The sequence below is a fragment of the Triplophysa dalaica genome, chromosome 2 (genome assembly GCF_015846415.1).
Source record: "Triplophysa dalaica isolate WHDGS20190420 chromosome 2, ASM1584641v1, whole genome shotgun sequence".
NCBI lineage: Eukaryota > Metazoa > Chordata > Actinopteri > Cypriniformes > Nemacheilidae > Triplophysa > Triplophysa dalaica.
In genome coordinates, this window is record NC_079543.1 from 12,138,872 (window position 1) to 12,283,050 (window position 144,179).

The following is a 144,179-nucleotide window of genomic DNA, read 5'->3' on the forward strand; positions in this document are numbered from 1 at the left end:
TGTTTTAGAGGCGTTTCGGGCAGGTCTTGGTGAGCATTCGCATTGAGATAGACTGCATTTTTTGTTCCGAAACTTTAATTTGTGCAATTTTACTGGTCTATTACATGAATGGGCAATTATTAAACACACCAATGACAGGGACAAAAATGTATTCTTGTCATATGACCCCTTGATCTTGCTTGCTATCCAGTTCCAGTTGTTTTATGGTACATTTACTCATTTGGCAGACTCTTCCAAATCCAAAGTGATTTAGGGTGCAAATGTGCTAACATCATGTGTGCTTATACAGTAATGGGCTAAAGAAGGGAAACAGGAACAGGAAATGACACAATCCAGATCGCTTACATTAGCCCCACACCTGACCACTACACCACAGTTCAAATAAATACAGTCTGGTCTTTGATGCAAGTGGTTTAAGAGACACTATGAGGCAGTCCAAATGTGGTAGGAAATGAGGATTTAATCCACTTAAAAAGGAAGAGGTTTAAATGTGAACGCTACGGGCCCGGCAGTGTGTGTGAGAGAGAGTAAGAGACAATAAACTTTGAGGTGCAATGCAATCATCACAAATTTCACTTCATTTGCACACAACATAAAGTGGTTGAGAAGGCAAGTTTCTCGCGAACTACACAGTGAGAAAATCCTGAACTTGACAGAAGACAACAAATTCTCTCATTAAATTAAGGTGAAAGACATTTTTATTAGCATTTTCCCCTGCCAAAAGATTCCCGTGCCATATGACTTCAATCAAATAAAGAGATGTTTTATTTCCCAGGTCATAGAGCATATAAGCATATGGCTTCCCTTATAGTAGACACTTAGTTTGGCATATCAACAGAAATAAAAAGAAAGGTATAAGAATAACCACTTTATTTATTTAACATTGATTCATAGATGTTCAAACATCACAAACATGATATTGATGCCAAGACCTTTGCAGTTGTCGTAAACCACTGTCTTAAATCACCACTCGGTCACAAATATGAACCTCAGGAACAAGGGCTCTTAGAAAACTAAAAGTGATATCATTAAACACCTGCAGTGAAAGTCTTTGGAAAGAGCGCATTGTAACTTAACACATTGAACCACTTTGGAGAACACAAAAGTCAAGGCTTTTGTGTTTTTGGAAAATAATTTTACACATACACACAGATGTAAGACTTGGCAATATTTGATGTCACTGTTACATGTGTTTTTAAAAACATTAAAGCTTATGTACAGAATATAAAACATGATAAACATTTGAACAGCGTCACATGTCCCATGCAAAATGAAGGCACCACATCATCCTCCTTAACTCGAAGCAATCGCGTGTTTCATTTCAAATAGCCAATATCAATAACTGTTACTGTAGCTACTAATATTGCCGCTCATCTGTTTCAACAAACCAAGAAAATTGATTATTATGTGATAATTTTTATGACACATAATTTTGCACCCACATGTGCATGTGTTGCAACATGATAATATTAAATAAAAAGATACTCCTCTATCAACCCAAACTACTCATGCAATTCAAAAGTGGACAGCGCAAACAACATAGAACTATTTTGACATTTCTAAGCTCTAAATAACCTCAAGGGGACTAAAAGTGCAGTCTCTTTGTATGCATATAACAAATCTGAGTTTGAAATTAAACCTGTGACAGCATCTGTGTTTTAGATTCAGTATACATATACCCTCTCGAATTGTTTAGCGCAGAGAGAGCTGGAAAAGTGATGTGCAGTGCGATCGTGAAAGACCCACCGAGACCATGGATACCATGTATATAAAGTGAAGTGTGAGGACTTTTCTTCTATGAGTTACAGTATCTCCACATAGTTTTCAGGGATGAGTCCTCGCTTTCCCTCCAGCACACCCTCCAGCCATCCAGGCTCCCTGGAGAGAGTCACTGCAGAGCAGAAGCACGGACACACAGGTAAAACTTTTACAGCCGCCCCTCTGTCACATTGCATGTCAAAATTAAAAATTGTGAGAAAGTTGTATTTTAAGCATATATCAAGTTGACTATTTGAAGTACTATTTGAGTACCTACAGTATGTAAAAGTAATTGCTTTTTATGATGGCAAAATTGTTTTGCACATGCATGTTGCAAACATGTCATGATAATCTTTAGAAACAATTGCTGTCTAAAAGGAAACATAAAGCCTTTCAAAAGCATAGCAGTTACATAGAGTAAGTAACATTAGTTTATAAAAATGACATTTCATGCAGTCTGTTATGTTGCTGAGATTGAAAGTAAGCAGTCTGCAAAGTTGTAAGTTCGAAGGTGAATGAATAACAAAGTTATTGGCTTGTAAAAAAGGGAGTCGACTCTGAATCACGCAAATGAGACGTGAAATAGTCCGAGTCTCTAATTGCTTCATACATATGTCACTAGAAATAGTCCCGGCCTACGTTTTTCTGGGACTGCCGCGAAAACTGCATTTTGTTCCCCCAAACACTGTCACTCGTTCATGATATATGTGCATCATGTCTAGAACCTGTGTTCTATGTTGTGAAACTAAGTCTTTCTTATACCCAATTTGCATGCGATTAGTATTATCTGGGGACCTCGTATGATGAACCCTGTATTTCATGTGGGGCATTCGCACGGCATAAGTGAAGCCTGTTTTCTTTTGTAAAATGTACGGACTTATTTCCTGGATATGATGGCATGGCTTTGTGTATAGTTGCATAGCCTATATTTGTATGTAATGTATAATGATATATGATCACCAACGCGATCGCTGGTCTCAAATGTTACGAGAGTTCCCATGAGAAATAACAAACAGGAGACTCCCAGTGAAACAACAGTGTTGGCGGGTATGGATATGATGCTGCACGCAAAAAATATCTAAACGCTTCAAAACAGCGTCCATTATTCGCAAACAGTGTAGGAAGCCTTGAATAAGGATATAGGAGTCTGCCAAATCACAGAGAGGCTGATTCGCATGGGACTAATAATATCAAAGGACCTCAGGGTTCGTCAAAATATTGTAGGTAATTTGCGGGGGAATTTTTACTTTACAAATTACAGACATGGCCAATTCGCACAGGATTAAGATCACAGAAAACCTCTGCAATTATTAGAATTGACTAGAGGTCCCAAGGTAATACTAATCCCGTGAGAATAGGGCTTTATTTAAACTACCACAGGAAGAACAATTCATTTTTCAAGCTATACCCAAGGTGTATGACACCAGGGTTTTACTGTGCACGTGTCATTTACCGAAGATTGCTTCAATAATCTTGGCGTGTTCATTGCAGGATACTGTATGTTAAACGACTATCCTTGAAAGAGGGGCAATACCAACTTTATTTGGACCTGTTAGCTCCACCGAATCACAACCTGTAAGTGTGACTTTTTATTTTTGTCATAACTGCAAGAAATATTTGTGTACCTTATGTGTGTGTTTAGCTACTGCATATAACGCTTACGTTAACATGTACCATTATTTCTGGGGTATTACAGTCTAGCTATGAAGTCGGCTAATTAAAGTCTTCAATCTATTATCGTCTATCTATTGTCTACTATCGTCTTCTGATCTTTCTTCGTCAGACTTGGGCTCAAACTGGTAAGGTAAAATCCCCGCCATCTCCATCTATACACTCTATATAATATCCAACCACCTGTAAACAGAAAACCAGTTATGATGATTGGCGTTCCTTTTTGCGGCACGTTTGATCAATCACAGCAGACTACACCATTTTACCAATCACATGACACTAGGCTAGCGGATGGGAGGGGATTAGACGGATGAATCGTGGAACAAATCTTTTGAGTCAGTCAAAAAGTAAGGTAAGAATAATTACCTATTATTACGACATGATAGTGTTTTCACACCTTCTTTGTACTTAAACTTGTTGTTGGACACTCCATAAACCAAAGTAGGACCTTAAAAATCATGTTAATTATTCTTTAAGAAAAAGATCATCTCTGTTTAAAAGATCATGTGTGACAAATTCTCAGAAAAGGTGACATTTTCTCTGTGAGAAATTCTGATTATTATCTGTGAATGTTAATTATTCTTGCATACTGAAGATGTCCAAACAGAACGGCACACTGTATATAAAAGCCATGACAATGATGATTCATCGATCAGTTATATTCAGAAGACTGAATAGATAGAGAACGCTCATCCAGGTCACATGCCAAATGTAGAAAGATGGAGTAAAGTTGATCATTTCATTCAATTTAATTCATTAGAACAGCCTGCTGAATGATAAATAAAGGAGAAAGTTACAAATATAATTATCAATTTGTTCATGTTATGGTAATGAAATAAAAACTGAAGCAAAAACAAAGAATTTAAACATAAATTTAAATTTGTTAAACAAGCATATACAACATAAAATGTAGCTTTCTTAGCTTATGGGTCTTTATTATTTTCTTATTTTTACTTTTCTCCTCTTTGTCCTCTTTGGACAACATTCTAAGGTTTAAACTTTACCAACGTCATACACTTGTGTAGAGATTGGCAGGAAGGAGAGAATTGTATTGCATTGTATTTTTGCAATCTGGAATGTATTTTGACAAGCCATTATACAAAATAATTTGAAATAAAATATATTTGAATGAAAGAAATTATATTTATTTAGCTCAAAGTAATCTTTCTTGTACTTCAAATCGAGAAAGTCTTTATGAAAAGCTTTAGGTGAACTTGAGATAACAGCTTAAGAAAACAAGGGCTGTGATAGCGGTAAAGGCCCTCGTTTCCTACACGCGTGATTACAGCGCTGTCTTGTCTTTGTGGATTGATTAAAGGAGACGTTACACCCCTTCCCCATTTCCGCCCGCTCTCTCTCCGACCGAGCTGATATAGGATCAGATTTTTTTGTGTGCTGGTCGAACCTGGCAAATCCAATATGTCTGCGGATTCGGTTGAGCGGCCTTGCCAGCGATAACGTTAACACTTACCGTCTTGGAAGATTGCGCCGATCTGGAAAGAGAGTTCGGAATCGTGTTCAGCCTCGCAGGGGTACACAGCCTTTGCTTTCATGAAGGTGACACTGAAAAATGGAGGCAATCAGTTAGCGGGCCTCTCGCAATTCGAAGGCTGGGGATTAGGATTTAGAAGTTATCGACGGAAGCGGTCTGCTTGATTAACATCTGTCTGTGACAATCCAAGAGATGAGTTTTGGATGAGGTAGGGAAGAAAGATAAAGACTGTAGTTCCCAAGCAAGCATAACAAGAGGAGCATTCGGGCATATCCTAGCATGTCTATTATTTAAAGATCCTCAGGAATGGATATGAAACATGCATGATCTCTGAAGAAATGAAACTGAGAATATGCAGGAAATATTCTAACTAAAAAGAACATGCACTTTATAGAAGCAATGAATAGTTTAGCAATGTAAAAAACAAGCCAAAAGTAACTCCACATGGCTCAGACCACCATGGCTAGTTATACAGTAACTTTTTTAGCCGTAATATTTGTTTATATCCATTATTTAAATGCATTATTTAAATTTTATTGATAATTATATATTACTTTCAAGAACCTAAGGGATTTTTAGTTTACTCTAGTATTCGAGTGTTTTTACTTAGGAAAAACTTTACTTACCACATTATAAAGCATTTAACAAACATTTCACCCCACAACATGTTGAACCTTTAATACTCGAGTAGATTACTTTAAAAATATTGTACTTTCTTAGTTTTACTTATTCAAACACTTGCGTGTCAATACGTGCGATTATCATCAATAGATAATCACTGAAACATCTTGCGATCACACGCAGTGATCATTCGCATTCTTTCTCTCTGTCCATTCGCGTCTGCGTTACCATTTGCTTGTTATTTGGCGTGAGAGCCTGAAAGCGTGTGTGTGAGCTGGCATCCCTGAGCTTGTGATTTAGCAGATGCCTGATGCTAGGCGCTCTAGTGATAGGGGAGGGGCCATGCATGCTCGGACACTCAATTGCGTCATCGATACACTGTTTTAGCACCGCCCCAAAACACCGGAACAGAGAATTGGTGAAAATCGGTTTAACGGTTTAACTCCACAATTCAGTGCTACATACTTATGAGTCTTTGTAATGTGTTTCAGCAATACATTTCTAACATCTATGATGTGTTTGGAAACAATTCTCAGAATTCTCTTTACCCGGACTTTAAAGTGATAGTTCACCCAAAAATGAAAATTCTGTCATCTTTTTCTCACCCTCATGTCACTCTTTCTTCTGCAGGAGTCAAAAGAAGATATTTTGAAGAATGTTGATAACCGAACAAGAGTTGAAAATGTCAGTGGGTAACCCCATTGTTTGGTCACCAACATTCTTTAAAATATCTACTTTAGTGTTCTGAAGAAAAGTGTGAGGAATTGATTACAGAATTAAAATTATTGGGTGATCTATACCTTTAATTTAGTAACCGCTCAGATGGATTTAGTGACTTCAGTAAATGATTCAAAGGTTCTTTCAAACAAATCTAACAGGAATAATGTGTGTAAATCAGACTATACTAATCACGTTGTATGTTTACTTTTGTAATACAGCCAACACAGACAGCACAACAGAAAAGCTTTTTTGGCGTTAGTTTGAAGTTTTGATCTCATCACACTCAATTCAGATTGCAAGCACACAGCTCGGGTAAAACATCAAATATTTTGCCACAGTGTTGTAGACTCAGTAGTGCGAGAACACCACTGTTAGCAGTGCAAGAATCACTGATTAGGACTTCAACCCAATTCAACACCTGACAGTCTGATAAATGCTTTAAGAACATTACCTCAGAACAACACATATCCCAAACTCAATACACAACTCGAACAAGAAAGTTTACTGTGCGCTAATAATGAAAAGTTAGAGTAAAGACGTCATTCTCAAAGGTCACCACATTTTGCCAACAGCTTTTCAACAAATGAGATTAACTTCAAATGAAAGATTCTCATCACCTGCTGTTGGGCATCACTCACTTCATTTTTGTCTGGATCTAAACTATAGATTCTGCAGTGGTCTCTGTCTTGAAAGTGTGAGACAAAAAGTGTGTGTGTGTGTGTGTGTGCAGGTGAGCGTGTAGTGTTGGAAATAGAGCTGAGAAAGCAGAGATGACAGAGAGAGAGAAATCTAGAGCGAGCGTTGTGTAGGAGGAAAGAGAAGGCTGGTGAGTGTGGAATCGGAGGCTAAACAATGACAGATGAAGAGTGAGTGAATGCATGTGTGATTGAGTTAATAGCCCGAGGCTGAGAGCTTAAGTGAGACTTTAAGCATGAGTGAAAGAATCAATGAGACAGTGAGAGAACTTGTGTGATAGCTAGAAAAAGAGAACCGGTCAAGCCTTACACTTAAATCGACGTGAATTGGAACAAATTAATGACATGCTATGAGAAGTGAGGCGTGGATGACTGTACATTGGATATGCTGTGGGGTGCCAAAAGTTCTATTTTTTTCTTAAACTGTGTTTACGTTCATACCTTTCAGCGGGATTACTCTTTTCCGTTCCCCCTGTTTCGAGGTTCATCGGTGTGTGCGTCGCATGGGAGTCAGAATTCATCCATGATGCTGTGGCAGAGCATAACCTGTGGAAACAAAGTCACCAAATTCCTGTCATCTCTTGATACGTTAAATGATGTCAGTTAAGGGTTTGATCAAAAAATGACTACGATCGGTGCTTAAAAATCATATTGTTTTCTAAAATGCATTGTATAATTTTGTGCAGGAACAAAATACCTCTGGGATTGATCGAATTTACGATAGCATGTGCTGGTAATTCAATGCAATATACACAAAGTGTTTGAATGCTGGCCTTACTGAGCAAAAGAAGAACAAAATTCAGCACAGCAAAACACATACACACTCTTGATCAATTATGCAGACATCGGTCAGGCTGCAGACAGACAACAAAGAAACGTGAAAACTTCAGAACATCCCTAAGCACAGATGTAGCAGATGTACCTGAAAAGTGCAAATGATGCAAATGGGCTCTTAGCAAAAGTAGACAGCGGGTTTAAGTGAATATGAAAGAGGCCAGAATTCTGTTTTATTAATGCATATACAGTATCACAGTGTGTTTGTGTTGAAGGTAAGGGCAGTGAAGGACTGAGTGGAGCTGCAACAGGGGCAAATGAGGAGAAGTGCGGTCCAGCAGGAGATAGACAGAAAGGGGATTGAGAGAAATGAATGCGTAAGCATTTATACTGTATATATATATATATATATACACACATATTAAGGGTTTGGTTCCAAAAAGAGAAGAAATTTTCAAAAATCATGTTTTCTTTATTCTGCATTCCAAGTGATATCAATCAAACTGCAGTTTTTTATTTATTTAAGCCATTATAACTATAAAAAATACAGCTAACCAACCCAATAAAAACATGATAAAATATTATAAAACATGTTTTTTTTTTAAAGAGTTATTAAATTTTGGAACCAGACTCCTCATATATACATTATACGTATGGAGAGATGCAGTGATTTATGACTCTGCAGTGGGTTTGTGAGTCTGCAGCTGCTGCACATCAGCATGAGACTCCAGCAGAGCTGCAGTGCAGCAGATATACTCATTAACCTCACAGGCTCACATCATACACACTCACTGTTCAAGACATGCGCTTGATGTTCTTCTTACACATTATGGTTTTGTAGATGTTTCTCGGTGAACAGATATAGGCCTGCTGTATACGCTGTGTCACTTGGGTGACAAGAATCGCTCCAGAAATTACAAAAAAGTTAACATTGTTGTAACAGAGTCTTCAAACTCTCAAGAAAGGCAAAAGTACATTAAAAAAATAGGGTTGCCCTGCCAACCAGCAGATCCTCAGGAAAATGGTTTTACAATTTCGGTCCCCAAAAATGATTTTACAATTACTAGCAAGCCAAACCGAGAAAAATTGATTTCCTATTGAACTGGATGGAATTGCATGTTGCAGCACATCTTTTCGAATCCTGAAATAGGATTTGTATTTAACAGAGAATCATAAACAATCTTAAACTAAACACTGGCTGTTCATTAAGTCAATTCAGTTCCTTATTATCCTTCTAGTTCAACTATATCTGTAAACACCAGGCATCAATTCAGACGGGTCGGGAGGTTTAGTTGAATGTTTGTAATTCAACAATGTCCATTAAAGTGACCATTTAACATTAAAATCACAATATAATATAGTCACAACAGCACATTCATTTACTTTATGTAGTACTGTATACAGTCAATCAGTATTTTCCCACTTCCAGGCAGAGAGAAATATGTTATGCAGAGATGTCAGAAGCTTTTTCAGTTTATTTAACTTTGTAACTTTGTTTTCTAAGAAAGTCCTAAAATGTACACAACGTAAAGAAAAAAGATCATAACATGTAAATACGTTGTGACAGAATAAGAATATGTGAATAACTCAATTGTGAATAACTTGTTAGTTCTGATTTCATAGTGATTCTAAATTATATTTTGCTTTATTTTTCGTTTTGTCTATATTTAGGCTAATATAAAGAATAATTCGAGCATTATTTACCAATGCAGTATTTACTATTTTCCATAAAAACAACAAGTGATTGACACTTTGTGATAATAATGTTTGTTCCAAAACACTTGTTTAAATGCAAGAAACTAGTTTAGTAGATATTCCAAATATTTTATTTGACAAACCGGCTGTCCGTCTTTGTGTTAGTGTTGTGGGGATTTTTCAAATGATTAAAGTGCAGTTTACATAGTTATGTCCAGTAGGTGACGGCAAGGGACTGTTATTAGTGAGTCTGTCAGTCAGTAGACTATTCAACCATTTCACTCCAAAAGTCTGCTTTATTAAGGAACCAACTATGGCTATCAATATGTCAATCATAGCTATTTCAAGAGAGAATCCTGCTTTTATATATCGATGTAACTCCCGAAACTTTGCAGCGTGTAAAGAATGTGGCAGTTGGTCTTAGCAGCATGAAAAACAAGTATTATTCAATTCGGAATGGATAATATATATCACAGAAACTGAGCACTCCCTTTATAATAACTAAAAAGCCGTCACTCATTTTCATCGAGATCTCTAGCACCCCAGAATCAGGCCAGATAATAATTTACGCAAGGAATACAAAAGCCCGGACATGGAGTTGATAAATATAGTGGAAAGATATATATATAGAAAGAAAATTACCCCTCAAAAAAGTAGAGGCTTCCTCTTCCCGACTGCGAGTGGAGGTTAATTACTCTCCATTTTTAGCTGGAGTTAGGTTCACCAGAGAGGCGTCAATCAAGCAGTCATGTCAAGATTGTCCTGCACTTAGCGGTCTTTGCATGAATTTAATCACATTTGTCATTATAATTTTTAGTCAAATAAAAATATGTGAGCCTTAAGGGGGTTCCCGGATACCCCCAGCCCCCCTTCAATTCGAGTACTGTGTGCAACATTGCATGAAGTCAAACACACATAAAATATTATTGGACATGGCTATGATTTTAAAGTCGATTATCAATTAAAATAATTAACGCATAGCCCAGCCCTACATTACAATAAACAATTCATGAATGGGGAACGCCTCTAAACGCGTAACTTGCTGCTGCTACATTTAAAAAACTTTGCTAGGCTTTATTCATAATGTCAGGCTTTTTAGAGACATTTCTTGATTTTTGACAATATATCCCCAATGTATGCGAACCCAGCTAACCCATCACGTTCTGACAACTTCACCAGTTCGTCTTCATTTGGTCAACGTGACATTTCTTTGCGACCACGTTCTGAGGAAGTTTTGGCAACGATCCATTTCTTAGAATTTTGGTAGCGACATGATGTACTCGTCTTCAGATGATCTAGACACTGGTCATTTGATTAATAAATCTGGTCATTTCTGTTTATTATGTTATTGAATGATAAATGTATGATCAGAGTAAAATCTGTTATAATGCCTTCTTAGTTCTGCAAAGAGCTGCACGTTCTCATCATTTAAACGTTAACGGTCAATTCTTTTTACCTCACTGCCTGATTTTACTTTAGTGGTTTATTAATATTCTTTCTTTAGTTTATACGTTACAGCTGTGAGAGTAAACAAATATTTTGGTGATTTTCGATCGCTTTGGCGCGTTTAAATGAATGGACCATGATGTGTCATGGTTCTGGCCCATCTTGTCTTGCTTTTCTTGATCTAGTGGCAGAATCATGACAGAACCTCTTGTTTCATGTGGAGAGAGGCAATTTTGCACTAAGGGCCTTCCATACCCTCCGGTATCGTCTTTGTCCCCGCCCTCTCATTTCCTCATTATTGATTGTTAATGATTTCATGCCACGCATCTGTTCCCCTCTTGATTTGGTTCCCTTTATTATTCCCCTGTGTTTTCTGTCCTGTGCTGGTTCATTGTGTGTGTCAATTGTATGGTGAGTTCCTGTGCCTGTCTAGTCTAGTTTAGTTGTAAGTTCTTGTTAAATATTTACTTTAGTCTTGTTTTAATCTAGTCAGTCTTGGTCCAGTCCTGTCTTGTTATTACTGTCTCCTGTTTTGTCATGTTACCCACCTCGTGGGTTTTTGTTTTGTATTTATTATTAAAAGGTTTATGTTAAAACCCCTTACCCGCTGTCTGCACCTTGGTCCTCTGTCCTGCTCATCACCGTCCATGACACTGATGTTTGTGAGTGTAACTAAAGAAGCTTTTGATTGTTATTTCTAAAAATGGTCTACCTGCTAAATTTATGTGGTAAAATAAGAATATAATGTTAAGCCTGAACATAATGTTTATTCATCTCGGTCAATAAATATCTGCTTTAAATCTTTTATATTGTGTTGAAGTCTTTGATTATTTATGTCATGTATACAGTATAAATAAAATATCTGATTGTGATGTACAGTGCTGTGTTGAGTTTTATAATCGTTATACTGTGCTTTATACATATTTGAATAGGAAATTACTCCAATTATGCATAAAATTGTATCTTTAACGCACAGATTAAATCACAAATTAATTTAATCCTCCATGTGAGGGATGATAATTGTTTAAATTAAAAAAATTAAAAAAGATTTTAAACAATGTGATCGTTTAGTCGTTAGGACGTGCTCATCAAGTCCTAGAAGCATTATTTGGTATGTCACTGAGACGAATATGGTACGTTCCAGGTATGTGTTCAGGATGTAATCACCATGTCCCAACAATGTCTAATGTTAAGTCGTCAGGAAAAATATGGGAATCACAAAGTTACGTCAATGGAACGTTATTATAGTATGTTGTGGAAACGTTCAAGGTACGTCGTCACAACATAACTGTGTTAGCTGGAAATCTACCAATATGTTTAGATGAATGTTTATTACTCTCATAATCCAGCGAAGAAACGCAGCTGTGTCAATTTGTTCTATATGGGGGGTAGAAGGTGATAATTCAACGATATTATAGAGCAAATTCGGTATTAAAGGAAATAATGCTAAATCATGTGTTAGAGTTGGGTTTTGACATTTTTTATGAACGACGTGCACCACAGTGTAAATAAGCAAACATATTAAATGATTTTACTCGCTGTATTTTTAAGTTTGCACAAAACACAGAGGGAACACAAACATTAGGCTCTGTATGCAACCCATTCAGAAAGTTTTTTTTAAAACTGTCCCTACACTTTATTTACATATTGAAAATGATTCAAACAGAATAAAATATTGACGGAATGTGTGGAACAAATAAAATGTTAAATGAAACTATGTATTTATGTATTAAATATAATAACTTTTCCTGTGGATTTACAAATTTGTAACTTCGATTTTGTAGACAGCGCTTATCTATTCACGCCTGAATCTCTCAACTCTAGCCCATCAGCTGAGTGAGGCACAGTAAGACTTTACGTAATGAGGTTTTCGTGTTTACTAAGTGAAGATCTGGAGATGGTGGTCTAGTGGGTTAAACAACTGAACTGGTAAATCAAAGGTTGCTGGTTCGATCCCAGCAGCCACCACCAGTGTGTCCTTGAGCAAGACACTTTACTCCTTTTTGTTCCAGGGGGATTGTCCCTGCAATAAGTGCACTTTAAGTCGCTTTGGATAAAAGCGTCTGCCAAATGACTAAATATAAATGTTAGATATGTCAATAGACTGCCACTTAGCGGTAAACAAGAGTAAACACATCATGGGTGTATCGCCGCGGAAACGGCGGAAGGAAATTTCTGGTTGAGAATCATCCGTATCTTTTCTTTTTTCTTTTTGCAATAAGTCATTCTTGCCAAACTACTTTGGGTTTTATCGTGGATTGCAAACCAACTTTTGAGTTGAGTACCACCACGAGGAAGAATGAACAGAAATCAAGCCAAACAAAACTGCACCATTTTAAAAGAATGATCAACAAAAACTGTTTCCATTGCCATTGCCATCCATTGCAATTCTTTTATCAAATTGCCTGATAAAAACACCTCATGTGGGTGACTTTTTGGCAATACATGGAAGTTTGTGCTGAAATGTGTTTCCAATTGGCAATATTTTCAATTCGCAATTTCTTTTTGCGCAATTTAAATAGTAATGAAAATACCGCTTTTCTTTTAGTGAAAATGCACCCGTAACAAATAATATTTCCTTCTCATATTTTAGCTTTGGTAGAAGATTCTGTAGATTCTACATATGCGTCACCCAAAGATGTTACTAACTATAAACAACTGAACATTGTTGGGACATCAAATGTTTAAGAATTAATGATAAAGAAGCTCTAGCTGCGACATAGGATTAAAGAAACATTTTGTGTGGCAACGCATTATCTGTAAAGGTTCAAAATTTTTGGAGGATCTATTGACAGAAATGCATTGTAGTACACAGTCCATAACTATGTCTTCAGAGGTTTAAAAAGACCTTACATAATGAAGCGTTATGTTTTTATTACCTTAGAATGAGCGATTTCTATCTACTTACACCGCGGGTCCCCTTGCATGGAAATGCCATGTTGTTCCTACAGTAGCTCTAAACGGACAAACTGCTCTACAGAGCTTGTTTCGTAAATACGTGATCTCCTTCCGCAAAGAAGTGAAAACATGACAACATCTTCTTCCTGTGAGAGCCACCATAGTGCTTCTAAAGGGAGGGGGTGGAGTGAGCTGTGGTTGCAATTCGAAACCTCAACACTAGATGCCGCTTAATTTCATAAAGTGGGCCGTTAAAACATAGAGAACATAAGCGGTCAACACCCTTCAGCATGTGAAACTTCATTACAGTAAGTGTCAAAACACGATTCAGCATTTGGCTTGACTAGACAACTACAGTACTACAACTGTGATCTCTCTCATTCCTACTTAAAGGCCAAGGGCTTGAGATATTTACAGTCAGATAGGCGAAGTCTGCATGATATATGGACAGTAGTAGATCCGTGCGTGGCAGTGACCGCTAAAAGAGTAAACAAGCCGAATATCTCTCCGTGTCAATAGCATTTACGGAGCGCGGCCGCGGCCACCTGTCCCTCGGACAAACAGCAGGCAGGATTAACAGGCGAGCGGGGAGCCGCTTCCTCTGATGGCAGAGGGTGAGAAACGGCAGGGAGGGAAGCAGAGGGTTACATAAGACCAGTGCCGTCTGCGCACAGGACCGCAGGCCAAAAAGAGGGCGGCAGTGATTCAAAGATCAACTTTACTGCAAAAGAGGGAATGTGAATAAATGAACTAGTGATCGGGGTTTTGGGGAATAGGAGGTCACATTTTGAGTAAACAAAGTGCTATATAATTCACAAAAGAAAAATAATAAAATCTGTGGCGGAGAGTACAGTAGAGGGAGAAACAGAGAACAGCTGTGCAGAAACATAAGGTTTATGTCCAGGTGACACTGCAAGATGTGTTGGTGATATTTGACAGCATGAGCAAACGTTACACTTGATCCCCTATCAGCATTCAAGAGAGGAACTCCAGACAAAAACACAGCATCTAAAGAACAATGAAAGAGCTGAGGTACCACAGGCAAAACCTCTGGCAAATAACACCGGGGGCTTGTGCTTGTCAGCCTATGTTAGTTCATGTGCTAAGAGCTTGATGCAGTGCCAGAGACAGAACAAAACACCAACACACTGGACCTTAATAAGTTAAGAGTTAAATGGATGAGCTAGGTTTAGGCTTTCAAAAATCGTCAATATTTTTGCATGAATGCTGGTTAAACATATGTGGAACAATACATTGTACAGTTCAGCCACGGAAAAACATAAGACACCATTTCAAATTCAGCTTTTTTATTTTAAAACTTACTATTTATAGGTATGTGTTTAGATAAAATAATTATTTCTGTTTTATTCAGTGAACTTCTCACAATATTTCTCCCAAATTCCAAATAAAAAACATTGTTTGTATTTGCATTTATCTGGAGAAACAATTCACAGTATGTATTTGTACATTTATTTAACCTCGATAACCTCGATTTTCCTCAAAGTGTTCATGTGTCTTGTCATGCTGTCAGTCTTTCACATTGTTGTTGGATGACTTTAAGCCACTCCTGAGGTTTGATTTTGTTAAAAAAAACACTGGACTGGAATGGCCACAATACATCTAGTAATGCAGTTAGAAATATAAACATTTGTAATGGTCTCTTAATTTTCGCACGGCGGTCCAGTACATGCAAGTACAGTACACTTAAATTATACCCATGTCTAATTTGTTTATTTGTGTTGAGAGTCAAAAATTCATCAACATTAGCAACGTTTGATTAAACTTTCAAGCAACTGAGATGACAGTGATTCAGAAAATATGTGTAGAATTTCTGGACCACTGCTGCTCAGAAATTCTTCCATGTAATTACGCACATGTCTTTTTGACAGACATTTATGTCACGATATTAAAATAATGTGAATTCACATTAACGTTTATGCATTTGGCAGACGCTTTTATTCAAAGCGACTTACATTGCATTATACATTTGTTTCCAAGTATGTGCAATCCCCTGGGATCGAACACATTACAGTGGCGTTGCTAGTGCCATGCTCTAACCACTGAGCTACAGAAAAGCTTAAAAAACAAATGGATCCATACAAAAAGAGCGAATTTGATGCACAAACATGTATTATTCTTGCAACAAAAAGCTTTATTTAAACCCATGAAAATGCAGATCCTTTTGTAAAAAATCTTTCATTGTTCCATTATTATATCTTATAAGATTTTGATTATTATATTAATTGAGCAGTAAAGGCAGGCGGCTTTGAACGCTGTTTTAAAGTATCTTCAGTTAATAAGGTCGACTGAGCTTTTAATCCATACTGCACATGTGAAATGTATATTTATAAGTTATGGAAATAGGTGAGCGCTACATACCCCGTGCTCTCTGGTAGGGACATGGTAACGTTGCTGAGAGGATTCTTAGATTTCTCAGGAGGTGTTCCAGAGGCGTTAGAGGACTGGGAGGAGACCGACTCATTACTACCGGCTGATGTCTCATCATTAACCAGGGTTGGACTCTCCGAAGGAGAGACAGCTGGAGTTAAGTAGAATGCAAGAAAGGTGAAAAGGAAAAGCTGAGATCAGTTGGAACACAAATTGAATAAATACAATAAAAACAAAATACTTTTTTTCATAATCTAGGCCCTGTCTACACAAACATGGGTATTTTCAAAACTGCATTTTTTTCTATGCGGTTTGGCCGTTCGTCCACATGCAACACAGCACTCAGTCATTGAAACCTTTTTGAAAAATCCTGCTAGGGTAAAGAATTTTAGAAACTTCGGTTAACGTATGAGTGTGTAATGCGTGCCGTTCTCTGCTGTGTCTGAAGTCAGATTCCAGGCTTCTGATTGGCCAAAACAGCTTTATGGTTATATCGCCACCTGTTGGTTTGGCATGCTTTTTTCGAAGAAGGAATTTATAAAAATACCAATGTATGTGTGGACTAGGCTCCAGTTAACTTCCTTACTACCTAAACATGCAAATTATAATTAACATGATAGAAATTTATATATTATATAATTATGATCAAATTTGACTGTTACACATAAAGCTTTTGACTGTCACCAAATATTTTAAGAAATCATTCGGGATCATTTCAAAACCATTTCAACACACACAAATCTTGAGGCAAAGAAATCCAGTCCTGCTGCTGCTGATGTTTTTGGAAACATATAAGGAACATACAACACGAAACATCTTGTTTTCTTTTCCAAGGAGCAAGACAATAACAAATTCCAACAGTTCCATTAAAGTCTTTTCTTTTATCTGTTGTCTGGCGTACAATATAAAGTGTATTAAGAAGCGCATTTTACATTTACGCGTTTTGCAGAAACTTTTATCAAAAGTGACTTCCATTGCATTGTATTATACATTTGTTTCTGACTATTTGCCCCCCATGGATGGAACCCATGACCCTGGTTTAACTACCGCCCTGCTCTAACCACTGAGCCACAGGAAAGCTTTTCAGAAAGGAATTGATAAGTTTTACAATAAACTGTTTTTGAAACTTGTTTTAATACTCCATTGTATCCAGCCAGCCATTGTATGCCTTACAGCAAAAGGCTATGTGCTGAATGTCCAAATGACTATTTTTTATGGTACAATTACAGCTGTCATTCCAAATTTCATGAGAAAACTGCAGCCAGTGGAAGAGATATAGGGGGTGGGGGGAAGTTTTATTATTTTTTCATTGAGATTCCCTTATGTTTGTAAAGTTGTCTATTTTTTTTTAAATAAACTTGGGATACATCCATTAGAAACAGTAGGCAGTACATAGCTACATGTTATCTAATGACAGAAAGCACAACATTTTTGTGGACCTTCCCATTATATTACTCATACACCATCACTGATAATATACCAAACAGAAAATAAAAAACATCTAGTGATTAGATTTTTTTAGACATTTATCCTACTTACAAAGCTACTTCAAGATGACCTAGAAGATCAACAGAACAGGTGTCATTGACGTATAATAGTGGGCAGTCATGTGCTAATGTATTCGTGACACACAAAGTTGCAGATTGTGACCCACTTTTCCCTCTTTGTTTCAATAGACAGTCTTTATAGACTGGGCACAGTTACAGTATGAACAGCTGAAAAAGTACAGTGGATTTTATCAAATGTGAATGTCATCAAAAAAGAACCCATTTGCAATGAGTATAATTTAAATGATTATGTAATCAAATGGCTTTTATCTCATTTCCCTAAAAGATGACTATATAACCTAAAGTAAAAAAATCTTTATATTTCTTATGGTTTATTTAACCCCCAAATAATACCTTTTCGGATCTTTTATAAGGAACAGATATGTTTCTTATTCAAAATATTAAAGGAGTATTTCACTATAAATTTCATGATAATTCACTCAACCACATTTCGTGTTTATTTCTTCTATTAACAACAAAGCTTTCCAGGGTTCTTCTCCATATATTGCAGATAAATGGGGGTCTGTTGGTCAAGGTCCAAATCTCACTTTCATTACAGATCCGAAAGGCTCTACACGACACCAAGACACGATGAATAAGGGTGTTGTCTAGAGAAACGATTAGTCATTTTGAGAAAGTATATACTATTTCAACATAAATCCACAGCACTGCCTCCAAGATGCACATCCACGACTTCTCATACTACGTATCACATTAGAAAAGTCACGCGTGGTAAGAGGAAGTTCCGACCCAGTGTTTCAGAGTGTTGAGAAAGGAAACCGTTCAAAAGTTCTTGGATGTTGAATGACATGTTAAATGTCTTTGTGCAAGATTATTGTTTAAAATGGTCCGTTCGTTGCATATCAGGGATGTTTAAATCTTTATACGTCATGCGTGACCTTTCTAATGTGATTGCATGGACGTACATCGCGGCGGGAAGCGAGCCGTGTTTTTATGTTTAAAATGTATATCATTTTTTCATTTTCTTTGGAAATTACTAATGGTTTCGCTGGACAACACCCTTTTTCATCGGCTGGTGTCGTGTAGAGCCATTTGAAGCTATGATGAAACAGAAATTTGAGCCTTAACCAACAACCCTCCGTTCAAGTCCATTTTGTGAAGAAGAGCCCTGAAAAGCTTTCCTCAAAAGCCTCAATTTGTTTGCGACAGAAGTAATAAACACATGGGCAGCTTGACATGTGGTTGAGTGAATTATCCTAATATTTACATTATTTAAACAGTCTAACCTTCCCTACCAGCTATTTAAATCAATTGGAGATATATCTAGGTTCTACATGTACATGATTACTAAAAAGCTGTTGTCTGTCAACGCTGAAATCAAAACAGTTGGCCTTACTACACAAATCCACAGTTTTCTAAAGTATCGTGTTTATTTTGGTTCCTTTTCTACAGTAACACCACACAGAACACAGGGATCCTTAACAAACAAATAATCAGTGTTTACTCCCTTTAGTCTGCAAAGTGTGGTGATTCAGGCCCAGAAAACTGCAACGTTCTCAAAACCCAACAGTGTTTGGAAAGTATGCGAATACACTTGGAAGAAGACCCAATACTCGTCAGAGTACACCTGCACAGCTGTTACAAGGACGGGAGAGTAATGATGTAAAAACCACATAATTCTGGAAAACTGGAACCTATGAGAAGACCTGCTTTGCTCTTTACTAAAAATACAAATGTTTAGCTTAAAACTTTGTCAGCCTAATCCTATATTGATCTCAGTATGAAATCATTCCGGTCGAGTTGAATTCCTGTTCAACTCAAATACAGAACTTAAATATAGAGTAGAATTCAAGACAGACCAGGGTCAGTTAGGCATCAGTTATCCACCTAAATATGGACTGGCAAACTACATCCTGACAATGCCTAATCAGTGTGTTTCAGGAGAGCATCACATCTGAATGCTCAGCGGGCAGCTGTCCCAGACTGACACGAGCCCTCGCCGGTCAGACACCACATGGGAATAAATTGTGTGGATTGCAAAATAGAATCATTGTGGATATTAACACCAGTTTTACTTTTACTAAATGTTCACTATTTTTAATGGCCCCAAAGTTTGTTATTAATGTAAAATTAATATTTTATTACAGCCTGAATCACTTTTTAAATAAAAATGGTTGATAAGTCATACATTTTGCATATGTTATAAGAATTGATTATAAACAAATTGCAGATTACATAACTTTCTAAATGAATTATTTCTAATGCATAAATCCCAATTGAAAAAGGTAAATTATTAATAATAATTTCACTATTTATATCCAGTATACATATAATTTATTATAAATAACAGTTAAAAAATGTGTCTCACTATTTATGAACAGGGGTTAAGGGTAGGGGTTTGTATTTACAAATTAAAGTATTATCAGTTCCAGTACTAGATTTGTACTCAGACCAGGGGCCAGTTGCATAAACTAAGCTGGTAAAAAACAGCATATATCTCACTGACTAGCTATTATTTAGAACGAATCAGTCATACTTCTCAAATTTCAATTGGACCAATCCACCTTTTTATGTAATGAACTTTAAAGTAGTCATGAATTAAGACATCATTTTTACCCCAATCTTTTGTTATATAAGAGGGATCATATTCACGCGAACATCATGTAAGTGTTAGAACTGAAAACGCCCTTGTTACTGAGATTAAATCTGTTATTGACACCAGGGCCAGCGAACGCAAGGTTCTGGAATGGACCTATCTATGAGGTTGAACACCCCCTCCACAGAATAATATCAATGAGTCTAGCCCCGCCCACTGGTTAGCGCATGACAGTACTGAAGTAACACAAGTTGCGCCGAACCAGATGCACAAGCGTGAACAAGCAATAAACATGCAGTTAAAGTTTGCAAAATATTGTGGAGTCAGTGCCCAGTTGTGGAAGAACACAGTTGCTGCATAACCTTCCTTCCGATTCTAACATAAGTACAGCGTGGTTGAAGTTTATTTTTTAGGAGCTTCCAGATCAGGTGTGTTAAACATTACCGCATATTCCTTTGTGAACAAGGTACAGGTCGACGCTGGATTTGCGGGGACTAAAATTAAAAAGGCAGTGCTGTGCCATCAATATTGGATCAGATAGGAATGGTGCAGCAATCTTATGTGAGCAAAACATTTTTGTACTATACGTCACTATTGCTTTGTTTGAGATTGCTTGATATGGCCTGAGCCCTGCACCGTTTGTGAATAATGGAGGCTGTTTTGAAGAGTTTCGGGTGCTTGGTCATATTCATAAGTCTGCCAACACTGTTGTTTTGGCCGGGAGTCTCCCTTTTGTTTATTTATCATGGAAGCTCTCGTGACATTTAAGACCCATGATCACGGTGATCTTCCGTCCGGTTCGCGATCATGGGTCTCAAATGCTGACAGGTACGGTCATAAATCATTAAAGACCATACAACTATAGGCTATACAAACTATACGCAAAGCCTTGCCATCACACCCCGGAAATAAGTCAGTAAATTTTAGTAAAAATCACAGGCTTCACTAATCCCTCAAAACCCTGGGAGAAAATAGCCAAAAACGTATTGATTTTGATTTTTTTGAATTTATAAACCACGCAAACGTCATAAGTAGACCTTATACAACAGTATAAAACAATAATCAAGCCCAGTTCAGGACACCTTTAAAAAGTTATGACCAGTCTTGAAGAAAGAAATGAGATGGCTAACTTGTAAGACTGCGTTTTTTTTAGTCTTAGTTCATTAAACCGGCCCCAGGAAAGCAGAAGGTAAGATCAGTGCACCTCTTTTGGGCAAAATCTGTAAGCTTCTACAGGGTCCTGGTTTCTCTCGGTAAACAGTATAAATCAGTACTATGGTATATAAATATTAGTGGTGGGCCGTTAACGTGCTGTGTTAACGTGAGACTCTTATCGCGCAATAATAAAAATGTTGCCGTTAATCTATTCTCAAAGTTGGGTTGGGAGCTGGGTCTATACTACGCAAGCTATGATGACTTTCACCTTGATATTTTAGTGTGAATGTATACCTAGCTAAATTGCACTGTACCGGGCGAGAACGAGATTTTTCAACTCGGGTGATTCGCGCAATTCGCGCCGCCTCATCATCTCATAACCAGGGCTTCATTCGCGCGATTCGCGCCGCAAGTAGGTCTATCGCGTCTTTGCATTGACTTTACATGTAAATCACTCGTGCTTGACGCGCCATTCGCGTTTGGTCTGAACACAACATAACGTTACTGTGAAATTACCACATCAAACGTGACGTGCTAACATGGATGTTGCTTTGAAGCCGCCGGGTTTGCTTCAAGGAAAATGTATTTTTAAGAAGCTTCCCAATGGAAACATCGACAAGACTAAGGTTGTTTGCACCTTGTGCAATGCGGGATTGGTTTTAAAAAAAACTTTCTCTCAACAGGTTGTGGTCTAGCTTTAGTTGAAACCAGTAAATTTGTATTGAGATCTAATGTATTATGGCTCCTGTATGACATATCGCTTGTTGCTCCCTAACTCTTTGTAAATCGCTTTGGATAAAAGTGTCTGCTAAATGACTAAATGTAAATGTACTGTAGGAGCTCTTCCAGTCTCAAGTACCACCTAAACGCAAAGCATCCCTTAACTAATGCAGAAGTAAACACAAGTACATATTATTGAACATAATTTATTTTCATCACCAATTATCATAGTAGAACAGCTTTATCAAGCAGTTTGTGATGCATTTTGGAAACAGGAGATGAGCCCGTGGTCTCATGCGCTTCCTGGCTTGAGAAACCCGTTCTCAAAGATTTACTTTTAGCAATTATTTGGGTAGCACACATATTCTGAATGCCTTCGGCAGAATTCAAATGAGCCATTTTAATCTAGATTAATTCCAAGATTAATCTAGATTAATCTAGATTAAAACAAATTAATCTATGCCCACCACTAATAAATATACATTTACCACCTAATGCAGGAATTGATAATTCCTTATGCGGTTTGCTTGACCTTGCTGTGCTTAAAGCCGATTACTCTTTCGTACCTGCTTGAATATCCAGCACCTGTGGGTTGTACACAGCCAGCGGGCGACTCTGTCGGCTGAGCTTCTTGGATTGTCTGGTGGGCGCGGAGAGGGGTGTATTTGCTAAGGTTGCAGAGATGCTCGGAGCATCCCCGAATATCTAAAAGAAAAAAAGTTAGTGGGATTTGCTGGCTACACTGAGTATGTGGTGTGTGTGTGTAAACATAAACAGAGAAATAAACAATTTGTTTGCAGTAGACGCCTGTGGAGAACCAACAATGGTTATGTGTGTGAGTGTGACTATGCATGGTAAAAACAGAAGCAAATAATGATTCAGGAAGTTCTTGAGACCTGTTTCTTAAAATAAGTGTTTGCATACGTCAACTAACTGGCCATTGATAGCAAAAAGAATTAAGAAGAATTCAAATGAAAGAGACCGATGGGCGTTCTGCCCAGTGAATTCTGAGAAGGTCAGACTGACATGCGTCTGAACCGATGGCATGGGCGTCATAACAAGCGCATTTTCATAATAGCCTCAGTTTAATATGAGTCACGTGGAGTTTACGTTGAACTGCAGACAGTCGTGTGAAAGACAAAGGTAAAAAGAAGTGTGAAAGTCTCGACAGGGATGAACATAAGAACAAGAGAGCTGGTAGAAGGGATGGAAATCTGCAGACAACAGCAAAGCTCTCTCTCTCTCTCTCTCAAACTTTCTTGTTTTTCTCCGTCCGCGCTCTGACTCTCTCTCCCGCTACCCTCTCACCCCTCTCTCACTTTGCCCTCGCTCGACATACTTTCTCACCACGTTTCTTCTTTGTCTCGCAACTTTTTCAACTTCTGGTTGTCTCTCTCACCGTCTCACTCTCTTTCTCTCGCTCTCTGCAGATGGACCTGAATGCAAAACACTGTCTGTTGAGTGCATGTGGGGGTATCAGCAGTCTGGAGAGGAGCTAATCAGTCTGCCGCTCTGCGCAGTCATTCCTTCCCCTGAATCTCAACACATCGCTCACTTATTTCTACTTACACCCGTATAACATCAAGGTCATCTGCAATAACTTTTTGTATAGGAACACAGTGTATTAGGCATTCATCTCCCTTGTGCAATTTTGGATTCTGCTTCAGAATAGATTTTAGGGGGTGGGAACGAAAACCATTTTGATTATTTCAACTCCAAGTAAGACTTACACTGTAAACTAGATGAAATATTTGCAAATTATTTGCATAACACAGGCTAACAGTGATTTCCTTTTTGCTTAGCTTTTAATTATTCAAATAAATGTTATGGCTTCTGCAGGAATATGACAATAAAGATTGAAAAAATGTATGCTTTAAAAGTGGAACTTAAATATGATCATCAGAATTTTATGAATGAGGTTTAATGATTTACCAAACAAGAAACTCTTTCAGTCTGTTTAAAAAGCTTGCAATATAATTCAGAGAAATTATTCCCACTCGTTCTCCTTTTGTCCCTCGAACTGAACTCCATTTTAGGATTAACCAGATTACTGACATCAAAAGCTGATTAAATCTGTCTTTTAACCTGTATTTTAGTCAAATGAATATCACGGTCCAACAGATAGTAAGCCGTCAGACGGAGAAGCTGAGCAAACACACATAGCTACCCCTCATGGCTGCAGAGAGAAGTACACAGATTTCAGCATGGCAAGAGCATTTTGCAAAGTTTCACAACTATTTCCACTTTATACGTGTTAGATTTATACTTTCAGCTCAAATACACAGATTTCATCTAGTATCTTCTTTCAGTAGTGTGATATGGATTTTGAAGCTAGCTGTATGTGAAAAGCTACTGTAGTTGTTTCGAAACCCAGTAAGATGCCTTGACACTATAGAGAATCGCAGAGATGATGTATTTTTTGGCAAAATCCGGAAGCGAATTAGCATTTTAGCACTTCCGGTTCCATTGCCCTAAAGACAATGTTTTTTTTAATGGGTTTTTGGGTAAATGCCTAAAATTAGGTCTGTGGTTGGCCAACAAAAATGCGTCATCCCTACACCTATTTAGGACAAGCCTATTTAAACAGCTTGTCACCTTGGAATTATTCCGTTCTATCTGTCATTTTTGTCAAAACTGAGTTATTAACATATTCTGTGACGCATTTATATTACGTGATGTTTCTTTATGTTTTGTACATTTTGGGACTTAAAAAAACGACAAAAAGGTTCTATTTACAAAGACAAATGGAATGCAAGAAACTTTAAAACCCAAGACCTCAAAAATAATTCCAAGGATGCGAGTTTTAGGTTTAGCGATTTCCTGTCCGATCGTGTGCAAATTTTACCTTTGTATGCTGTTCGATGAGAATCTCTACCACAATGTTCTGGAACTTAAGGTCCATGATGGCTGCCACGGTTTCTTCCTGTGGCCTCATGAGTGTGGGCCCAAACACCACGCCCAGATTCGCCACTGTCATCAGGTTCTGCTTACTGTTGGCAGCAACACTAAATGCGCAGAAATTACATTTTATGATTCAATACCTTAAATATCAAATAAGATACTTTTATGACGGATTGTGTGCAGTTTCAATATGTATGTTGCATTTGAGTGTGAATGTGAGTTTTAAATGCGAGTCTGGATGTGCAGTTTTTAACTTCCTGTTCAAGTCTCATGCATCATAAATCTCTGTTCAATCGAGTCTTATTGGGTTAAACATAGAAAAATTCAAGGAAGTAAGACAGTTGGCCAAAAGCCATAACATAAATAACATATGATGCTATTTTTGAGTTGGTATAATTCTCTTAACTTGTTTTTGGCTTAAATCCAAACAACAAATCTTATTGTAGATTTTCTGTAGATTTGATGATGATAAAAAGTCACCTGACCACCCTCTGGAAGGTCAAAAAGTCATCACTTCCCTGGGACGGGTTAAAAGAAAGATCTTAGCAACTTGTCTAAAGCTGTAGTTCATGGGTTCACCACATCCAAGGCTGCACTTTGAAAACTAACAGACATCTCTGATTAATCACCTCTCTAATCCCATTTCAGATAGCTTGGTGAAATTTGGCTTTTCCCTCTCAATCACTGACAGGTGCGCAACGGAGCCAATTCCTAAAGCGTTTTTGCGAGGAATTTAGTGGCGGACAACCTGAATTTAATTTCCAATGGTACATCCCTTGCTGCCAGCAAATCCCACTCTATATTTTGAGGAGATGCGGATGCCCGGTCACCGACTGCTTGAAGTTAGGGAGATTATGCACTTATCTTCTATTTGCTTACCATCATATTATATAAAATTGTGAGAGGCCCCAGGTAAAGCCTTGCAATCGTTGCTAACGCTATTTGGAAATCTCTTACCCGATCTAATCTCTGAAACTAAGCGCTTACATAACGCTATTCTCTCGAGAGGAAAAGGTTTGATCCTGACAACATTTTGTTTGTTTGCGGCGTACTTTCTTCTTACAGAAGGTGGAGGCTATGAAAGAAAAGAGATGCTGATTCGTCTGTTTGCTCTGTTGCCGAGCAACAGAGGCAGCCTACAATAAGCCGGGGACATTTCAACTGGTGGTGCACGCACGAAGGGTGTGTGTTTGTGTAGTCATGCTTAGCACAGCAGACGGAGATGGAAAGTTAGAGTTATTGACATAAAGAAGTGACTGAACAAAAAGTGAGACAGAGATGGTGAAATAAAGGAGAGGAAGTACACACAATTATAAATTATGGACAGAATCAGACTAGTGCACAGATAGAGAGAGAGAGAGGTTTGTACTCACTTGGCAAGATGCTTGGTAACCAAACTTAGCATTAATCTGTTCTTCTCTGGCAGTTTATGAACCAGACAATGAATGGCCTGAACTCTAGATTCTGGACTTCTACTCTCTGTATAGACAGAATTATGTTTTTTAAATGACATCATGAAACATGCATGCAAATATACATTTAAGTGCTTTGAGTTGTTAGTTTAGCTGTATTGATATCCCTTGATTATCAATGTCAAAATTTAATACTAAATTTATGTTTCAATAAAAAAAAACGTTAAAAAAGAAGGATTTGGAATTACTCTTAATAGGCTTAACCACTATTTATGTATTTACAGCACCTACCAAACACAGATACATCAACTACTACAGTCTTGATGTCAGTTTTTACTTCAGTTCAAATACACACCCACATTCTTGGTTTACAGAGTTTTAAGTAATTGATTTGGGATTTGCTTGATTATTTTCTGAGCAAGGACAAAGACCTTACTTGCAGGGACGATGAACTCCTTATACAGCTCATATGTCATTAGCGGCTCTGGGAGGCTCCTTGAGAGAGAGAGGAAGAGATTTATTGGCTATATTAGGCATTATTGGACACAACACCATGATTAATGTGGCTGATCGTCACAAGAAATGAGACACACACACATACAGTGAAGTTCATTTGAAGGTACTTTCGCCCAGATTCTGGCAGATATCCCAGCACAGTGACCCCAAAATGAGCCTAGCAAACCAATATCATCCACACTTGTGGTCGAGTAAAACACACGCACACTCTACAGTCAGACGGTCCAAATTTACCTTGTGTGTGACGCATCAATTACAGAAATGAATTCATGCATGTTAATTAAATGTTGATTAAAACAGAGCAAAATGAGCAGGAAATATTTCAGATATGCATCCTTTTAATTATAGGTCTGCCAATGTGTTATAATTTAACTATTTATATTGTATTTAAAGGGGGCATGCAACAGTATTTCATGCATTCTGATTTATTTACGATGTAAAACGTGCTGTCTTCTCATGCTTGACATGGTCAACTTGTCCAAAATTATTTGAACATTTGACATAGTATTTCAGTGCTCAATACACTCTCCCAGTGTTTTTTACATTTCTGAAAGTTTTTATCGAACGTGAAAATACGTATCGAAACAACTTTTCCTTTTCCCTATTGGTTAGTCCCTTATTGATTTACGACTAAGGAGGCACACATGTTTCTTCCGGGGGGATATTTGTTTTGTTTCCTTGCTATCAAAAGTATCTTGCTTTTACACTCTTGACATTTGGCTGTTTGAAATTGAAAATTTTAAGTTACAGTACTTCTGAAACAAGCAACAGTTTGGGGCTTTTCAAAGTCACATATTGGCATATTCAGAAAAAAAGTAACACGTTTAAGTGCACATACAGATGATGTCACATCTTATCAACAAACACAACTCACCTCAGATAAAGTTTTAAAGCACTAGTGATCGTCTTCACATCCCAGTCCTCACTGACTGCTAAATCTATGTCGCAGCTCTTCTCATCTAAAGATTCAAAACAAAGAACATAACGTTGAAATTCAAAAAGTATGTGATGAATAAATTCTCTTTAGCTTACCCAGTTACAATGAGAGGGAAAGAGGAGCTCAAGATATAGACTATGTGTGGGGTAGATCTCTGCAGAATTGATTTATTTGATTACTCATCCTCACCTTTATCCAGCATCATCTAGCAAAGGGGTTTATTTGGTAAATATTGTCCTGCAAGGATGATGGCCAATGTGCATGCATATGCATGTGGAAAATAATTCGCTGTGAGTGTGTAACTCCAGGCCTTTGACACTTGTAAAGAATTCATCCATTCAGTATTCACAGACAATTAAATCTCTGTCTGGCTAGCAGTTACCATGGTAATGTCCTAGTGATTTTTCTATAAAGCAGCAGACATTCAAAAACGTCTAAGGTCATATATGTGCCAAACAATGAAAACTGAAAAACGACACTGAACTATTTTATGGTAAAGGGAATATTATTTGACTTATTGTGCAGGTCATGCCGTTCAAGATGATGTCACATTTGCAATAAGAAACTGAAGTGTGTGCAACTTTTGGATTCCTAAAGTATAGGGAATAGTTTCATTTTGCCACAGTTTCCCATTATGCTTTACCATCATGCCTACTTGAGTTTCACTTAATTCTACATCATCGTTATTCTACATCAATTTCAAAGACTAATGGCAGGCATTAATAAGGAGCACATCTGGAATTACTCCAAAAACTGTGCTCTGGACCTGCACATGACTGAATTGTAAGATGACGGGAGGATTTGTTGTGCTCTGGATATTTTACAGGTTTTTAGTGAATGAGCCAACTACAAGAGCTCAGGCTGTTCTCAGATGAGGACGGCGGAACCATAAAGAGCGCTAATGACTATTAGACTCTGGAGTGGTTGAGTTCATGTAGCAGCAGGGGCTTAGGCAGCCAGCCGACTCGACACGGGATTTAACATTCAGAGCAGAGAGATACCAGCTCATGCTATGACTGCAGGAGAGAAATAAAGAAATAAAAGAGTGATGGTGATCAGAGTGTGTTGAGTTTGGTTTTGGGGAGAGGCGAAATAGGATCATGGAAAAGCAAGAGACCGCGACAGAGAAGGTGGCCGGAAATCTGATTGCCTGCCTGCAGTAATAGCGCCAAGTGTCACCTTCAAGGACAGGACAAAGGGACATACAGACATACGCCAGACTAGATACACATCTGAATGCCAATGAGACTCCGAACTAACTCTAGCTACAATTATAGGGCTTGAAATCAAAACAGGACTGAGTATAATCTAAATCTGCTTTGGTACCATTTATAATAGCAAGCGACAATAACAGACCAAACAAAATATAAATGAAATAAAAAAGGTTTCACTTACCAATCATTAAACTGAGAAGCTTCTGAACTTTCGAACTGACTCCTCCCACTCTGTACAGACCCTGATCATTTATACCTGCAATAAGAAAACCAGACTTGTCACCATTTGTCACTTTGTGATAGATCTATAAAGCAGTTAAGTCCATCTTCTTCATAGTCTTCCTAACTGTTTCAAACTAAACACCAACAACCTACGCTTCTTCCTTCTTACTGAACTAAGAGCACTTGTTGGTACTAAAAGTAGTGACACTGCAATATCAGTCTGCCCCCTAGTGTTCACAGGCTGTAAAAAGTCACAGTTCAGAGGAAGGAGATGTTTTGTGTCCAGACAACATAAATCCCTTGTCTACAGCATTTTGATACATTTCATAACCAATCCATCATATGTTTATATTGCTACTTTATGAAAAAACTCTTAACGGATTTAAAAAAAATGCAGATTTTTTTATTTAATCTTAAATAGTCTGAAATTATTGCTAAACAAAAGCCTGAAGGAGTGACAGCCTTAAAGGGATGCTAAAGTTCACCCCCAAATTAAAATCATTTTCTGAACCCCATGTCATTCCAGACTTGTCTGACTTACATTCTTCTTCAGATTACAAAAGAAGACATGTTTTGAAGACGTTGGTCCACAGATGAAAAATTATTTGTGTTCCACAGAAGGCAAGGCAAGGCAAGTTTATTTATATAACACATTTCATACACAAGGGCAATTCAAAGTGCTTTACATAAAACGATTGACAGAAAAATATATGCTTTAAAACGCAAATAATTTAAGATCACAAATACTTTTAAAGATTTTAAGAAACAATAAAACAGCAAAAAAAATTAGTGTATATATAAAAAGAATGAGAGCAAAATAAAAATAAATTTGAAATAAAAGTGCAGTTGATGTAAACCAGCACAGTGCTCTGGTTGTGAATGCACAGCTAAACAAGTGTGTTCTTAATCTGGATTTAAAAGTAGCTACTGTTGGTGAACGTCTGATGTCTTCTGGAAGCAGATTCCAGCTAGAGGTGGCGTAATGGCTAAACGCTGACTCGCCCTGTTTTGAGTGAACCCTTGTTATCTCTAACTGACTTGATCCTGATGATCTGAGAAGTCTGTTAAATTAATGAATGATGTCAGAGTTTTTACTTTTGGTTAAACTGCCCCTTTCCTTCATATACAGTTGTGGGCATTTACCTCTGGCTTCAACGGCGTTAATTGAATTTTTCACAAAGCTTATCCCCATGTCATCCAGCTGGGCATCAACTACAGAGATACAAAAAGAATATTAACTGTAACCCAATGTCACAAAACACGTGCCAGTACTAAAACATATAAGGGCAATTTCAACATTATGGACGTGACATTTTGCGTTATGGACATGACAGAAAAATGCTCAGAGAATGAATTTGTTACGATTATATTGAACCATCTGTTTATATTTTACTGAACCCTTGTGGATAGATTCTAAACATATAAAAATTTCAGTCTAAAAATATAGTTTAAAAAGGGGAAATAAACATGTGTTATGGATGTGACAAAAAAGATGCGTTTTTTGGGAGACGATAAACTTTGTAGGATTTCTGTATAATAAAATGCACAATCCTGAAGCAATAATACCCAACGAATGGAGAAAGAATGCCTCTTTATAGAACATAAAATAGTTACTTTATATTCATTTTCATGTGTCCATTTTATGAGGAATGTCTATATGTTGAATTGCCCATAAACAATTTCACCTTTACAGCGTTACATCACAAGTTATTGATTTAAATTGACTCACTTCCTCTCTCTCTTGAATGTGTCCGGTTGAGATACTGCATCTGTGTGTCAAAGATAAACATCGGAATACACACAGCAGGCCAGCGTTAAACACTATACACTACACAGAACAGTATTAATATACCAAACAAGAGGCTATTACTGTTCATTAAAGCATTAAAACTTGAATGGAACATCATAGCTTTATACGTTCTCTTGAGCTTTTGTCAATTAGGTTGAAAATCAGAAAAATAATTGAATGTAGAGTTCAAAGAATTAAAGTGATGAATTTACGCACTGGCTCCTTTCCTCCCATCGCATGTATCCAGAATCTATAGTCATCTTCTGAGAGTGCCTGGACTGTCAGCACCATGCCAGGTCTAGAAGAACAACCACACAAAAAAAATCATGGTCATCACTCCAGGTACATCGACAACAATCAGCTTCACATTAAATTAGTAATTTTGGCGGATTTCAGTCACTTTAAATGAGAAAGAGGGTGATTTTGGTGTTGTTATTAATACTATTCTACTACTAACCTACAGGAAGGCCTTTCTGGCCCATTCGGGTAGGCAGCATCTATTTTTCACTATTTCCAATTGATCAAATTAATACAGTATATGCACATCCCAGTTTTTCATTCGGAAATTAAATTGCATAAGTAAACCAGTGTGGACATTATATTTCACACTGCACTCCTAATTTGGAAACATTGTGATGGAATGGATGTGCTGTGATCTTTTCAACAGACATAACACTTCACTAACCAGTGCCGGATGATGCACATGATTGACGTTTTTCATACACAAAGCCTGGCTTGAGCACAATATTTAGATTTCCTAATCCTCTGATGAATGAGAGTCAGCATCTATGAATCTTACTTGTCTTGACTTGCACTCTCATGGGAAACTTACTATGTTATTTCCAGAGACCAATCTATAGTGGCATAATTTATAGCTTTCCTTTTTATTGTCATGTACTGTGATAATAAGGGGCAAAAAGAAACTAAATGTTAAAGTTGTTGAAGAAACAAAGGAGTAATTCTTAAATCTACAGTATGTAACTATAGAGCTGTTGGGTCTGAAGCCCTTTATTGTTCTCACCACTTTTAAACAAGTTGATTCCATTCACAAGTAAAATCAAATCTGAGACTTTATGTTAGTTCCAAATTAATTTTGCTCTCTAACTTTTCTCTTCTTACATATTCTTCAGATGTGGGAAAAAGTTAAAATTAAAAATACATTTTTGGGAAGAAATGATGATAGCTAAGTGAACGTTATGGCAACCAACGTACCGATCTGTGATCTCTATGTCAAGGCAGAACCTCCTGTCAAGTGTGTCTGTGGTTTTGCGAATACAAGACTTGAGTGTGACAGAGTCGGACTCACCCTGAAAGGACACAGATCATTGCGTGAACAGCAGATTGGTTACAATTTAATCACAGTTGTTGGTCCTAAAATAGCCCTTACACTCTGTACTACACAGACGGAATTACTTGAGTATTAATTTTATATGAAGTAATTTATTATAACTTACAAGCTTCCCTACTGATCTCTGGTCGAACGTAATCATGTGAAGAATCTTTTGCTCCTTAACAAAAGTACAATATCGTTTCACCCAGCTGGATCCGAAAGGAGGAGGTCCTGCAGAAATAAAAAACACCATTTAAGCAAAACTAGAGAAGACGTATGACATGGGAGCTACATAATAAGAGTTCTCCAGCATACGTTTCTCTTGTATGTATAGATAGCCCTCGCTGCTAATAGGGCTCGTCTGTCTGTACTCCAGTGGTGACTCTTTGATTCTCTTTAATAACTCGTTCACCTCGGAGCGTGTGCCTTCAAAGCGATTCCGTGTCTAAAAAACACAAAAACATACAAATAATAATTGAGGGAGTTTTGTTGTTTCGAACTGAATATCCCAACATCACTACCTTCTATAACAGGGGTCTCCAACATTTTTGTAAGCGAGGGCTACCTGAAGATATAAAATCATCTAGGGGGCTACTTGCTTATAAAGTACTTTCAAACCTGTAACATGTGATGCATTATTTTTAGGCTCACAGGACCAAATTCTTTTTTCTTTCACATATTTTTGCACTTGAATATATAAAAGCTTACAACACGTGCTAATAACATATCATAATGATTTAGCACTTGGCCGATCCCTATAGACACAGATTTATCAACTGTCCTGAGCATTATTGTTGATCCCTGTGTTTGGTGGGCACCGTACAGAGTTCATGCGGGCTACCAGGTGGCCGCGGGCACCACGTTGGAGACCACTGTTCTATAACAATTCTGTCATAGAGTAATTTTGCAATATGCTTGGAAATCCCCCAATTTTTTATTCAAAATTTGACCCTGACTATGTTAACTAATTTCTAACGGATTTAAAAACAGTTAGGGCTGTGACGTGATCCGATCCTACAGATCCAGAGAGGAAGTCAGGCCTCTATCCTCCGCTTACAACTGAAACACAATGGAAGGTCAATGCAAACAAAGACTTCCAATTTTCCCCTGGCCTTCTCGAAACGCTGCTGTATCCTGTCTTTAACATTATTTTCACATCAACCTTCAAGCCAAAGTCAAGTGTTGCCAGAAAAGGCGAGTGAACATTAGGATCCTGGCAGAATGAAAATCAACTTTCTCGACGTCCATTTTTTTTATCAAGGACTTCACACAATCCAACACAATCCAACGTTTTCTTAACTGACTGGTGCTGCACAGCATACAAATACTACTCACTTAACTCAGATATAGCGATTTAAGACAATAAAAGAACTTAAACAGGTTCTGTTTGTTTTATTATTTTAGATATATAATTGAGTCTTAAAGATGTTCACCATTAATGATCTGTTGGTTGTATTTTGTTATTTATTTTGTTTATGTAGCACTAAAAAAGAAAGTTCTTCTGGACCAGTGTTGTTTACATCTTGCAAAAGTGGTTTATTTGACATTTTAAAAAGTTGAGTACAGTAAGTAGATAAATGTTTCTTTCACACGTCTCACTAAGGCTAAATGTGAGCTTAAGGCTTAATGTGAAAAATAGGAGATGTTTACTTACATTTTGAATATTTATTTGAAGAGCTTTTTTGTAATGGTCAAAGTCTATGGCCAACTCATATCCCTGATGATAGAAAGTAAATACAGTCTGAAAGAAAGCCAGCATCTGTGACAGAGAGAGAGAAAGAGAAGAAAATAATGGGATATAAAGCAAATCATTAGAGTTTCTTCCTCATTACATCCTCCAGAAACACTGACATCTCACATGCTTGTATTGTTAATATCAGGACCTACTGTAAATGAGATAACCAAGATGCAAACAACGCTGCATCATGTCTCACACGTGCTTTGAGTGATATTCGTAAAGGATTAGCATACAGAAAAAGTAATAAATGGACTTGATATTCTTTGGAACTAATTTCACTATTTTTTAAGGTCAGTGTATTTGTAACGTTAAGATGAAGTGCTGCTTTGCTCCTGCTTCATCTATGGTCTCCAAGCTTATTTGTGTGTATTTGTATGCATGCATGTCTTTGTAGGGTGAAGCTTTAGAATGAGATAGAGCATGTAATATTAATTCAAAACGTAGATGCTACTTCTGTCAACAATTCTTAGACATCTAACCACTAACATCCCTTTTAAGGTACAGTTAACCCAATTTTTTTAATTCACCCTAATGTAATTTCACACCTGTAAAAAATACTTTGTTCTGATAATCACAGAGAAAGATATTTGGAAGAATGTTAGCAAATTTCGGGGACGTCACTGACTACCAAAGTAGGAAAAATTAAACGAAAGTCAAAGGTGCCCCAGAACTGTTTGTTTTGAACAAAAATAACTACAATATTTTGTTCCTACATTGGTAGTGGATTATGTCCTAGAACTGAAAATTGCTAACATTCTTCCAAATATCCTTCTCTGTGTTTATCGGCATAAAGAAATGTATACAGTCTTAAAGCAACCTGAGGCTGAGTAAATAAGGACAGAATTGTTATTTTTGGGTGAACAATCCCTTTAAAGCACTTGTAAACTAAAAGTCTTACCATTAACTGGAAATCAATGTGATGAGGGAAATATTTACAATTAAAACAGAGCATACATGGGTATGTGTTCTCTAGATTAACTATGCCCTCATTTTTTTAAACAAAGCTGTAGGTCAAATATCGTGAGTATTGATTTTTTTATTCTTTTGCACATGTGGAGAACCCTGAATTCAAGTCTGCTGTGCTCCATTCTGACTTTTCACAGTTCTAAAATATCTACAGTGTTAAGATTTACTGTAAATAATTAACTGTCCCTTGGTCAAAAATAGCATTGTATGTATGACTTTGGTTATAATTCATCACACTGGATTAGAAGGTGGAATTTCCCTCCATGCATTGTCCTGGGATTATACCCGATACCATGAAAGGTAGTTTGGGTTTTCTATGGCACAGAAATGACCCACAGCAGTGTAAATGTTATAGCTATACTAATTGATGATGTGATCATTGTTTATTTTAGGTGTTTATTCTGATGCTGTAAAATATTCAATATATAACATTTAATAAATCCGTAATAACATTGCATTCAGTGTATAGTTATGTGTTGATATTTGAAAACCATGACCTTATTGTTGGTATCATGCTTTACCAAATGTGCAAACTAAAACTGCTGCCTAGAAACATAAGCAGAAAATGTCAAAATGTCAGAAAATAAAAGCTTAATTTGTTTTTTCTCTCTAAAAATGTTCCAAGCAAAATCATGACAACTTGTGTTGTATTGACTCAAACCAAACTGAATTGGCATCTTAATGAAGGCTTTTGCACTCACAGGCTCAACGCACTCGAACTTCTTCCTCTCTTGTATCTCCTGCAGCTTGCAAACATACTCTAGAGACGACTCCTGAAAGTGCTGCCTCATCACATCCACTGACACATCTGCCTGAAAGAAAGACAGAGGAGACACTCAAACCCAAAGAAAAACTACAAATACAGTTAGAAAGCCGAAAATGAGTTAACAAGAAAGTTAAATGACCACATTACAATTACAAGTGATTTATAAGGATAATTCTTGAACGGCACCCAACAGTGTATTTTTCTTCTTGTATTCCCTACTATATAACACCAAAGATAACACTGAGCACTAGGAGTGTCCAATTCCGGGTTTTTTGAAAATCGACTCAGACTCTCGACTCCCACTTTTGGAGTCGATGGAATCGACACTTCGACTCCATATACGGTAACTCAAAACAGGGCCAGGAATACAAATATAAAATAAATGAATGTAAGTTCACAAGTTTGGGAACTTTTGGCTAACGTTTAACCAATCTCCAAAGACACTAGCAAATAAACATGCATTTGTGCAACGAGCACACCATTACATAGACTTTTTTTGTGCTGTGAAGCTAAGACATTTTGTTTAGTTTATTATTTTTATATTGCATCGATTTTGGAGAGTTAGTTACACAAATGAACATGTTTTGTAGGCTTTTTAAAGACTTTTACTATTCACCCTATGCCAAGTTCAACACTTTTTTTTTAAAAAGGAGAAAAGACATTGAGCCTACCTAGTGTTTTTTTTTTATGTAACTCATTGCCTTTCTGTGTTGGGCATTTAACAATACATTTTTTTTAAAAAGATCAAAATGTAATTTAAAAATAAACTATATATGCTATATTAATAACCCAGCAACATGAACTTAATATATGACTTGTGAATTCCTGGTCCTTGCCGATTTTTTTAGTTTTTAAGTTGGATGAAACGCTTATTTGTTTCCACAAATTTGATTTTGATTTGTGTCCAGTTATATGCACAGACTCACATTTAAGCATAGCGCGATGCTTTAATTCAAAGCAAATTAAAACGTCTTAACAGTGCTTTAGAGAAATAAAAGTTTGAAGAGGGACTGACAAAATATAGGAGAGTTTTTATAAAGAATATGAGAATTTAATGTGATCGGATTGAAGGTGAAGAATAAACGAGAAATGTTGCGTGCCCTTTTGTGAGAGTACCAGTAGGCGTCGCTCATGCTTTGATAACTGCAGTGTTTTGGATCGGATGTAAACGTGTACAGTCAGAGAAAGAGTATGACTTTTACCTTAAACATGATTGTTTTTTAAATGTTATTAAATTTAACCTAGCAGTCGATTCCTGTCTTGGAGTCAAATCCAACTTTAGGGTACATTAAGAGACGAGGAATCGACTCTTTTGGAGACGACTCCTGAACCCTACTGAGCACCCATCAGCAGTATAAACTGTATAGACCTAAACTGGGTGTGTCAACTAAGACAACATGTGCAGTGCTGGGGGCGCTCCAGGATAGGGTTGAGAAGCACTGCTTTAAGACATGCAATTGGAAAACGTTTTTCTAAAGTCAGCTGAACGTGCCTGTATTTTTCCTATCCATCCTTGTCCATGCTGTACAAGCACAGAGAAGTGGAAAATTATGACTGAGAATGTAACATTCGAAAACTTCCTGTGACTTGGATCAATTTGTGTAAAAACAGTGAAGTTTTGGAGCAAGCAAACATTGTTTTAGAGGCTTAAAAACCGTAAAGCTTCAAAGGTCTTTTTACTTTTAAGTTTTGAGTCGTTCGGTATGGTTATGTACACAGTACGGAGTTATTCTGGACTTTTTAATTACTTACAGTAGCTGCAGTGTGTATCTCACCCCGAAACCTTCAATGTTTTTAAACTCAAGAACAACTGAGCTGTCCACTGGTGTCCTTTTGCATTTCTAGGAATCACAAACTGACTTTGCAAAGCCCTTGACCCTAAACACACGTCATTGGTCCACTGGAACATAATGGCTTGCCATAAAAATGTCAACATTCTCAAGTGCTTCTTGCACTCAATGTATACAGCATACAGGCATGATAGGCACGCCTTAAAAGGTTATGTTCTCCAAAATCAAAACTTGAGATCAGCTGTTTGTTTTCCTTCGTATTTTCCTTCCTTCTTTTTAAAATAATACAGCAGACCATAATTACAATGGGGCACAATAAGCATCTAGTGGTGAGGTTGCGAAGTGCAACCAACGGCTGACTCCACCCGTCACTTTCAAAGCACTATGACAGCTCTCACAGGACAAATATATTCTTGCCTTTTTGCTTCTTTGCAGAAGGAGATAACGTATTTACAAAACACGCTCTGTAGAGCAGTTTGTCAGTTTTGGGCCAAATAGAAACAACATGTCTTCCATGCAATTCCATGCAAGGGAACCCAGTGTATATAGAAATAACTCATTCTAAGGTAATAAAAACCTAATATAATAATATAAAGAGCTTATTATGTAAGCTCTTTATATACTGTACCTCTGAAGAGTTTTGTATATTTAATGTGCATTTCTGTCATTAGATCCTCTTAAAAATGACTCACTGGACCTTTAAGAGACTTCAATCAAATAGGGAAGTACTGTAGACTTTTATTCAAAACTGTGATGTAAACCGTGGGAGGATAAAATGAAGAAGTGTCGTGACATATCCTAAAAAGACAAGGGAGTTGACAGGTCTTTGGTGACTAGCTAGTTAACATTAGTGATTAGGGTTCATACACTATACTGTCCAATAGGATGTAACAAATGTTTGACCCACAACTAAACCTCTGACAGATGATGACTGAATGAAGATGATTTTGTTAAAAGCTAAATCCTGGGAATTAAAAACATCCAAGGAACAGAAAAAAAATTCATTGCTAGGAAACCTTTGTGCGTGCAAGTAGAAGAAAACATGTACCTCCTGTAACTGTGGCTCCTTCTTCTTTGCTGACAAGTTCAAAAGTTTCTCCAGTGAGCTGTAGTATTTTTCTGTTTCCTTCTCATACCTCTTTCTCTCTGCCTGTTGACCGTGTGAGAAAAAACCTCAGTAAAAAGAAGGAACTTGCCATTTTTAAAAATAAAGGAACTTGCTATTTTAATTTGCTAAATAGTTGTCTGCCTCTTATTTTCACCAAAAGGCAACTCACTTAATGTAAGCAGATGAATGATAGATAGAATAGATAGAAAATCACTGCTTGTACCTTTGCTGCACCAAGTTGTTCTTTCCGAAACGTTTCTAAAGGCTTCATCAGCGTCTCTGTGATGTTTCTCATCTGTTAAAAACAATTTGATAATTAAATAAATTAAAACAATTTGTGACCCTGCTTGTAAAAACCCAGCACAAGTCATTTTATGTAAATAACTATATAATATCACCCCACGTAACATCAAAAACAATCTGTAAAAATAAAATATTAACATCTTTAATATCAAGTAAGGCCATATTGAAAATAATGTTCAGAAAACCAATAAAATTTGAAAACTGTATCAAACAACCATGATAGAATCATATTTTTTTGCGATAAACACACTTTACCTATTTTTGGCTTTTATGTCTATGACTTCTTTAACGCTACTGATCTCATAATTAGAGACTTTAGCCTGGATTTCACATACAGGGTCTCAATTCGTAAAAATGAACCCTCCCCAAAAACAACAGTCAACAGCAATCACTGTTGCAGCACCTGAAATGACAAGGTGCCTCATTCCAGACATCTGATAATTAATGCATTATCAGACATTAAATACAATTACAATCTGACAATTTAAGTATTTTATTATGATGACTAAACTTGCACAGAAACTAAAATGCACATTGTAAGAAGCGCTACTGAAATCAAACAAAAATGAATAATACAACAAAACATTCTGCATTCTTATATCATTCACTGAGTGTGACTGCACACCCCTCACAGGTGCAACTTTCGCAGTGCAAATGGGAATCTTGGACCTGTGTATGCAATGTAACCTACTGATATAATGCACATTAGTATATTAAAAGGGTCATATGACACGGGTAAAACGAATATTATCGTTTATTTTAGATGTGATGCAATGTGTATACACAATTTAATGTTAAAAAACGCTGTATTTTCCACATACCCTGAATGTTTGTATCTCCTCTTTGCCCCGCTAATATGAAAGGCAAAGACTTTTTACAAAGCTCATCGCTCTGAAAAGCGAGGTGTGCTATGATTGGCCAGTTAACCAGTGTGTAGTGATTGGCTGAATACTGCAAGCGTGTGACGGATGTGTAACACACCTCTTACCATATTTGGAACATCAGGTTCCAAAGCAATTGTACTGACAGGTATGCCCACCTTACTTGCGTATACATTTGCGCAGTCTTAGTCAAATCATGCCACAAACTGACGTAGATTTGTTGGGGTGTGGTTACACAAGGCGTTTCAGGCAGGTCTGGGTGAGCATAAGCTTTTAGATAGAATGCATCTTTTGTTCAGACACTTACATTTTTTCAAGTTTACCTGTTTAATACATACATGGGCAACTTAAAACAAATAAGCGTTTCATAAAAACTAAAAACACCCTTGAAATTTGTTAGTTGGATTTTTGATTCATTCATGTAGGCTGTCAGAGGGAGGGGATTAGTGATGTTCTCCAATGTCTTTCATGTTTGTTTAACATATGTTTAATTAGTTAGATAATGCTTTTAACTATAAAAGCATTTTAGGATAGGGAAGAAAATGGAGTAAAAAGTGTGCATATTCTGTGTGAGTCTACGGATTACCTGTATTAAATGAAAAGCTACAGGTTAAATGTGTAAACGAAGGGCTGTACAAAATATTTCATTTATTGGTTTCTATAGCAATTCTCATGTGTAATAAATGCATAAGCGTTTTTTAAGCATTTTTTTCTTACAAGGCGATGAAGAAGATTGTTTGTTGCTTGTTGTTACTTATTAAGACGTACCACATGAACCTCCAGTCTAACATTACCTTCTCTCTCTGACCCTGTCACAGCCTGCTGGCCCCGCCCCTTCCACACATGCCTCCAGTGTGTCGAGGGGCCAGAACGTCATTGGCCTGCTGCTGTGCTATGAACGGGTGGGGCTCCTATCTGAGCTCAAAACAACCGTCAGCTGTTGCACTTTGAGTCATGGGCAAAGCCTTTAGCAATCTAATGCTGCATTCTAAAAACCTGACCTTTGTGCAATTCAGGCAAAAATACCAAGTATATTGCAACAAATATGACCAATAAATACTTCATTTCTAATCCATAACTTTAACAGAGGATCATAAATCACAGTGACACATTTATTCCGTGTCGCGATGAATTTGTAATTAGGTAATGGCTGACTATTTTTCCATACATTTTCTTTGTACACTGTAAAGGCAATGAATTTGTGCATTCCTTAATAAATATTTATTTCACAGTCACTATGGGGACATAATTTGCTTTAAAAGTAAATGGAAGAAAATAAAAAAATAGGCTGTTTTGTCCAAAAAAGGCTTTTTAGAATGTTTAGTGTCTGAAAGAGCTGTTCATACAGAACACAGTTAAGCCGACATGACTCAATACAAGTAGTCTTTTGTAATATCAGGGGAAACACAGACTGCCCAGTCATGGAGAAAGAGGACACAAATAACTGACGGCAAAGTGACTCGCTCCGGTAACACACTGTAGCATTCAGATGAAAAGGATACTGCTGTAGCTTTACAGTGTATATGTTTATATCTGTGAAATGAGCAGTGACCATGTATACCACACGGTGAAAGTCAATGAAGGTTTGTCATTCTGGCTTTTAGCATGCAGAGAAACAAAAATTCAAAAGAGATCTTTTAGCATGCATGAGATGGATATCAGAGAATGTATGTAGTGCAAGTCTTAACTGGTTGTGCTCACCATTAGCTCTCTTTGGTCCTCCAAATTTCGAAGAAAGGATGAAAACTCTTGCAGGGATTCATCTAAAAGGACACATACACAAATATGCTGTATGGTACAATGGAAAGAGTCACACACATTTATAAAGCATACATCTTACTCACAGGACACAGTAGCTTTGTAAATCCTCCAAATATTTACATTATAATAATAATAACAATAACAAAATGCAGAAAAAAAATCTCACCAATGCACTTTTCATCGTCTGTTTTGGCATCGCCGATGTACTCAAATTTGAACTCACCCAGGCACTGAGCAAACTTCTTTTGAGCCAAGGAGAGCTCTGGAATGCAGACAAAGTAGAATCAGCATCTCTAAAAACAGGGAGAAATGAAAACATAACAATGGCCAGTGTGTCCCGGGCCAAAAAACCCCCCGTAAAGTTTTACCGTTATTTTTTACTGATTTTTCACGTATACATGGTATATACAGGAATCATGGAGCTACATTAAATACTTTTTAAGACCTTTTTTAAGACTTTTTTCAAGACCTGATCGACACTTTAAGATTTAATCGGTTACATTGGCGACACTTTAATTAATATTTATTATATACTGATTGTAAGATAACACAACTAAACACTCTAAGTTTGTGATAACTCCCCAGAGAATTAATAGAGTGACTAACACAATGCAAAATGTAATAAAAAAAGAAACAAGGCTACACTATCACCTTCCGACACACAGAGCAGTACGCCTCATGGTTATTCCCAGATATGGCAATCCACTTCTTATCCTCAAATCATTTGCATAAGAACTTGTATTTCTCCATTAGTCAACGATGTTGTTTGACAACCGGGTGTAAATGGACTTCCCACTAATCAACAATCAACTATTAAATTCAGGCAAACTTAAGCATAGGACCTAATTGGACAAATATGAAAAGATGACAGAAAATGTAATACCATGGAAACTGGGATTTAATACTTTTTAAATGGCCTTATTTTTTTCTTTACATTGATTTATCACCTTTCAATACTTTTTAAGATCCCGCTGACACCCTGGTATAATTTAAAAATATGTTTTTTTAAAAAGATTTTACTGAATTTTACAGTTTTATTTATAGATTTTCCACAGATTTTTTTTAATTCAGTCATAAAACATCAGAAAACAGAAAAATATTGCTAATTCACTTAACAAACAGGAAAAATAAGTAATTTTACTTGAAGAAACTTATTTGCAGAATATTTCTGGAACCCCAGCTGTTTTCTGTTTGTGTGTGAGAATTTAGGGTGGTTGAAGGAATTGTCACTTGTCCAATTGGGCCGGTGCTGGATTGACATCTCACAGTACAGAACATTCATGATGTTGATCTTGTACAGTTTGTTTTAAAGTTACATTTTTTTTTTTTTGCCTTTATGAATTACAGGACCGTGTAGAGAGACAGTAAGTTATTGGGAGGAGAGTAAGACCGGAAAAGGGCACTGGGCTGGGACTCGAACTCGGGTCTCCCAAGGCACAGTTGCACCACATGTCTGGAGCGCTGTCCACACTAATTATCAAACTAAAAGGTTTTGTTAAAATACCAGGTTAGCAGAAAAAAGTTTTGTTGGTCAACTACTTTTTAGATGTTTCTTTGAAAAAAATTGTTTCCATCATATTCATTCACCCATAAAAAGATGTGCTCTTTGTATAACCTCTGCAAACCAATCCAAGCACACAAATAATCCAGCTTCATATCACATTGGAAATATTTTAACATCACCCAAGCCACCACAGGAATTATTCCTGAAAAAAGCTAAGAACACCACCCTTTCAAAGATATGACCTGTTGATTATGAACGTCATGCTCTGCAAACATCCTGCTTGATTCTTGTGTGGCAAGAGCATCATAAAGTTACAGGTGCTGCTTTTAGATATCGGGAATTTTAATTCCCTCTGGAAATCGTGGTGCTTACCCGGTGGAAAACCCAGCAGAAAAGCATTGGAGATTTGCCATGCAAGCACCACTTATCTACGATCTATATATTATCATAATTATTATTATTTTTCATATTCATTAGTGTCTCAGAGAAGAATAAAAAAAAATGCTAATTCCTATAACAGACAAATCAACTAATGAGGTTTACGGTTAGTTCCCAACAGAAAAAAGGCTCTATCTGGATGCCATTCAAAAATAAAATGAAAGGAATCAAATCTGGCATATATACAAAGCATTCTCTACCCTAGAGTTTAGAAGAAAAAACAAGTACTTGTAAATCAGTGGAAGCATACTATAATTCTGAGGATTCCCAAAGGATGATCCCGATATAAGTGAACTCTCGTTGGGGTGCGTGGGACAGAGAGCTGGGTGTATTTTAGGACGAACACCATGAGCGGTATCCAGCACTGCAACGTCATCAACATAGACAGCTGGGTTCATCCATGTGGAATGAGCTGGCAGACTGTCTGACCAATCACACGTTCTAAAATGTCCTTGCTATATACAAACATACAATTTTGACTGCTAGTAATCTACTTAAAACCATGTCAATTCAGATATGTGTAAGAAACAAAGCTGTAGGATTTTTCCACTCATTCACAACGCAATTAAATTGATTGAAGTGAATGAAATGATAAAAAAGTGAAAGTCCTGGTTTAAGCAAAAAAAGATATGTGGTTTAAGTTTAATAAGATCCATGTATGACCCATATTTAATTCACAACCACATTTTAAGCAGCTTACACCACCCTCTCGGCCGGTCCGAGCCAAAAGCCCCTGGTCATTTCGCCTGGGTGGGGTGAATGTGGATTACTATAGAACAAAGCTCAATCATGCGAGTCTGGCAGAATGAACCTGATGACTACATATTAGTACCATCTCTGGAGAGAGTGCTGTGAATGTCAACAGATATATGTCATTGATAAACACTATGTTGGATGTACTCATGTTAAGTTCCAAGAAGTCTAGTCTTCACATTACATTGCCCTCTCCAAGGCAGCATAGTCTCCATGTCACTTTTGTCAATTTTAAAGCAATCCAATCAGACAGAAATGAATGTATGCAGGGTTTCTCTGCACAACTTAGAAAATAAATTATTCTAATCTCACTGAGATGTATTGATGTCCCGTTCGTAGACAAACAACATTTTGCATCACATCCCCTCATCTTTAAAATCATCATCTGACCCGTAATGCTGTTGCTATCAGATCAGATTTAGGTTATTATGTGCTGGTCTGGTTTGTCCTCTTGTCCTACAGGTGGTTGGTAATGGCAGAAAGCAGGCACTGTATATGAGAAGTGCTGATGGTCTGGGCATCATGTGACATTCCGGACCGTCAATTTATTGTTTGTTAAGCTTTGAGCCCGTCTTAAAATAGAATCAAAAGAAAGCTTTCTTTTGTACAGTAAGGTAGGCATCACTCTGTAAACAAAGATGTTGTGGAAGTTCCCATATCCACACAATCAGACTATAAAATTATTACAGAATTAAACAAAAACAACATGAAGGATGTAAGAATATGGCTCAAAAGAAAAATTATCTAAAATGTAAAAAAAAGCAAAATAATCCAGCACATTTGACCCTTACAATCTTATAAACAATAATATAAAAGCACACAAAACATCAATAAATCACACAACAATATGTTTAATATAATATATTATGAAACTATACTGAATACTGAAATTAAATTAAATAAAAATGTTCTCTGCAGCCAACATTTCCTAGTGCAAAAAATTTTCATTAAATTTACCTTTCGACATCACAAACACAAGATTTCTTAAGAGTTTATGATCTTATTTAATGAGTTAGTTATTGTAAGTTCAATCACTTCAGCATTGTTTTGACCCTTAAAATAAAAATCTATGCACACAACATTAAAACAACCAATCTAGGCAACATCAGCATAACCAACAAGGCACACAGACCGGTAGTTCTGAAATTTGAGAAACGGTCTACCCTGTATACTCTGGTGTCTAAACAACAACGCTGACCCAGCAGTACGCTACGCATTCATTTTAACATGCAGGCACATACAAAGGAAGGTCAGAGAGCTGAAACTGACCTGAGTCACTCTGCTCAGAATGCTTGAAGCACTCATTTATTTTGAGGGAAAAGGGCACTAGGGGGGTCTTAGAATCTTCAATCTGAAAGGCCATCTGTAAATGTTATGGGAAATCAAAAAGGCTGGTGAACAGCACGCGAACATGAATGTTCAACCCATACCAAAAATCTTCAGAAATTCCCTGGTCACTCTAAGGGAATTCCTTCCTTCACCAGTAACGAATCCAAAACAGAAACCAAAAACAACACACTACGGAAACCATAATTTTAAGGTCAAGCTCTGAGTGCAGCCAAACTCTGGTTTTGATCCAATTATAATATTTTGTCAAATTTAAGGCACAGACTAAATGACAATTACAAGGCTCTTTACAAAGCATAGGTCTTATCGAGGTCTATGTGAAAATTAATTACTTTTACACACTCTACACTACAGTTTAATTCTGTTCAATGTATGAAAACATGGTAAAATGTGTTAAATGGTCAGATAACAAATTATCACAAAAAGCTTTTACAGTTTATTATTTCAGATATTTAAGTCTAAGTTTTACATTGTCTTTTGGAATGTTTTTTGTAATATATTTTACCTTTTACCTTTGTACATTAATAAATAACGGTTGTTTTTATCCATGAAAACTTGTTTTCTTTGCGTCTTAGGATATACCAGGGGTCTTCTACTACTTTTCTTTCAGGGCCATATTCCAAAAGTCTTAATAGTATGCGGGCAATATTTTTTTACCATATCCTCATTTGATCTGTCATTTTGTATTACTGTTATTTATCACATTTTGTTCCCTTTATACTGTTACTTATGGGTCATATATTAAAACATGCACACAAATATTGCATCCAGTATTTGTGCCTTTTCATGATATGTAATTAAAAGGGATATTGTCTTATTAATTGTGTTTTTTATTCCGTAATGCGTTAGTGTACCCAAAAATGCAGAAGAGCCAAAAAGGTTTTTTCAAGAAGATACTTATGAAGATATTTGGTTGAATTATTGAAAGTCAAATCAATGAAAGTCAAAAACGCTAATAAATTCAGCACAAAAGTAATCCCTGCCCTTTGTGGCGTTAATCTGGCATTTTATAAAGTGAATCAATCGGTCTGTAGAAGAAATTGAACACTATTATTGCATCTTTAATTCCTATCGCATTCATATGCGCCACGCACTTAGAAGGACAGATCCATTGAAGTGCAAGTTCTAGAGGGAGATAGACAGCTGTTTTTCGTAAATATAGCAGTTTAAATCATACATAATGAAATCAGTTATAAAACAACACAGTTTTTTTCTTGTCTGAGACAACCATTCACGTGGTGTACCTTTCCTGCTGCTACTTTCAAGGGCAAAAACGCGCTTTGGAATGCAATCTATCACGTGTGCAAACTGACTGCCTGTGGCTGTGAATTGGTAATTATAACTTAATTTCTTGGTCAGACCGATCAAATTGGGTGTTGGACTTTCAAGATCTCATGACGTATATTTCTTAAAGCAAATTGTTCTTAAAGTCTCTCCATTTATGTGAAATGTTAAGTCGGGCCAAGTAAAGATGATTGGGCTACCAGTTGACTAGCCCAAGGATATAACGTAACTGAGCTCCATATGGCCTTATACCAAAACTACAACACAAGCTGAATTTTTGCTGTATGTTGAACCTTAGTTTTCTGATTCTGGAAAAAAAATATGTATTCACTGGGGAATGTGCAAAATGAGACATTCATTTCACCAAACATTCAGCATCAAGAACAGCAGAGCAAGAATAAGACACAAACATAAAGGACACCGTTTCAGCCTAAATTGCATAACAGAACACTGTTACTTAGTGTCTGGTAACATAAATGTCTTGGCTTGACACCTCCCACATTCCTTTGTAATTTGTGCAACGTTTGAGCTGTCTTGTGCTTTTGAACCCAGGTGATGATCACTGGCACCAGGAAGTTTTAATTGTTTCTTTTATGTGTGGATCATGTGCACAACTATTGCACAAAGTACGCCAAGACACTGTTTGTTAATTCCACTATATGACAGACCTACATTAAGTGTCTCAGTCAAGATTTGTGGTTTATCTTAGTTCATCTACTTTACGTCACTGAACCCAGGAAACCAGAAAGGAAAAAGCAGGCCCATCCCATTGCTAATCACAGGAAGGCACATTTAAAAAAAACATCTGTACAACAAATAAGCATGTGCAGCATTGTACTGAAGAACAGAGAGTAGAAAATGTGGGTAGTGCAGTCAAATTTGTAATTTCATGTCTCTAGTGATCTCCAAAGAGGCAGAAGCTATGACAGGGTCCCATACAACACAACCTTCCACTGAATGTATTTCATTCATGTTTAATGTAAAACAAAAATATGATGTGTATTCTTTCTAAAGAAATAAGGATGCATGGGCTTTCCTGCAGTCAAATTGCTTGTGTGGACTAAAGACACACCCAGTCTGAGTCTGAATCATTGCAATCAATCTTATGCACTGTGAACCAGTAATAATGAGTAATAATAAAGTGAGACATGCATGGTAACTTGTCATTTAGCACATGCTTATTATCTGAAGCACTTTACAGTAATGGAAGGCTCTTTCTGTACTTTTAGTGTCTTTGGTGGTGGGCCAAAGGATTTCAGTATTTCTCTGACTCATGGACAGTCCCTCAATGTGAAATGTACAAAAGCTACTGTAACTTAAGTATGCCACTTTGAAACTGGACTTGGTCAGGAAAGAACTTCAGTACATCAGAATTTGAGCACAATAGAATTCTCTTTCCAAGCAAGTCAAAGGGTCTAATACTCTTGTTGGTTAAGGTTTCGTGAGTAGTCTGGTTTGAATTAATGGACTTTCACAAAGAAACCGCTGTTAGGTCACATACTGAATATAAAACAGAAAGCCTTGTTGGGAAAGTGATGTCACTCACAATGCCGTTGTGATTAGAGCCACATGTGTGCTTAACCTCATTGAGCAAAATGGAATTTAAGCTTAATGTTCCTTTTGCAGTATGCAACTTTATATCAGTTTACACTGAAGTGTACATATAACTGGAATATGTGGACTGAAGGGTAAATAGTGATTCTGAATCAGTTTTTTAAACCAAATATAAAACACCACAACATTAATCCATTAATACAGTTAAATAAGCTGTCGATGCTTAGACAATGCCTCTGATTTCGATGGATCATCCACCATTAGCAGGGCTAATATATGTTGCACATGATACGAAAAAATCAGTCTGTGCTAAGAATATATTTAATAGTGTAGCACATGTGAGATAGAGTTTGGAACGTCCATTATACAGAGCCTATTGTTAGTGTGAAGTTCGTTTGTTCGTGTGTGGGGTTAATTTATGGCACACCACTATTTATTTTCAATTATATTTAGTTTTTCTGATTAAAGGTGGGGTGGTTTATTTGGAAAGGCGCAAACTTTAGCCTGCTAGCACAGCAATTATATTTCCACCCTTCATGCGATTCGCCGTCCAATGCCATGCCTCCTTCAAACACATGAATGTATTTTCGTAAATCCATGTTACGAATTACAAACTAAATCCGTTAAATTCTTCTCAAAACATAACCATACCTGTCTAAACGAAAGAGAGCAACCATGGTATCGTCTTTTGGACCCTGAAATGACCCTGATGGAGCGGTTTCCATTGTGTAATAGCTGAACCAATGTTAATTCGAGTTTTCCCTCTTTCATGATCCAGACGATTTTTCATAAAGTCAAAAACTGACTTTCGTTTTGTAGATTAACTTGTCGGTTCCGCAGGAAAGTTAGATTTTTGCCGATTGTCCACCATTTTCCCTACATTGAAACAGCGGACGTGAGCGTGCTGCGCCATTGATGAGGTATGATGTCTGTGTGAACAGGGTGTGCAGTGGTATGCAATATACGTTGGCTGAAAATGTACACATAACCAGTCACAGCGATTGGCCAGAATGTTTTGATTGGGCAAATGTTTTTTGGTTCTACTCCAATATTTAATTATAAAAATATTATTTGACCACTATACTTCTTGATTGCTAAAAGGATGTTAAGATATTTCCAACCAACATGACAAAAATGTTTCTGAACAGTAATGTCCACCATGCCTTTAAAACTTGTTTACTGGCTGCATTAAGTCCATTTTCTACAGCCCTGATCTGCGCAATGTGAGAAAACGTTGAAGGAATCGCATAAGCGGAATTCTACTATTTATATATGTCCTCTTCATGTTTTGCGCATCTATGAGTGAATGAGCTGCACACTTTAACATGTTACAAGTGTGACAGTCGTCGATTTGTCTGTATCTCTCCATACGAGGACATGAACAAGTGAAATTAAACCAGAGAGCTGTTCACTGTTTGAGTGAAGCCACCGTCAAACACACACTGAAGCTCAAGGGTCTTTGTGACGACCTGCCAAAATAAAAGTCCGCTTAATTTGGACCCGATGAAAAAAAAGATTTACTTATAAATGTATAAACTGTAGTAAACACTAGTATACTGTAATATTTTCTATATTTAGGTTACTCAAGAATTTCACTATTATGAAGTAATTATTATAAATTCTATAGTATACTACAGTTTTTTATGGACAAATATACTTACTATTGTAGAGCAAAACATTGAAATACAGAATTCATAACTTTATATGGCCTAAAATTATATGGCCCTTATTTATCCATCTGTATGTGACATTAATGTCCTTTGTCATTTACCTGCAAATTTATGTAATGAACTGCAGCTTTTATATACTTGTGTTATAACTATTTGACCTGAGCTGAAAAATGTTAAGCCTCTGTAGAACTGATGCTATGTGCAAAAAAAGTTAATGTACAGCCCTGATTAGTCTACAGTTTTGTCGCCAACCCTAATCCATTATAGAAATCAAGAGGTCTTCTGTATTTTGGAAGTAGTCTATGGAGGTTTGGAGTGCCAATCATTGCATTGATCAGACCACTAATCCTTTATCACTACAGTCAAGTTGTGATCATAATAATGAAACTCCAGGGAGAAAGGTCTGAATAAATACCCACATAATCTCAGTGTTCAGCACAGACATTCTCTGGCACCCTCAACAAAGTCCTTTTAAGGAATGCTGGAAATGGGAAAGATCTCCCTAAGAGGCCTATCTCAGCCATAGTCATAACCATCTGTTAATATGATCTAGTTATATCTATGATATCTAGTTTTCATTATGAGGCTTAACAACGTGTGCAGGTTAAATCTAAGAGAGACATTATTTCAAATAATTGCATAATTAAAGAATGCAATATTGGTATGACAGTAACAAAAGAACCAGGATGTGTTTTAGGTCAAAGCCATTATGACCTAGCAAAAACTTATTCCGTTTCTGAGACGTACAAAAACGCCTCTGTGTTTCTAGAGCCTTACACTTTTACAGTCACTGTAGCAAAAACGAGAATAATTTGCGAATGTTAACTAACAGTCTGCCAAGGCTCAACAAATTACAATTAAGGAACAGAAGCATCTATTTTATAGTAGGACTGGGCTAACTTTAAATGTACCAAATTTATGAATAACTACTACTGTAATAATGAATATAACAAAAGTAACCAAATCCAATGTTCTTAATTCAAAAACAATGTTTCCACTGTCCACTATCTGACCACAGGCAAGCATGCACGTTTCTACTGTCACAACCGGGGCTGATTGTGGCTCAACAGGGTTTCCTTTTGGCTTCCGAATACCTTGGTCCACATCGGGCCAGCTGAGGCTTGAGGAGTGGTCAAAGAAACACTCTGGTATTATCATTTACGCTACCGAGTAGTGGTAAAACGTTTTATTATTATTAGGGGTGGGGGAAAAAATCTATATGGCGATTTATCGCAACATTTCAGCCTGCGAGACGTTATCGATACTCTGGCACAAAGTGTCGATTTTTTTTCAAATACAAGAGATCTAAATTCCTACCTAAACTGTGTTTACCAGAACGGCAGTACCCACATATTTCTTGTGGTGACGCTCCTAGATTACGGATGGTCAGATGAACGGTAATTGTAATTTACAGCGGAGAAGAAATACGAGCATAATGGCGGACCAACAACAAATTAGAGACGCGCCAGCATCTTTTAAATCAAAAGTTTGGGCGCACTTTGGATTTCGTAGTGAATGTCAATAAGTAGGCATGGTTAACTCGGCACTCTGCAAGTTGGGAATACTCTTTTGACCTTCTTTCAGTCTGTAGTTTCGTGATTCACTTAAGTCCGGCACTTTCTCTCTCACCCAATAGTCGTGCAGGGTTGCAGGTATCCGCATGTCGCAGAGGTGGAAAAAGTACAAAAATATTATACTCAAATACAAGTACTACTACTTTGATGGAATTGTACTCGAGTACAAGTAAAGTTACCAGTCAAAAAATCTACTCAAGTAAAAGTAAAAAGTAGATTGTTTAAAATTTACTCAAGAGTTAAAGTTACTTAGTTACTTTTTAAAAGCGGGAGGGAGACCTCTTCTGTTTTGTTGAACACCAACATTAGTCATAGTGCCTAATTTTAATACAGGTACATCTTTAAAAAATGAATATCATGAAATAGGTCAATATTTTTTGTCACTCGTTTCAGAAAGTGAAACCCATATATTACAGCATTTAGATTCATTACACATAGAGTGAAATATTTCAAGCCTGTAATTCCTGAAATTTAGATGATTATGTCTGATAGATAATGAAAAACCCAAAATTATATGTCTCAGAAAATTAGAATACTACATAAGATCAATAAAAAATTATATTTTAAACAGAAATGTCAGGCTTCTGAAAAGAATGGTCATATCTTTGCACTCAATATTTGGTTGGGCCTCCTTTAGCATGAGTTACTGGTGTGACATGGAGGCAATCAGCCTGTGGCACTGCTCAGGTGTAATGGATGGAAGCCCAGTTTGCTTTGATTGCGGCGTTCAGGTCATCTGCATTGTTGGGTCTGGTGTCTCTCATCATCCTCTTGACAATACAGGTCAGCGGGGTTTGCTGGCCATTCATGGTCATTGAACCACCTTTAGGTACCTTTGGCAGTGTGGGCAGGTGCCAAGTCCTGCTGGAAAATGAAATCAATCTCAATTCGCGCGAATTGAGCGTTTTGGGCATTTGGCGCGTGATTCGCGTTTGTTAAAAAATCTGAACTTTGGCGAAAATTCGCGCCGCGTTTACCAATCAGGAGCTTGCTCTAGTAGTGTTGTGATTATGATGTTGCGAGCGGAGGCAGAAATCCCAAACAACAATGGAGGACAAAATCATCGTTGCTGTATGTGGATACCTGGAGCTGTACGATACATCTTACTTTTATCGAAACAGAAATAAAAAGGATTTTGCTTGAAGAAAGTGAGTGAGGAGGTCGGACAATCTGGTATGTTGTCAAAAATAATCTTTACACAATTTGAGCAATACAAGACTGAAGCCACCTGGCAGTAGCCCCTCCCATGACGCGATTCGCGTCTGTAGTGAAGTGAATTTGACGCGTGAATGAAGACTATTTGACACGCGAATGAAGCGAGTAAACTCAAAAAGTTCAAGCTTCCAACTACGAGCAAATAGGCCGATTTACTACCTTGGCGAAATGTTTACTGTTGATCGCAGTTAACAAGAAACATGAATCCAAAGAGTTTAAGTCCGTTTGAAAGGTATCTGCGGTTTTTGGTCAAATATTGGTTAAGTTAAGCAATTTTAACTAAAACACAGACAGAGCCGATGTGTTTCATTTATGTTCAGAGCTTCACAGCGCGCTCTCGCGCTGTTACCATGTTTACATATTTTTAAGAGCTTCGCATTTGTTGTTTGGTCTTTTCTTATGAAGCTCCATATACATTATATAGTTGGTTAATTGAATAGTGCCGCATACGGTTTTTTTTTGGCCTAATAAAATGTGACGATTTGTAGGTTTATTTTGGGCTTGTCATTGTTTGCTGTTCTTTTCAACAATATGATTTGGCAACAAGGTCATTTTTACAGCGGGCTGCAAGGCTTTTCAAAATGCATGAACTAGCAAGTACATTTTTATATGTAGTAAACGACTCATCAAAGAGACTCCCTGACGCGTCACTGATGCCTCACAGATGCCAGATAAATATCTAGCATGATAAATATATGGAGCTGTGATGCAACGAGCCATTGACAGCAAGCCATGGGTTGAGGTCATGTCATATGTTTAGTTTAGCCTTCTCTGTCAGCGGCGAGGGTTTTACATGTGATAAATGCAGGGAAGTAGTTAGGCTGACGGAGAAGATTTTAGAATTAGAGTCTCGCATCCAATCTTTATTTGAGGATAGTAAGAGTGTAAGAACCGTAGAAAACACTTCGGATGCGAGCAATGTTAGCGCACACAGCTCGGTTCCGGTTGAAAATCCCCTGCAGCTGGGAAACTTTGTGACGGTGAGACGGCATAGTCGCAGGACAAAACATCACTCAACCGTTCCGATTAAAGTCTCGAACAGGTTTGCCCCGCTCAGTGACGCACCGACTGAGAAACCTGCTGAAAGTGCCCTAGTGATCGGTGATTCTATTGTCCGCAACGTTAACATAGAGACACCAGCCACCATAGTCAAATGTTTACCGGGAGCCAGAGCGCCTGACATCAAGTCAAATTTAAATGTGCTGGCTAAGGCTAATCGTAAATACAGTAAGATTGTTATTCATGTCGGCACAAATGATGTTAGACTCCGTCAATCGGAGATCACTAAAGATAATATTAAAGAGGTGTGTGAGCTCGCAAAAACGATGTCAGACACTGTAATATTCTCTGGCCCCCTTACTGCTTACCGTGGTGATGAGATTTATAGCAGATTATCATCACTAAATGGCTGGTTGTCTGAGTGGTGCCTGCAGAATAATATAGATTTTATAAATAACTGGAAGAGTTTTGAGGGCAGACCTGACCTGTTGAAACGAGATGGTCTCCATCCCTCCTGGGATGGGGTTTTCCTCCTCTCTAGAAATTTGGCACACAGTCTTAATAATGCTAAAGGCTGACTACCTGGGGCCCAGGTCAGGAAGGAGACAGAATGGCTTAACCAACTGTCTGCTTGCCGTCTCGCGTTACAGAATACACAAAATATACAACATGTAATAATCCCTTCTTACAAACAACATAAAATAGAGACTGTGTCTGTCCCCCGGATTAGCAAACATAAGATATTGCGTAAACCTCTTGAAAGTAATTTAATAAACGTTAAACAAATCAAACATGAACAAAATACAGATAATCAGCTGTTACGACTCGGATTGCTTAATATTAGATCTCTCTCAAATAAAGCACTTTTTGTTAACGATTTGATAACCGATCATAAAATAGACATGCTTTGTTTGACAGAAACATGGCTAAAGCCAGATGATTTTATTACTCTAAATGAATCCGTTCCCCATGATTATTACTATAAACACGAGCCTCGTCTAAAAGGTAGAGGGGGAGGTGTCGCTGCACTTTACAAGAATTCTTTTATTACCTCTCAGAAGTCTAATTTTAAGTACAGTTCTTTTGAAGTCATGGTACTTCACGTATCGACACCTATTACTAAGGACAAAACATTTTTAAAATTTATTCTAGCTATTGTATATAGGCCTCCAGGGCACCACACAGATTTTATTAAAGATTTTGGTGGGTTCTTATCAGAACTAGTACTGGCCGCAGATAGAGTCCTTGTCGTCGGTGACTTTAATATCCATGTAGACAATGATACAGATGCCTTGGGACTGGCTTTCAAAGACACTCTTAACTCCATGGGCGTTAGTCAACATGTGTCAGGACCCACTCACCTTCGTAATCATACTTTAGATTTAATACTTTCTTATGGTATAAATGTGGACGATGTTAAAATCGTTCAGCAGAGTGAAGATATTTCGGATCATTATCTGATATTATGTTTGCTTCAATGGCCTACGGCTGCAAATCAAACTCCTTGTTACAAATATGGTAGAACGATTACTTCAACTACCAAAGATGCGTTTCTCGATAATCTGCCTGAATTGTCTAAAATATCCAGCATGAGTAATAACGTTGACGATTTTGACAATACTATTGAAAATTTTAACTCTACTTTCTCGGAAATATTAGACACAGTTGCTCCTCTGCGTTTAAAGAAAATTAAAAATAGCAGCCCAACACCGTGGTATAATGAACACACTCAGACTCTAAAAAAAGCATCCCGTAAAATGGAGCGCAACTTTAAGAAAACGAATCTAGAGGTATTTCGTATAGCATGGAAGGATAGTACTCGAAATTACAGGAATGCAATAAAAACGTCTAGATCCGCCTACTTTTCAACACTAATAGAGGAAAACCATCACAACCCTAGGTTCTTATTTAACACCGTGGCTAAATTAACAAAAAATAAGTCGTCATCGACGTCAGATTCTGATTATCAGCATAACAGTGATGAATTTATGAACTACTTCACAAGTAAAATCCAAGATATAAGAGAAAAAATTATAACAATGCAACCAGAAGTGAAACCCGCTGAACAAACTAACTACAGCACCCCTAAGGAGAAATTGCAATTATTTTCTACAGTAGATCACGATGAACTATCTAAAATCATTAAATCATCTAAATCATCAACATGCATGCTAGACCCTATACCTACAAAACTACTGAAAGAAATGCTCCCCGAAATTATAGATCCTCTTCTTAGTATTATTAACTCATCTCTGACATTAGGACATGTGCCTAAAGCATTTAAGGTGGCTGTTATAAGGCCTCTTTTAAAAAAAACCAAACTCGACCCTAAAGAACTAGGGAATTACAGGCCTATATCGAATTTACCTTTTATATCTAAAGTTCTGGAAAAAGTAGTTTCAACCCAATTATGCTCCTTCCTCCAAAGGAATGACATTAATGATGAATTCCAGTCTGGATTTCGAGCATGTCACAGTACAGAGACTGCTTTGATCAGAGTTACAAATGATCTGCTTTTAGCGTCTGACCGTGGCTGTATTTCGTTATTGGTGCTGCTAGACCTCAGTGCTGCATTTGACACCATTGACCACAGCATACTTCTACATAGACTCGAAAATTACGTCGGCATTAACGGAATAGCATTGAAATGGTTTAAGTCTTATTTATCCGACCGTTTTCAATTTGTAGCAATAAACAATGAGGTGTCCCGCAAATCACAAGTCCAGTACGGTGTACCACAGGGCTCAGTCTTGGGACCCCTGCTCTTCGCATTATACATGCTACCTCTAGGAGATATAATAAAGCGACACGGAATTAGCTTTCACTGTTATGCTGATGATACTCAACTTTATATTTCCTCGATGCCTCATGAAACCCAGCAGTTTCATCGAATAAAGGATTGCATAGTTGACTTAAAAATGTGGATGAGTAACAATTTTTTACTACTAAACTCGGACAAAACAGAATTGTTACTTACTGGACCGAAAACTGCTATGCGTAACAACCAAGAATACTGCTTAACGATTGACGGATGCTCCATAAAATCCTCGTCATCAGCTAAGAATCTTGGCGTTGTATTTGACAGTACTCTCTCATTTGAAAGCCATGTCGCAAACACCTGTAAAATTGCATTTTTCCATCTTAAGAATATATCTAAATTACGTCATATGCTGTCACTGTCAGATGCAGAGAAATTAATTCATGCATTCATGACATCAAGACTAGATTACTGTAATGCACTTCTAGGTGGTTGCCCTGCGGGCCTATTACAAAAACTGCAACTGGTTCAAAACGCGGCAGCTCGAGTTCTTACACGTACAAAAAAGTATGAGCATATAACCCCGGTTCTGTCAACCTTGCACTGGTTACCTATAAAGCATCGCATTAACTTTAAGATCTTGCTTATTACCTATAAAGCCCTACATGGTCTAGCGCCGCAGTATTTGAATGAACTTCTATTGTATTACAGACCACCACGTACATTACGCTCTAAGGGGTCCTGTCAGTTGGTAATACCTAGAATTTCAAAATCAAGTGCAGGTGGTAGATCCTTTTCTTATCTAGCGCCTAAACTTTGGAATATTCTTCCCTGCACGGTCCGGGAGGCAGACACACTCTGTCAGTTTAAATCTAGACTAAAGACTCATCTTTTTAATCTTGCATACACTACACCTCCATAATATTAATCCTCAGAGGATTTAGGCTGCATTATTTAGATCAACCGGAACCAGGAACACATCCAACAACAAATGATGTACTTGTTGCATCAAAGAGTGCAGAACAGTACTCTACTCTCAGCCAGTCTTGTCTCTTTGTTCCAAGGTTACCGCAGGATGCAGTTCATGCCCAGACCTGATGGCTGAGCTGAGAATGGGAAGCGGTGACCTGACAAGTGCTAAGAGGATAGAGCTGGATAAAGGACGCGACAACTTTGTTTTTTCTACAACATTTCAAATGCTATTAGATTGTTAATGATAATCTTTAATTTTTATATTTTTATTAAGCCTCGTTGTGCAAGCACTGATGAGCTTGTGCAGAGGCAGCAGCTTTTGCCAGAGGGGAACTGGAATCCCCTGGTTGGGCCTGGGTTCCCCTGAGGTTTTTTTTCTCGATGGGAGTTTTGGGTTCCTCACCACCGTTTGCATATTGTTTTGCACTATCTGCCTGGCCGGGGGGGCTGCTTTAGAATTCATACTTGTATTAAATGTGTCTCATGTACAGCTGCTTTGTAACAATGAAAATTGTAAAAAGCGCTATATAAATAAAGTTGAGTTGAGTTGAGTTGAGGTCACCGGAACTGCCACGGTATGCTGATCCATTCTTTCACCCATATCCTTTGTTTTTTCCTTTTCAAGGTTTTTCCAAGCAGATCATCAAGCAAACAGCTTGATGCGCAAATTTCTCTACAACGTCCATTTTCACATAAACAATTCCCGTGTCGCATTTTTTGTGTGTCATTCTCCATACCACTTCTCGCGTTTTTGAGTTGCTGGGTGACAAAATTGTTCACAGCTCTTTAGTGTGTCACCTCCTGTTGCAGATCAATGACGTAGTGTGAACACATTAACAACTTAAAGACTCCAGACTTCACAGAGAGCAAGTCATGTAGTCTGAACAGCTCAGCGAGCGGCCAACTTTTAAAGTTGTGTAATGTGAACTTGGCTTAAGAGATCCCAGGCGATTAGCCCGGCCTGGCACACACTTGCCAATAACAGAATGTGGCTAATTTTAAAGCAAATTTTACACTGTAAAAGCAACAGTCCATTATGTTTTAATGCTTAAATCAACTACTGCCACATGCAACCTTCTCAACCATTGATAGTCGCGTCTTTATATTACTGCTCTGATGGGAGCAGAACTGTTTTTACATGTCCACTTTCCTTTCCCAATCTTTCGTGTTCCACTCAATGATCTTTTCCAGACCCCTCTTCTTCCATTCCCCCCTGTCTTTCTTTTCTTCTACTTTGGACTCTTTTGGCTTAAAGTTTCTTCAAGTTTAATAACCACTATTTTTTTTCAGGCAGAGCAATGACATCACCTTCAACCCTCTGGGCTCTGTTTCAGTTCCAACATTAATTCCCTGAATGCATTGGAGATATCATCACTCCTTTGGAATCAAAGACATTTAGTGATTCCATGGCTGCAATCCATCTTCATGCTGAACTGAGGTAGGATAAAAGGCGTTTGTTCATGAATAGTTTATTATACATAAAGAGCACTAAAAAGCGCTAAAGGCAAAATAAATTGATGTGAAGGCGACCAGTAAATTAAGGATGTGTGCTCGTTCTCAACAGTATAACACATGTACTGTATACAACAGTGGTTCTCAACTCTGGCTCGCAAGATCCACTTTCCTGCCGAGTTTAGCTCCAACTCTGATAAAACACCTGAAGAGGCTAATCAGTCACTTCAGGAACAAATGCGTGAACTTAATGTTGGGCTGTGTAGATTGTTTGGCATATCGCATTTAAGTACCGCGAGAGCGATTAATGGGGGATTGTCGGCAAACTGAATCCTTGGCAAGTTGGCAACAGTTGTAAAAATGCAAAAGGTGACTACAGTGGCGGACTAAACTGCTTTCATCTTCCATGAGACAATTCGGAGATCATTTTAATGCTTTAACAAAGCAAAAACAATTCCTGCAGTTAAATGGCATTGATGTATGTATTTTTCCCCATTATCGTAAAGGTTTATTGCCTGCAGAGCACAAAACACACTATTTGTTTCCTATGAACGGTGTCAAACGTAGATCACAACTCCTCTGGGGAAAAGGGGAGGATACGAGGACAGGTCAAGAGGTTGTGTGACAAAGACTAGCTGCTCTTCAGAGGAAATGGACAAAAACAGGAGCGCATCCTCCGAGTCCTTCTCATTCGCTGAGGGATTCCTGTTCCATTCCAGCTGACAGCCTTGTTGTCACACGTCCCTCTGAATCAAGGATTCCACTGCCGGATGCATACTCCCAGTCATACGAAATGTGGAAAAATTAGATGTATATAAGTTATAAGTGTGTAAGTTATAGGTAGTACTTCCATGCTTGACTACATGACTACTGTAGATTGATCACTGGCATCCTGGCACATTCAAAATATATACATATTTTATGTTACAGAACTTAAGAGTTAGATTCCTGTCATTATATTATACAATCTCTTACAATACCATCATATTTAACATACATCATTTGATCGAGATATTCTACTATCTGCTATAAATCGCTTAAAGACTAAAAGTTTAGTTTTCGGTAAAAATGACATTTATCAAAAACTTTGTCAATTTCAGCACATATAACACAACCTAACTTAAGTGGTAATTGATACATATGATACTGGGCTCCTGCGTATTCTCCGTTTTAGGAAAATAATATTTTGTACTAAATAATATCCTGTCATGATTGTGAGATGTTAATGTTTGATCTCCTTTTAAAGATACATTTGAATCTTTAATGACATACACCTGAGTCAACATGTGACTAAGTGAACCTGGGGGCGTTTCTCAATATGCACTCTTCAGCAGTCTTGTGTCCTTCTGTTCTCACTCCAAGTCATTAATAACCGACAAAGTCGGGTTCAAATACTCAAGAACAGAGAATGCATGAAAGTAGGTCTGCCCCAACTAAAGACTTTCCTAGTCGACTAGTAGTCCTTAATTTCAGCGACTAGTCGAATAATCAGACATTTATGATATTTACATAATTACTTGCGTATATATACAAGGAAAAGAATATTTTAAGTTTACTGGCTAAATGCTAAATCATAATAATAAAGAGTTTCAAATATAAATTAAGCGCTTAAACGGACACATGAATGAGCCGCAGCAACACCAGAAAAACAGCAAGCAGACTGCCTGCCTGTACATTTAAATAATTTATTAACAAAAATACAAACTCATTTGAATAAAATAAACAGATTTTTTTTTTTAAAGGGAACAAATAAATAAATAAAACAAACATAACGCAAACGGCAACTCTATAGAATATTAGTAGAAAACTACTATTTTAACAACTTTGTGCAAAGCAAGGCAAACAAAATAAATAAGTAGCAAAAACACTAAACTGAAAAATTATATTGAAGAGGGAAATTAACGGAAACGAACGAACAAATAAACGTAGCAAACGCCAAAAAAAACAGGGCTACAAACAAATACGTTTTTGTACAAGACAACGCAAACAAATAAAGTCTAGAAATCATTTGCTTAAATGGTTTAGAACAAATATTTTTGAAACAAAACGTGGAGCAAAAAATTTTAACAAAACTAATACAAATCAAATGGAAACATTCAAGAAAAAAATCTGCGCAAACTGCCATATAAAGCCGACGGATGAGCCTTGACCCGAAACAACAAATCAATCTGAAGTTTCCAAAAACATAATAAAAACCACAGAGAGCAAACAGAAACACTACAAAAAGAGGAACTTTTGACACTATTTTTCCATCCAATCTTTTTTATTTATTTTACGAGTCAAAAACACCAGCTTGTAGTGCAGGTGCTTGCTGCTTTAGCAAGCTTTGGATACCGTTCTTAATTTTTTGGCCACCATTTCAATGATCCCAAATCAACTTTTGTTTTGTCCGCCATTTAAACCTTCATTCATTCTTCTCTTCTGTATGCTCCTCCTCATAAATGGCTATCAGCAATGTATCTGATTTTTCTTTTTCTGGCGCGGGCTCACCCTCCTCTGTAGAATGTAATACTAGTGCTGTCATGATCCCTATATTGTGCAGCTTCTGTAGATTCACTTTCTGCCAGATTCAACACTGTGGAGTATGCTTCTCCTTCTTTGTTACCGTCAAGGAATGACAAGCTCTTAAAACGTGGGTCTAAGACTCCAGCTCATGTATTTGTATCGTGTATTCGCTGGTTGTGAGATTTCCAGTCAATTGCCATCTCTTGTCAATTTCTCTGCGAGTCGTATCTTCAGTGCTTTTGTGGTCAGGCTTTGGTCGTTGCGCAGCATCAAATGGCGTCTCTTCATATTTATTAAAATAAGTCACTGTTCGCGTTGATCTCGCGTTGTTTCTTTTGATGTGATACACTGACCAAGCTGCGCAGCAACGTGTAGTTTTAACGTGCATACTGACTGCGTGACGTCACATGATGTTTTTTTTTCCGAGACTAACCGACCAATGAAAACGTATTTGACCAAGCCTCCTTCACATCGACTTATGTGTAGTCGACTATTTGGGGGCAGCTCTAAATAAAGTACCCAGATAGGTTCTCGATATCAAGGATGCATCGTATGCAGCCTTTCCCGCAAACAGAATACGCTTGAAGTCCCAGAAGTCACTGCGGCGCGTCCATCCAAGTTCGTTCTTCCAAGGCTGCCTCGCAAGACCAGGGTTCCACAAGAACACAAGTCCGTTCTTGGAACTGAGAAAAAGACTGGGTCTCCTTAGAGATCGTGATGCTAAAAAAATGATACCAGGTAAAAAGACCCTGTTTACATTTAAGATCTCTAAGATCTCAAAACTTAGGACTTTTGACAACACCTAGAATAACAAAATCCACCAAAGGGGGTCGAGCTTTCTCATACGTAGCACCTAAACTCTGGAATAGCCTTCCTGATACTATTCGAGGGTCAGACACACTCTCCCAATTTAAATCTAGATTAAAGACACAGCCAAGCTTTCACTTAATGCATAGTTAATGAACAGCAGTTACGCTAATTATTCTCTGTATTCTCTTTCCGCCTCTGCCTCGGGATGCCCATCCCGAGGTAGGAAGAAGTTCCACCATGTCCAGACGACCGACAGATGCCCATCCCCAATTTAAGATTACGCCGGCTACAGCTGCAGACTGACTGACCATCCCAGCTCAATCTAATGCAATTCCACCACCAGCCAAGAGAAATATGACCATCGGACCATCCCAGCTCAGACCACTACATCCCCAACCAAGAGCAAAGACGGACTATTTGTCCTATTAATGCTGAAGTTACAATATTTGGTATTAAATGCTAAACTTAAATCACAGGTCACCAGTTTGAGTGCAGCTATGACACGTCAGAGGGGATCTGGCCCTCCCGGTTGAGCCTGGTTTCTCCCAAGGATTTTTTCTCTGTTAATCAATCATTGGAGTTTGGGTTCCTCGCCACAGCAGGGCAGTGTTGGCCTGCTCACCGGGAGACTGCATTCATTCATTTATTTAGAAATTAGATATAATGATCTTACTCGTTGTATAAATACCATGCACTGTGCTGTGATTTAACTTTTCTGTTTTTCCTGTTTGCCCCTGTAAAGCTGCTTTGAAACAATACACATTGTGAAAAGCGCTATATAAATAAACTTGAATTGAATTTACAGTCCTATGACTGGTCGATATATCATACAATTCTTATGCTCGGTTTCCTCAAGTAATTACGGTTAAATGCTGCAATATCCATTGAAATGTTCTTTTTGTAACAGAAAATGCTTATTGACTGTAAACTGCTGCTAATTATTCTTTTGTCTGAATAATGCCTACTGGTTGATGTATCTCATGTAGATATACACCCATGTTGCTCTAATACGCATTCTATTGTAGTATTAAAAACAACCTGAGAAAAACTGTGTGGTTTTATTATGTGCCAAGTGTGCTTTAACAGAGGTTAAAATGTTATTTAACATTATACGCCCATTTCGATCTGGAATTAAGGTAGAATATCTAGTGATGTTTTTTCACAGAGCTCTTACGGGCGTATTGAACAAACCTCTGAAGTGGTAGGAGAAGCATAAAAAATATGCAGAGCATATCGGGGTCTCGAGGACCAGGATTGAGAACTGTGATCTAGACACATCGACTCAGTCAAATCTCTCAACGATTTGTGAATTAATGCAAGAAATGTAAAGCTAAACTGACATGAGGAGATCTACATGCTTAATATGCCTAATATTCAGTGAGTCATGTCATAATTAATGTACACAATAAACACTGCTTATTATGATTATAACATGCAGAAGAGGTCATGTTAGTGGTATGTTGCCTAATCTGCAAGCTGGAGTTTATTTTATTTGCTAGACTGTAAAGATCAATATATAGTTGCGCTTTAACTGTTTCCATTTACCAAGTATCAAGACCCTACATTAGAGATTTTTTTTTAAGTATACCTTAAGAGCTTACCAATGTTCGAACATGCTGCTGCATTAGCAGAAATGAGAAGCAGTGATTGTGTATATGTTGATGTACAACACAGTCATTGAAAGGAAAAAAATGCCTGACAAAATATTATAGTAGTTCTGTAAAGTACTGATTGCCATGTAAAAAGATTAGCCAGGAAAACAGTATACTGGGTTTACACCAAACGCGAATTGAAGTGAATTACATACAAGTCAATGCAAAGACACTAATAGACGCGAACTCACGGCAGGCAACGTGAATGAGGTGTCAATCTCGTCTTCCACGAAGGTTGAAAATATTTGTCAGATCGCGTCATTCACACGAAAATAACAAACTTTTCCCACTAGTAATAAAGAGCGTGGAACATGATTGTTCACGTTTGGTGTGAATCCAGCTTTAGGCCTATCATTGAAACGTACACAAAGTGCTCAATTACAATGATTTTAGGAATTGCATATCATGTAATGGACATTAATTAAATCTAACATCAAATTATTCCATCACAGCACTTCAAGACAAAATAAGGCATAAAACACCATGACAACAAAGTTGTAAATACAAAAGAGATCATTTGCTTATGCCTTCCTAAAAGAGAAACACAAGGGTTGACTATTAATCTATAAACTGGAGGTCTCTCCAGGGCTATATTAGGCTTAAGAAAACTAAGGGACCCAAGTTATTATCATTACGTGGGCAAAGGACAATCTTTACACATCTGCATTTGGCAATTTTCTGCCATTCTCCTCCTTCGATCTTCTCAAGTCAATCTGAATTCGATTTTTCTTTATTATTACGGTCTTGGATATGTTAATAATTAACAACAACATGATTTTTATTGCATTATTATTTTTTGAGCAGTATCAGATTTTCCAAAAAAAAGCTGTTCCATGTTCAAAAACCCTCATGAAATGATTATATATAGGGGTGGGCGATCTAGAAAAAATTCAAATCATGAATTTTTTTCTAGATAGATCTCGATTCACGGTTTTATCCCGGTTCTTCTTCAAGTTGGTTTTAAAACTATTTTGCAACTTAAAGGGGCCAAACTATGTCCTGATATAAAATTATACTCTTTACCATTTATATTTTTAAGAATATTATAATCAAGTTTATATTTAATGCAAGTGCAAGAGCATAAATCAGTTGTTAGCAAAAAACTTTACATTTTGAATTTTGTTTTGCATCTTGTTGTGGCACTCGGAGAAAAGCTGTGGAATGGCCGTGGAGGAAAAATATTTGCGGCTGGGTTTTTTCGTAACGTGGATCTACAACTTTGAGCAGTCTTTTAAAGCCCTCATTTTCCACAGTCTTTATGGGAATCATGTCTTTGCCCAGGTAAAATGTGACCGCGTCAGTTACATCTTTCCTGCGCTTGCTCGCACTGTCATACGGAGTTCCTTTCTCAAATGCTTCTTTCGTTAAAGTTGTTTATTTAAGCCTTGAAGTTTCCGGATGCTTGGTCGTACCTGATTTACTCGCGTGGGATCCCTTTATAATTTGACAACTGTTGTTTGGGCCGTGTTAGTTGGAGAAAACCCAAACCATGTCAATATTAGTGATGTAGAATTTTTTTAGGGACCAACTCCTCCGTGTTTCCCTCCATCGTCACTGACCGTGTCGCTTAATCTTACTGATTCTTACTGATCTTATCCTGACTGATTGCTAAGTTGTTAGCGCTTTTTGACATTACAAGTTTGCACTTAAAAGCACCGAGCTAGTTGATCGCTGTTTGATCCGCGGCCCATTCAAGTTGTACAGACTTTGTTTTGCTAATCGAGAAGGCATGTTCCAGCGACCGTAAGTGCATTTAAACTGCTCGCTTACTCCAGTAACTTCGGAGAAGCGAACAAGTCATCACAAGTCTGCTGTAGTGTGAGTCTGCTATTTACCCCGTTACTTTGTTTAAACTGTTGAACTGGACTGTTGCCTGTTGTTAGTTAAGATTATTGGAGCTCGTTTATTTAATGATTCGTTGACTGATTGCTAAGTTGTTAGCGCTTTTTGTTGCGTTTGTACTGAATTTAATTTGCCGTTAGTCGCTCGTTACGGCTTGACATTACAAGTTTGCACTTAAAAGCACCGAGCTAGTTGATCGCTGTTTGATCCGCGGCCCATTCAAGTCGTACAGACTTTTTTCCATCTACACGACATCACTGGGACCCATCATACAGGCACATGGCTTCTCATATCACTGTTATGCCGATGACACCCAGATCTACATCTCGTTTCACCCAGACGATACCACTGTAGCAGCTCGCATTACAGCCTGCCTCGAGGACATCTCAGCTTGGATGAAAGACCATCACCTCCAGCTGAACCCTGCCAAGACCGAACTACTCGTGTTTCCGGCACACCCTACGGTCCAACACGATTTCAACATCCATCTTGGCAATACCACAATCACCCAATCCAAAACAGCCAGGAACCTCGGATTTAATGAACAGCTGTCCTTCAATGATCACATTGCAAAGACCACACGGTCATGCCGATATGCCTTATTCAACATTAGAAAGATCAGACCATATCTCATGGAGCATGCGGCACAACTCCTTGTCCAGGCCCTGGTAATCTCAAGGTTGGACTACTGCAATGCTCTCCTTGCTGGTCTTCCTGCAAAGGCTATCAAACCACTGCAGCTGGTTCAGAACGCAGCAGCACGCCTCGTCTTCCAACAGCCCAAAAGGGCTCACGTGACTCCCCTTTTCATCTCTCTTCACTGGCTACCGGTTGCAGCCCGTATCAGATTCAAGTCACTAATGCTTGCCTACAGGACTATCACTGGATCTGCACCGGCTTACTTCCACTCTCTCCTGCACTCCTACACCCCATCAAGATCCCTGCGTTCAGCAAACCAGCGGCGGCTTGTATTGCCTTCCCATAAGGGCAGTAAATCGCTCTCCCGCTCTTTCTCATTCACAACTCCTTCCTGGTGGAACATTCTTCCTATCTCTGTCCCTTCAACCACATCTCTCACAACATTTAAAAAACTACTTAAAACCCATCTCTTCTGTGAATACTTGACAAACAAATGAGGAAAAAAAAAAATACACTAACCCTTTCTCTAAACAGGTAGTGGTCTAGCTTTTGTTGAAACCAGTAACTTTGTATTGGCACCTAATGTATTACGGCTCCTGTATGAACTTTCGCTTATTGCTCCTAAACTCTTTGTAAGTCGCTTTGGATAAAAGCGTCTGCTAAATGTCTAAATGTAAATGTACTGAATTCACAAGCAACGTATACGAGTTTGTTAACGTGAAGCAATCTATTGCAAGGATGTTGACGAATTCAATAGAACGGCAAAGGATATAACATGTCTTGCACTATATAGGACGATGTAACGATTTTTCCGAAAAAGTGGATCGTGCAGTCATTTTAATCGTTCGAGAAATCAAATATCGTCATATCGCACACCCCTAATTATATATATTCAATTTGTTTTACTTTTACTAACTTTAATGTTTCAACCAGATCCTTTCCAGATCATAACTACCAATAATTCATTCATTTGCAGAGTTTTAACTAGGGATGCACCAATACTACTTTTTCCTTGTCGATCCGATTCCGATATCTGGATTCTGGGTATCGGCCGATACCGATCCTGATCCGATCTGATACTAGCACTGTTTTTCTTGATCAAAGTAGAGTTGCATATGTTGTCTTTTATTGCCAGAGGTGGTTAGTTCTTAAGCATGTTTACTTTCAAGTACATTTTAAAATATCTGTACTTTATCAGAGTACTCTGGACAAAAAATACTTCCCTACAGTATGAAGCACATCATACTTATTCCACTACAGTCCATAAATAAATGTTTTTTTTTACTTTAAATTCATGAGTACATTAAAATCTACCACTTTCCTTTACTTAAGTATTTTTACTTTTAAAAATAGAAAAGTATGATTTTTTAAATGTAATTATGTGCTGTATTAAACTTACAAAACAAAAATGTTGTCTCATAAAGCTTAGATACGTACAAAATGTTAAAAAAATAAATCTGTGTTTATTAAACAAAACTATCAAAGTATAAAATTCTCCAAACTCACTCAAGCACATCCTGGACACAAAATGATGCGCTTAATACATTCGCTTTTACGTTATTTAAAGTCATGCGCATTGGATGCGGAATGATGCGCTTAATGCACCAGCTTCCCTCACGAGCATCCGGATAGTGATGATCCTGATGTCGCTGGGATCTTTGCTTCCCAAGTTCCCAAGAGAATATATATGTTGTGTTTAAATCATACACATTGCATCCATCCTAAAGTAAAAAAAAGAGTTATGGTGTATGAAGACGCATAACATAGACCGCTTCAAGTGATTGAATCTAAAAACGTTACACTCAGCGAGTAAAGTCTCCGGCAAAATGCATTTTAAACAAAACCACAGTCTATTTTCTAGTGATTATGAAGAATATTGAAAACTTTGGAACGAGTAACGTCCTGACTGTTCCCGGACACACGCATGCTGGATGGAGATTGACAGATGACCGCACCAGCGGAGGTCAGAGTTTTTTTATTTATGCTTTATTGGTTTATTCATTGCATAATGCTATCAAAATACATGACATCGAATACAGTGCATGACAACTTTTATGGTAATTGCCTGATAGTTAATCCTTTTTGAAGCTGTAGAGTAACATCCACGGGTATCGCAACGGATCGGACTGAAGAGAACCCGTCAGTCCGATACCCGATCCAGCAAAAAAGACCCGTATCGGCCCCAATTCCGATCCAAAGATCGGATCGGTGCATCCCTAGTTTTAACCTTGTTTGTTTACATTATGCCACATCTATTAGCCTTTATGGTGAAATCTGAGAGACTTCTGAACTTCTACATCAAAATCAAGCAAAAACTGCACAAATTACAGTGTGGGAACAAAAGATGAATTCTATCTAAAAGCAAATGCTCCCCAGACCTGCCTGAAAAATCAACGGCAAATGTATACGCAAGTATACACCGTGGAGATGGTGGTCTAGTGGGTTAAACCACTGAACTGGTAAATCAAAGGTTGCTGGTTTGATCCCAGCAGCCACCACCAGTGTGTCCTTGAGCAAGACACTTTACTCCACGTTGCTCCAGGGGGATTGTCCCTGTAATAAGTGCACTGTAAGTCGCTTTGGATAAAAGCGTCTGCAAAATGACTAAATCTAAATCTAAATCTAAATCTAAAGTACGGTGGGTGTACCTGTCAGTACAATTGCTTTGGAACCTGATGTTCCAAATATGGTAAGAGGCGTTACATTTCCGTCACACGCTTGCAGTATTTCACCAATCACTTCGCACTGGTTAACTGGCCAATCAAAGAACACCTCGATTTTTAGAGCGATGCGCTTTGAAAAAAATCTGCGCATTTCAGAGAGGCGGGGCAAAGAGGAGATACACACATGCACCATATATGGAAAACACAGCGTTTTTTAACCTTAAAACTTGTATACACATTGGTGTTGTCACGATAACAAATTTTTCACTTGATACAATACCACAGAAAAGTATGTCGATACCGATACTAAATCGACACTTTTCAAAAAGAACATACAGGATGTAATTAAATAAAATAATATGAAACATTGCAAAAACACTAGAAAGGGCAGCTTTCAACCATGTTAAACCTATCCCAGAAAAAACTACTGGATGACAAGCAGTCTGGCTTCAAAACAAACCACTCCACCGAGACTGCACTGCTATCGGTCACAGACGCACTGCGGCCAGCCAAGGCATAATCTAAATCTGCGGTCCTGATTCTGCTAGACCTATCTGCAGCGTGTGACACTGTCAATCACCAGATACTGCTAGCAACCCTGTCATCTCTAGGAATCTCAGGCTCTCCTCTCCGCTGGTTCAAATACTACCTCTCTGGGAGATCCTTCAGGGTGTCATGGAGGCGCTCGCTGTCCACTGCACACCACATTATCACTGGGGTCCCTCAAGGGTCGGTGCTTGGACCGCTGCTTTTTTAAATCTACAAGACATCCTTGGGACCCATCATACAGGCACAGGGCTTCTCGGATCACTCTTATGCCGACGACACCCAGATCTACATCTCGTTTCACCCAGATGATACCACTGTAGCAGCTCGCATCACGGCATGCCTCAAGGACATCTCGACTTGGATGGAAGTAGGGCTGGGCGATAAAAGGATATTGATATTTATCGACGGTACAACATTGTCGATATCAATATATAAAAAAGTTTGATAAAGCGCTAGATAATTTCCTTAAAATGTGCACGCCCGTGACGTCCGAAGATCTTAAACAGCCTATAAGATGTTTTGTTACACGAGCGTGCAACGCTTGACAAAGCGAACAACCAATAAAATCTAATTTGCCGGGTTGCGTTAGTCTCAGTTTGGATGCGTCATCGCCATGTTGACATTAGAACACGTGCAAGATGAGTGCCGTGCCTGCCCTCAGCGAGGAAAATGGGGCAGTTTTTTTAATTCTTCCTTCCGACCAACATCAGAAGAATGTAGTGTGTAAGCTATGTAAAATAAACGTCCCGCAAAGCAAGGAAACACAAGCAATTTATTCCACCATCTAAACCGCTGTCACCTTTTGGAATATACACCATGTCGCCCATCTACCTCAAGTCAACAAACAACCCATAAGCAGTACACGATGGAGAATTACTCGGTAACAATGCCATATGATAAATATTCAAAGCGATATAGTGACATAACCCATGCAATAGCGTACTTCATTGCAAAAGAAATGCTGCCGTTCAGCATGGTGGAGAAGTCAGGGTTTTGTTTAGTGTTATAAAAGTTTGTTGGTATTACTTTTTACAGATGCTGTTGTTGATCTACCTCAAAGTTTGCCTTGACTGTTCCATGTTTACATTAAATTGAAGTGAACACATTTTGTAAAATTTTAAGTTCAAAGTTAAAGTTTTTTTAAACTTTTATCTTAATATAAGTAGAGTAAGACATAAAGAAGATATTTTGTTGAATTTTTTGTTTAAATCATGCCGATATGCCACATATCCGCTCTTCAATGTTAATGTATGGTATTTATAAATTAGGATTAGCAGCGGTTAAAGTTACATTTGGTTGGATTAAACACAAAATGTTATCGGGTCGTGTTTAGTCACCATTTTATACTCCGAACAGAACAGATAATATGTGAAAATAGCATTCAGTTGTGTTAAAATACAATATAACTTGATCAGAGAGTAGAAGCGAAACAAATTTCAAGTGCCAAAACTAGACCAAACCCAAACCTAACATGATGACGTCATATGCTAATTAGCGTGACGTCACCAGAGACATTGTCTCTCAAAATCCTGTGCAAACACTGTACTAGGATGCGCTGTTTGCTATGACAGATTTAAATGAGCCCGAGGAAGAACTAATGCTGCGTCCCAATTCGCATAATATCCGTCCTAAATAATATTCAGAAATATAATTAGTATGTCCCAATTATCGAAATGGTATGTTGAAAAGAGTTTTCCAAAGATTCCCAGATAGTCTTAGGATAGATATTCGAAGTGCAGAATGATGCAAACTCTAACGGCTAATATTACCCACAACTCACCGAAAGTAGGTAGAGTTTAGTGATGCTCTACTGCATTAATAAATATAACTATAGAGTTCACATTACATATGAAACAATAAAAAAATTAATACTTCAATGGAAAGAACAGCTGTATTTTGATGTGTGTGACAGTTAATGGCCACAATTTTGTCCACGCAACAACGCCCACTTCCGTTTCCTGACATCATGTCCCGGTGCGTGCATGATGGCCTTTTCTCAATTCCAAGAAGGCAAAGCATGGATTTATGTTCTTGTGGAGACAGCATTGGAGGAACGAACTTGGATGGATGCGTGGCAGTGACTTCTGGAATGCATTCCGTAGGCATGCAAGGCTGTATACGATGCTTAGAGAAAACATCCGGGTACTTTCATGCTTTCTCTGTTCTTGAGTATTAGAACCGGACTTTGAAGGCTCTTGATGGCATAGAGCGAGAACACGAAGATACAAGACCACTAAAGAACGCATTTAGAGAAACGGCCATTGTTTTACCTCACACTAAAATGTAAATCATTTTCCATAACAAAAACAGTTCATAATTGTATTGCATAGTAGTATAAGTAGGCGGATTGGGATGCAGCAATATTTTTACGATTTTTAAGATGTCTAAAACTAAACTAACCGCGGAGAAGTTCAGGGAACCACGGGATCAGGGATCATTTTAAATCTGTTCACAGCGAGAATCAACGACGGGGGAAAAAAAGATTTATTTTAAGTTATCTTTACATTGTGTTGTGAACATGCGGCAGCACTTTAAAGGCGGGGTGTTTGATTTCTCTTAGGCGTTGTTGATGTTCAAATCACCAAAACAAACACACCCCTACCCCATCTTTTGCTTTCGTCAGCGATCAGCTCGACTAATGTCCGTCCTGTGCACCTTACTGCTGATTGGCTACAAGGTAGTTTTTTTACTCGCCCTGACTTTGTCTAAACCTGCCGTAATTCGGAAATCGGACACCCCCCTTTAAGACTATTTGAACATATTTAAACTTATTTATATTTGTGTACAAATATAAATAAACAAAACATTTAAAACTATTTCATGGAATTCTGCAGATTCTGTATGGCTTGCTGATGAGGTAAAACAACTTGAAAAACTTTGTGTGAGCAAAACAGATGAGAGAGAAGATGTGCACACCTCAGGATAACTAAAAGTGTGTGATTTAAAGATTAAAGTTCATGTTATGTGGCTCTTAAAAAAAACGATTTGGCACCTGTTTTTTTTCCCTATAGTGAAGCCCTGCATTGCTTTTGGTCAACCCAGTTGCCCCAAAAATGGTCAACTAAGCTTGCTCATTTTAAAGATAAGACTCAACACAGCAGATCTTAGTAATTTAAGTCCAAAAAAGGTCTGAACACCGAAGGCATGGCGTAGTAATACGCAAGCTTTATTTATAGCTGATATGTCCTTCCTTGTTTCAATCTCCAAGAAAAAAGCTCAAAAATACATACGTGGGAAGGTGCATGAAATGTTTACAGACGCCTTTACAAACGGATCTGAAAGGAAAGTTCACGTGACTTAGGTGTTAAGCCACAAATGAAGATGTATAACTCCTGACGTCTGACCAGGACGTAGTTTAAAGCTAAACTAAAATGCCTTTTGTATTTTCACTTTGCTTCTCAAATAACTTAAATGCAAATGAAAGGTACAAATCAAAGCAAACAGACCAAAACCCAGCTTGTGTGCACATACTGTAGATAAGCTCAGCCCATTCAGCATTTAAATCATAAACCAACAGATCGTAGTAGGTCAGCAACTGTAACGCCACGCAAACCCATTTTCTCTATGCACACACTACACCAAATATTGTCTCTAAGGGTGTGCAATTCCACAGCAGTTTTCAAACCTTTATAAACTCCTCAAGGCAGCAGTGGAATTATTATGAATTGCATGATGACCTTGACATAAAAAAAGCCGGCTGGTCTGTTATGGGTTGATGATTTATATATCACACTTCACATATTATATTTTTTCTACTCGTTGATTGAAAAGTTGCAAACTTTGTCTTCCTTTAACCCACAAATTCCCACACGTGAAAGTTAAAGCATTATAATAAACATTTTGCCTTGAGAGAAACAAAGTGACATAAGTTGACACTTACGTTTTGTGGCATTGATGAGATTCTTTCCATCTTTATACAGTTCCTTGATAAATCTGTTGGTTTTGTCAAGCTCGGCTTCATGAGCTTTGATTTTCTCTCGAAAACCAGGACTGTCCAGGTAACACTCACTGAACTCCAACGGGTGTAAACCCATTTTCACTGAAAACAGCTAGTTTACAGACTAGCTAGCGTTTAAATCCCGTTAGAAAGTCTCCAGCGAACGAAAGAATAGTAAAATAAAAGAAGAAACTATTAAAACATAAAACATGAAGAGATAACTTAAGGAAAAATGGCACTCCTGGAGCGTCCACGTATATTTAAGACCAAACACGACGGGACTCCTGTGAATAAAACTCTTTCCAACTCTCACCCTTACCAAAATAAACTTGCTTTTGACTGCTGTGACCTTTTCCAAGATAAAACAAAACAAATTTACACCGCAACTATTTCTCTTTGAAAACGTTATAGGTCCAGTCAGGTTTTCTGCTCCGTAAATGACAGTCAAGCGCGAGTCTCCTCCCGCGTGCACGGCTCTAGGGGCTTTTCATGCATCACGTCATCACGTTTGATTTTCTCAATCTGGAAATCCGGGATAACTCTGGATATGTCAGACCGCTGATCGTGCTCTTGCGGACTTTTGACACTCTGTTCGTACCTCATTAAGTTATTTAGCGTACGAAGACATTTTGTGTTTTTCAACAGACGACTTTGGAGTAATGGGTCACAGTCAACGAGCTAAATTTCACATGGAACAAAAAATCTGTAGTTCGTGTTTCCACCCGACGAGTTGCACCAAATGGACCAGCAATGCAGAAGCTGAACTGCATCGATTTATTACTATCAGTATACACGGAGATATAGCAATAAAAAATGTTTAAAATACTGTATGGTTTAGGTACAGTTAGTTGGAAGTTAACGTAGTTTTTTGTGCATACGGGATCGCAACTTGCAGACGTAAAACAGGTATATAGAGACGTGCAGCATCCCAAAAATAATGAATTACGGTATATTCCACGTTTACATGTAACTGTTATCTTGTGTTTTTATCCTTGGTCCACCTGACTGTTTTATTTGAGTAATTTCTGTAACATGTTGATTTTACTAAATTCATTCCTTCACAGAAACGATGCCCAACACCACCACGAGACCAAAAAGATCGAGGCGTCAGAGGCGAGCACGTAGAGAAGATGCTGCGAGGAATGAACTGGTGTCAAGATCATTTGAAAGTGCTCAGCAGTGTCTGTTCAGTCATGACTATGGCACAGCCTTTGCCCACTATCTCCTGGCTCTAAACCTGGCCCCAGCCCTGAAAGATTTTGCAAATGTAAATATTGATGTAGCTTTTATGCCTTTAACTGTGTCTGATTGACCTGTCTTATAACTGCAGCAATGCATGGTTTCATAACTTGTTTAGATTGTTTGGTTTACTGCAGTAAATGTGTATATTTGTATATATAGGAGTCCTTTAGATTTACTCTTTTTAAATGGGCCGATGAGCTGGACTCTTTGGGACGGATCCAGGAACTCTTTGATTGTTATGAACAAGCTATGGAGTTGTTTCCTGTTGATGAGGTGATAGTGAACAGCATGGGAGAGAATCTTTTCAGGTATTTTTCCTGTTGACTTTTCTGTGGTTACTATTTTTGTAGATGTACAATTCTTAATTTGAAGTCAAGCAGCCAGCCAGACCGTGTTTCAATTCAGATGGTTCTGAGTCATCTGCCGAACTGTTTCTTTGCAGAATGGGATTTCGGGATGAGGCAGCTGGCCATTTTTACAAAGCCCTCAAGCTCCGACCAGATTTTCTAGAGGCAAAGGAAAACTTTTACCGTGTTGCTAACTGGTTGGTGGAGCGTTGGCATTTCTTAATGCTCAACGACCATGGCAGGAACCGCAAGTACCAGCTTGCTATTCAGAAAGCTGTAGAGGGAGGGTGCAGCACCGTTCTGGACATTGGAACTGGCACTGGCATCCTTGGGTGAGATTTTTTTAAATGTATTATGTAACGTTGGTATTTAACAAGTGTCCGCTACAGATGTTATACAGTGGTGAGTGTGTTTTGACACTGTTTGGTTGGCATGCTAGAATGTGTGCCAAGATGGCAGGCGCTGCTGAAGTCTATGCCTGTGAGCTGTCCAAGACAATGTATGAGCTGGCATGCGAAGTGGTTTCAGCCAATGGGATGGCAGATAGCATCAAGATCATTCACATGAAGTCTCTGGACATGGCAATTCCCCAAAACATTCCAAAAAGGTAAATGGTTTATATGATTAACAAGCTCTTAAGTAGGGATGTTCACGAAAATGTGAATATTCGATCCGCCATAAAAGTTCAAATATTACAAATTCTATTTGAATATTCATATTTTTCAAAAGAATAAAACTGCGTCACCACAAGGTTAAGTTACCCCTAAAGAAGACCTTAGAGTCGTCACGTCTTTTAACGTTTCTTCACTTCATCAATAATGATTTTATAATATACAGAAAATAAAAAAAATCATTTGTATATGTTCCTATATCTTTGTTCACTCAGATCGCAAGCTAGTTTAAATATTTTAAGTTTACACACCGGATGCCCAGACACATCAACATATTAACATTTTAAAAAACTGGTGAGCCAGAATTCGTTAAAATACTTAAAGGTATAAAAATGCCAAAGTCATATTAAATGATTAACAATAATTATTATTTATTACCATAACTTGTTCGGAGCGGTTGTTCTTAATAAATTCATATTCCTTCGTTAAAATATATTAAGCAATGCTAATTTCAACAATTAGAAACATGAAAATGTACATTTCACTGCAACAAATTTTAATGAATTTGGCCGTAACATTAGACTGGCACCTTTTTACAAACCTAAAATTCTGTGATTCTTACGTTAAAATAAATAGGCCTACTTTATTTATTGATGCAAATCCAATTCAAAGCTTAACAACACAAACATTGACCGTAAACGACAAAGAAAACGATATTTATGCGGTGCTGATAAGAATATCTTCCTAAGGCGACCATCACAGGGAAAGCATATACGGCTCTGTCTTTGTTGTGGGGTATATTTTAGGATCCTAACAAAGTGATCAGGCCCGTTTACTTTATCAATATTATAAACAATTCTTGTCAGATCTGGGTTTTGTTACCAGGAGTTGGAGAAGAACAGCGCGTTTTCTCTGCTCTCGGCTTGTAGAAGAGACTTTTTCACCAGAGTAAAATATGCTTTCTTTCCTTTATGCTTTCTTTCCTTATTTAGAAGATGTAAAACAAAATAAACAAGAAAACCATATATCAAAGACGGTCAATATATGTTGCGTTTTGTTCGCTTTGATTTGTCTGTTTTTTTGTGTATTATACTGTTTTGCGAAGGTTTGAATGCAGTTTTTATTTTTCTATATTTTTCCAAATTAAAAAACCTATATACAGCATATAATATTAATGCATTATGAATATGTAATGATAATTATACGCTTGATGTGAAATTGTGATTTAATAAAATCGTAACAAATGAGGTCATTATGAACTTAATTTAAATAAACCAATGTTCGAATATTCGTCTTTTTATGAGCTCAAATTTTCGAATATTAAATTATTGAAAATGCACATCCCTACTCTAAAGTTATTTATTTAAAATGATTATAATAATAATAGTTATGTAACCTGACTGTGGACCTTTTAATTATTATTGACATTAAGGGTCAATTTCCCAGACAGGGTTTAAGCCTAGTCCCAGACTAACTTAAAAATTGAGGTGTATTAATTGAAAACAACTTGCACTGACATTATTTTAGCATGATAATGTTTTTTTTGTAAACTATGTTTGTAAAAACGAATGAAATATCTTAATGGAACTACAACATTGTCTTGGCTTTAGCTAATCGTGTCTGGGAAACTGTCATAAAAAGTTCATGCTAAATCTGTGTAAAGATGTGTATAAATTAAAAAAGTTTTGTAGTTGAGAATTGCAATAGCAAACACAAAAGGTTGTAAATGGCTTTTTATTAAAGCGTTGGCCAAAAAAAAGTGTAAATGTAAATAAAAATGATCAGGTTTTTCATTATTTAATAATACACCTATTTTTAAATGATAGTCTTACCTACATTTTTAAATGCACAAAGTTTCACATATTTCCCAAATATTATGAGGTCAAAATAGGTAGTGATAACTTATACAATGTTTAGCAAAAAAGCACAATTTGAGATAAAGAATAGCTTGTCACTGCATTGTATGCCAACTTTTTATGTATTTCTGATTATATTGAATTGTACTGAAATGATCCTTGAAATAAATGTTCTTAAAGCCCATTTAACCCATATTTAGCTAATTTGCACATACAATTCGAAAATTATCAACTTAAATAAGTCATGCATTATAAGTAAAATCCTCTTTAGTAAGATAAAACTTCTTAACATATGTGTTTTAAGGTACAAATATTCCCATAAATGTTTATGCATGTGTTATGAAAGCGACAAGTGTTATAGTGTATAGATTATTTATATATATATATATTCATATAATGTTTGACAAGATATTATATATTTGTTGACCAGTATTGTGAGTGTGTACATAATGTTTTGTTTTTCCTAGGGTGTCACTGGTTGTAACAGAGACTGTGGATGCTGGGCTATTCGGTGAGGGTATCGTCGAGAGTTTGATTCATGCATGGAAGCACCTACTCTTACCTCCACCTGTAAGTCACCTTTAGTATTTCATCATGTGTGTAAGCTATGCTCGGTTCACCAAACACACCTTAAGGTCACATGATGACACAATATAAACTCTTGCTCTTATAGTGTAATCCTTAAACAATTGACTTTATCCCTTCTTATCCAACCACGCTCGTAGAGAATTCCACCCTGAAATTTCAAGTTGCCTCACTGCCAACATGTGCAAGGCTTTTTTTTAGCTTGCCTTCCAAGAACTAAATCCTTTTCCCCAAACCCATGCTCTGAATATGACTAGACCAATTTCAAGGAGTAGCCTGTGCTTTCAAGATGCCATTTTCCATTGAGCCAATGGGCCCACCTAGTGGCTACCTGATGTACATAACTGTGTGTTTTATAACATCATTGCATGAACATGATAGATCAAACAATGCATTTGCTCAAACATCTCAACAGAACTCTCTGGAAGCCCACCACAATCTCTCACAAACCGGCCGGGTAATACCCGCAGGTGCAACTGTGTTTGGGGTGGCTGTGCAGTGTCATGAGATCCGGAGACATCAGAGGTGAGAGACCGCGGCTGTTTATGAAGGAATGACACATTCTTATGATCATCTTTACATTGTACTTCTACTTAGAAATAATGAATGTAGGAAGCAGGATCTTCACATTCATTAAACAATAAAAGAGCTGTTAAATCACAAAGTTGGCGAACTTGGAATACAAGTTCACCTCGAGTTTATTTTGATATTTAATAATATAAAAGTATAATAAAGTGTACAGTTTATGTCAATTCCTTTACTTTTTTACAGGATAAATTACACACGGTCATACCTCATTTACATTTAAAAACCACTGTGTATTTTCTTCCATGCATGGCAATACATAATGACTACAGCTACCAAAAAAATGTGAGTTTACGTGCCTGACAAGTATTTGTGTAACTTATATTTTAGGAAAAAGGGTTTTAGTTGGGGTTACCAAGGACTTTCTTTTACTTAAAAAAACAATTAGAAATTATATTAGCACCTTGGCTTGAAAATGCAAATTCTATACAAACTGCTCACTGAACAGAGGCACAAAAGCAACATGTGATTATATTGTACCTCCTCAACGTTTAATTATCTGACATTTCCTCTTTTCTTAAGGATTTGTGTGTCATCCGTGGGAGGTTTGGACCTGTCTGCAGTAGGAGAGATCTACAGTCCTGTTAGCTGTTCAGCTGATGCTGAGGACAGTACAGAGCCCTACACTACTGAAAGACTGAGCCGTCTGCGGGGAGGATACATTCAGCTCACACAGCCCTTCACAGCACTGGTTATAGACTTCAATAATGTGCAGGTATAATGGCTCAGTGAATTTAATTGATTCTGGCATTCTGAAATAATAGGTATCAAACGCTTGTCAACTTTGCGAAAAATGGGAATCGCACACTTAAAGACACTTAAAGACCAAGTTGCATCATACACTTTGAGAATGCCTCATTGTCTCAAATATCAACTCAAACTGAAATATCATTTCAAAAGCAGCAAGATTGCAGTATGTGCTCTCGAAAATTCCATGTGTCACAGGAGCTGGAGGGTCTCTGCTCCAGAGAGGTGATGCAACTGAGATTGCCTGTGATTCAGGAGGGAGTTCTTGATGCTTTGGCCGTGTGGTTTCAGCTGCACCTGGATCAAGACAACCACCTGTCCACCGGCCCGCAGGAAGATACATGCTGGGAACAAGCCATTTATCCAGTACAGACTCCATTGAGTAAGAGCTCCTTATTGGATCTAGGCAATACGTGTAGTGTATATGATGCAGTTTTGATTAAAAGATTAAATTCATGTAGTTATTGACTATGATCAGTGTTCATATCTGATGTATTGGTAAAGAGATTTTGTTTTTGCTAATTTCTGTTGTGACATCATGCCCCAGTGATAAAATTGCCAACTCATCGGACACAACTCATTCAGTCTTTTGTTGAATTTTTTTTGAATAAATCCAATCTGACTGTTTGGACTAAAATGCATTTTCAAAAATCACATACACGTGTTTAGATGAGTTTTTTAAAAGTCAGATTAGATGTTTCATTTAATTAATTTTTCGCTTTGTAGACCGCAAATAGCCAAAGGATTTGAGTCACCAAACAGATTTTGCTTTAATGTCTCATTAATGTCGTCCCTTAGACACTTTAAAACGCGGTGATGAACTGCTGGTGGAAGTTTCCTGTAAGGATGCTTATCTGAGACTGTGCTGTGTTGCTGTCGTAAGAGACAAACAGACGTTCCATCTGGACAATGTAAATCAAGAACCTCCAAAGACCCTCAACCCAAACCCTGAAGCGGAGCTGTGCAGTGCTCTGGCCGGCCTTCAGACCACCCCTGAAAAACTATCTCTCTCTTTTACACTAGAATCCTCTGAGATTGCCCTCCTCAACAACATAACATATCATAACAGCTTCCAAAGGGCCATGTGCAAACTTCTAGCTTCTCTAAAGTCCATGAGGTCACAAGAATCAGATATCAAACCTTCCTCAGATCCGGTCTATGTGCTTGATGTCTCTGAAGGCTTCTCCGTGCTTTCCTTAATAGCAGCTAAGTTGGGCATGGGTTCAGATGAAGATATTCACATCAGCACCGGGTTTGTTCAAGCCTACAGTTCAGTTGAGAAGGAACATCATCAGACTATGTTAAGACTGCTGGCTAAACACAATGGTGTACCTGAGAGTACTTTAGAGTTCTGGCTGAGACATGTGGAGGACGATTCAGCTGTTCTTCAGCGGCCAGCCATTGAAAAGCTTTGGAGCGCCATCATTCTTGACTGCATAGAGACCTGCGGGCTTATTCGAGAGAAACTGTTGGAGAAGGCAACATTGGCGAGGTAAGGTCTTTGAGTTCACAGTTTGTGTCATTGTGTGGCCAAGCCATGTTCTTATAAACCGATCTGTATCATTTGAGGTGTTTGCTGGAGGATGGTGGACAGATTTTTCCAGAGCGTATCGTGATCTATGGTATGCTTGTCGAGTCAAACACGCTGCTTCAGGAGAGCGCTGTCCAGGGAATGGAGCCGACTCTTGGGTTCAATATTGCACCGTTCATCAATCAGTTCACTGTATGTACCTTGACCACCCTGGTCATTTTACCTTTTACATTCAAATATGGGTACAATGTCTATCCCTGTGTCTCAATCAGCTCCCTTGTTCAGTAGTCAGTGCACTGACCAGGAACTCATTCACAAAGTTCTGCCATTGCACTGAACCGTAAACGTTCGTTCTAAAAAAATCCCACAATGCACCTCAAAAACCAGGGCGCATTGATGGTCCCTTACCGGAAATCACGTGTCAAGTTTCGAAGACGTTTTACGAAATCGCAACTCGATGAACTTCATGAATCGCGATATAACTTTGAACAGACAAACGCTTTTTTATGTCATGTATAAACAAACGTTGCTAGCCACGGAGGCAAAACAATCTACCCAACAGTTAAATTTAATAATCGACCAAATTTGTGCAAAGAATAATGAAAGTGTTTCTCATATGTACTTCAACCAGCTTTTAAAAAATAAAGCTTAAGCGGTCAAGAAAATAAGTAAATGGTGTCCCAATGAGAAGGGACCCAGGGCCCTTAGCAGTGCCCGGACCCGTGTACACTATAAACTCATTCGTGGATCGAGACACATGGTATATTTGTCCAGATTTTCACTGGTATTGTGATATTTAATGCATTAGATTTTCTTGCTTTTAATGAAGGGACAGTGTCGGTAACTTATTGGATTTATATCTAAAGTGTAATATTTTTTATTGACAACAAAGAGTATGTTTGCTTTCCTAAGACTCGACTTTGAACTGCAAAGTCAAGGACTTGTGCAAAAATAGACGTGTGAATGGATGTATTGATTCAGGTCTCGGTGTGAATGTGATGGCAAGTTCACAGTGTTAAGACTCTTACTTTTACTTTTGAAATTATTGCTTTGGTTTAAAGGGATAGTTAAGCCAAAAAATAAAATTCTATCATCATTTACTAGCCTTTGAGTAGTTCCAAATATGTATACATTTCTTTGTTCTGATGAACACATAGAAAGATATTTGGAAGAATGTTTGAATCTTTATAAATTTCCTTGTTTGGTTGAACACAGAGAAAGATATTTGCACGAATGCTTGTAACCATTCAGTTCTTGGGCCCCATTGATCACCATAGTAGGAACATTACTTAATATATATTTTTGTTCTGTTGAACACAAAATGAAACAAACTATTTTTATTAGGACAGCAAACAGTTCTGGGGCACTTTGGACTACCATTGTAATTTTTCCACCTATGGTAGTCAATGGGGCCCAAGAACTGTTTGGTTACAAGCATTCGTCCAAATATCCTTCTCTGTGTTCAACCAAACAAGGAAATTTATACAGATTTGGATCAACCAGAAAGAAGGTATTTCGTGACAGAATTTACACTTTAGGGTGAACTGACCCTTTAACTGTAAAGATGGTTTTAAAAGTATTATTAAGTTGTTATTACTTAATCAAAACAACCAAATTGCAGTTTGATTGATTTTATGTGTAAACTGTACTTGTTTTTCTCAGGTACCTGTTCATGTGTTTTTGGATCTGTCCACTCTTGAATGCTCACATCTTAGTGCTTCGGTGGAACTCCTCACGCTTGACCTCATGAACAGCACTGCCAATTACACCTACAATGAAGTCAAAGTGAGTCAGAACCATTTTGTCCTGGTTATTTTGTGTTGTCTCTGTTCATCTAAGATTAATACCATTGAAATGACTTGGTTGTCAAAGGTTTAGTTGACAAAAGCATAAAAAAACATATTAAATCCTTCTGTCATTCTTCTGTTGGGCCTAAAAGGAAATGGTGAATAATGTTTGGAAACTCTTTCCAGCTCAAAAATAAACATCTAAAAGTATGATTAAAGTGAATGAATAAGCCTATATTTAATATCTAATAAAGGCACAACAGTGACAAACAGTGTCTTACCTTTCGTTTTATGAAACACACTTGCATCAAATTTCCTATCAATGACATATACGAGTGACTTTTAATATTTCTCCTAGAACCTGTTGCTAGGACAAATTATTCTTTAAGGCTAGTGACACTGCTCTAACTCCCATTTATTCTTTGCCAGGTTCAGGTCAGCACCTCGGGCAAATTGACTGCCATTCCCTTTTGGTACCAGATCCATCTGGACTCTGAACTAAGTGTCAGCACCTTCAGTGAGGACTCTCACTGGAAGCAGGCAGCGGTGGTCCTTCAGCAGCCCCTCGAGGTAAACAGAGGCGAGTGGGTCCAGCTTAGCATCCGGCTCAACAAGAGCATCATCTCTATTATAGCTTCTAAAGAAGAGGGGCCTGGAGCTAATGATGTCACCAGGGAGGAGCTTATAGACATGGACTCTGTTACAAAGGCGGGGCCAGTAAACGGTAACTCATTAGGGGAGGGGTTATGATTCTGTACACTACAACAGATTGTATTGTTATAGTGCTATAAGGTTGAAAGTTAATATTTTTAGGAACAGAATGTTTTACAATAAAAATTGCACCTGTAAATTCTGTGGCTTTTTTTAATACATTTTAAATATGTTATTGTATACAGGGATTTCAAACAAACATCCAATGCACATTTCCGCGTGAACTTTAATCATTTGTGATGACATTTGGTAAATAAGGCAATGCAACAGCTGTTCAACCCATTGCAGGAAGATACATATGACCGTTCATTAAACACCAGGATTCCCCACTCCCTCCACATCTGTAAAGATGACTGGCTGTATGCTATGTATCAAATTTTTGTACTTCGTGTGCAACAGTTTTCTGACATGAAAAATACAATTTCTTAATTCAAATAAGACAACTTTGGCTGACATCTACACATTGCATCATTCTGTCAAAGTGATCTCAAAACAGGATTTTAATATCTCTGTTTTAATAGCTTTCTAGTCGATAAAACAATACAAAATAAAAATGTTTTATCTGAACATTCATTTTGACAAGAAAAATCTAATAACAATGCATAGCATCATGTTTGGATGCAGGTGTATGAAGACAAGCTGTCCAGGAGCAGTTGCTATGCACTAAAGTGAAATAACGGAGATATGAGTGCTTTAGCACTTTGCGCTTTACAGCATCTATAACACTTGTAATATACACTTGTAGATGTTCTATCTACAGCATGCATATATTCAACTGAGACAACTGTTGCAAATCTCATGACAACCTGGCAATTCTGTGTTGTTCTCCTCAAACGTCAGATAAAAAGCATTTAACAAATAAACTGAGAACGTAACACTGATATTAAAAAAATATGGTTAAAATTACTTACTCACATATTCAGTATCATAAGTATAGTAACATGAACAGAATTTTTAAGTAGTGTCATTAATATGTCGACATTCGTACAGCTGTCTTCACTGAATGGTCAACTTGTTCACCCATAAAATGAAATTTACCCCATAATTACCTTTTACTTCTGTCATTCCTGATGCATGTCTTTCTTTCTTTAGCTAAAAAAAAATGCATTTATATTAATTAAAATCTATTTCTAAGTTTGTAATGCCATTGAATTGTGCCCCATTTTGAAGCTCCAAAAGCGCAGATACAGTATCTATCCTAAAACAACTCCAGGAGGTTTATGTTTTCTGAACCAAAACTATTCATATTTTGAGCTTATTTACCCAAGACATGGCGGTATGCGGGCTCGAAGAATCTCGAGGTTGCATCTCATTGGTACACACATTGAGACACAACAAGAGCCATGGGGCCAGCGTGCCTCAAAAAAAAAAGTGAAGTCATATACACATAGGATAGCATGAGGGTGAGTAAATTATGGGATTCATTTTAGTTTTGGGTTGAGTATTTCTTTAAAATTAGTATTTGTGTGTGCTTGGCTCTAAAGTCAGTTAATATTTTGGTCGTGTTTTCAGCAAAGTAATGCCAAAAGAATAAAAAAAAATATCCCAACCTGTTACAGAATCCTTCAAATATGCTCTTTCTACCAAAGCTCCACCAAGCCTTTCTAAACCCACATTAACCATCGGTATCTAACTGATAGTAGTTACCGGAGTTAACAGTGGTTGCATATATTCCAGACGGGAGCTAATGCACAGTTTGCATAATAAAAGCTTTGGTAGCTGTAGCTCATGGCATGCTAAATGATTGTCGCATACTCTGAGCCCTGTGGGTCTTTATGATCACTGGATATCACATTAGGAGTGATGTCGTCCACGTCTCCCTCCCATGCTGCACATCCGAGATTGGCGGGAGCGGAAACGGAGTGGGGGGTTGAGGTGTGGCCCATGCCTTGGTATAGGCCTTTGGGTGATGCAGGAGTGGAAGATGCTTCAGCTCCAGGTTCAAGAGAACCGTCTGACAGCAGTCCAGTGTTCTCATCCTGGTAAGCCTCTTCTCCAAAATATGTTTTCCTCGGTCGACCCATAACAGTCCTCCCTGAAGCAATAAAACAAAAGCAATTACAAAAATGTTGTCTTTCAAACTGAATGTTAATGCAGGACAAAAATCCAGTAGGAACCCAAAACTTTTAAACATCTATCTATACGAAAAGGCAATAATAATCCACACTGTCAAGACTCACCAACATTTCGCACTTGCTCCGAGATGTCAGCCCGTATATCTGAGATATCCCACATGGCCAAAAAGGAATCAAAGCAGGAACCTTCCTCTGCTTCCTGTATGTAGGGTTTGTAAGTAAAGCTGAAGTGGTGGGCAATGGCTGCTAAAAACATCTCCACACAGATAATGAAGTCCTGTGAGAACAAAAAAGAAGTAACACTTTACAACAAGTTGCTTTATTGTTAACAATAGTAAACGAATAGCAAACATTAGCAAACAATATAGTTTTTAAGCATTTATTAATCCTTGTTAATGTTAATGTCAGTAAAATAATTCATGTTATTTCATTAACTAATGTTAACAGTGACAACAACTGATTTTAATAACATAAAACATGTATATATATATATATATATATATATGATAGGGGGGCACGGTGGCTTAGTGGTTAGCACATTCGCCTCACACCTCCAGGGTTGGGGGTTTGATTCCCACTTCCGACTTGTGTGTGTGGAGTTTGCATGTTCTCCCCGTGCCTCAGGGGTTTCCTCCGGGTATTCCGGTTTCCTCCCCTGGTCCAAAGACATGCATGGTAGGTTGATTGGCATCTCTGGAAAAATTGTCCATAGGGTGTGAGTGCGTGAGTGAATCTGAGAGTGTGTGTGCCCTGCGATGGGTTGGCACTCCATCCAGGGTGTATCCTGCCTTGATGCCCGATGACTCCTGAGATAGGCGCAGGCTCCCCGTGACCCGAGGTAGTTCGGATAAGCGGTAGAAAATGGAATGGAATGGAATATATATGATAGATTTTATTCGATTTTGCTGGAATGATGGCATTCGTTGTGAGTCTTTACGTTATGTGTTTACATAAATACTACGTACCCTTGCATATTGCATATGTCTTGTCAAGCTCCTTCTTACCACAGAGTTGAACAAATCCGAAAGTATTTCCAAAAATCTGCCCTCGCTTGAAATGTGAAAGGGTGTACAGGGCTCCAGGCTAACTTTTTTTCTAGGACCACTCTAGCCCCTGACTGAAATTTTTAGGAGCACCAGCAAAGAATTTAGGGCCACAACTTAAATCAGTCAGCAATGCATTCCCTTTTTCCCCAAAATACTTTATAACTGATACTGGTGAAAGAACCTGAAGCTTTTCGATGCTGCGAGATATGATTGGAGGGTACTTGGGGAGACGGGTTGAATGATGGAATTGAGAGAGGCATCTTGGAAGGTTTTCAGGGGGTGGTTTATTAGAAGATCAGCTCCGAATAGGGAGGGGCAGGTGTAAGCAGGGGGTCCGCGTTGGGCGCCAGCAGCCTGAACTTCTGCCAGAATCTGGGTCCTGATGTTGCCGGAGACGGGAGGAGGTTCCAAAGTCGGTGTGTTGACTGGGACCGGTATCGCCGTTGCTGCGGCTTTTTGCTGCGAAGCGGAGATCAAAGGTGGGGCTGCTGTCTGCAGGTAGATGTAGAGGCCGTACAGCTCGGCCTTGCTCATCCGCCTGCTGACATCCTGTGGATAGAGATATCCATAGGCTCGTGGCGATCCACTTCTCGATGGCTGGGATAGTTGGCCGCAGTGTGTAGCCTGGTGAAGCTAGCAGCCTCACGTCGAAGCAGAGGGCTCGATCTCTGCATCCGGGCCGGGGCTGTTGAGGAGCTGAGGTCCGCAGCCATGGCGCTTGTGGGATATCATTGTAATTATGTGAAGGGAGGGCGGGCTTGAGGAAGAGAGAGGAGGAAGGTGAAGGGTAATGGGTCTGTGCCGTTGGCTGAGGTGTGCTTGCCCTGTTGAGGTGGCTTGAGGCGGTGTGGGCCGGCATGGCGCTGTGAAGGTTGAGGTTATGGGCTCAAGTGGGTGGAAAGGCAGTCGGGTACTAGCAGCGGCAGGGGTGCGGCTTGTCAATGACGATCGTAGGCTCTTTCACGTGAGGACAGGAGCAGGGGGTTGATCTGGACATGTTGTGGTCGAATGTGAATACTGAAAAGTCTGGGGACTTGTTTGCTTCTGGCCGGGGACTGCCCGAAAGTCCATTTGACTGGCAGGTATGCGATGATGTTTACTTTGGCATGGCGAGGTTTGTGAGCGTATAAATGTCACTGACACCTCAGTGAACGCACAATGCGGTTCAAGCACTAGTAAACTCAGTTTTTACATCATACATTGTGAAGTATCGGAAATGTGTCATGGAATTTGGTGTCGATTAGATTGACTGCATGGAGCGACGGAATGAATTGTTTCACCCAAGATGATTGTTTCACTTTGCAGAAGATGAGTGTACAGCCATTGAAACGTAAAAGTGTTGGCATTAGCGTGCGGTTATTGAATTGGGTCGAAATACGACGATCTTGCGAGCCTGATTAGCATATGTTTACTGTTGCCGGCGTCTGAACTCTCGTGTCCCATTAGCAGTGAGCTAGTGTACCGGCAGCAATTGCATCTGGGAACGAATGAGGTGACATGAGACGTAAACCAGCGGGGATACGGACATCCTTCCTGAGTTGATGAAATCCTTTTAGAGTTTGGTTTTCGTTTGGGATTAGTTTATCGAAAAGCAAAAAAGAACGGTGTAATGCAAACAAGCTGGTATTTTGCGTGTGTGTCAGAGACATGATTATTACTTGTAAACATCCTCGGGCATAGCATCGAATGAAATGTATTGATGCTAATCTGAAGAGATAAAGCAGGTAAAATGGTTTGTCTATTTATAGGAGAGCTCGCTTGAGCTGATAGGGTAGATGCGGTGAATGCTGATGGTAGACCTGCCGGGCTGATTATATGCTCCAGCTCCTCCCGAACTTTGTCAATTAAACACAATTTCCGAACCGATAAACTATGCTCCGTTTAACCACTATTACAAGTGTATGTATGGACACAAGACTGTAGTGATACAACTTTAATTGCAGAATGACATGTTGTACAGTTGAGCCCAACTTGTTCACAAGCAGTGTGCAGTAAATTTAGTTGTGTGTTGCTAAAAAGTGACTAGAATGTAGAAACCATTATATATTTTATATTGTTGTTTAATAATACACATGTAAAGATAACGATCGCTCAGACCAAAGTACAACACGCACCTGTAATCCAGTGGCTACAGCCTCCACGCTATCCCAGTCCCAGGTGTGAGAGTCTGAGATTACACCCACCTTCACTAAGAGTGCAATGACAACAGCTTGCCTAAAACAAGCCGAACAACCCCATGTAAAACATTTTGTAATAACATGATGTGGTGTACAATTGTGATGACTTTCTGAGCCAGTGATGATGACACTATGTATCTATCAGCACTAAACATGATAATAAATACATTTACCAGAATGACACAAAGACCACCAGCTTGACACAGAGGAATTTGCCCACTGGTTTGATTGGACTGAGCTCTTCTCTTAGGGCCTTATAGAACAGCACAAGACAGTACATTGCAAACTGAGGAGAGAAAAACATGTGTACCATTAGGCCACTGTTGTGTAGGCAGGTTATAATTTAACCCTGATAGTACATAAATAAATCTTCTGTCTGGTACACATTTCTAAAAGGGGCAATTCACACAAAAGACATTTCCTGTACAGAAATTAAAACAATTGCAATTTGTCCATCCACACTAAAAATAAAATAGGTTGCTGTGTGGCAGAGTCTCTACCAATCATATGGCAGAAGTTTTCGGTTTGCATGCTTTCTTGTATTTAAAACAGACTGCCCCTTATTTTCTTATGAATTGCATTCAGCAAGTATTCTTTTAAATCGTTCCCCTATTTGAATGTGATTTTATGTTAAATATCATCATAATTACATAGCTCATATGGATACTCAATTCTGATCAAGCACCATCCAACAGTTTCATATTTTAAAAAACAGCATCTTTTTTTTTTACAAACTATTACAACGATAACAAAATAATACTTATCCATAAGAATAAAGCATATTTTGCTGCTAAATTATTTACTGCTGAGTGTCTGGTTTGAATAGTGTAAATAAAAACTAACACAATTCTTTCTTCAGTGGAACACAAATGATGTTATGCAGATTTTTACTGACTAATAACCTCAACTCCCATTTACTCATAATGTATGCCAGTGTCAACTTTTTTGTTTGAACAGTTAATAAAGGACATGAATGCAACATTTTTGAATTTTACTTTTTGGGTGAAACAGTTAACATGAGTGGTTTTAAAACAAAGCCCAATTTTTGTAACTGCAAAAAATAGAGATACTGTGGCAAAAGAAATGAAATAACATTTCTAACAAGGCCTGACTGCTCAACAATTGTTAAAACAATTGCTGATTGGTCTTTGCGCAGAGTGATAATACAAGATCATGTAACATTCTTATGTAATATTCATAAAAAGAGAGAAACTTACAAGCTGAGAAAGATTATTGACGATAACCAGGTACGTCCAGGCATTTTTAGAACTGAAGTTGCCTTCGTCATAGACTCCACAAAGCTGACAAATCCTATTTCAGTGAGACAATGTTTATGTTAGATTTGTTTGCAAGAAACGTTTGAAAAATAGGATGCGTTTAAACTGTTGCATGCTTAATTTAAGACTACAGTTAACGGTACGATCTTTGTGTAACTTAACACTTAAACAACATGACAAACCAAAGTAAAGGCTAGATTCTGAGTTACACTTACAAAGCAATGACTGTGGTGACAGGCCTCACCACAGTGTACTGAAGAACTCCCAGTTTACATCTCAGCAACAGTACTCTAAACAATCAACATAAACATATCAATCAGTTTAATCAATAATATTCAATCAATATAGTTACACTGGTCATACACACAGATAGTCCTGTCTCAAACCCCATAAAACTGCTTACTTGCATAGCTATTCATTAAGCTGAGACAGGTGAAAGTATCTTCAAATTTAACAAAAATGACACGCTTAAGTTAAGCTTAGGCAAATAATACATCATAATTCTGCTTCTCTGAAGCAGAAAGCAAGTTCTTCTTTAGTCACAAACAGTTCCAGTTTAAAACATTTCTGGTTTGAATTAAAAAACGGGTCCCACATCACCACGGTTTACCAACATAAATTTAAAACTCACTGCTGTCAGCAGCAGTAGCTAAAGGCAGCAAAAAAACTCTGCCAACTCTGCAAACATTTATGAAAAAAAATCCACTCCTGCTGTGTCTAAATAAGAATTTTCCATTTCACATGAAGAACTTTGGAGATGGCTTCAAGGGACAAGATGGTGAAGTGGGTAATTTCTTTGCAATATGAAGTAAATGTTAACAGCCATGCATTTACACTGAAATAAAAGGTTATAAAATACCTCATGTAGCTTATGAAAACACAATGTGATCTACTTGAGTCAAGCCTTATATCAAATATGTATGTCTGATGTCCTTGCGTCTCTCTTTATCCTTATATACACTTTCGTTTTAAAACACTTAAATAAAGTGTTTCTCATTATGTTAAAAAGGTTTTGATCTGAAGGTGTATGCTTACATTGGGCAAATATAAACCTTTTGATTACAAACAACATTTTTTAGTAAAACATCTTTGAAATTTGCAAACTCCGGGCACTAACTACACAAACATTGCTAAACTAATTCATTTTAGATTTTATAGTCGCAACATAATTCTCATAGTACCGTTTGTGTTATTCCACAGTTCTGATAAGTGTGCTATTTTTCTAACATGTGGAAACAATAATAAATATTCCAAAACTTGTATCGTAGTGTATATGTATATAATTATATATTGTATATTAAATATATCTCATGTATTTTACCTAGAAAAATGATTTCTGTAAGCACGCACACATTATCTGTCCTTGTATAAACAACAACATTTATAAAAGTATCTCTGTAACTCACTCTCCCATGGGCCATGGTGGACAGCAGCACAGAGGGGGGAGATGTTTTTGCTGCTCCTGCACCTCTAGCATCAGCACCAGACTGGGATACTGGTTTCCCAGATAGTTGAGTAGGAAGATCATAAAGTTGTAGATGACGTAGGCCTCATAGCATTCTCTGCATGTGTCTACATAGATGGCAATACTGGGATACTTAAGCGCTATCCACTGTGAAAACAGAAGAACATAATGTTATACAACTAAATGGACTATATTAGAGAAATCACTACTATTTTAAATGTAATCTTTCAGAGACAACATGTTACTGAAAATCAGATGTGGCTGAGAGTTCTGGTCAAAGAAGGCGCTGTTTTTAAATAAACTCCTAATGTAATCATGAGCCATGAGACTCAGAAGCATCAGGTCAGTCATTAACTGACCGTCAAACAATCAAGAGCACAAAAACAAACATCAAAGTTGCTGTTCAAAAAAATACTCACACTATCCAGACTGAAAATAGGAACCATCCATAATATTCTAAGGAAGAGAAACAGTGTGGGAAATATTTGAACAGGCAGAACGTTTATGGTATAAAATAAACATATTATTCATAAATATACCTGATTATTGGTTTTTGCAGCTCAGGTTGGGTGTAATTTACTAGATGCTGCAGTATCCCCCATAGTGAGATGGGAATAGTCATGAACACAAATATCCCAGCAATGAACCACGCCTTGTTATGAGCAGCAACCTGTCAAATAACAAGGAGACAACTGCATGTTATCGTACTTGCTGACACAATCACGTGCCAAATATTTGGTGTGGATAGACAAAAAAATGACATCTGACCTGTGATTTTTGAATTTCCCAGATACAAAGAGGAAGGATAACCAAAAGGAGCAGGATATAAAGCACCACCACCAGAGGCCGAATCCACCTCCTCCAGTTCCCACATGTGCACGGCATCTTGACGACTGTTACTGACTCTTACATTACACTTAGATGCATAGCGGCGAGTAGCTGGTTGAAAATATCCCAAGTTACGTTTCTAGCAGTTTTGCTGTCGTTGTATGTAAATGCATATGAAGAGTACCATCGCTATACAGATCTAGATAAACAATGAGAGTTCATAGCGCGTGAAGTAACTAATAAGCTGATTCATTGTACACATAAAGTGACCTCCTCATGATCATACATACACAAAAATTCACACCGATTTAACAACAATGCACGAGCATCACCGTACGATCATAATGTAAGTATTTTCGGAAAAGCCATGGCATAAAACCCGACAAGGGTTAAAATTGTAAAACGGTCGAGAAGTTGATAAACAAAGCTTGAGGAACTTCCTGTTGATCTTTTCGTCACTGCTTTTGATTCGTCCGTCTGTTTTCGTCAAGCAACCGAGAATGTTTGGATAATTGCGCCACCACTAGGACCGGAGCACTTCCGCCAAAGGTGCTTCAGATTTAAACAAGGCTGAATAATAAATAAATGTTTATATGTTTATAACAACTATTTTATGTTGATTTTATATGAACCATAATTTCACCTTTTGATTTTTTTAAGCTTGATCAAGCAATAAACCAAGATAGGAGTGTGGTGGCTGAACAACCGGCATGGAGGATGTAGCCATCTACAAAATAAAGTGTGCTTTATAGGTTAATAGAATGCTAGTACAACAATAAAGCACAAATAAAAACAAGTACATGAACTTCACAATGCAAATGTGAATATTATCAGTGGTTGAGATTTCAAAATATGGCCGCTAGATGACAGTGTATGGCAACAATTACAGTTTAGGACCCAAATGTTATCATATTGTTGTCGCAGAGGCTATAAACCATGTTTTTTTCTTTGACGAAAAAATGCTCCACCACATGTTTATATTTGTTTTCCGAACAACGGAGCAGCCGTTAAGTTTTAATATTCCTGGAATTTGAAAGTGTATTTTTTTTATGTGTTAACCTAATTAACACCAAATGCCATTTCAGCACGAAGGTACGCCCACGAAGAATGGCAATAAAAACCAACCCTGCATACAACCGATACGGTAAATACAATGTAAAACTTATATTTTATGTGCAGTTTTGCTACCGTTCTTAATAATAATTTCCAAGTGTCTGTTTTAAGATGTTACCAGTAGTAGGCCTATAAGGAGTTCAGGAAGTGCACCTATTTGGGAGTGAGGTATTGACACATTTGTGTTATCGGATGCAAAACGCGCTTGTCCCGTGTTGGGTGATTATTCTGACTAATGTTAGTGGCTAGTAATATAACAATTTATTTTATATTCCCATTTTTATTTTATAAACTATAGTATAAAACTCAAAAGTTATTCTTTGCAAAGATCTACCGGAAGTTAGGTTTGGGCCACGTCACATGACGTCTGTTTACGTTGTTGCTGCTGCTGAAACCGTTTATTTGGGGTTTGTATTTTTGCGTACAGTGTGAATCATGTATTGTATATGTTTAATGTCACTGCGTTGTCTTTGTGACACAGCTAAACAACTTATTTCGGTCTTATATATTAAAGAAACTGCCTATTATATTAACACATCATATGTAAATTGTCTGCCAAATACATACATGTAAATGTAAAAACAGCCCAGTCTCGACTTGTGACAACCAACGGTCCTTAAAAGACATAAAAGCGCAGTTTTACAAGCCTGTTTCAATTATCCACAAAATGTGGAAGACAAGTTTAATAGTCTCTTACATGGAAAACTACAGTACAGCTGAACTTTTCCATGATGAAAGCAGAGGCAGGAGCTTGACCTGTTAAACAAAGTGCTCGTGTTTTCCTCTCTTCTACTGTTGCTGTTGTATCACAGAACAAACAAACTACAACTAAGCATTGCCTGCCTGTCATTTGTCAAGCAATGAAACCAATATTCCCAAAAATAGGGGTCAATTCAATACTTCACGACAGGGAAAACACAGGCCGAATTTGGAGGATGAAGCATCTTAGTCCTGAATGCATGGAAGCAGAACTTTTCCTCATGTCGCTGTGCTGTCATCATACTGTCCCCCAGTCACAAATGGGTTGTTGTGGTGGGACAGATTGTTCATGAATATTGAATCGATCCTTTTGGCTTTTATAAATTAGAAATCACTGTTGCCACTCTCTATGCGAACGCCTTGCTTGGAGGGATAGCTCTGCAAAATGGCATGTGGGAGGCTGCCATGTCGGGGTAGGGAAGACAAACAGGCGGTGTGTTTGAGAAAATTGGATACACATTTAAAGTTTAAATGCATAGTGACGTCCATAGCTAATGTCTCATGTGACCCCCAGCTTTAGAGTTCTGCTTCAGTGTTTGGTGTGGATTTCATTGAGACAACGAATGGCAAGACGTATTTAACACATCATGTCTTAGTGTTTGAACTATTATCATTATGAATTGGTGTCATGTCAGATGGAGACCCTCAGGACAGAACAAATTAAAATATGTTTGATTATTTAGTCATCTTAAACATCTGGCCAAAGAGATGATTAAATCTACTTGTTTACAGTTTTTATAAAGTAGAACAATATAGGCCAACGCGTATTAAAATAATGTCTTCTTGGAACTCTGTCATATTTCTGGATTGCTGGGCCCATATGATTTTTAGAAATAACTTGCATGACATAAGGTTACCTCATGTTTAAAAATATAATGTGTTATCCTGGGCTGTATTATTTCACAGTCAAGGCCAATTTATCTAGAAATTTGTTTTCTTTATTTAAAATATCAGCGTTGTGTGAAATAGCAATTTGTACTTTATTCCAGCATAGATAAACTTCAGAAAGAATATAATCTGAGTATCTTGTTTGTTGATGTGGAGGCAGTTTAGCTTTGGATTGCGTGCAGAGAAACGTTGTCTTTCCTCAAAACATATGAACAGCATTGTGAGGATTTTATTTAATAGCTAAATGTTTCCAGAAAAATAATATTTACCATCCGAATACACCTTCAGATAATCCCACAGTAAGTGCATTAGCTGTTGTTTTTTCTGGAAATTCAGATGATACTATGTATGAAACGTAATACAATACAATAAAGTCTGTAAGGAGCACAAGGCCAGTTATTTTCAGTTAATTTCAATTGTAAAACACACTTTGGCCTATATAGTTTGGTTAATACACTGCAAAGAATTCCATCAGATAACATAAAAATGTCTCTTTTGGTAACATTTAGATTAAGTGGTTTTGTTCAAAAATTTGATTTAATATGATTGAATCAGCTTTTTGTTACTGCTGTTTGCTTCATTTGATTCCTCCTTGGCAAACTCAGAGGTTCCCACCGAATTCCTCCAACTTAAACCCATTCCTTGCTTTCCCTGAAGGCCGAAACTTTTTTCTGAGTTTAAAAGCCAAAAGAAAGAATATCTCAGGCCTCTGATAAGTTATGTATTTTCATCAACGTTTCGATAACTTGAAGACTCTTGGCTCTTTTCTCTCATATCAAATTTCATGTGTGATAAAGAATGTCTTTCAAACAAACAAAATGCTTTTTTTAAGTAATTTATTAAGGCAGCGCTTGTTTTGGCTCTTGTATATGGTAGGTTTATAAACAGTCAGTCTACTCTAGAACATTGCATTGCAATGGCTATATAATTAGAAAAGTTTTAAATCATGCTTCCCATTTGTATCTTATAAAGCAAAATTGCATTAACATAAAGTCGTGGCCAATAGTGACATCCAGCTATTGCTTTTTTCATATTTTGAACAAAATGTATTTACTTTGTAAACATATGCTCGGCTTTGCGAAGAATTTACAGGGACTTCGCAAAAACATTACACACGACTGACATAATATTACTATACAACGGGATCAATAAATATTAAAAGCTGGAATTTTTTTTGTCAATGTATGCTTCATGTCCTGCAAGCATTTTGTTTTTCTCTGTAGTATTTATTTGTTTATCAAAATATTTATATGCTATATTTTACTTTTGTCTCGAAATATTTGTCTAATAAATACCTCAAAAGTTTAATTTTTTTGACAACTCATATTTTGATGTTTAAATTTTGCAATCACATTTGGTCACTACTGTATTTTCTCTGACCTCATAGCAACGACTGTTTATAAATCTGAAAATAACTCAGTATAGGAACAATATTTCCATTATAGTCTTTTATTATATGACACACCACGCAAGCAAATAGAAAACATATTTATTTGTACAAACTGTTACCAGACCACTGGAAGACTTCTTACAAAATGAACACTGTCTGGACAGACATTGCAAACAGATTCTGTCTAAATCCCACAGTTTACATTTAATCTTTTGTAGACGCGCCGTCCACATCCTCTGGCTTGACACAGATGACCCAAATGGGCCGTGTTGCCTGTTGGGTCAAAGTGCATCTTAAGTCACACCCATATTTGGGCTTCTTCACAAGGCAGAAATGGACAGCTGTCACATGGCACGTTCTTTGAACATGGAAACCTCATTATGTTTTGAGATAAGACAACATTGCTTTAAGCGGTAGGGTCAATAGTCCAATATCCTTAAAAATAACTAGCAGCTTGTCTAGAAAATTGGACTAAGGTATTAACAGTCTTTAAATGTTATAAGTACTGGCAATCATGATATGTAACATAATGTACAGTAAATCACAGTAATTCATAGCATATAGAGAAATTGAGAACACTGTTTTATTAGTTAAAATATATGTTGATAAAGGTGCAACATTCCTCACTTAATAGTGGTAGTAAATATGAATATGTATGTGACATCATCATAAATCTGTGACATCATAGTCTCAAAATGTGTTTTTTTCTCTCACAAACAAATACTGTATGTCCATCTACAAGTGTCACTTCAAAAAACACCAGCAGGACCCATGTAGATATTTGTCAAAATTTGTATATATTCATTCACAACAGCTTTCATATTATTTCAAATTATAAGAAGAAACAAATGAGATTCTGTTATATTTTCCTGTATATTTTTGCTTGCAACAATAAAATATTAAAGTTTAAAATACTGAGGCCATTAAATATTAGCAAGAATAAAGTAAAGTATTACCAAAATGTATCAGTTATCATTAAATTCACAGTGTCAAAATAAAGCAAGGATATGTTTGTATCTCTTGGGCGTATCTGTTTTGATTACATAAAGGCTCCATTTCCCGCGCCCTTATGCTCAGAATGCAGCAATATTTTTTTCTTTCTGTCTTTTTTTGTGGACAGAACACACTATAACCCAGCGTTTGTTGCAATTGGATGCCTTCCTAGAAATCACTGTTAAATTCCAACAAGGTCAAAATTTGATTTGCCTTAAATTGCTGGAACTGATGATTAGTGAATCCAGTTGGTAAATGTTAAAGTAACTGTAAGATGTTCTTAATGAGATTCATAAAGGTTCAGTAAATAATATTTTTAAGTTATTCTGAGCTTAAAGATTAAATTTAATAAAACACACTAGACATCATTAGAGATAGAGATTTTCATGCTTATATACATGAAACATAAAAAAACGCAAAGCTGGGTAAAAGTATCTACATTATCTTTCTTTCCCGCTAAATAAACAGAAGTGACGTCCAGCGCACAACATGACTCAGATATCAAAATAAAACGTATGTACTTAAAAGATCCTGTTGCTTTTGCATCAAACTTCCATAACTGTGGCCACAATAAAAATAACAAATGCTCATTAAACCGGACACTGAACTTAAAGGATGTGCTGCCTCCTCAAGGGCATCCTGGGAGTTTCTTTGGCAAAGCTCATTGAAAAGAATGGACGCAGAACATAGATTGACCCGACCACTTCACTCTTCCTTTCTGAAACTTCCTTTTACATCGGACAGTGACGATCCGAAGCATTTTCACAGTACAGTGTTTACATAAGGAAACGCTTTGAGTTCCTGATGAGAATGAAATTGTTGCTGTGTTGGGTTCAGCTGCATCCTGTTGCTGTTGGTTTAAACTCCCACAATTTCTCACACTGCAAAACAACAGTCTAGAGATCTATGGGAACTGCTGTTCCGGGTCTGCGGGAGACTTTAAATATATCAGTTCCATTGTCTATTTTGTGGCTATATATAAAACCTGTCTTGTACTGCGACAAGCATAGAGGGCCTCTAGTTACTGTCGTAAAAATGCAGTTACAAAGCTGGACACTGGCTGACGGCCATTTTTTTATGATTTAAGTATGAATGTCGACTGGCAATTGCGATTGGTTGACATCCACTGTTCAGTCGCTGTCTTTGCGGAGGCTTCTGTCGGTATTGAGGTTGCAGGGCTCCTGGTTCTTGCACTGAATGCTGGTGCCGTTCATGGGGCCAGAGCTGGACACCTGGTTCTTGGTATAACACCAGCAGCACAGGCAGGACTAATACAGTAATACAAACAAAATAACAAATGAAACTATAACATTAAAATGTTCGTGTACGCTTTAAAGGTCCAGTGTATGAAATTTACCGGCATCTAGCAGTGAGGTTGCAAATTGCAACCAATGGCTCACTCCACTTCTCCCTTTCGTAGCACTACGGTGGCTGACACAGGGCTAAAATGTTTTACGCTTTCGCTTCTTTCTTGTGTTTACAGTAGAGCAGTTTTTCAGTTTAGGCCTACTGTAAAACAACATGACGAATTCCATTCAAGGGCACCCTCAGTGTGTTGATAGAAATTGCTCATTGTAACTCTTCATGATGTAAGGTCTTAATAGACCCCTTTTCTGTTAGTAAACATTGTGATGCGTTTTTGTGGGCGGAGTTTAGGTGGATGGCAGAAAGATCCCCCTGACAGCATCACTAAAGCTTGGAATCACATTTTGTTTGCTTGATTTTTGACATGACCTGAAAAAATCTGATAAAATTTTTACATCTTAGGTCACTCACTGTCTAGGACTTGCTATTGTTTTTGAAAAAGTTAACTTAAACGCAAGGAACCTGGCCGACCTGTACCCACTCACTCAATTGATCCAGGACGAACTGACAGGATTACCTCCAGTTAAGTTGCCTGACATCTACACCTACCAGACAGAGAAACCGAGCGTGTATAGTAAAGATAAACTCAGAGCTTATACATCTATAGATGTCTGCGTGTACTAACAGTGGCAAGCGTTAGCAAATGTATTTACTTGAAAACAAACCCCAACCTAACATGTAACATGAGCCTTCTCCCTGTTGCCTCTCCCTTTATACTAATGCACTTGTGATAGCTAAATAGAAAAGATGACAAACAGTTTCCTTTATATTTAGTTTCTGGCCGATTGTTAACTGCTAGTTGTATAACTAACAAAGTTAGTTAAAAACAACCTTACTTGTTGTTACCAAGGTTTTTATTAGGTAGGCGTGTGTGTGATAGTTTTAAACACATACATAAATCATAATCCACACCATCAAAAGTGAAACGTGAGCATTTTTGATGATCGTTTCTTTTAGTCAGCTTGTTTTATTGTCTTTAACTACATTTGTTGTCAGTGTTTTTGTTTGGCAATGGCAGCAGGTATGTAAGATATAAAATTGGAGACTCTATTCTGTCGATTGTGGCACTCAACAGCACAAAAAGATGATATTTCAACTCCAAAACTGAGCTGGTTTGTATTGTCCGCCTTCAGTTCTCCATTTGTTTTGCCTCACGCTAATGCCGTGAATTAAGAGTGACTTCGGCACAAAAGGGGTCTATGCACCGCCGAACACATAGTAATGTATATTATACAACATTTCTATCGAAAGATCCTCCAAAAAATGACACACCCAAGACCTTTAAATGTAATGATTATGCTTTGAATGAAATCCGTTTTATATTTTTGCAATTATGCTCAATGCATTAATGGAAGGGGCCCATATGGGGTCTGACATCAGAATTGGGTAACTTTCTTCACAAATCAACCAAGTTCCTAATTTACTAATTCAAAGGCAATCTTTTTCACATACAGTATTGTGCATGCACAAGAAAACACATTCGGTATCATTTTTGTATGATTTGTACTATTTTTAACTACATAAAGTTATAATTAGTAAAAGTTATAATAAGTAACGAGCAAAACTCACCTTAAAGCAGTTCTTGAACTTTTTGCTGACAAAGTAGAGGAGGATGGGATTGATGCAGGAGTTGACCGTGGCCAGGTTTAAACCGAAATAATCCATGATCAACAGGAAGCTGAAATGTTACACACTCACTCATTAACTATATAAACTTAAACTTTAAGAAAAAATACGGTGTGAGCTACAGGTGGTCTTCAGTAGCAAAAATGGCTTACTCACTTGAGTAGTTCACAACGTCTTTCATCATTTGCAACGTAAACCGTTTTCTTCAAGAGTCTACTGAGATGCAGCGGGAACCAGCAAAGGGCAAAGATCAGCACTAAACAGAAGACGGCTTTGGCCACTTCACGTCGCTGCAAAACGTAAATGAGGCAGTCATTCAGATTTATATAATAAAAGTTTATTACAAACCAATGAAACAGTTCTTTTATAATTGTTAATAGAGGAAGAAAAGCATAAAAAATTATCCTGGCCGTCTAAATGTAAAACGTCACTGTGCTGCGGCAGGATTTTTCTTCTACCTGCTTGAGATGCTCACTGAGAGCAATCCGAAGACTTCCGTTTCTGCGGTTGAGCATTTCACAAGTCATGAGTGTATAGAAAATGGCTGTGCAGGCCAGAGGCACACAGAAGTAAAAGCCAAACAACCACCAGTCTTTCCAATCTACATAGAACTGAGAGGTGAAAAACATGTATTAGGTCATTTACCTACAAACTATTGGTTTTGCATTAAAAAATGGCTGCTCTATAAGATCTGAATTTAACATATTTAGATGGATAATTTATTCACTGTTACACATGTGAAACAACTCACAAAGTCTTCAAAGACAACTGAATAATAATGTCATTGCATCTGTGTTGGATTAAGTTGTATCATGTGAGTGAATTATCCATTGTTTCTGTGATTCACGAAGAATGAAGTCTGTGTTCCTCATCCACACATATGGCTCTGCTCGAGGGAGATGCATCAGTTTGTAATTGCACTCACGGTCTGCTATTAATTTACTTCTTCTGAACAAGGCAAAAGAAATCTTTAGATAGCGTCTTTATGGAACAACTAAAGAAGACTGAAAGATTTTAGTCTTATCCCTCGTTTTCTCTGTGATGTGCACAAAACGTTGTCCCAGGATCAAAGTTTAGTAGGTTTCTTAAAGATCAGCACATTTTTTATCGCACCCTGCTTGAGGTCAGTCAGACAGGATGCAGCATTCATTGCAAAGTGGTCAAGTGTTTGAGCATTTACGCTCAAGATACTGCATGGACAAAAACAACATCAATCTGAAAAAAGCCTACCCTTGTGAAGTCAGATTTAGGCTCCATCATACACGTGCGGATGATTTGGTTGTTGTAGGGGTTGTTGAAAGTGACCATGTTGAAGACCACCGCCTCTGGCACGGCCAGGATGATGGATAGGACCCAGATGGAGACGATCTCAATGGCAGTAAACAGGGGGATACCAACCCCCTGAACTCTGCTCCAGGATGCTACAGCTCTGTACCTAAACCACAAAGAGGGATAAAGACTGTTAACACGTCGCTCTGAAGATCCTAGAGCTGAGGATATTATTCATCTTTGTAAAAAACAAGAGAGATCTTGGGCGACAAGTAGATGAAGCCAAAAACAGCTTCTCCAATGGTATGCTAGGCTATAACCTCTGTAAATGACCTCAGGGAAGAATGTTTAGTCCTTCACGCAGGTTTTTATGTCAACACCTGCAACGCTTGATTGATCAGGTTCATATCCTCTAGGAAAGCTTCTGTGAAAATATTCCAGTGCAGCTGTGAAAACATTTTGCTACTGGTTTACAGCAACAAATATCCAGAAAAGGTTGATTTAAGTTTAATGAAAAGACTGCTATGCGTTTTAATATTCATATCCCGAAATGCTCACAGACATATACTTCAGCTGTTTGTTTGGATAAATTCACTGGTTCGCCTGGTTGCTTGTTTCCGATTCATGTTTGCCTGTTTGTTTCATTAATATCTTTCTCTGGTGGATGTTTCCGTAAAATGGTGCATGAAGATTTTATATGGTACTAAATTTCTTTTTAATGACCCGTTTGAATATTCCTGTTTAACAACAATGGGGCATTCATATTTCACTAAGTGGAGATGTAGCACTTCGCAGACGCTCAGCTGGAAATAAAGAAATAAAGTTAAAACTCACGCAACACAAGGAACACAAATCGGACGAGATGTACTGCACATTTCCTCTGCGTGATTCAGGAACTAATTGAAAGCGTCTGTGCTGCTGGGAAATTAAGGCCAGACTTTTGATTCATGGAGTGATTCATTCTTTAGAAACTGCAAAGGCTGCATATTTGTGGATCAAATGCACTCTTATTGTGTATAATGTAAATTAGACAGACCTCGTCTCCACAAATACATGTATAACCATTAAAATAAATAAAAAACAGGAACTGCATGAATTCCAACATTTTAAAAAATTAATAATTTATTTATTAGTCAATTAATAACGATTTAGTAACATATTTAATGAATAAATAGTTCATTTGTATTGAATTTAAACAATTGTCCTTGCCTAGAGTTATTTTTTTTCCAAAAAAGCCACTTCTCCTCTATGTTGTTCTTTTTGTGGTTATGATTTAACAAAGGTGGGCAGGTGGCTTGAGCTTTCTGATGAGTAAAATACTTTGTAATGAAAGGTGCCCATTAGAGGTGACCTTATAAACTGGAGGAAGTGCCCTCATTCAGACAAGAACTTGACAGACTTACGTCCCGCCTTTTCCCCTAAACCATATGAGTAAATCCATTAACGTTTCCTGTGAAGCTTTTTCAGGAACCACCCTGATCAAAGTGATACAGGAAAAGTTTTCTTCCACAATACGTGTAAAAAACATTTTGTGTTTGCTTTGTTTCATCCAAGTTAAAAAATAAAATGCTTTATAAATTAACGTTTCTCAGTTAACTTTATATATTTTTTCAGCCAACCTTCGGTATGAAATAACAAAAACCTTTTTCGTAGTTATTCCACTTATATAATTTCAAAATTCAATAAAAAAGTTTTGAGTCAGAGATTTAAAGATTAAAGATTGCTTCACCTAAAATGGAAGAATTGTTCTAAGTATCAAGTATATATATATTTTTTATTTTTTTTATATATATATTTTATATATGCCATGAGAAAGGCAACGAAATGCTTTTATGTCAGAATCAAAACAAAAATAAAAGCAATTGGATTCCATCAACGTCAGCATCATGTGGTTTTGATTTAGAGAAACCTTAAATTATGAAGGTTTAGGTCCGGACATTCATCCAAGTTCAAAGATGAACAACAAGCGCACAGTGAGATTGAGACAATAAGTATCAGCTGTAATGGATTGTGATTCAAAATTACTTATATTAATACTTTACATACATAAATGAGTTATAGCATAGCATGGGATACAACTATAACCCAACTGTCTGACCTTTGTCTATACGTGATCCTAAGACCTCAAAAGTGAAATTTTAGCACTCAACTTCACTGTGTCCTGAAGTTTAAAGGTCAAATTAGGGGAGTGGTTTAGGGGCAAGAGGGGTGAGAACAAAAAGCTTTATTTAATTACATGAGCTATGACTGAGGTTTTTAACCATCAGATGTAAAAAAAGCTTTTGAAATTCAGGGATTAAGAGCTTTGACTCTAGTTTGGTTTCTAGTTTCTGGAGGTCCTTTTGCATAAGGCTTGGTCTTATTTACTAATAATTAGACACAAATTGTTGTCTTAATAATATATGAATGGGAAATAGAGGGGACTCAGTGGAGTCCAGGGAGTGAGTTTCAAGGGGAGTTACAATTCAAAATGTTGAGAAGTTTTTCCTACTAGCCTTTAAATGTTATGCAGATTTCATACGTAAATAATGTGAATTTTTCCACATCTATAATTTACGATATAGTATGCCTTGGCCATTTTTACCCCTCGTTATAAATAACTTTCATAACCAACATTTACATTTATAATACACTTAAGTGCAAATCTATCAGGCAATCATGGAAAGCACATGAAAACATTTGTACATATAATAATATAAAGAAAAATGTGTGAATGCACAATGAATAAAACTACACTCTCTTGACTACCATATTAGGCAGTAGTACATATACTGTATTTGTATAATCATTTTTCCTGCTGTGGTAGTCAATGGTTCCCCAGAGCTGTCAGGAGCTTACATTCTTCCAAATATCTTTCTTTGTGTTGAACTGAAAAAATGTATGTATAAAGATTTGGAACAACTTGAGGGTGAGAAATTCATGACAGAATTAGCATTTTTGGGTGAACTACCCCTTTTAGACCTTCATAGATTTCAACATAAAAGCTATTATATGATTAAGATGTGAGTTACCTGTCCACACTCAACGCACACAAATTGAGTACTGTAATCCCCACTGATGCCTTCTGAAGGAAGGGCACCAGCTTGCACAGGAAAAGTCCAAAAGAGCTGTCATCAAACGGCCATTTCGTAACAAGCAACTGCAGATAAAAAAAAACATTCCTGAGTGTTCCGCCATATGACACCATTCAATTAGAATACATTGAATAGAGATGACAAAACTATGTTGAATTGTTGTTTATTTGAAAACAATGCTTAGCACATTTAGAACAGAAGAAGACCGTAACTGGCTTTCTGGAATTTGCTTTTCCTGAGCGTGTCGAACTTAAATAAGGAGCAGATTTTTTGCCTCGCTTCTCAAATCCCTTCTTGGGCCTTAAGGGTACACATCTTGTCCTGATGAAACCACATAAGTGCCATTTCAATGGCTGTGTTTCCATCAGCCCAGGCACTTCGCGGATCATTGTGTAGGCTTCTAATGCTAGTCTTCAGCTTAGAAGACACTGGTGGTGTTGAAAACAGTTGTCATCCTTGTTTAAAGTACACATTTTGGATATGACCTCTTGCAATGGTTCACGAAGAACCCCTGCGATGTGTAATCAGTCAAGTGCCCTTGACAAGGTTTTCTGAAAAGACCGTGTCTTTTGTTAAACAGGAAAAGTATGCGGATTATGCTCAGGTTTAGAAAGGAAACTCTTCACGGGTGTATCCTGGTCATGTTTGTATGAAGAGGTCGCTTTTTAATCAGTGAGGGAGTGGCACAGCTGGAGAAGTGAGTGAGAGTGTGTGTGTGTGTGTGTTTAATGATTATTGAAATTTAGTTTTAAATGTGTGCGTCACCTGCATCCTTTCATTATGACCCGGCATATTGTTTTTATCTGTTAAACCTCCCATTCTAACAGAGAAAATATCCGGGAATTACTATATGAAGAGTTTGGTTCCAAAATGAGATTACAATTTTTCCTAAAATCATATTTTTTTACTGTGCATTCCAATTCATATCAATCAAACTGCAGTTGGTTTGTTTTGATTTAAGCCATAATAGCTAAAAAAAAAACAGCCAACTAACACAGTAACATGTATAATAAAGTAAAACATGATAACATAATAAAAAAAATGAATTTTAAATACATTTTTAAATGAAGTTATCTCATTTTGATTATATTCTCAACTCATTATTATATTCTTCTTACATCTCTTTTCAGTATCCTGTTGAAAAGTACCTTAAAATGCAGTTTGTTTTATCAGTTCTTGAAATCTGTGCCAAGCTGTGCCAAACTGGTACACTTTGGGTGAGTGTTTTAGTGTTGTCAATCTTACAGCTTTCTTTAATTCCGTCTAAAGTTCTTATTTAGTCTATGTAAAGATGCTGTCCATTGTTGATAACCAGTTTCAATGATGAGTAGTGAATCACACAAGGGACTTTATCGTGTGATTGAGTGCCAGACACAGGGTGTTTATTTTAGCAAACCATATCCCTGCTGCTCTCATCACAAAAGCTTGTGTAATCAGAACAGGGCGGCCCTAGAGATAAACTCTGGAAGACCATATAATTGAACGCCCCTGCCCTCTGTATCCAAAACCCTCCCAACTTCCTCTGCCAACCCCAGTTTTCCCTTTCCTGCGTTCAAGTTCACTATTTTCTATAGTATAGGTTGTTTTTTTGATTTGTGAAAAGAACAAAATGATGTAATTTCCTAGCAATTGAACGTAAATGAGCAAAGCAGGGAAAGTAGAGTTGTGTGCTCCCTACCTTGTAGACGTTTATAGGGATATCTATGGTGATGTAGATGAGGTCCCCAAGAGCCAGACTGGCGATAAGAGCATTGGGTCCGTTCCTCATACACTTGTTTTGGTAAATAATCCTCAACAACGTGGCATTGCCCACCATTCCCACCACAAACACAATGCAGGAGATAAGGGTGTTAATGTACTTAAAATAGACCGTAATGGTGGTGCGATTCTTGCAAGATGGAGGACCCTTTAATCGGGTACTGTTAGCCATCAAGGTATTCCGGGTGCTGGGCTGAGAGGCAGGCAGGAGATCCACCTTTGGGTCGGTTTTGGGGGTAGTGGAGACTTGAGGGAAAGTCTGCAGAGACCACTCCGTGCTGTTCGACTGACAAATTCCACTAGTAGCCATGACAGCCATCAGCAAAAACAAACGTAGCGTTGTAGTGCACATTGTTAAACACAGTTCAGGCTTTGATATCCAGATGAGGTGATAAGACTCTGAATTTGGCTATATATCACAGCTTCTGGGGAAAAAAAGAGCGAATGGACGTCAAAAACACATGCTGGGTCAAAGCAAGTTTAAATTCCATTAACAAACATTCAAACTGTCTCATATTATCATATCAAACGCACACATAATACATAGACTTGCATATTATGACACGGGCCTGAAATCAAAGAGAATCGCTTAAAAGTATACAAAACTTCAACACGACTTCAAAAGGGATTTAGTGGAGATGCACAGATGGAGGGTGCCAGTATGCGTTACTGTCACGCTTTGGGGACGAGACGTTGCCTTTCCTGTCATTCCCGGCAAGAACTTATCTGTTTTGGCATGACACTAGTGGCACAGCACCAAACTTTAGTTTATTTCTATTGTTGTTTCAACAATGTGCCAGTTGCATGGCTTTCATCACTTTGGTTTCCTCAACATGCATCGCTCCTCTCTGTTTTTAATTTTGGTTTTGGGCGATTTCCCAAACAAACGGGCACTTTATCATGTCATAAATTAAATGAATGTCTTATTGCTTACACAAAATCAATTTGTTGCACGAACAAAGACACCATATATTTAATATCAAACAAACCAATTCTTCGATATACTGAACACAGCTACAAGATACAATTTTGATACATTTTAATGATATCCTTTATTTATAATATGGTATATAGATTCTTACAAAAAACTTTTCAAGTAAATAATATTATTTTATCAATACAATCGAAGTAGACTATGTTCTTGCAAGAGAAGCACAAGTTAGAAAAGTTAATCAACCCTTGTTTGGAATCATTTTAAACCCCCTTTCATTATCTTGACAGCAAAGGAACGCTTCTGAGCCAAGATGCGTTTCCTGTTCAAAGCCGCTGCCACCACCTGGTACACAAGGAACTATTTAGCAGACAGCCCTTCAAGTAGCATCTCAGTTTAGCATCAGCTAGGCACTACAGGGATCTTTAACGGCACGTAAACTGCTACGCTTATGAATTATAAATGCCTCCTGGTTTTGCACCTACCGCTCCTTAAATGTTTGCCTTCCCCAGGATCCCGTCATTCAGTCAATCAGTGAGTTAGCGAGATGAAATTCGGCTAGAGCCCCCCAGACATCTGTTTGGTATCATATGAGTAATTAACTAACTATCAAAGTATAGCAGGATCCCATTTGGACCGTGCAACGCACCAGAGCTGCTCCACGTTCTGTCTCTTGCTTTTCCTGTGGAGAGTTGGTGTATGTGTGTGTGTACGTGAGTGTTTAAGAGAGAGAGCACTTTGACGGGTGGGATTTCAATTCTCCACCTCCCCCCGCGGCCGGGAGGGGGGCCCCAAAGGAAACGCCAGCTCTCGGCGAGGTACAGCCTGCCTGGCTGTCGACAACCAGCCGAAGCTCAGAGCATCAGGAGGAATCGCAAATCATCTCTTCTGGTTTTCTCTCAGTCTCCCATTTTTCTTTCCCTCGATCAACACCTTGACAGGACCCTGCCACCGTGTCAACCTTTTCCCCAATGATCAGCAATATTTGCATCTGACAAACTCGCCAACAAATGCTTTAGATGTGATTCTGACGGATAAGCAGGGGGAGTAAGGGGGTGCTGGGATCGAGAGCCAAATATCCCTTGAACTCTCAATGCCCAAAATATTGCAATGTGGGTGGTCAGACTCAAGGGAAACTCGATTGCCGTGCCTTACTTCACCATGCGAACAAAAAGCTCACATAAGCCCTGGGTTCAAGTTTGCTTTTACCAGCCCCTACACAAATCGCAGATATTTTGGATGAATGCCGAAAGGCTCTTTTTCATTATGAGCCCTCAATGCGTAAAAAGCTGACTTCAAGAAAGTCGATGGGAACAACACGCTCGCGCAGAGCAAAGTGCCTGGATGACTGCATCAGTGTCCATTATGCAACCTGTACGGCTATACTTAGTAAAATGGCCCATTATCAATATCAGGTCTAAGTGCAGGAAGATTGCTATCAGAAGGACCAACAGGCGCCTAACAATGCTATCAATGAGCTGATACAGCAACTGCACGGATTTCTAATAAAACACTGACCTGCTGACACACAGCTCCTCTTGCTCCTCGGTATCCATGGAGATGAGAGATCGTTTGACAGAAATTGACATTTGAATGCTTGTTAGATGTCAGGGGTATCCATCTGGCGTCTTTAGCTTTGGATTTTACAGTATAAACTTAGAGTAATTTTGATATTACAGTGTTAAAAATGAAGGGGCTACAAAAAGGTTTTTCACAGCCATGCAATAGAAGATTTAAAGTTTTTCTACTTCATGATGCCAAGGACCCCCAAATATAATGAACATTTTGTGAGTTACCCCCTTCCTTAAATGCATAACCATCTATATATTTGTATTTACTATATAAGGAAATATTTATACTATGTACGTTTTACAAACTTTATGTTTCTAAACTTAAATAATACCTTTACTAAGAGTAATGTAGGATGTATACAATTTTTCACTTCCAAAGAATTTGTCCAGTTGCACCTCACAAGAAATCTAGTTTCATGACACTTTTAAAGTTTTTTCTGTCATTTTTTTTCTGATATTTTTGGGGACCCCTTAGAACGTTCCTGCTGTGTCCCTGGACCCAGGGACTTAATTTCCACTGGGGACAAGGGGGACATGTCCCCTCAACTTTTAAAAATGCTGTTCGTGTCTCCCCCACTTTCAAATTAGTTTGTTATGATTTTTTAACTGCACTCTGTCATCGCCACAGAGAAGAAGCATTGAGCAGTCTGCGTCAGTCAATGCGTGCGTCGCGTGCACACTCTGAAAACAACCTTGCAGTGAGCTATTTTTAATCACATTGATGGCAACAAGTGATTTTCTCAATAGGAATTAACTCTGACAAACTCAAAGTACTTTTTTAACCACCTGAACAACAACCAGGTAAGCCCAAATTTCTGTCAAATCTTACTTGTAACAAACACTAGCTTCTGTTAAAAGAACGAGCCCTGATTAAACAGATAAAGTAAAAAATCTTGCATATTTTTGGTACGTTAATCCTTGAGAAGTGTTTTAGAAAGGCTTGTCTTCTCCCGACCGCAGATTCAGGTTTACAAGCCATTTTTTCCTCCGTTTCTCAGTCAATACTCGCATTATCCCCCTTCATAAACATCAAGTTTTGCTTCACAATAAAAACACTTTGTAGTTTCATGTACTATAAACCTGAATAAGTTGGCAATACTAAAACATTCAACATTTTTGAGTTTTAGAGGTCCTTGGTTTAAGTAAGCAGAACTTTCAAATTTTGATTACTGTTAAGTTAAAGATCTTACCAAATCTTGGCAAGTGCGACTTTAATATTTAATTGATCCTTTTTATGAAATTAAGTAGACAGAAATTAAAAGATGCATTTTTAAGTTAACTAAACTAAATTATTTCAGTTTTTTATTTTACATATTTCTTAGTCTTAATATGCATAAATCAAACACTTTGACTTTTGCAACCCAAAATGAGCGTGAAGAGACTGATCTCAGAACTGGCTTAAGCTAAGTTCCTGCTCGCTGGTAATATAACACATGTTACAGGTCAAATGTAGCTTAGCAGAGCCTAAGCAAATGCACCACTCTTCTAAACAATGGTAACCACAAAACTGAAACATATGTCAAACTCTTCTAAATATCTAAGAAGTGAACATTAAACACTAACAAGTCTTTAACTTTACTAAAAACTTGTGAATAAATCATATTTCTTATATTTACTCTCCTACGGCAGTCTGACGCATAGCATTCTTGGAATTGGAAATCCTTCTTGACCAATTGTGTTGAAAGAACTTGTTTTAATTAAGTAAATTGAACAAGGAGTCATTTTTGTTTTTGTTTTTGTAATCAAAAATCAAGTTAATCAAAAATTTAGATTTACATTACTGAATCTGTTTGATTATTTTGAACATTTGGGTTTACAGTGTGGTTTAATCAATTTAAACAATCAAAAACTATTTTGAGTTTGTGACAGTGAATTCCCTATATAGAAAATCACTTGCTGCCCTCCATCCGAACTTCGCTCACTTTAACCAGAAAATTCATTATTTCATGGATTTTGTATCACCATTTTGCCTTAAAGTATGTAAATGCAGGAAATGAAAAATCTAAATCAAAAACATTTCCCCCATTTTGTGACCCCCCACTACTCAAACAAAAGTTACACCCTTGCCCGGACCCCAGTTTGAAACTCCTGGTCTAAAGAAACTTTTCCATTGCAATCTGAAACTATGTTGATAACAGCAATCTCTTCAAAACAAAACACATCTCTGCGTCTAGTTAAGGACAACAAATGTTGTGTAACTTTTCTCTCAACCGTGTGTTATCCTTTTTATTAACTGAACAGAAAATGAGTTATAATGTGATAAAAACACACAAATTAATAAACACATAATGTCTAACAGTGAACAAAAAGCTGACTTATTTCCATACAAAGTACAAAGACAGAAAAGAATCCAAATTTTCATGAAAATATCAAACTATACATCCACATTGCGTCTCATGTATATCATTATATTTCCATGTGACCAGACCTAATGGGCCGTTTAATTTCCCATCTCATTACCTTTGTATGTGTATCTTATAATTGGAATGTTCATTCGTTGCAAAGCAGCCTGCTTAGTATTAATTGTGACTTAATTGGGTAATACTAATATTTATTGCCATTCAATTTTAAAACGATTGTGTTTTCTTTAATTGTAGGCATGAATTTTTAATAGCTCTTGAATAAGTCATGGTCAACAGTGGAATATGGTTTATTAATCATAACGTGATTTGCTGACGGGATTCTTTTCCGCGCGTTCCCTCAAGTCTGCCAGTAGTTTCATCGTTGTCACAACTTTTGAGGGAGAGAGAGAGAGAGAGAGTGATAGAGAGAGCATAAGAGTGCGTGAGAGAGAGAGACTGGAGTTTGGAGTCTTTGTTAATCAAGACATTAATATATAAAATGATGAAACCTTTACCTGGTCCCAGTTGTTTTAGACTTTCATGTTGTTGTGCTGTTGTTGTTTGGGCTCTTCATCTGGTATTAATGGCATTCTGTCTGAACTCAAAGATGGCAGGCTGCCTGGTAATTCATATGCTTGTTCTCTGATGGCATCTGTGAAACTGTGCTCCGTGCATATTGGTACATACCCTGTGGGAGGGAGCAGGAGCTCAAACCTCTGACTGAATGGGATGCACGCGGTTTCATAACTGGGGCACTTGCACCAAAAACAAAAGAAAGAGCGAGAATGAGAGAGAAATTGAGAAAGAAGGCCAATTTCATTGTCTGTGTGGTGACTGTGATTGGCATTCTGACAGGAATTGTGATAGTGGTGTCGTGTGCAGGGTTCAGTGATGTGCCGAGAACAGCTCTTGAAAAAGTTAATGGAGATGTTGTAAGGAAGAACTTTATTTATAGAAAAAGTTAACCTTAAAATCCGAAACACTTAGAATGGAAACGCTTCTGCATGGAAGTTAATGTAGTTTCAAAAGAAAAATTATTAATATTATAAAAGGTCTACACAAGTGCACTATATTTAAGTGTTCCAAAAAAAAACTTAATAAACTAACTAAATGCCATTACAGGTAATATTTACCTCTGAAGTAGTTCTCTGTGTACTAACATGCCACATCGTGATTGGTCATGTGACACACAGGAACCAATACCATTGCAAACATATAGCTCATGCGTGAAAGCCGCTCTGCCATTCTGTCTGACAACTTTTGTGTTTTTTAAAAGTAACTATACAGGATCTGATTCCCTTCATACAATGCCCACAGCATTGTGAAACTGTGAAGAGTAGAAAATGTTTTAGACATCAGACGAAAACTTAGAATGTTGGAAAGGAGCCCCAAATATCTCATCTCCTTGTCCACTTAACCTCATCTGTCTCTTTGCTGTGGAGAAAATCATGATTTATGTTCTAGACTAAAGAGTCTTCTGGAAAGTCATATCACATTAGTCATGTGACTTTGACATCAGAAGGCCTAAGGTCATGAGAAGTGCTGCTATTATCTGTTTTGGATTACAGAGGATGGATAACCATGCATATATGTGCTCCAGGAAATGTGTTGGCATTTACATTAAGCCAAAAAGAACATGTATGATGTTTTGAGAAGACAAATATTTGCCGATAATAGTTTTTTTAAGCTTTTGCTTTATTATAGTTAAAGTTTTGCAAAATAACTATAATTCAAAATAAATTCAAAATATATAATTAACGTTATATTATAAACATAAATATATTTTGTATAAGTATAAAATGACAGCGTTAAAACATACTTTTTTTCTTCTTTAACGGAACCTGTTTTGCTGTAGATCTGGATTTCATTATACAAAAAAACTGGACACCAGTGGAAACAGAGTGAGTCTTTGATCAACTTTTGTTGTTGTACAATGACATGAACAATCATATTCATGTCATGCAACAGTTCACAGAGCTGTAGTTTGCACGTGATAGTGTTTATATGTTACTTTCTTGAGTCCATAAAAATTAAGCAAATACTTTGAAAGGTCTATCTTCATTTCATAAATCTCCATTTGGTGTGGTGTTTTTATGAAGGCTCTAGGCAACTTCCATATCTCAAGGTAAATTCATAGCACTCAAGAAAAATCAGTAGAGGTCGAGGCACATTCCTGAAGCACCCTTTCCCTAATCTGCCTTTTGTCAGACATGCTCATTGCTGGGAGTGATAAGACCTGAGCACACGTCTATATCTGGGGCATGCTTTCTGCGTAAGCTCCTAAATAAATACTCAGGGGACCTCTTGGACTTAATCCATCAAGGAAACGTGTTTGTGGGGGCAACAGTCTCATGTGTGCAAAATTTGCAAAGTTTAGAAACAAGTTTTTATTTGTTTTAATTGAAAATCAATCAACCTAGTCAACTTTTAACATCAACTGGACATTTTTATTCATTATAAGAAATAGCTAAGAAAAATAACAACTTGTTTTTTAGTTTTATGGGTCCCATTCCCAGCGATCACATTTTTCAGCCTTTGGTTAGTGTTTAATGTTGCTGTTAGAGCATAAACAATACCTGCAAAATGATAAAGCTCAAAGTTCAGTGCCAAGCAAAACTTTTCAAGCACTACAGAGAATGGCTAGAATCGGACTACAGCCCTCAACTTCCCGGGTACATGATTCACTATTGTGTCTCCTGGTCAATCTGCTTGTTTTATTATCCAACTCGGGTCCAATGTAAAAAGGCAAAACTGACGCTTCTGTTATTAGTGTAAACTATTATAACCGGTCTGACGCCATTCGGTCAGGTGCCATTTCCCTCACCATAGTAGGAAACGAATGTGCGACCTCTAACAAAGATTGACCTTTTCACATGCACTAGCAGACCTCCGTTACACTTTGATCGATCCGCAAGTTTTTAACCGATAAAGTGAATCACGGCATTGTTTTTGTGATTTTATGAATATACATGCACTGAGAGGGGCACCAACCAATCACAACAGCCTGAGAAGTGGAAGCTCGCTGATATGGTATGGTTGGGACATCTTCACTCACACACTCTAAGCGGGGAACCAATCACGACAGACCTGGTTAGCCTTACAAATCAGAGCGTTTTGGAACGAGGGACTTTATATAGACCGGAAGAAATCCAGTTGTTTTCATGTATTTCAACACACTAATTTTAAATTATTAGTAATTTTGTGTCCGCCTTGGAAGTCAGCTGAGCCACAACCCCCCTCCCTCTTGAGAACTGGTCTACTTGCATTTGTTTGATAATATCAAGCATTTTCTGTACCATGGCTTCTCCATGTTTTTAAATATTACTGGGGCCCAGTGTTCAAGATTTAAAACCACAGGACTAGATAACTTAATTTTGTTCAGTTATTGTTGAAGTATAGGCTAAACTACACTTCAGCATACATTGAGTACTAAAACAAACAAGATACCTGACAGACTTTCAAATACATCTAATCTTATCCACTATTTCATGGAACGTTAAAGCGACACTGGAATAAATGCCTTTGTGATGAGAATAAGCCACTGACCCTGAACAACCTTTCAACAGCACTTAATGAGTTTCTGCCTCGATCCTCAGCACTGAACAAATAAAGTTTAACCTGTCTCAAGAAGTCTAGTGAACTCCTTCAGTATCATCTCACCTTGAACAGTTCGACTCAAAACATCTGCTACCAGTTATAGATATATGAGATACAATATGGCTGCTCAACACAGCTGGCCATACCTGAGTGATCAGCAGAATCAGTTTCAGGAATGTTTGGTGTGAAAATTGCATCCATGTGGCCTACAAGGGTAAGTTCTATTCCAAGTGTGAGATATTTGTAAACACTTAATATGGAGGTTCTTCAGAAAAACATAAAAATGTTAGTAATGTGTTCCCGCCAGCTGCTCGCGTTTTCAAGAAACTGAAAAAAATTGAAAAAACACGGTGTACACCGGCAGAAACGCCTAATGGTTTAACTGATTTTTTTAAATGATTTTGGTCAATTTTATAATCACAGGGATTGCTGTCGTTTGACCAATTTGTTTTTATATTTCAATATAAGTATCTCTTGAACACAAATCAATATAATGTCAAATCATGTGCATAGTTTCTTCAACATCATCTAGCTTCATCTAAGAAGTATTTCCACAGAGGTTTGATAAGTGCATATAGGATTCAACATCCAACCTCTCCCTTAAAGGCATAATAAAACCAAACATGTTTTACTCACCCTTATGTAATTTCATACCTATATAAATAACTTTGAACACAGAGAACGATAATTGGAAGATTTTAGTAATTTTCTGTTCCGGGACATCATTGACATTTGTTTTCCTAAATTTTTCCACTATGGTAGTGGATGATGTCCCAGAACTGAAAATTGCTAACATTCTTCCAAATATGTTTCTCTGTGTTCATTGGAACAGAGATATTTATACAGGTTTGGAACAATCAAAGGGTAAGTAAATGATGACAGATTTTTCATTTTAGGATGAACTGTCCCTTTAAGTTCTCCTGCAAATTACAAGCGGACAGACTCACATTTTTCGCAAGGTGGGATGTCTTTATTCACCACAATCGCAAACAGACAATGCAGTGGAGGTCAATGCAGCTGTGCAGATCTCATGAGCTAGAGATCGCAAAACTCTTGTTTATTAACTTAAGATCCTCAACGGCACCTCCACAGTGAGAGCATTTGTGTATGGTTGCCAGATTGCATAAAACAAGTCACCCACTGGCAGAAAAACGATACGTTTTTAAACTTTCATCCCTGTTTGGGGGATCTGAACTCCTGTTATCTGGCCCGCAAACATGACTGCTCGTACAGCAGAGGCTCGCACAAAAATCTGTAATATTGATCTTTGACAAAGACTTAAAAGAGTTTTTAGGTATGTTTTTATTTTATAACTACATTTTAGCATCATAATTTTTCACCAGTTGTCGTTTAATGGCCTAACTTTTCGGCTAATCATCGTCTCGTATTTGTCCTGGGATAATAGTTGTTGACAAATATATCACTAAATTAACATTAGTACATTATCATTTGTATAATCACCTACAGGTGCTTAGAAAGCAGGAACAGCGCAAACATAATTCATAGGCTTTTGTAAAAATACAGCAAATGAGCGTAATCCGTCAATGGGGCCCATAACCCCACACCCATGAAGCAGAAGCTGGTTCTCATGTCTAGAATTGGGTTTTCCTCTAAAATACACTTCTCTCCAAATTGTCGCCCTCTCTGTTGCTCTTTATGTCTCTCTTTCCTTTTCCCTTGATTGCAAACAGTGTATGTTAAGTTTTGATGTTTACCACATGGGCGATTACCACAAAGTCATTAGAGGCCTGTTATGGAAGCATATGACTTTATCTTTCCCTCAGCCTTTAAGGGGCGCTGAACATTTATTTGAGTTGATCAACATCGGCTCTGCTTTACTTCTGATGCTCTGCCTAATTTACCGCAGTTCTGGGCAATGATTTGCCAATTGGACCCTTCCCAGAATTTATCAAGAAGTCCGACCCAGTACAGACAGGATCACAAAGAAATTTTATTATTGTTTTTATTACTACAGATATGGATTGAATGTTCTTTTAAATATGCCCTGAGACAAAATGTCAGGTTACTGAACTCTACCAAAATTAATGTTTCAGTGGATAGTGCTGGCGCTTTAAGATATTAAATACGTTTTTGTAACTAAAATAAAATAAAATGTCAGCGTCTTTTGGAAACATCAAAAATATCCAATCCACAAAAGACAGTATAGTTTGATGCATGTTATTAAACTAATCCAAAGCACACGCAAATGTTCACATACAAAAAATATAAAATTTTAATTATACACAAAATATTGTGTAGACAAAAAAATTAATGCAACAGCTTGCATCGATATTTTTGAGTTGACAACTTCGAGCAAAATTAGTTCATCCAACAAACTACATTGGGTCAGACAGATTACTTTTTTCTCTTAGATGAAGTTTTTTTATAAGTAGCACCAACTTAAAACTTTGTTGCTCAATATTGAAATTATTAAATTGTTCTTTTTAAAAACACTTAAAAACACTTTTTAAAAACACTTATCTAATCAGAAACCGGATGCCAAAACACTTTTTATTTTAAATCTCAATTTACAAAATTCTCAACAACAATTAAAAGCAAGAGCTGATTTTGCCTATAGCATCTCCAATGAGGGGTCTTTTGATTTGAACAGCATGTATGCTAATTCTCATTGAACCTAACCACAGTCTTAGCAAATGCTCTATCCTTCAGGACAATGGTAACCTCATAAAACCACTTACATAACCAAAACACTTTTAAATGCCAAAAGAACAGAATATTAAACATTATTAAGTCTCAATCCATAAAATAACTCTGTATTTCTACATGAACTCTCATTATCCAGTACCATGCAAAGCATGATGGGAAATGGAGATCCTCAGTAAAGCTTTACTTTGATACAACAAGCATCAGTCATGTAACCTCAACTGTTATAGGTTAATTTAAATGATTGAACATGAACAAATTAATGTTACACTTTTCAAACACCTGACACATAAAGTTTGAACTTGTACATGGTTTGGGAGAAGTCTTGAAATCCGGAACTCAATTGGTGTTGAAAGTTTAAGTTATCTACCCAATTACTTTGAGTTACTGCAACTTAAATATGGTTGTAAACACATAAACACAGATTTTCAGGTTAAAATCACACACAATATTAAGGTAAAGTAATTATCAACATTATTATGTCAGCACAACTCATCAAAATAGAGATTCACACTTAAAAGTTGTAATAATACCAAGAATTATTTTTTTTACTTGTACCAATGCATTAAATTAAGTTGTGCCAACGGATGGCATGAATTATTTTGTGTACAGAGCTATGCATCCATTCAGTTTGATTCGCAGTGCATTGTTGGATTGCTCCATTCTGTGAAAATGCATATACATTGTGTATGAAGCTGATCAATGTCGATTTTAAAGGAAAAACAATCTCTATTTTGGTAAATGTGGTGGGAAATGATTGACTTTGTACTGAAATCTACAATAACGTATCCTTTTGATAGGCAAATAAGAGCTTGGTTTGTGACATTGTTAAGATCTCTTCTAAAACTCTAATGGAGACAAATTTCTCTGGAGAAAACCTTTCTAAACTCATATCCCAGGTTACTTATCGGCAATGTAAAAACTCAACTCAACTCAACTTTATTTATATAGCGCTTTTTACAATTTTCATTGTTACAAAGCAGCTGTACATGAGACACATTTAATACAAGTATGAATTCTAAAGCAGCCCCCCCGGCCAGGCAGATAGTGCAAAACAATATGCAAACGGTGGTGAGGAACCCAAAACTCCCATCGAGAAAAAAACCTCAGGGGAACCCAGGCCCAACCAGGGGATTCCAGTTCCCCTCTGGCAAAAGCTGCTGCCTCTGCACAAGCTCAACAGTGCTTGCACAACAAGGCTTTATAAAAATATAAAAATTAAGGATTAAAGATTATCATTAACAATCTAATAGCATTTGAAATGTTGTAGGAAAAACAAAGTTGTCGCGTCCTTTATCCAGCTCTATCCTCTTAGCACTTGTCAGGTCACCGCTTCCCATTCTCAGCTCTGCCATCAGGTCTGGGCATGAACTGCATCCTGCGGTAACCTTGGAACAAAGAGACAAGACTGGCTGAGAGTAGAGTACTGTTCTGCACTCTTTGATGCAACAAGTACATCATTTGTTGTTGGATGTGTTCCTGGTTCCGGTTGATCTAAATAATGCAGCCTAAATCCTCTGAGGATTAATATTATGGAGGTGTAGTGTATGCAAGATTAAAAAGATGAGTCTTTAGTCTAGATTTAAACTGACAGAGTGTGTCTGCCTCCCGGACTGTGCAGGGAAGAATATTCCAAAGTTTAGGCGCTAGATAAGAAAAGGATCTACCACCTGCACTTGATTTTGAAATTCTAGGTATTACCAACTGACAGGACCCCTTAGAGCGTAATGTACGTGGAGGTCTGTAATACAATAGAAGTTCATTCAAATACTGCGGCGCTAGACCATGTAGGGCTTTATAGGTAATAAGCAAGATCTTAAAGTTAATGCGATGCTTTATAGGTAACCAGTGCAAGGTTGACAGAACCTGGGTTATATGCTCATACTTTTTTGTACGTGTAAGAACTCGAGCTGCCGTGTTTTGAACCAGTTGCAGTTTTTGTAATAGGCCCGCAGGGCAACCACCTAGAAGTGCATTACAGTAATCTAGTCTTGATGTCATCTGCAGCTGACAGTGACAGCATATGACGTAATTTAGATATATTCTTAAGATGGAAAAATGCAATTTTACAGGTGTTGGCGACATGGCTTTCAAATAAGAGAGTACTGTCGAATACAACGCCAAGATTCTTAGCTAATGACGAGGATTTTATGGAGCATCCGTCAATCGTTAAGCAGTATTCTTGGTTGTTACGCATAGCAGTTTTCGGTCCAGTAAGTAACACTTCTGTTTTGTCCGAGTTTAGTAGTAAAAAATTGTTACTCATCCACATTTTTAAGTCAACTATGCAATCCTTTATTCGATGAAACTGCTGGGTTTCATGAGGCATCGAGGAAATATAAAGTTGAGTATCATCAGCATAACAGTGAAAGCTAATTCCGTGTCGCTTTATAATATCTCCTAGAGGTAAAAACAGACCCAAACCTTTAAAAGAACAATAAAGATCAAAACAAATTTAGAAACACAAATTGCATTGTTAAATTCAATGCAACTCTATATGAATATATATGTTCTATGAGCTAGATGTGAAATAACCACAATAAACCACCTGTGGAGGTAAACCATCAACCTGCATAATTCATCAGGACCATAATTATGTCTGTGATTTAAAGATGAGAACTCTTTGCATAATGATTGTAAACAGAACTTCTCTTCCAGCATCTCCATAATGACTTAAATCCCCCAAACATATGTTTACATATCCAGCAGACTCCACTGGGGTTTACCATAAAAAAATAAGACCGCTGTTGGCTTACGATCACCCAGTTTGTTGTATGCTGAGAAAGGGAAACATGGATGGGTGACTGTGTTTTTAAACATACATGTGTGTGTAGAGATGGGTGTTCTTCCTGTTCTTGGGTGGGCATTTAAAGGGTATGCTTTGACACTATGAGAAAGAAGTACAATGTATTTTTGTTAACTGTTGTTATTGTGATAATGTGAGGTTATAATTTTTTTTATATATTAATAACCTACATAATATGTCCAAAAGTGTGTAGATCTTTCAAAAACATTCATGGTGGTCAAATGCATTGTGATACATTTTTTTTTTTTTATGTTGATTATGATACCCATAACTGATCTATCGGGCACATGACTGTAAAAAGTCCCCTGGCTCGTTTTCTCACACACAAACACACCATCCTGGAACTGACCTCATGCATTTAACTAAAGTCATCATTTCCCGTTACTGTTTACACCAGACAGTCCTCCAGAGGATATCATAGAGCAGCATAGCTCATAGGAATGAGAATGTATCAAACTAAAACCAAACTTGCATATGGTAATAGATCAGGTAATCCTTGTTGGTAAATTTTGGAAAATTGTGTGTGCACGTGTGAGTCATCTAACGTATAATACGGATTACCCAATCACTTTAACAGCCAAAACGTATAAAACTCTGTATCATCTGGTCTTCATACAGATACATAGGATATCATTCGAAGCTGTAAAGGCTTTACATTTATTTGCGTACACCCACGATAACAACAAAACATTGTGCTTGTTTAAAACAAAGAAAGCCAAAATTATCCACGTTCTGCCGTCTGTGAAGTGTTTCTCTCCGTTCGCAGACGTGATTCAGGTGTGCGTGTGATGTGACATTATATGAGACATGTTGTGCTGTTTGTGCTGACATTTATGTTTTTTCAATGCATCGGACACTATTATCCCTGAACCTCGTAAAGAGCAACACTCTACAAGTCATTTTAGTGTTCAGAACGGACTTACAAACGTATTTTGGACTTATTACCTGTTATAGATTCAAAGATGTTGATTCGGGCAGGAGTTCAATTACCAGATAACCTTTTTGAGTATTTGCAGTAGGTTATTACAGTATGTAATTCAGCCGGAGATTTTTCCTCGGGCGGTGGGAGAAAAACGCAGACATTCTGGATTCGGATGGCAATAAAATCAACAATTTACTCCTGTAAATGGTGAAAATATCTTACGTCCCTATGAGAAACATTTGCCGTCCAAATAGGGCTTTTGGTACTATACTGTACAGTAGTTGTGAATCTGTAACATGAGAAGATTCTTGATAAACATCAATCAAGTTGATGGTGAAAGGCTAATGTGAACTTAGAAAAGGAAAAGAAAGCTATTATGATGAGTAATAATAAAATGTATCTGAGACATTATTTTAATTATTAAAAAAAAAAAAAAAACTACACAACAGCTTTTTGTTCTGAGACATGACATAAATTATTAAACACAGACATTTTAAACTTCTGATGGAGCTGCTTGTAGTTAAATGGTTAAAGATCTACCTGTAACAAACCTGGAAGTGATGATTTATAAGTAACCATTTTGCCCTTGAGCAAGAAACCTAACCCTATGTTTGTCCAGGGGAATTGTCTCTGTAATAGGTGTGACATAAGAATTTTCGTTTTTGGAAAAACTATCCCTTTAAGGCATTGAATTGGCCGTTCGATAATAAATACGGTAAAAAACTGTAATATTCTGGCAGCTGGGGTGCCAGAAATAAATCTAACCACAGAACCATTCAGCCCCATGAAAGCTTGAGCCACATAAAGAGCTCAATTGAATCCAGATGTCTCTATGCAATCGCTATTACTTTCACTAGCATTAACTTCTGATGCAGTTCTTTAGTTCCTGTCATTTAAAGTAACAATGGACAGTTGACAGTCCTACAACTCGTTTCTCAATTTGCTATTTTAAAATGCCCTTTTATGATTCTTTTAGAAACATTCACATGATTAAAAAAGGGAAATTTCTTCTGTGGTTTTGAAAATGGGTTGATGTGGTTCCTGATTTTCAGAGATTAAAGTAAAGATTTTCAAACAAAGCAAAAAATAAGTAGCTGGTAGTTTCTCCAAGACAAACAATTTAATTAATTCTTCTCCTTGCTTTTTTTGGAAGTCATTGGCTAATATTGCATGTTTGCGTGCGTATATAGAATTAGTTGTCTTTATAAGATAGTGTTTGTCAAGCACATATGAACAATCTTGTTTTGCTGTATATCTCTTAAAGCACAATGTTTACACACAAATGTTTATTACTTTAGTAGCAGAAAAAGATCTCTACTGGATTTTACATTATAATAATAAAACTTTTTCTTTGCATTTAAATTAAGTGGATCAAGTGACGTCAACACTATTCTTGAATATTACTCTACTCGTGTGATCTCATTTGACTGAAAAATAACATCTGTCAAAGCAGTTACAGTACCCGACAAAAGAAAGTCAAGAATTATTTTTAGCCATTCTTATTGCATCCCCAATCTCATGCTGTTTAAGTGACGTTTTTTGCTTCAATCACAGTTGTATCACAGCTGACTGGCTAACATGAATAAATGTATTTACACAGTTGTGACGGGTTGGGCGAGCGTGCTCTCTTGAACAGAGACATGAGTAATGAGAGCCTTTGCGCTATCAAAGCTCCGTTCTTGACCTCTGGATGGCCTTAACTGTTGGCCGCTGCTCCGTCTCTCATCCTGAACGTTCCAAATGTTCTTCTGCGCCGGTATGGACTTCACACATTCCCTTAACTGCTCCGAGTTATGATCCAAATCAGTCTACATGCCTCTCTGCTGCAATATAGCATTAGCTTTAGTTTTCTTTGGCCCTCTTCCCAACAACCAAGTCAGAGGTGGAAACATGGTCAAGAGGAATCACTTTCTATAGTAACTAACTAGTACATACAGTATACATAAGACAGGTTCCAATAGGAAGTTGTTTCGAAATAAAATTGGAGTGGAGAAAATGTGCATATTAGCTTTGGATGAAGTCACTGAATGTGGAGGTTCATTTCTAACGGTCAAAAACAAAACATCGGATTGTGTGGGCACGTTGGCCTGTCTAAGGTTTCTTATCTGTATCAGATCTGTGTTAGATTGAAAGAATTCTCGTTCTCCATCTGTATGTGTTTGTGTGCATATTACGAGAGAGAGCAAAGCTTCACTTCCTGTGTGTATTGTTCAACGGGGCACCACCGTCATCTCTCACTTCACAGAGCTGGACTGAGCATGGGAACCTGTCACATAAAATGAGCGTTGGACACAGTGGGTTGGAGCTCTTAAGAGGCGCTTGTTCACATGACCAGATATTGCAACTGCAATACATTGACATAACATCATTCGGATGTGTTATCATGGTGATTATTCAATTACGATTGTGTTAGGATGGGATTTATGTGTTAGGCAGATGCTTGTATCCGGAGCTTGGCTTGCAAAAGCACAAAATAAACACCAAATATTCATTTGAATTACCCAATAGTGCTCTGTCATTGTATTTATTTGTATATGCAGACTGCAAGCTTTTATTTTAGATTTTTGATCAAGTATCCCCTTAGAGATGCTGGTTAACAACCTAATCACCCCTTCCCATTTTTTTTTTTTCCATTTTTTTAAGAGCGAGTTCTTTCAGAGGACAGAGGCTAAAGCACTCGGGAACGGCCGGTGGAAGCCCTTCAATAATAAACACAAGTTTTTGTTCTAGTTACTGTAGAAGTTCCCTCCACGGTGGCCTAAAGGTTCTTGTTAAAATGTCTCCTCATGAATATGTGTGTGTGGGATGACTTTGGGCAAATCGACTCAGTTATTGGAGTCATACAATATCTATATGAAGTGGAGAGGGCTGGAGTTTGTTCCATGAGGCTGATTCCCAGCATGGATGTTGAATCCCACAAAAGACTTTTAAGGAAAACAGTGGCCCCTCTGACCTGAGCGTGGCCGCGGGGCAATGCTCCGGAGCCGAACACGGGTCCCCGGAGAACTTCTTCGGGTGACTGAGTTACAAAAGAAACAGTCAAACCAGAGCGGAGGGGAATCTACCGCTTCTGTCTGTGACTTTTGAAAAAGGATGATGAAAAGCCATGTGTGGTTTTTATTAACCTGAGGAGGATTTTGTGCTTCTTACCAAATATAGACAGCGTAGAGAAACATGTTCTTAATTGAACCCCCATTTAACATTTCATCTAATGTCAAATAAACACAATATTTAGCTTACTGCGTTGGTATTCTTTATTAAGTCATATTTTTACCATATAGCAGATTGCAAAAGTGTGTAAATAAGATGAAAAACTATTTACTAGGACTACTTAAACATTACTCACATGTGCTTTTTATGGCAGTTGTATTATGAAAATCCACTTTTATATGTAAATACTGCCAAACATGTAGATTCTAGAAGACTTCCCAAACTCAAAGTAATCACATTTTTGTAATATGCCCCAAATCACTACTGACGTTACCATAAATGTCGAATAAGCTTTGTTCATAATCCAACACGAGCCCAACCTGAATACTCGCAGAAATAAACAAACAATCTTAAATTACTAACAGTGACTAGCAGTTCCTGTTGTCTATTACACAAGTATCCAGTGTTTTAAAGAAGCATTTTCAGCTTTTAATTCCTCTCCAAAAAACACAAAATATTAAGATGGAACTCAAAGTCAGGGTGTTTAATTGTACTTGCTTGCTCTCCATTATTGACAGCAGCTAAAGATGCGTTTCAAGATCTCTGTAATGGTTTTAAGTGGAGAGTTAGAAAAGGTTTTTAATTGACCACTGGCAGTGAACAGCAGGGAAATATTTATTGAGGTATCTGGCTCTACCCTAATGTAAAAGCTACTTCTTAACTGCTTACCTGCTCTCACGAAGCTCTTTCCAGAGCATGGGAACGTCATGAATCACTGTGTAGCTGGCAGTAAAAGCTATCAATAAAATGCGGCTTGTAGGAGCGGTCTTGGCATTTTCTCTGGTCAGCAATAAACAAACAAAAAAATTATTTTGTGATAATGTTTAGTCTTCTTCTTGTTTTATGTAAATGGTTATGACAAACATGTCACATGCAAATGTTGACCAAAGCTACTGCAACTAAAAATATACAAATAATTTTCTCTGTCAATATAAAGTGAATTTCAGGAATTTACTAATGTATTATTTTAGAGAACACAAGAGCATTTAAGTCTAATTAAATTTGAAGTTATTCAGTTTATACATTCTAGACTCATACTTTTGGCTGTTTAAAATACAAATAACAAAACATTCACGGCAAAAGCATTGATCTAAACTGATATTTGTATACTTGCCCCAATTGATTTGTATTTGCAAAATGTGGTTATTGAAGGTTAGAACAAGTCACCAGTCTATTCACCATTTATTTCTCAATTAAAGTCTTTATTCTGCTATTTATTAATTTCTGGTTTTAGATGTTGCCACATGCTGGATATTGCATTTACTTCGTACAAAATGTAATTTTAAGAATGTGACATTCCTCCCAAAAATTAAGCAAGACTTCACCGAATAGCATACACAACAAGGTTTATTTAGGTTATCACAGGATACCGAAGACTAAGTATCTCTATGAGGAAAAAAATAAAGTTGTTAAAAAAATGTTTCATATAGTTAATAATAATAATAATACAATAAATTATTAAAAATGATATATATATTATACAACATAATACTAATAAAATAATATACTACCACCAATAATAATAAATATCATTGTTATTTATTATTTATATTGTTGTATTTATTATTAGTGAATTATTAGAATTTAACACAATAAATATAAAGCAATAATAACAATTAAATTCCTCAAAATAAGACATTTCAACAAATAGCCTTTAAATGCTGCATATATATAATACATTATATCCAATCGTTTTTGGAAAACAGAGGATGGTCAATACCTTTTAAATTGTCTCTTTCCTGAAAAATGTAATCCGGTTAAACTATAAACACAGAGAAAAGCATGAGAACGTCTTAACCTTTATGAAAGGGTTCAAGTCTGTCTTTGTATTTGGCAGTCTGCCTGGATGTGTTAAAAAGCACTGCATACTTTCAACTACCTAAAACATTAGATTGAAGACATTTCTTTCTTTTAATAATTATTGTGTAGCGATTAACAGGTCTTCAAGTGCACAAATTCTACTAGCTAGGATAAATATTTTTATTGTTATGAATTAAAAAGGCTATTAGGCAATTAGTTCTGAAGTAGAGAAAAACAGCAGGACATCTTGTACTTGCTGTTTCTCAAGCAAAATGTAAATTGTCGTCACTACCACTTGGTGTCAGGGTTGTCTCCTTTAAAAGTGGTCTTCAAAATTCTAATTCAATTAGTATTATGAGATGGACTAGTTATTTACTGGATGAAGTAAATTTGTTGTTCGCCACTTTTTTATGATGGCCAGGTTATTTTTTTAAAAATGGTAAGAATTACAATGCAGACATATATGTGAATGTTAGGTACAAGAGCAAATTGAACCGCTGATTTTTAATAATAAAAAAACCTGTTATCAATAATTATAATTCTGTAGCTTTCTATTTGTTCATTTGTTCAAACAATTTATTAAAATAAAGAAATACATGTACAATAAAAAATAACAAACTAAACATAAAAATATTTATTAAAGAATTGTTTTATTGGTCTACTATTTATAGGTTCAGCAAGGTCATGTTACAGTAAATGACATCTCTACATCAACTTCCCTGTCATCTTCAATAGCACTAAGAGTAGACATGATGAAAGTCACTCACAGGGTCCCAGAGAAAGACCCTTGATTCGGTGCAGTGAGCACGGACCGCCTCGTTGTGAGTGCGCACACACACACACTCGCACCCTCACACACACAGTCACTGTGCCGTATACTCTTTAATTAAAGCCTTTGAGAATTCTGCGCTCTCAGCAGAGGCCAATGCACCAGCTTTAAACCACTTGACAGGTATATATAAGTTTATCAAGTTTGACATGGAGCAACCATTTATATAAAATATAAATACAAGACGTAAGAAATAGCAATAAGTTGAAGAAAGAAACAGAAATTCAGTTTGAATGTGCAGATGCTCTGGCCGATGTCAGTAATCTATCAGTGTGTTTGAAGTTTGTGCCAGTCAGATAAGAGTTAAGATCAGCTGGCAGCACTTTCAAAAGAAGCGCTGGTCTTGTTTGCTTATCCAGCTGCACAGATGTAGCCTATCCTTCATGAGGATACATCTAAAACATTTCTATGATTCATTTATCTGTGTTTATCTGTAGGAAGAAACAAATATCAACAGAAAAATAAATCAAACGATTACTGCTCAGTTTCTTCCCTGTAAATGTCTTTGGGAAATGATGTCCAATTTGAGATGGACCATGTGAATTTAAAACCCCCTTGACAGCTTTTCCAATCTAAGAGACATGCCTTTTTGAACATCAAAAAATAAGTCTATTGAGCATTTGAGGACATGTGTATTTGTACCACCATGTGCCTTTGAAGTTGTACAAGATAGAAGACAACAAGAATAAACATTTCAGAATCACAGAGCACCTTGAAAGCAAACCTTTCTCTGGTGCCGGTAGTCCACAGAAAGACTTTTTATGAGGTGTCTTTGCTCCATCTAGTGAAAGTTTTTGGTAAAAAGTAGTCCAGCCAGCATGCTACTGCTAAGACCACATGCAAATGAAAATTGAAATTGAATTGGGCTGTCAAACCCATCTTGTTGCACTTTGATTTTATCATGTTGGTGGATCAAGGTCATCTTGCCTCTCGATCAATTCATTATGTTTTCAATTGATGACATCCTGTGTAAAACTATCCTTCATATATAATTTAGCTGATTATTTGAGGAGGAATGGGTGCTCTTGAAAATCTAACCTAAACCCCCATGTTAGTGACAATTTAATATGAAAGTCAATCGAGAAACATGGACACACTGTGTGACACGGGCCTTCAGGATCTTCTGGAGCTGCTAATAAACAGATTAGATATGAATCACAACCCTGTTTTGCTTTAATAAATAAATCACAACCTGACATCAGGAATCAGTGTCATGCTATTACCAGCTGCTCAGGAAAGCTTTAGTTTAGCAGGCACACTTGGCTGAACACAAGAGGACACTGTTAATAGGATTATGTGACACTTGAAATGCAAAGAAGATAGAAACCATAAAACAAGTCAGATTGATGAGAAAACAAGCACCTGAAATAATGGGAAAATTTACTTTTACAATTTTTGACATTAGATTTGTCTACCTCTATTATATTTAACATGTATAGTTTAGGGCTGTAAAACGATTAATCGCATCCAGAATAAAAGTTTGTGTTAACGTAATTACACTGTTAAAACAACTAGTAAGATATACTTAATTTGTGTGTGTGTAAATTTGCGCAAAATCATGAGACAAAAAACGAACTATAAAAAAACTGTAAAAAAGTGAAAAACAGTAATATTTACTTAAAAAAACTGTGCATCACTTGCGAAAATTTACACAAAAAATGTACTTAATCCTATATTATTTTACAGTGGGTGTCTGTGTACTGTGCATATTCATTTTGTATTTATAAACAGATACATGTACACATGCATGTATGCATATTTAGGACATATTTACATGTAATTATTTATATTTAACAATCATTGAAATTAAATTTAAATGCTTATTATTATTATTATTATTATATATTTCTTGAATATATGCATGCATGTTTGTGTTTTATAAATACAAAATGAATATGCACAGTACACCGTACACTTTATTCAGCCCTAGTGAATGTCTTAAATGCATCAGCTCTCCACCATCATAAGTCATGTTTATTTACTTTCATACATACAATATATTTCTATTTAATATATAACCCTTAAAATGCTAAATTGATATGTTGTTGTGCCAGTCACCTGCTTCCCAGAAAAAAATGAACATTTAGCTAATCAAAAACGCTGTTACATTGTACAGAAAAAAGAGATGAATTATACATCCTCAGCTCTTCTAGACAATCCTCTCATAATGTTTAATTGAAGCTCTATAACACCGACTGCCAATTAAAGCCTATGCAGACAGCAACCCAGCGAATGGTTAAGTGCTTTGGGATTTGGCTACATGGCCTTTTACATTTTCTATGCCCGTTATTTTTCAATTAGTGTGAAGGAGGCTTGTGCAACAACTTGTAACAAGCATAAAATGGATGTAAAATTCATCTCAGATAGCCCAAGCAAATGCATAAGGGCCGATTTTTCTATTTCACTTGGATAAGTTTTTATGGTAAAATATTGGGTCTTAACTGCATTTGCAGTAGAATTGTTTTTAGTTTTAGAGGGTCCCGTCATTTGTTTTTGATCAGTCTGAGAAAAAGCAGAAAGATTAATTTGTGGATACCAATAAGATCATTTTACTTTATCGTTTATAGACTTTGTTGGTTGGTTGATTCTTTCATAATTATGCACACTTTTTTGCAATTGTTGCTTAATGATTATACAAAGAGTGTATTTACCTGTTATGTTGTTATCTTTCTTTTTATCTTGCTTGAACTTTTCTGAAGAACGCATGCTTTATTGTTATTTTAAATGTAATCCAAACAAAACAAAACACCTATGAAATATATATTTTTTTGCACACTTTTCAATTCTACTGTTTTTAACAATACACTTATAAATTTCTTTACTAAAATAAAATAAAACAAAATACAGCAGCACAATATCAGAGTGACATATCTTTGTTTTGCCTTTCAATGCTATTAAAGTGTTTTTTGGCAAAGTTCACAGAAACTAAACTTCAGCTACACTACGGCTGGTGTTGTTTGTCATGTTTAATGTATCGAAATGGCAATCATGTATTTGTAATCTACCCTGCACTTCTGAAGCATCAATAAGGAAAGGCCATCTCCCCTCTCCCTCAAGTGATAATTACCCACATCACTATTGATCTCGATATTGATGCATTGCTAATTGTTCGCTGCTCTTTTTATTTATTTACTTCATTTCTTTACTAATGCGAATGCGTTAACCTTGAGCCGAGGACTTTGGAAGAGATTTTGGGATGCAGATGCGTGGATGCTGCCGTAAACTGGCAAAGATTTTGTTATTTTCTCACTTTGAGGGATCATATGCTTAAGTAGAATGTCGATGGGAGCCAAATTTTGAGTTGCGTTAACGATTCTTTCTTGACGTTGTTTGGTATTGAATTTCGTCCCAGCCTTGAATGTTTCCAAGTTTTCTGAGTGGTCTCGCAGGTCCTCGTTGAAGAAAGCGCAAGAATTATATTGACAAAATTGTAAGAAGATGTGGAATAACACTGAAGATTATGTGTATCATTAAAAAAAGACTTGAAGTAAAAGCAATGACGATGGATCCGATTTGGCTTTAATTATCTGTATTGATTTTTACGCTTATTCAAAACCCAAGGTTACCGATGCGTAAAAAGGTGGTTTAGATGAATGTTCATTTGATTTTCACAGCACCTCATAAATACGGACGGAATAAACTTGGTTGGATTTCATCCTTCAAAGCAGTGAAAATATTTGTGAATTGCGAGCGATAGGTGAGGAGTGTATGAAAATGATCCTGTGAGAAACAATGACAAGATGAGGAGTATAATATTATATTATATAAAAATATGAATAAATACATATCAGTTTGCTAACAGCAAAAACTGAATGTGAAAAAATGACTAATAACGTCAACCTGAAGTTCCACACAGACTTCTTTAATGCTGCTGTTTGTGACCCAAGTGTGAGTGAAATGAATATACGCAGTCTGTATAAAGGTTCATTCAGTGTTAAAGCGTCCGTGTGTGTGTTAGAGATCCAGAGAGGTAATGTGTAGAGCGTAAGTACGCAAGTTCGCAGAGCTGAAGGTGTTTGTGCTGTTATGCCCTCTGGCTTGGCTGCCAGCTCCTTTCCCTCACTTCAGAGCCAGGAGGCACACTGCCGAGGAATACCGATCACCTTGGCCAGAGATGCTCCTTTGAGCCTTTCTCTGGCATCTTTTCCCCTTCTGCCAGTTTCCTCCTCTGCTCCTCTCTTCCCTTCTGAAGTTGACAACAAAGACATCCTCGGGGTCCTCCTTGATGTAAGACCCGCTCTTGATCTTTTTTCCCTATGTTTTTTGTACCTTAGTGTTGCACTACTTTCAAATTCCGCTAGCACAATATTTACACTCCAGAAGACAAAGCCGGGGTGAATCTTTCATGCTAGCCAGGGCTCTTCAGAAAGAACCAATCATCCGGCCACGTTTCGGCTTCATTACCTAGGCCAGGCTTTTCAGATATCGGGGATAGGAAACCTCCGGCCGTGCAGTGTAGACATGCTGTTCGGAACGGCAGCCAAGGATGGAGCTTCCTGGAAAGAGGTGGTTCCCGTCTTGTTTTGCCTAAATCTATTCATTTTATAATTAAACTGGCCTTTTTAGAACACGAGGGGGTGAGAAACAGCCGACTGAGTGACAGTACATCTTTCGGGCTCAAAGGTTTTTTCTTTATCCGTTTCTTTCTCTAAAATGAAGTCTCTCTGTCACGGCTGCCACGGTTTCGTTCATCCCCCTTCCCTCCTTCTCTGCTTCCATGAGAAGAACTCTCCAAAGAGCTAATTAGCGGAGCAAGCGAGTCCAGAAAGTCATAGCGGAGCTGAAGGAAGAGACTCATGCATTGCTTACACGCTCGCCCACGTGTCAGCCGCACGGCGGTTGGGGCCCTGCACAGAGTAACTGCCTGTAAGAAGTGGCGAGAATATGGACACTGACAACTGAACATGCTGAGTGTGATGCGTCAATGCCAGGTGGGTTCCATCAAGGGTCCAAACGGCTCTCAGCGGGACAGACTGGTATAATGGAGCTGGCCTAAGGACCCACTACTGGGATTTTTGTGGTAACTATCATCGCTGTCCTTCCGAAACCTTCCGAATAAACACTTTACTTTTTAACAATTAAGTCAAAGTTGACAAGCACTTTTTAATACTTTTTATTGGTCAGATATTTGTCAAACCCACTGACAGACATAAAGGGACTAATAATAATGCAAAAATGTATGGCAAAAAATGAAAATCACAAACTACGGAGATACAATGTTTCAGAAGGACAGTAGAGATATACTAAACACCACTTGGTGACAATACAGCATCTTTTACTTTTTTGATTAATTTACAAACACTTTAAACTCCTTTTTTGTTTAATGGAATTATTTTCGGGTTAATGAGGCTTCACCTAATTACACTAAAATATACTGACATAACCTTAGTTAGAAAAAAGCACATCCAACCAGCTGACACAAGCCTTGCATTAAAACCTTAAAGGACCTATGTGTCGATCAGGATTTTTGGAGTTTATTAGGAATAATGGGAGGATTTAATGAATGGTTAAAACTTTAAAGAAGATAGTGCACCTTATGCTTTCCTGTAGCTTAGTGGTTAAAGCATGGTGCTGGCAATGCCAAGATAATAGGTTCAATCCCAGGGATTGCAAAAACACAAAAACAAATATGTAGTATATGCAATGAAAGTCACTTTGGATAAAAGCATCTGCCAAATGCATGAATGTAAATGTAAATGTAGATCACAACCAAAAAAAGAAAGGGTTTGAGGGTGTGGGCACATGGAATCACACCCTATTAGTAAGTTTTAGTCACATACTCAAATCTACACATTATAATCCTTTTGAAATTATGATTTCCTGTTCTACCCGTTTAAATATTAACAATGCAATGTAAAAAAGCAAGATAAAGAAAATATTACTAGATAGAAAACACATTTGAGTGTTTGATAGGGGGCGGTTTCCCATATAGGGATTAGATTAAACCAGGAATAGGCCTTCGTTAAATTAGCACATTTACCAAGTTTTTACAAACATGCTTACAATGAAACATCACTTATGTGCATTTTGTGACAAAACAAAAGCACTGATGAATGTTATGTCAGTGCAAGCTGTTTTTAATTTAGACAGTTTTAACATTTATTTTAATCTAAAACTATAGTCCTAAACCCTGTATTGGAAACCAGCCCATAGTGTTCAATTAGATCAACTATTCTGTTTTAAAGTTTAATCTTGATTTCATTTTATTTTTTATAAGGAAATTAATGGTAAATGTAAACTGCAAAACTACACAAATGTAACTATAATTATAGAATTATAACTAAATAATGTATTGGTTACATACTGTAACACATTATAATGTGTGTGTAACACATTGTGAGTTATTTTGTGTTAAATAAATGAAATGTTGAGTTAAAAGTAACACAAAATATGTTGTCTTTAAGACAAAGCTGTTCGGTTAAGGACAGAATGTGTTGTTTTCAACAAAACAGTTTTTAGAGGGTATAAAAAAGATTATAATTAAATGACAACAATTTTAGCATCTTCGAATAACCACTCTATGCCTATAGATTTTGCAAAAATGCTCCCTTGGCATTTTTTCAGTCAGTTTCTTGAAGTTTGTAACCTTCTGGATTAAAACATTTGTAAGACCACGAGACACATTACAAAACATAAATTGAGTCGATTTAACTTAAATTTGCATCTCTGTCTACTATTTTTTATGTATCACATTAAAATTGAAATCAGATTAAAATGAACAACAGAGCACACATTGTTATAGAAAGAGCAAGGGCTGAGCAAGTCGTCATTGGGTAAATAGTGGTTCTTACACGAGTAGAAGCAGCAACGCTAACGACATGCTAATACAGGCCCCTCCATAGGATCCTAGATGTATCAAGGGCAGAAAATATCTCACTGACATACTTTCAGGAAGCCAAGAGCATAGAGCATCAAAACAAAGTGCAATCCAAAAATATTCTGTTCAGTGACCAAAGACATGGAAAGCTCACTTCTTAAGATGTGGAGTATATGATCCATATTCCTCCAATGCAGTATATATTATGAACACATACAGCAATAATTACAATGCACTTTTTATTTTTTTAAAGATTTGTTAAAGTATCAAGCTGCAGTTATCACCCCTGTATTTCATAGGCAATTATATTTCAATACTAAATATCAGCGACCCTGTTTAGTCTGCTAATCACTTTACCAAGACAACAAAAGCGTTAAAAAGTGAAACTGCTTTCAGTGTAAATATATAACTTTAAAAAGAATATTCACTCCGAAATAATCTCTACCTTGTAAATCAACCGTACAGATGAATAAGGCAGATGCAGCTCACCGCACATAAAGAAAGTTACAAAACACTTTTATAAATAAACTGTTTAGGTATAGGACGGCATCTTAAAAGTGTGTAAGCAGAGAGCAGCATAGGTGATATCGTGGGACAGGTATGAGAGACAAGCCAGGTTAAACGTATGAGGAAGAACAAAAGGTTTCTACCAATGTCCGCTGGGCCCTTTGTTTCTTGCAGACCAAACTTCAGGAAAAGGTTATGGGGTGGCCATTATATTTTCATACTGATCATTTATTTATTTGTCGACCAAATCCAATCAGAATAGCAGCCAGGCTTTGCACAAAGCAAACTGTGGTAATTAGCAACAGTGGGAGAGGTGGCAACAACTCAGATTCTGATCTACTGACTTTCATGTGTGTGTGTGGAGAGAGGTGTGGGCCTAAATATTGATAGAGTTGCAAAAGCACCCGGTGAAGTGAACACTGAGTTGTGTTGTATTGGACTGGCAGAGCACTGGGGTTATTATTGAGATGGCTCGCCAGCAAACTTGTTGAAACTCAAAAGGTGGGCAACTTGGTCCAAACATGAGCGAAGAACTGTGTTTTTTTCTCCAGGTATCCAGTTTGAAAGAATAACTGTCTGTTTTAGACAGAAAAAGTATTTTACCACGATGATCTAAGGGCTACAATTTGTCTTAAAAACCCCGAAATGAAAATTCTGTCATCATTACGCATCCTCGAGTTGTGCCAATCCTCACATTGTTCCAAACCAAACATTGTTCCAAATGAAGAGCTCTTTTCCAAAACGCATTAAATGCCAAATTTAAAAAAATGAGTTTGTCATGCCATTTTGCTGTGTACTAAACCTATAAACTGCTCCATCAATGTTTCATGCCAAATCACTATATTTCCTTGTTCAAAATGTCCTGCAAGATGCAGTTTCTTTCCAAAACGCTATAAGTCCCGAACCTGTTTTTAGCCTAAATGCGATATGTCCTCTTGACCAATCAAAATTCGCTCGTCAGTGGTATTAGTATGTGTTATTTTTTTATTATTTGTTCTACGTGGTGGAAAATATTGAAACTTGAAATTGAAAATATTTACTTTATTTTACTATTTAGTTTGTTACTATTTATTTTATTTGGCTGTTATTTATTTCATGCATTCGCATTTATTTGATTTATATTAATTTATAGTATGAGTCCCTGATGTCATATGTTTCATGGTCTCTTATTTGGTTGTTTTTATAAAGAAACAAACCAAAATTTTTTGGAAAAAAGGATGGATTTGTAGCGTTTTGAAAAAAATGAAAATAAAAATTTAATTTATTATCGAGAATATTGTTGTTTCATTTAACAATTATTGTTTAACATGTTCACACTGAGCCAACAGACCATTTTAACAGGATAAATTGAATATTAACAAAATGTATGGGTCTAGGTAAAAAAAATGTAATTTTCATGAAAACTATTAAAATGGATTTATAGCGTTTTGGAAAAGAGCTCTTCAAATGTTTTTGTTCTGTTGAACAGTAAGAAAGATATTTGGAATTTTTTTAGCAAATTCCAGCACTTATCATTGACCACCATAGAACAAAATCTAAAATGTTAGTCAAAGGCGCCCCAGAACTACATTCTTCAAAATATCTAGTTTTGTGTTCAACAGAACAAAAAATATACAATAATTGTTTCTACTATGTTAATGCATATCACGGCAGAACTGAAAATTGCTAACATTCTTCCAAATATCTTTTTTTGTGTTCAACAGAACAAAAACATTTACACAGTTTTGGAACAATTGAGGATAAGTAAATGGTGACAGAATTTTCATTTTTGGGTGAACTGTTCCTTTCCTGTACCTCAGTGGTTACAACATGGCGCTAGCAATCCCAATGGGTTCGATCACAGCGATGCACATACTCAAATATTGATAAAAGCGTGTGCAAAATGTATTAATGTAAATGTATATAAATGTAATACTGATAGCATCACACATTGCTAGTATTTTAAATATGATTTATGATTTTCATAATCATTATCCACATATGAAAATACATCTATAGTATTATAAATGTGGTGTAATGTCAAGAAAATAATTTGCACTTCTAGAAGTAAAAAATAACTTTCTGCCGTTTCAATTGAAAATTAACTCCATACCAGTATTTTATAAGGTGTCAAATAATTCAAATGGGGAAAAGTGTAGAATTACATCATAAAATGCTTATAAAATTATGAGCAGAATTTGCAATAAGGTGAAACCAAGTAGCAGCCCATTAAAGAAACATTAGTTCTATTTTCTCATGTACCATTCTTCACGACTTTCTTTACTCTTGATTTTTAAATAGTTTGAAAACTGACGAAAGTCAGGAAAGTAAATGCGAAAGCGCATATATATGTACATTTTCAACAAAATTTTAATGCAACACGGATTCTTAAGGTAACACAACAAGACTGAATATGAGACTTAGGTTTACATTCTGAGCAATATGTTTGTCTTCATATAAAATCCTGTAACATCCTGCCGTGATCCTGCGTGTCACAGGTCTCTCATGTAACCCCGTGATTCCTTTATATCTGCCATCGTTCCTCAAAAGGTTTAATCACAAAAACCTTCATATCTTCTCATATGGCTCAGAACAATTAAACAGGACATTATTCACAAAAATATTTTATTTGAAATGACATTTTTTTAATGAGGCTTCACGATTGGTAATTGCCGTGAACGAATTAAAAGAAAGAGAGTGAGAGACAGAAAAGTGCTCCTTACATCTGCTTTACAATGAATATTTAACACATACCCCAGCTTTTAGACCATGTGCCATCCTGGTTCCTTAAACTGTGTCGTCTTTATCACAATTTAGCATTCAAAAATAAATAATGTCACAGCGAGAGTCATTTTTAAGTCAAAGTAAATCATTCAAAAATGTGCTTTGTACAAATACATTGTTTTATCCTCATAGTGCTTTTAGAGACTGATTCAACACTGGTGGATTCACTGCGACAAGCTTATACAATATAAAAATTATATGAAATAAGAAGCGATGTGTAATTCAAATGCTTACTATTTGTATATCCAAAGCCTATAAGAATGGAAACATGAGGCTTGTATCCTATTTCTACTTGTCCCCATTTTTGGAGTGCTTGTCAAAGCTCCCGTCTTTAATAAATTCTTGCTCTGTTAAATAATTCAGCCTTTTATCAATAAAGCTCAATGTTACTCTTTCTCTTAGTCTTCTCATTCAATTGTAAGACTATTTCTTTATTCATTATCTGTCTCATTTTGTCACTTTCTAATGTGCGGTTCTTTGAAACGGCGATCTGTATTTTTTCTTAGTTCTTTATCTTTTCATCTCTCACATTTACTTTTTTTCGCCAGTGCCCATGGAGCAGAATATTACCCGAGCTGCCGACATGTACGCCGTTGTCCGTCTTTTATTTTCCAATTCCTGCCTTACACTTTTGGCAAATTTGCTCCAAACGCCATATTTATATTGATCTTGTGGATAAGCTGGACTAATTAGATACTTCAAGAAGTCAATACGTTTCTAATGAAGTACAGACAGAGCACATCAATTTAATCCATTTAATCTCTCCTCATCGCTTTCACAAGCAAGGAATATGTTTGTTTTGTTCATGAATATTTTCTTTTTTCTGGATCGTTGTTGGCCAGACTAAACAAAATGATTTCTCATTGAAATGGAATTCATTACATAAAGGAAACATCTAAAATACCTCAACATGACAGAGAGATACATGAAAAGATTTAGGCAGTAATGTAGCTCCTTATATTGATCTAACACATGCAGTCCGAAAAGACATGACAAACAGTTTTGTCCACATGAGCAGTATTTCAGGGGTTTGCATTGTCCTGGTTTGGTGAATCTTCATTTGTTTTCTTCCTTTCAGTACCTCTGAGCATCATGAATTATTGAAATGCTTCTAATGACACGAGAAGTGCCAGATACAACCGTGACCTTGTAAGCATTGATCTCCTTAGATACCCCAATAAACTCTTTTATAACGCTCTTGATATGGCAAAATCCAGACTTTTATTCAAAACGCTATCGATTCGGAGCCAATTATTCTTCATTCGTTTCATGCCTCGCAGTAGCATTGATTTCACGCTGTTGTTTGAGTTGCAGAATCGCTGCCGACAACATGTGGCATAATCCTTCAATCACTGCACTTGTATCATAATAATTCAACAAATAACTGATTTACAGTTTTTTTTCTTTTGTAAAACACGCTTCACTTTGGGTTTGGCAAAGTGAACCTTTTTAGAGATTTAGATTTAAGCTATGTAATTTTAGATTTAATTGGCCAGCAGGTAAAACTCTTGAGAAAATAATAAAAAAAAGTCCCAAACAACTGTTCCCAACAAGGCCGTAAGTAAGACTGTTAAATACTGGGAGTGATGAAAACATAAAAAAAAACTTTAAAGGGCCGCTATCCCAGAAAATGCACTTTTAAATGTTTATCTACCAGAAATTGAGTCGCCACCGCGTGTGCAGAAACACCCTGTAATTATACAAATCCATCTATTCTTCTTTTTGTAATCTCATTTAAACCACAACATTGACACAAAACAGGCTGTAGGCGAGGTTACGCAGAAATTGCGACTCACTACGTAATAACACCTAGTTGCTGATCTTTACATACCTGTGTTATGCAAGTACTCTGAATAAACGTTTTTGCCTATATCCGTGTTTAGGTCTGTTAGTAATATGCACGCACATTATTAATCATCTATGGCCAACGTTTCAAACAGCAAATGGTCAGCATATGTTGTTGTATCTATGTTTTTGTCTTTTCCATTTAATTTGTATTTATGAACAAGGCATTAAGGTGATTTTTACTGCAGTTAGTGTATGGTTTTGGTTGGACAAGGCTTAACAGGCAAAATTGAGCTTTCCGCCATATTGCTTGTCTTGATGTCATCCAAAGCACATATGTAAGCGCTCTACCTCAAATTTTGCTTACGGGGAGGGCGCCAGAAGCTCATTTGGATTTAAAGAGACACGTTTTCCACTGCAGCCACAAATGACCATGTTCAACACATTGTAATGAAAGATATGTGGTGTATTTTGAGCTGAAACTTTACAGAGACATTCTGGGGACACCACTGACTATTTAAATTGCAGAAAACACCTTGGTTGGCGGCCCTTTAACCTAAAAAAACTAAAAATATGCACAATATTTTAATTATATAACTGCATTTAGTTTGAATGGCTGTTGGAAAAATAAAAGAAAATGTTGAATTGTTGTGGAGACGTGTAACTTACTTTAAAGAGCAATGTTTTAAGCTACAGCATAAAGTACAAAACAACAACAACGAATTAATAATACAGTAATGCAATATGTAAAAATAATATTTAATGTGTTTTACTATAATATTATGTTGTTTCTACAGTGTTCAAATAACTAGTTGAGAAAACATCACAAAATAAAGCAAGCTGGTTTAACATTTAGCTAACTTAGACATGTTCATATATGCAATGCAGATTTCTTATTTTCCTAACCAAGTTGACATGTTCTCTCCACCAAACCCCCTTTTTTTATATAGTTTTAGGTTATACAATTTCACACTGATTTAACAAACTGTTAAACACTTTGTGCTTAATGCATTTTAAGTAGTAGCAGTGTGTGTCGTGCACTTACAACACAAACCTTAATCATTCCGTCAATCTTTAAAAAGCAATCATTCAAAAAAAAACTCTTAATTTAACAGGCAACTAACAATAACAACAATGGCATAAATAAAGCCATAAAACACTAAAACAGTCATTACATATCCACCGAACTGAACAAGCTGCAATGCATGCTGGGAGCTGTCAAAACCCCTCTTTAATGTAAAACTGTTTGTCTGGTCAATAAACAAACGTTGTTAGCAACACGCGTAGACTATAATATTATGCACTAAAAAATAAATTAAGTCTAATACTAAAGATTTTTTCAAGTTACGTTGTTTTCTTTGTTGAAAGAATAATTTGAAATTAGATTTTTTAACAGTGTACTTTAAAACGCTCATCATTCCCACAGTTGTAATCTATACGTTTAAACTAATTGTTTATTTGGACAATTGTTGTACCACAAAAAGTAACTGAACGTGTGTCTGCGTGTCGAGTTACATTATATCCCTACTACCGCTCTGGTGGAAACACACTTGTGTGATGGTGTGTGCGTGTTTATGTGTGTTTGTGTCTGCTGACTGAGAATCTACAAGCAGAGGCCGCAGTGGGACTTGTCTGTGCGTGGGGCTAAATGAAGGTGACAGCGTTTCTGAGCAGCTTCCTCCTGCACAGGAGAGTGATGAGTCTCCCTGTGATTGAAGGAACATTCCTGCAGGCGTCCTGCAAGGCTTGTAGGATTCAGAACACTGTCGCCAGGGGAACAGCAGCTGTGGCTAGCCCAGGCTTTAAGGTGTTAGCCTCTCGCGCAGAGCCGTCGGCATGCTGGAAGTGACCGAGAGGAGACACACGTCCACAATTCAATCAAAAACTACATCTGCATCTAGATTGAGCGTAATAACCATCATTTTCGGCTAATTACATAAAGAAAGAAATGTGTGTGATATATACAAATAAAATGAATATTTTAAGCTCTTGTCATTTCAAGCCTGTTTGTCTTTCTTTCTTCTCCAGAACACAATGAAGATACTTTAAAGAATGTTACCAAACAACAGCGATACCCATTGACTTTCATTGGATCCGTGTCTATATAATTGAATGGGTACCGCTATTGTACGGTATCAACATTCTTCAAAATATTTTCTTGTGTGTTCTGCAGAGGCATAACTAGGCATAAATAATGGCAGGATTTAAATTTTTGGGTGAACTTTAACCCATGACCTATCACTTCAACTGCAAAAGACTGAAGTTCAAGGATTCTGTTTCTATAAGCATATCATTGTTGTAAGAATTTTGTGCATGAAGTTCACGAGCCAGTACTAGACATTTTGAGATCCGTATTTGTAAAAAAACGATCAGGTAGGGTGGGAAAAGGCACGTAGCACAGGCTGTCAAGATTCTTAAAGGTCTAGTTAGCAGAGGTAATAGATGAGAGATGTCAGTTTCACAGTTTATGAGCCCTTTGTGTCCCTCGGGAGCTACCGTAGCCTCTGGCCATTCTGCCCATACCTAAGGCATGGACCACTGGAAAAAAATATAAGAGAACCTGATGCTTCTAGTCATTCTGCATCCCTGCATCCATCTCAAAATAATTGGTGAGGCACCTTTCCACAGCAAAAGAGAGGGGGTACGAAGGAGTAATAGCTTGCAGCAAAACGGGTCTGCTGGTTCGGCTCGGAAAGACCAAGTCGGTGAAGGTTGTTTGTCCAACAGCACAGAAAGTTTGGAAAGTTCCCTGTGACTTAAATGATTTAGGGTTAATGGTTAAACATTATTAGGGAAATGTAATGTCAGAAGAGACTTGTCTTTTATCAGAAATGACAGAATTGATTGACAATATTCTTCCGTTTGATATCTGTGTGTTTTGTGAATGCTTATTCTTCAAATTTAGATTTAGTTCATTCAGTTTCACTGTAAATTTGAATCTGGGATGCTTTGGGTCTTGTTTTAACTTCGTATCATCATTCAGACATTTAATTCCATTCAATTGAGGAAAAATTCAATTCAAAGTGTACAAACGAAAATCTAAACCCACTTGTTATCACCACTAATAACATTTCTAGCCGCAAATTGATTAAAACCTCGATATAATAAAATAATCTTTAACATCTATCCACTCACATCCGTGGCTGAAATGCAAGCAAAAGAATTTGACCCTCCTCACTGACAACCTGCCAGCATCTAATGACTATCGCGATCTCTGTGTTCAATTCTTCCTCTCATCTCCTTCCCCTTCACGCACGCATATCTCAAATCTGGCAGAAGAAAGGCCCTTCTCACCCGCAGATCTCTGGGAAGACAATACCATTGGGTTTTACGCTACCTGTAAGCTCAGAGATAAGAAGGAAACACAGTGAAATTAAGGGGGGAAAAAATCATTATTCTCTGAATGAGACGTCTCGGGCTTGATCAGAGGGCAAATCAAAGCTCTATTTCTTAGGCTACTTAAACATTCACTTTAAAAGTCGGCAAACTGATTGTACTCGTAAGAATCGTGGCTGCCGTGCCATCACCGGCCTGCCTTCTATCCTGTCTCCAGGTTCTCGTGGATCCCAGCAGAGTTCTCACTCTCCCCTTCATTAGAATCCTCCCGGTGAGGGGCAGGCGCTGAGAAATGAGCAAAAGATGTAAATTCGAAGCAGAAAGGAAAAGGTTCAGATCTTTTCACTCTTTTTCCTGAGACACTCCGCTGAGGATAATGAAACAAGAAATGTTATGGAAACTGAGAGTAGTTCATCTTGTTTGGCTTAGACGGTGCATTGGGGCGGTGGGTTTTCAGAAGGACGGCTGTGCTTTTGTCAGTCTGTGAGCATCAGCCAGACATTGTGACACACCGATAGCGCTGAAAAGTTCTGCCGAATCGCCTGATTTTACACTCGACCAAAGGGAAACTGACTTGCTGTTCAGCATTCAGATGTCTATAGGCAATTTAATTAAGATGTTTCATTTCAAGCGGTTGAACGGCACTTGAAATTCCAAATGCGTAGTGACTAAGAAGGGCCTCATTTTGGGTTCATCAGTACACCTCCGTGGCAGGTCCGTGGAGCATGCAGACAGCAACAGCCGTGACCCAAACATGCATCAACATTACCGCCATCCTCATTAGTGCCCCGACGGGCGGCATCATCATCATCTATTAGAACAGGGGGAGAAATTCAGCTGGGTTGCTCTCAACAGCTCAACGGCCATGAAATTTAAAACCTTCGAAGGGAGGGATAGCAGCGGGCTGTGGTATTCTGATACACTGGAAAGCTATGTGCTCTTGGGCTTTTGCATTGATGGACTGTCATGTAGCTGATAGGGCTCTGTAGTTTAATTGGGAAGAGTATTAAACACTCTTATTGGGTTTTCATATTAATGGAACCTCAACTTGGCATGTACTTAAAGAATGAAAACTAAATTATAGATGATGACGATTATTAATTTTGATGTAGGATATGGGAAACTCGGGTGTTCTGTGGATATGGCTTATATTTCACTACATATTGAATCAGATTTGTTTTAAAATAACAAGGTCACAATGATGTTATAAGAAAGTAATTTGCAGTATTTATTTATATCACCCTACATTAAAAACCTCACTCATGTTTATTTATTTATATTATATATATATATATATAAAATGGGT

General features: G+C 37.3%; 4 protein-coding genes across 7 annotated transcripts; 1 reads left to right on the forward strand and 3 right to left on the reverse strand.

The window, feature by feature from the left end:
- Nucleotides 1-855: 855 nt before the first annotated feature.
- arhgap10 (Rho GTPase activating protein 10) lies at nt 856-74,345 on the reverse strand. Of its 3 annotated transcripts, none has more exons than XM_056735706.1 (23): nt 73,832-74,342; nt 41,938-42,033; nt 41,712-41,773; nt 39,050-39,121; nt 38,767-38,868; nt 35,864-35,974; nt 34,113-34,217; nt 32,774-32,903; nt 32,583-32,689; nt 32,341-32,435; nt 31,345-31,426; nt 31,069-31,108; nt 30,483-30,551; nt 29,299-29,373; nt 27,841-27,925; nt 26,887-26,945; nt 26,412-26,517; nt 24,983-25,142; nt 22,704-22,842; nt 16,150-16,309; nt 7,399-7,503; nt 4,901-4,992; nt 856-1,891 (listed from the first exon to the last, which is right to left on the reverse strand). In XM_056735706.1, exons 1-23 carry the CDS (start codon nt 73,983-73,985, stop codon nt 1,803-1,805), a joined length of 2,295 nt encoding a protein of 764 aa, XP_056591684.1. In that variant the 5' UTR covers nt 73,986-74,342; the 3' UTR covers nt 856-1,802. The 3 variants fall into 3 exon arrangements, with proteins under 3 accessions (XP_056591684.1, XP_056591686.1, XP_056591685.1); XM_056735708.1 differs by having other exon boundaries at nt 41,938-42,064; nt 73,832-73,969; XM_056735707.1 differs by lacking the exon at nt 4,901-4,992 and having other exon boundaries at nt 73,832-74,345.
- A 280-nt stretch (nt 74,346-74,625) lies between these two features.
- On the forward strand, nt 74,626-83,940 carry prmt9 (protein arginine methyltransferase 9). The gene is made up of 13 exons (XM_056735705.1): nt 74,626-74,794; nt 74,953-75,155; nt 75,290-75,438; nt 75,573-75,809; nt 75,917-76,084; nt 78,412-78,514; nt 78,945-79,054; nt 79,637-79,829; nt 80,060-80,243; nt 80,660-81,353; nt 81,431-81,584; nt 83,055-83,177; nt 83,609-83,940. Exons 2-13 carry the CDS (start codon nt 74,958-74,960, stop codon nt 83,927-83,929), a joined length of 2,634 nt encoding a protein of 877 aa, XP_056591683.1. The 5' UTR covers nt 74,626-74,794; nt 74,953-74,957; the 3' UTR covers nt 83,930-83,940.
- An 85-nt stretch (nt 83,941-84,025) lies between these two features.
- tmem184c (transmembrane protein 184C) lies at nt 84,026-93,352 on the reverse strand. Its single transcript, XM_056735709.1, has 10 exons — nt 92,699-93,352; nt 92,470-92,600; nt 92,350-92,386; nt 91,872-92,077; nt 90,681-90,755; nt 90,406-90,499; nt 89,362-89,474; nt 89,126-89,225; nt 86,071-86,242; nt 84,026-85,925 (listed from the first exon to the last, which is right to left on the reverse strand). The coding sequence occupies exons 1-10, from the start codon at nt 92,813-92,815 to the stop codon at nt 85,627-85,629; spliced, it is 1,344 nt and encodes a 447-aa protein (XP_056591687.1). The 5' UTR covers nt 92,816-93,352; the 3' UTR covers nt 84,026-85,626.
- A 3,638-nt stretch (nt 93,353-96,990) lies between these two features.
- Nucleotides 96,991-108,625, reverse strand: ednraa (endothelin receptor type Aa). Of its 2 annotated transcripts, none has more exons than XM_056730929.1 (8): nt 108,410-108,625; nt 106,914-107,415; nt 105,173-105,300; nt 102,123-102,327; nt 101,351-101,503; nt 101,049-101,182; nt 100,836-100,944; nt 96,991-99,169 (listed from the first exon to the last, which is right to left on the reverse strand). In XM_056730929.1, exons 2-8 carry the CDS (start codon nt 107,343-107,345, stop codon nt 99,032-99,034), a joined length of 1,299 nt encoding a protein of 432 aa, XP_056586907.1. In that variant the 5' UTR covers nt 107,346-107,415; nt 108,410-108,625; the 3' UTR covers nt 96,991-99,031. The 2 variants fall into 2 exon arrangements, with proteins under 2 accessions (XP_056586907.1, XP_056586897.1); XM_056730919.1 differs by having other exon boundaries at nt 106,914-107,418.
- Between the last annotated feature and the right edge of the window lie 35,554 nt (nt 108,626-144,179).

Bases quoted from the DNA above. Each gene is read 5' to 3' on its own strand.
- arhgap10 (XM_056735706.1), bottom strand. From the start codon at position 73,985: ATGGGTTTACACCCGTTGGAGTTCAGTGAGTGTTACCTGGACAGTCCT. The intron at 42,034-73,831 runs GTAAGTGTCAAC...TCTGCATTCCAG, and splicing joins TCTCATCAATGCCACAAAAC to AGCTCTCCTTGGCTCAAAAG. The intron at 29,374-30,482 runs GTAAATGCCCAC...TTCTTATTGCAG, and splicing joins TAACGCCGTTGAAGCCAGAG to GTATAAATGATCAGGGTCTG.
- tmem184c (XM_056735709.1), bottom strand. From the start codon at position 92,815: ATGCCGTGCACATGTGGGAACTGGAGGAGGTGGATTCGGCCTCTGGTG. The intron at 92,601-92,698 runs GTCAGATGTCAT...GTTATTTGACAG, and splicing joins GGGAAATTCAAAAATCACAG to GTTGCTGCTCATAACAAGGC. The intron at 90,756-91,871 runs GTGAGTTACAGA...TTGATTGTTTAG, and splicing joins CCACCATGGCCCATGGGAGA to AGTACTGTTGCTGAGATGTA.
- prmt9 (XM_056735705.1), top strand. From the start codon at position 74,958: ATGCCCAACACCACCACGAGACCAAAAAGATCGAGGCGTCAGAGGCGA. The intron at 79,830-80,059 runs GTATAATGGCTC...CATGTGTCACAG, and splicing joins TAGACTTCAATAATGTGCAG to GAGCTGGAGGGTCTCTGCTC. The intron at 83,178-83,608 runs GTGAGTCAGAAC...ATTCTTTGCCAG, and splicing joins ACACCTACAATGAAGTCAAA to GTTCAGGTCAGCACCTCGGG.
- ednraa (XM_056730929.1), bottom strand. From the start codon at position 107,345: ATGTGCACTACAACGCTACGTTTGTTTTTGCTGATGGCTGTCATGGCT. The intron at 101,504-102,122 runs GTAGGCTTTTTT...TTCACCTCTCAG, and splicing joins CTAAATCTGACTTCACAAGG to TTCTATGTAGATTGGAAAGA. The intron at 101,183-101,350 runs GTAGAAGAAAAA...TACGTTTTGCAG, and splicing joins TCAGTGAGCATCTCAAGCAG to CGACGTGAAGTGGCCAAAGC.